General features: G+C 37.9%; 4 protein-coding genes and 1 non-coding gene across 23 annotated transcripts; 2 read left to right on the forward strand and 3 right to left on the reverse strand.

Annotated features, from left to right (window-relative positions):
• The first annotated feature begins 237 nt into the window (after positions 1 to 237).
• On the forward strand, positions 238 to 83,041 carry ZDHHC20 (zinc finger DHHC-type palmitoyltransferase 20). Of its 14 annotated transcripts, none has more exons than XR_007405910.1 (16): positions 238 to 479; positions 26,639 to 26,665; positions 31,467 to 31,570; positions 37,655 to 37,775; positions 46,155 to 46,224; positions 48,038 to 48,070; positions 48,669 to 48,789; positions 57,242 to 57,374; positions 61,704 to 61,766; positions 65,803 to 65,892; positions 66,960 to 67,004; positions 67,350 to 67,465; positions 68,981 to 69,058; positions 70,485 to 70,900; positions 74,994 to 75,091; positions 76,502 to 77,977. XR_007405910.1 is itself a non-coding variant. In XM_025462725.3 (13 exons), the coding sequence occupies exons 1-12, from the start codon at positions 362 to 364 to the stop codon at positions 69,016 to 69,018; spliced, it is 1,098 nt and encodes a 365-aa protein (XP_025318510.1). In that variant the 5' UTR covers positions 243 to 361; the 3' UTR covers positions 69,019 to 69,058; positions 70,485 to 74,177. The 14 variants fall into 14 exon arrangements, 3 of the variants coding, with proteins under 3 accessions (XP_025318510.1, XP_035577524.1, XP_048957248.1); XR_007405907.1 differs by lacking the exon at positions 66,960 to 67,004 and adding an exon at positions 78,084 to 83,041 and having other exon boundaries at positions 243 to 479; positions 61,640 to 61,766; positions 76,502 to 77,059; XR_007405909.1 differs by lacking the exon at positions 68,981 to 69,058.
• Positions 40,786 to 40,892, reverse strand: LOC112670251 (U6 spliceosomal RNA). Its single transcript, XR_003142831.1, has one exon. It is a non-coding gene; the product is annotated as a U6 spliceosomal RNA (small nuclear RNA).
• A 15,041-nt stretch (positions 83,042 to 98,082) lies between the features above and the next one.
• On the reverse strand, positions 98,083 to 99,324 carry MRPL57 (mitochondrial ribosomal protein L57). The gene is made up of 2 exons (XM_025462736.3): positions 99,222 to 99,324; positions 98,083 to 99,068 (listed from the first exon to the last, which is right to left on the reverse strand). The coding sequence occupies exon 2, from the start codon at positions 99,061 to 99,063 to the stop codon at positions 98,755 to 98,757; it is 309 nt and encodes a 102-aa protein (XP_025318521.1). The 5' UTR covers positions 99,064 to 99,068; positions 99,222 to 99,324; the 3' UTR covers positions 98,083 to 98,754.
• Positions 99,325 to 99,348: 24 nt separating this feature from the next.
• SKA3 (spindle and kinetochore associated complex subunit 3) lies at positions 99,349 to 128,757 on the forward strand. Of its 5 annotated transcripts, none has more exons than XM_025462729.3 (10): positions 99,349 to 99,564; positions 103,108 to 103,169; positions 103,277 to 103,442; positions 106,628 to 107,039; positions 110,448 to 110,533; positions 112,126 to 112,236; positions 114,088 to 114,173; positions 116,769 to 116,972; positions 118,219 to 118,349; positions 128,499 to 128,757. In XM_025462729.3, the coding sequence occupies exons 1-9, from the start codon at positions 99,462 to 99,464 to the stop codon at positions 118,345 to 118,347; spliced, it is 1,359 nt and encodes a 452-aa protein (XP_025318514.1). In that variant the 5' UTR covers positions 99,349 to 99,461; the 3' UTR covers positions 118,348 to 118,349; positions 128,499 to 128,757. The 5 variants fall into 5 exon arrangements, with proteins under 5 accessions (XP_025318514.1, XP_025318513.1, XP_025318516.1 ...); XM_025462728.3 differs by lacking the exon at positions 128,499 to 128,757 and adding an exon at positions 118,515 to 119,955; XM_025462731.3 differs by lacking the exons at positions 116,769 to 116,972; positions 128,499 to 128,757 and adding an exon at positions 118,515 to 119,955.
• Positions 123,192 to 132,855, reverse strand: SAP18 (Sin3A associated protein 18). 2 transcript variants are annotated; one of them, XM_025462734.3, is made up of 4 exons: positions 131,382 to 132,855; positions 131,114 to 131,223; positions 125,766 to 125,888; positions 123,192 to 125,509 (listed from the first exon to the last, which is right to left on the reverse strand). In XM_025462734.3, exons 1-4 carry the CDS (start codon positions 131,796 to 131,798, stop codon positions 125,353 to 125,355), a joined length of 807 nt encoding a protein of 268 aa, XP_025318519.1. In that variant the 5' UTR covers positions 131,799 to 132,855; the 3' UTR covers positions 123,192 to 125,352. The 2 variants fall into 2 exon arrangements, with proteins under 2 accessions (XP_025318519.1, XP_025318520.1); XM_025462735.3 differs by having other exon boundaries at positions 131,407 to 131,593.
• Between the last annotated feature and the right edge of the window lie 11,324 nt (positions 132,856 to 144,179).

Here is a 144,179-nt window from a genome sequence, read left to right on the forward strand (position 1 = left end):
GCCCCACGCTCGGGCTCGGCCCCGCCCACCGGGGCGCGCCGCGGGCTGCGGCGGGCGAAGGCGGAGGCGGGGCGGGGCGGGCGTGGGCGTGGGCGCGGGGGGGCGGGGGTGGGGGGGCGTCGGGATGCCGGGCGGGGGCGGGACCTGGCCGGGAGCGGCTCGGGGAGGAGTCGCGGAGGGGCCTCCCGTCTACTCTTCCGCGGGCTCGGGCTCGGGCTCGGGCTCGGGCTCGGGCTCGGGCTGGGAGGCGGGGTCCGTGGGCGAGGAGCGGCCTCGAGCAGCCGAGTCGCCGCCGCCGCCGCCGGGGCCCGGGCGCTCCGCTGGACCGTGGGGCGCCGGGCGCAGCAGCCGCCGGCGGAACATGGCGCCGTGGACGTTCTGGCGCTGCTGCCAGCGCGGCGTGGGCTGGGTGCCGGTGCTCTTCATCACCTTCGTGGTCGTCTGGTCCTACTACGCGTACGTGGTGGAGCTGTGCGTGTGTGAGTACCGAGCCCCCGGCGTGCGCCTGCCCTCGAGGCCCGCCGGCCCCGGCCCCGACCCGGGAGCAGGCCGACGCGCCCGGGGCTTTGTCAGCGCGCTGCGGGGCGGCGCGGGGCGGCCTTGGGGGGCGGCCTCGGGGGCGCCCTGGGGGCAGGGCGGTCGGGGCGCCCGGGCTCCGGTGGCTCCGGGGCTGCTGGGTTCGGACGCGGCGTGTCCTCGGCGGGGGAGCCGCGTGTGTGTGTGTGTGTGTGTGTGTGTGCGCGCGCGCGCTCACTCTGCTTCTGTTCCTGTTTAGAACGCGGGCATCTGCTCGTCCTCCACCGCCCCAGCAGCGCGGGAAGGGGAGCGGGCGGGGCGGCGGGGCGGCGGGGAGGCAGGTGGTCTGGTCGCCGCCGGCGGCCGGCAGGTTGGGCCCCGGGGCACAGCGCTGCCCGCTGCTCATTTCTGGTGGCCCCGGACCCGTTTAAAGTTCATTTCTTCCGCCTCTGCGTCCACTCACTCACACACAGTGTTATTTTAAGACCGAAAGAAGGAGGGAGAGGAGATATGGAGCCGGGTTCTCTCTTTCCTGGTCTGTCGGTGCTGGAGGTCCGTCTTTCTTCCATCCTCAGACTTTAGGGCTTCGCTTCCGTCCCTGCCAGGGCTCTCGCTAGTTCTTAGTGCACCAGGTTCTCACCGGGTTCCCTGCGGTGGAAAAGGAGTAACACCCAGGATACAGTCCGAGGATTTAAGACCCAGATTTCAGTAGGTGGCCGTTAAAATGGAAAGAAATTGGTTGTCCTCGAAGCACTGTTTGAGGGCCCCGACTGTGTGATAGTGATGAGTACTCTGCCTTACGCGAATTGCTCGCAGGCTTTGGGGGTGCGGCTATTTTAGGGCTCTTCTGGCCTTCCGCTTCTGCTGTGTCTGCTCTTCGTATCAATTCTTCCTGGGAACTGAGGACCAAATAGTAAATGGTGTTGGTACAGGCCATCCCTTGGCATCCAGAGTGATCTAGTTTTAGCATACGCCAGGCCGCGGCTATCTAGTGGACCCTGGTTCTGTACATTTGAAAAAAGCTTCGCGGGGTGCCTGGGAGGCGCAGTGGGTTAAGTGCCTGCCTTCAGCTCAGGTCACGATCCCAGCGTCCTGGGGTCGAGCCCTGCTGTCAGGCTTCCTGCTCAGCGGGGAGGCTGCTTCTCTCTCTCCCTCTGCTTGCTGCTCCCCCTGCCTGTGCTCTCTCTGTCTCTTAAATTAAAAAATCTTAAGGAAAAAAAGAAAAAGCCACCTGAGGTTGATTGATAATGTGAAATGAAAAGTAGTTGTACCACCCACTCCACTTGCAAGTGGCAGAATGAAGACTTTTCCAGTTGTGGCTCTAGACTTGTACAATTCTCAAATACTTGGTTAAAACTGAGTTCTGCACATGAAAGAGAATGCCTTGGCTCAAAAAGTTTGAGAGGGGGATCCCTGGGTGGCGCAGCGGTTTGGCGCCTGCCTTTGGCCCAGGGCGCGATCCTGGAGACCCGGGATTGAATCCCACGTCGGGCTCCCGGTGCATGGAGCCTGCTTCTCCCTCTGCCTGTGTCTCTGCCTCTCTCTCTCTCTCTCTCTCTCTTTCTCTGTATGTGACTATCATAAATTAAAAAAAAAAAAAAAAGTTTGAGAGGGTGGGTTTTTAAATGAAAATAATTGCTTTCAACTAAATCATATTGTACCTATAGAATATTTAATTTTAAGGAAAGCATCCCTGTGAATAGGCCCCAGAATAAATTAGTTGTGGAATACATGGACACAAAATAATGGAGTTAATCTGTTGAATGTTATTGAATAATGATGTTTGAATTAATTAAAATTGACTAGATTTAGGTATTTTTTAAAGCTACTCCCAAAAGTGGTACTGATCATAGGATTCTCATCAGCTTGTGATGGTATTTGATCTTATTTACTCTGAAGTGGGCATTTATTCCAAAAGTTGTACCAGTCTTATTTAATTCTATCAGAAGATTATTCCTACCCTATTCTAATTACACAGTAGTTTTGAAGTAAAGCTTCTGAAGGAACACTAAAAATGTGCATTTATGTTGAAATCTCACAGCTTAAACTGTAGATGGTTTAAAGATTTTATTTATTTATTTATTTATTTATTTATTTATTTATTTATTTATTTGACACACAGAGAGAGAGGAAGAGAGCACAAGCAGAGCAGTGGCAGAGGAGGGAGAAGCAGACCCCTGCTGAGCCGGGAACCTGGTGTAGGACTCCACCCCAGGACCCCAGGACCCCAGGACCCCAGGACCATGACCTGAACCAAAGGCAGATACTTAACTGACTCAGCCACTTAGGCACCCTCCCTTATAGAGGGTTTTTGGGGGAAAAAAAAAAATCAAAAGGTGAGGTTAAACATACGGAAAGGGAAATGAATATGAATTGAAAAGTATTATGTGTTAATAAGGATGGAGGGGATATTATTTTCATTCTTTAATCCTCCATCTCTGAGTATAGGTATCTCCTCCAGATGTAGGAAATGAGACTCTGAGCGAATAGATTGTTGGTTAGGTCACACAGTTGTTGAGTGGCTATTGCAGTGTGATTTACATATTTACACTACATATAACTTTAGTAAGTCACTGGAACTGTAATTGTTTTGTTCTATGATTGGAGAAGGGTAGTGCATGGGGTTAGGTTGTTGCCCTTTTTGGAGATCATGACTTCAGTTAGGCTTTAGGCCCATCCTTTCGAGATCATACCCCAGGATTTCATTAAGTTAAAACATTCTGCAACCATTAAGGGTCAATGCTTGACAGAATTTTTAAATAATCAGTAATGAAAGCTCTGATAAAGGCCCTATACTTAATTCTTCTAAGTTATCTGAGGTTAACTATGGAGAATTTGGGAGGTCTGCAGTATCACTGAACTGTGTGTGTAGATGAGCATAAAAGTTCATTCACTTTCATAATAACACTATCCTTTAAACTACTTACATATATATTTATGTTTTCATAACACAGACCCTTTCACTGGTATATGTCTATATATAAATTGAGTGAAGTGTGAGTTTAACTTAAAGTGCTGTTTTAGCATTATTTACAATGGAACTGTAACTGTGGAAGCAGCCAAGTGTCCATCCATTGGTGAATGGATAAAGAAGAGATGGTATAGGGTACCTGGGTGGCTCAGTCAGTTAAGCATCTGCCTTTGGCTTAGGTTATGATCCCAGGGTCCTGGAATTGAGCCAGGAGTCCGACTCCCTGATTGGCAGAAAGTCTATTTCTCCCTCTCCACCCACCTACCCCACTTATGTATGTGTGCACACACTTTCTGTCAAATATTTTAAAAAGTGACTATATATATATATATACACACACACGTATATATGTGTGTATGTAAAAGATGGTATGTATGTGTATATATATGTATACACATCTATACTCACAATGGAATATTATTCAGCCATAAAAAGGATGAAGTCTTGCTATTCACCCATGTTGTTGTGAATGTGTTGCTAAAGAGTATAATGCTAAGTGAAATAAGTCAGTCAGAGGAAGACAAATAACATATGATATAACTTGTATGTGGAATTTATGAAATAAAAACAAATGAAGGAAGTTAAAAAGGAGACAAACCAAAAACTGACTCTTAATTACAGAGAACAGTTACCAAAGGGGAGTTGGGTAGGGGGATGGATGAAATAGGTGAAGGGGATTAAGAGTACACTTGGCTTGATGAGCAGTGAGTAATATATGGAATTGTTGAATCACTATCTTTTACACCTGAAATTAATATAACATTCTGTGTTAACTACACAAGCTAAATTTTTAAAAATAGTTGCTATTTTAATAGTTTTTAAAGAATCTTCTTAGCTTCTGGGTTTTTTTTAAACTAAATAGGAGAAGATGATTATAATTACATTTTTATTGTGTTAATTTATTTAATGCTCATAAAATATCCAGAAAGTTAAATAATTTGTCCAAGGCCATACAACTAGTAAATGGTATAATCAGCATCAGAAGTGATTTGGCTCTAGAGCCAATGTTTTTAAAATTAACTACTCTGCAAGACTAGTCTTCTTGTTTTTCCAGGTCTGTACACTCACAGCAGATTTCAGTCTCATCTCTGATCTATTTATATAAGGTCATTTTTCTCCTAGAAGATAGCAGCAGAGAAGATTCCTAAATAGCTCAGATAGTAAAAATGCCTGGCCCACAATAGGACATTTGAACAAATAACTTGTTTATAAGAGGCCCTCATTGCTTCTCAGCCTCTATAACTTTCTAATTTTGTAATTCCATACATACACATATGAAATGTGCAACTCATGTTACTGGAAGGAGTAATACTGAAGTCAAAATTGGTAAGAAGTGGGACTCCTGGGTGGCTCAGTGGTTGAGCGTCTGCCTTTGGCTGTGATCCTGGGATGCTGGATCGAGTCTCGCATCAGGCTTCCTGCATAGAGCCTGCTTCTCCCTCTGCCTGTGTCTCTGCCTCTCTCTGTGTGTGTCTCTCATGAATAAATAAATAAAATCTTAAAAAGAAAAAATTGAGTAAGAAGTAATGAATCTAAGATGGTCATCTCACAGGGATGATAAACAGAGAAGTGATGATTAAGTAAATTAGTAATATTGGTCCTTGACATTAAATTAAACTGAAGTCATCTTGATTTTCTTCCAAGGTTGATATTTTTTTTTAAAGACTTTATTTATTCATGAGAGACACAGAAAGAGAGGCAGAGACATAGGCAGAGGGAGAGCAGGCTCCCTGCGGGGGATCCTGATGCAGGACTGGATCTCAGGACCCTGGGATCACTCCCTGAGCTGAAGGTAGATCCTCAACCACTGAGCTACCCAGGTGTCCCCCAAGGTTCATTTTGAACATAAGAATTTATGGGTGGATTGACCAACTTTTACACTTTGGTCAAGGTGGTATTTTTTCGAGGAAAGTGCTAATATAGGTTCCCAGGGTTTTTGTAAATTTTTATTTTATTTTTATTTTTATTTTTTTTTTTTTGGTTCCCAGGGTTTTATCAAGACATCTGTCCAGGTCATTTAGGGTCATTTAGAGCTGTTAATAGTAGATGTGTACATGTAGAGGATCTTAGAGCCCAATGAGATTTTAGAGATGGTCTAATCAATCCATTTATTTTACTTCTGAGACAACTGTTGCATGGAAGAGCTATGGAGTTTGCCCAAAGATGGATATGATTCATCCCTTTTCAGAGAGAAGTATGTAGAGTAGTAGTGTGACCTTTGAGACTGTATATCTAATATTCCAGTGTCTCCTCCATGATTTCTGCAGATTTAAAATGAGACAGATAGCTTAAATGTCAACATTGACCGCAGTGTCTTAACAATCACCTTTGATTTCTTTGGTTTTTCTCCATTATTTTGTTTTCTGTTTCATTGATTTCTTGTCTGATATATATTGTTTCTTTCCCTTTTACTTTGGGTTTAATTTGCTCTTTTTCTAGTTTCTTAGGAAACTCAAGTCACTGATTTGAGTCCTTTCTTACGTGTTCTGTAAATTTATTCCTAAATATTGCTTTATTCACATCTCATCAGTGTTGATATATTGTACTTTCATTTTCATTCAATTAAAATTATTTTCTAAATTCACTTTTGATTTCATCTTTGACTCTTGGGTTGTTTTAGGAGTATGCTAATTTACAGTTATTTGAGGATTTTCCAGATACCTTCTTGTTACTGATTTTGAATTTAATTCCATGTGGTCGGAGAACATATCTTGCATGACTTGAGTCCTTTAAAATGTACTCAGGCTTGTTTTATGGTCCGAAATGTGATCTGTAGTAGAAGCACTTCATGTGTATTTGAGAAAAATATGTTCTGTATTCAGCAGTGCATTTTGCTGTTTGTTGTTAGGTAGAGTTTTCTGTTATGTCATAATGTGCCGTAGATGTCAAGGCAAATTGGTTGATGTTTAAGTTTCCTATGTTCTTGCTCATTTTTCTTTTTTAAGATTTTACTTTTTTTTTTTTTAATTTTTTATTTATTTATGACAGTCACACAGAGAGAGAGAGAGGCAGAGACACAGGCAGAGGGAGAAGCAGGCTCCATGCACCGGGAGCCGGACGTGGGATTCGATCCCGGGTCTCCAGGATCGCACCCTGGGCCAAAGGCAGGCGCCAAACCCCTGCGCCACCCAGGGATCCCAAGATTTTACTTATTATTCAAGAGAGTAGGCACAAGTGGAAGGGAGGGGCAGAGAGAGAGAATCGGACTCCCCAAGGAGCAGGGAGCCTGATGCAGGGCTTGATCCCAGGACCCCAGGATTATGACCTGAGCTGAATGTGGACACTTAACTGACTGAGCCACCCAAGTGCCCCACTGATTTTCTCTTTGTTCTATTAATTAATTATTGAGAGAGGTATGACAATAAAAATGGATTTGTGTCTTTCTCCTTGTAGTTCTGTCACTTTTTGCTTCATGCATTTTGCAGCTCTAATTAGGTACCATTATTGTGTTCTCTTGGTGAATTGACCTTTTGTCATTATGAAATGGCTTTTCTTATCCCTGGTGATATTATTTCCTTTGAAATCTAGTTGGGCAGATATTAACGTCTACTCATCTTCCTTTTGATTAGTGTTGGCATGGCAGGTCTTTGTCCTTTTATCTTAACTGATTTGTCTTTATATTTAAAATGCGTTTCTTGGGGCGCCTGGGTGGCTCAGATGGTTAAGCATCTGCCTCAGCTTAGGTCATGATCCTGGGGTCCTACTGAGCAGGGAGCCTGCTTCCTCTTCTGCTACCCCTGCTTGTGCATGTGCACTCTCTCTCAAATAGATAAATAAAAATTTTAAAATAATAAGATGCATTTCTTGGGGCACCAGTGTGGCTTAGTCAGTTAAGCTTCCAACTCTTGATCTCAGTTCAGGTCTTAATCTCAGGTTGTAAATTCAAGCCCTGCATTGGGCTGTAAGCTGGGTGTGGAGCCTTTAAAAAAAAAAAAAAAAAAAACATTTCTCATAAGCAGCCTATAGTTCAGTCTTGCTTTTTAAATTCAATCTGAAAAGTTGTGGGGTTTTTTTTTTCCTTTTTTTTTTTTTGTTTTTTTGTTTATTGAGTTACAGTTGACATATAACAAACTAGTTTCGAGTATATAACACAATGATTGAATATATAAATATATTTGGTATAATTAAAACAATGATCACTGCAATAAGTGGTTAACATCCATCAACCACACATAGTTACATTTTTTTTTTCTTTTTGTGTTGAGAACTTTTAAGATTTACTCTTAGCAACCTTCAAATACACAACAGTATCATCAATTATAGCACAGTCTCTTTTAATTGGGGTGTTTTGATTATTTATTTATTTATTTATTTATTTATTTATTTATTTATTTATTCATGAGAAACAGAGACACAGGCAGAGACACAGGCAGCGGAAGAAGCAGGCTCCATGCAGGGAGCCCGACATGGGACTCGATCCCAGGTCCCCAGGATCAGGCCCTGGGCCGAAGGCGGCGCTAAACCACTGAGCCGCCCAGGCTGCCCTGTTTTGATCATTTTATATTTAATGTGATTATTTATATAGTCAGGTGAAGTGTAACCATTTGCTGTTTCTTTAATCTGTCCTATCCTGTATTCCTTTTTTCTTCTCCTTTGCCGCCTTTAGAATTATTTTTTTAATGATTTTTGAATAATTTTTTATGATTATTTTCTTTGTTGGTTTATTAGCTGTAACTCTGTTATTTTAGTGATTTGCTTTAGGATTTATAGATTATATCTTTATCATAATCTAACTTCAAATGATATACAGCTTCACAAATAGTACCTTATAAAAACAGCCTTCTAATTCTTCCCTCCCAGCCTTATATGCTATTATGCATTTTTATATTATAAAAGTCACTGTATTGCTACTATTTTGTTTAAACCATTTATTATCTTTTAAAAGATTTAAACAGTATCTTCTATAATTATCCATATAGTTACCATTTCTGGTACTTTTCTTTTTTTATAGATCCAGATTTCTTTTCTCATGTCATTTCCCTCTGCCTGAGGGGTTTCTGTAGCATTTATTGTAAGGTATGTCAGTTGGTGATGAATTATTTCAGCTTTTGTATGTCTATAAATGTTTTTATGTTACCTTTTTAAAAAAAGTTTATAATGTATGATTTACACACTCTAAAATTCAATCACTTGAAATGTACAGTGCCATGGTTTTCAGTAAGCTTACCAAGTTGTACCATTCATTTTTAGATCATTTCAGTTACCTTTGTCAGATCCCTCATGCCTAATAATGGTTAATTCCTGTTCCCAGCCCCAGGCAACCTCTTTTCTATTCTGTATTTGTATGCCTTTTTTGGATACCTCATGTAAATGGAGTCATATAGTAAGTGATCTTCTGTGTCTGATGCTTTTTTTTTCCCCCATGGGTTTTCTATCTATCTATCTATCTATCTATCTATCTATTTATTTATTTTTATTTATGATAGTCACACAGAGAGAGAGAGAGAGAGGCAGAGACACAGGCAGAGGGAGAAGCAGGCTCCATGCACCGGGAGCCCAACGTGGGATTCGATCCTGGGTCTCCAGGATCACGCCCTGGGCCAAAGGCAGGCGCTAAGCCACTGCGCCACCCAGGGATCCCTGTGTCTGATGCTTTTTACATGTTTTTGAAGTTTCTCTCTGTTGTAGCATGCATTGGTATTTCTCCCCTTATTCTCTGCTTCACATCTAATTTGTATTTTTTTGTTTTTAAAATATATTTACAACTTTATAGAAGAATATTATTTCTAGTAAGCCTCCACAAATCATTTGTGTATTAGAATATAAATGAAGTGTACTTTATTATATCATATTTAAGTATTTGAAAAATCCTGCTTAGAAGATTTCGATACATTTGAATCATGCTCATCTTTGCATCTACTAGAGAGTCTAATTAATATGTGTTGAGTAGAATCATACAGTTATAAACTCACTTGAATTGTGTTTCAATATATTAGAACAAACATCCACAATAACAATATTAATTAAATTATGATTACCAAATATAAATTTCAGTAGTCTTCAGGGTTAAAGGCTAGATGATATTGCTTATTGGTTCTGCAGTTTTGATTCTTTGAAATTAGGTTGATATTATTTAGAAAAAAAATCTGGCTCCCTATATATCCCATCCCCAGTGGTTACATAATTATAGGACAAGTTAAGACACGAATTAGGATATTTTTTTAAAACCTTCTTATTTTGTTATTTACTATCTGTTTTCAGATACTGGAGTATAGTAATTTCCTATATAAGGTGGCTTTGAAAGCTGTAGTGCCTAGCAGACCTTCTTGTTTGCATTCTATAATTATCCCAGCCTTCTTTCCTTTTTTTTCTTTTTCTAAAGAACAGATTTTTTTTTTGATTGCTAGTAAATTAATCTGTTCTTATGTTCTATTGATACCAGAAATCAAACTGGTCTGAGAGAGCTCTATAACATGTATATCCAAAAAACCCAACCCAAATGAACAAAAAGCTTTTTATTTTCTTCCAAATAAACTGAACTTTCTTTGGGTCTTCACCATTTCTTGCAAGACAAGATATATGAAGGAGAAGGCACAAGACAACTTAGAAACCTTGGCATACTATTTGGAAGAAGAACATTATGCCCTAAATGATACAAATAAGACTTTCCTTCTCTCCTGGCCTCTTCTAGTTTGTGATAAAGAAGATACAGCATGCTAAACTCCAGATTAATCATCTACTTGGGTATCTAATAGGCATCTCAGCTTACCATGTCCAAAAAAACCTTCCTTGAGTTATTTTTCTCTACCCCCTCTCCTACCTTCCCAATTCTTCCTACCCTAGCTCATTAAATGAGTTTCATCCTTCTAGTTCCTTGGTTGAAAAATCTTCCCATATCCAATTAATCAACAAATCCTGGTATTAAACCCAGCTGCTTACCACCACGACACCTATATTCATTCAAACCACCATAATCTCTGTCTTGTGGAACAGATTCAAAAACATGCCACAATAATTTTATCTCCTTTCCTCAATCTCTTTAGAGGAGTCTTTTTGCCCACCCAGTGAATCTGGGCTGGCCTTGTACTTGCTTTGATCAATAGAATATGGTGGAAGTGATGAGTGAGATCTGGAGCCTAAGCCTCTAGACAGCATGCTTCTTCTGCCTTAGCTCTTTTGAAACTGATGGCCATGTAAGGGAGTCCAGGCTAGACTACATGGAGAGGCCCAGCCAAGATGAGCTAAGTGCCAAGGCCCCTGATGTGTGAAGGAGGCTGTCTTAGAGTTTCCTGCTGCAGTTGAGCTGCCAATTAACTACAGCTAGTAGAAAAACAGTCTAGCTCATCATAGCTTGAATTGCTGATCCACACAATTATAGGAAATAATACATGGTGGTGGTTTAAAGTCACTAAGTTGTGGGTGGTTATCACATTATCTTTGTCATTGTAGTACTACATTCTTACATTCTGCCTCTCCTTCCTCACTCAACTCCCGTCCTCACTCTGCACCTTGTCCATTCTCCACAGAGCAGCCGGAATAATCCCTTTAAAGTCAATACCAGATTTGTGACTCCTCTCTCCTCTTCTGAAAACTGTGGTGGCTTCCTGTCTTGTTCAGTGGAACACCTAAAGTGCTTACCATGCCCTCCTCCCCTCATTACTTCCCTGACCTAATTTCTTCTCCACTCTTCCTTTGTTTCTACAGCTGTCACACTGGCCACCTGGCTATATTTGATTGATCTTCATTAATTATTTAACCTCTGAACTTGTTCCCATTCTATAAAATGGAATAATACCTGCCTTAAAAAGTAATGTAAAGTTCTTAGCAGAGTAAGCTTTCGCATATTACTGGAGATGGGGAGAAGATTTAAAAGGCCACTAGCATATTTTTTCTTGCCTTCTTCTTTGGGGGACAGGAGTTTTCTTTTTTTATTTTTAATTCTTAGAGTTTGTTTTTAACTCCCCCTCCCCCATCTTTAATGAGTGAAAGCATATTCTGACGCAATCTTTTTTAATATTCTTTTCTTAATTGGCTGTATTCAAATATCATATTCCAAAAGCATGTGCCTATTTTGCATGAGCTGCTGATTGTGTCCAGAGTATGTATGTGGGAGAGTATGTTGTAAGGGAGAGAGGCTTCCACACCATGTGGGACTTTAGGAAGATTAATACCTGACACTATTCTTACAAGCATATAAGCTACACAGATTTAGATATTGCTGAAATGTGCAACACATCTTCCTTAAGCAGATGGGCACCTATACTTAACTGAAATAGTAGGCCACAAATAATGGTGATTATGGTTTTATGGAGAATAGATTTCTCTAAAATACGGATCCATAAACCTTGATGATAAAGAATGTTTAAAATTGTTTTAAAAACATTTCTGTTCTCTGTGCTCTCTCTTTCCATTGCTTCATTATACTTATTAATGTGGACTTTGGCTCACCCAGATGGAATCACAGGAGGAGTACTTTTTATTAACATACTAATTGAACAACATAAAAATAAATGGGAACCTATTAGAAGTAAAGTCCTCAGGGAAGCTTTTTAGACTAACTGCATGAAAGGATATCATCTGCTCCGGGAGGAAGTGATAGCAGTAAAATGTTGTTATTGCATATGTCACTGTCAGTGGTGTGAATGTATCCTCAGTGTTTTCTTCTTCCAGATGCTATGTGGTTCTTATTTTTCTGTGGATAACTGGTATACTTTCTACAAGTATTTAAAAAGGAAAAGTGGAGGGTCATGGCTCTGACATGTACACATGTGCCATAGCTTCCTAACAGTATATTGTGTCCTCCCCCCGCACACATACACAAAAATGCCTGCAAATGTTTTAAAATCCAAGGCAAGAGGAAATCCCTGGGTGGCTCAGCGCTTTAGCACCTGCCTTCGGCCCAGGGAGTGATCCTGGAGTCCCGGGATCGAGTTCCGCGTCAGGTTCCCTGCATGGAGCCTGCCTCTCCCTCTGCCTGTGTCTCTGCCTCTCTCTCTCTCTCTCTCACACACACACACACGAATGAATAAATAAAATCTTTAAAAAAAAAATCCAAGACAAGTTTGCTACTCTTCTGTCAGCACCCTCCAGTGGCTTTCTTCTTTGCTCATAATGAAGTCCAAAGTTCTTTCTGTAGTCTGCAAGGCCTTAAATGCTCCCAACTGCCACTAATTTTGACTCGTCTCGCCACTCTGCTTCAGTCAAGGCCTCCTTGAATTTCATCTATCATGCCATGCATTGTCCCACCTTAAGACTTTTGTACTCCTTCTCTTTCTGCTTGGGATGCTTTCCTCCCAGATTCCACATGGTTTGTTCCGTCCATCTAGATTTCTTTTCAAGTACCCAGCTATCAAGAGAAGCTTTTCTAACTACACCATGTAAAACAAGTACTTCCTCTTTCACTTTCTCCCTACCTTGCTTTGTGCTTATAGTGTTCTAGGTGCTGTATTTGACACTGGGAATACAAAGATGTGTAGTGTGCGTAGTCAAATACATTTAGACTTCATATGAATAATCCCTGTCTTTAATATTACAGTACTCATTTGCATATTACAAGTTTTATTTTTAAGTTCCAGTGTAATTAGCATACTGTTATAAGTTTCAAGTGTACAATATAGGGGCACCTGGGTGGCTCAGTGGTTTAGCGCCTGCCTTTGGCCCAGGGCGTGATCCTGGAATCCCGGGATCGAGTCCCACGTCAGGCTCCCTGCATGGAGCCTGCTTCTCCCTCTGCCTATGTCTCTGCCTCTCTCTCTCTCTGTCTCTCAAGAATAAATAAATAAAATATTTTTTAAAAAGTGTACAATATAGTGATTCAACAGTTCCATATTTTAGTCAGTGCTCATCAAGAAATGTGTATTGTTAATGCCCTTCACCCATTTCACCCATCCACCCACCCACCTCTCTGGTAACCATAAGTTTGTTCTCTATAGTTAAGAGTTAGTTTTTTGGTTTGTCTCTTTTTTACCCTCTTTGTTCATGTATTTTGTTTTTTGAATTCCACATATGAGTGAAACCATATATTTGTCTTTCTCTGACTGGCTTATTTCACTTACCATTATACTCCCTAGATCCATTCTTGTTGAAAATTGCAAGATATCATTCTTCTTTATGGCTGAATAATATTCTTTTGTAAATATAAAGCACATCTTTATCCATTCATCTGTTGACACTTGGGCTGCTTCTGTACTTTGGCGATTGTAAATAATGCTGCAATAAACATAGGAGTGCATATATCCCTTCAAATTAGTGTTTTCGTGTCTTTGAGTAAATACTCAGCAGTGCAATTCCTGGAACCTAGAGTAGTTCTATTTTTAATTTTTTGAGGAACCCCCATATTGTATCAGTTTGCATTCCCACCTGCAGTGCAGGAGGGTTCTTTTTTCTCTATGTCCTCACCAACACTTCTTGTTTCTTTTTTCTTTTCTTTTCTTTCTTTTTTAAGATTTTATTTATTCATGAGAGAGACAGAGAGAGAGAGGCAGAGACATAGACAGAGGGAAAAGCAAACTCCTGGGTGGGAGCCCCATGCAGGTATCTATCCTGGGACACCGGGATCATGACCTGAGCTGCAGGCAGATGCTCAACCACTGAGCCACCCAGGCATCCCTTGAGTTTTTTATTTCAGCCATTCTGACATGTGCAAGGTGATATCTCATTGTGGTTTTGATTTGTATTTCCTTGATAATTAATGATGTGTGTCTAACCAATAGACACATCTTTTCATGTGTCTATTGGTTATCTGTATGTTTTCTTTGGAGAAATATCTATGTCTCCTCATTTTTAATTGCATTATCTTTTTTTTGTGTGTGTTGAGTTGTATAAGCTTTTTATATGTTTTGAATAGTAATTTTTATTGGATATATCATTTGCAAACATCTCTTCCCTTTCAATAGGTTGCCTTTTAGTTTTTTTTTTTTTTTTTTTTTTTTTTGGTTGTTTCCCTTGCTATGCAGAATCTTTTTGTTTTGATGAAGTCCCAATAGGTTATTTTTACTTTTGTTTCCTTTGCCTCAGGAGACATATCTAATAAGTTTCTTTTTTTTTTTTTAAGATTTTATTTATTTATTCATGAGAGACAGAGAGAAAGAGAGAGGTAGAGACACAGGCAGAGGGAGAAGCAGGCTCCATGCAGGGAGCCCGACGTGGGATTCGATCCCCGGCCTCCAGGATCAGGCCTTGGGCTGAAGGCGGCGCTAAACCGCTGAGCCAACGGGGTGCCCATATCTAATAAGTCTTTGGCTAGTGTCAAAAAGGTTACTACTTGCCTGTGCTCTCTTCTAGGATTTTTATGGTTTCAGGTCTCAACAGTTAGGTCTTTAATCCAGTTTGAGTTTATTTTTGTGTATGGAGAAAGAAAATGGTTTCATTCTTTTGAATGTAGTTGTCCAGTTTTTCCAACACCATTTGTTGAATAGGCTGTCTTTTCCCATTCGATATTATTTCCTGCTTTGTTAAAGATTAATTGGCCATATAATTATGAATTTATTTCTGGACTCTCTATTCTTTCCCATTGATTTGTATGTCTGTTTTTTAAGCCAGTAGCATACTGTTTTGATCACTATAGCTTTGTAATATAACTTGAAGTCTGGAATTGTGATACCTCCAGTTCTGTTTTTCTCAAGATTGGTTTGGCTATTCAGGATCTTTTGTGGTTCCATACAAATTTTAGGATTGTTTGTTCTAGTTGTGTGAAAAATGCCATTGGCATTTCAATAGAGATTGCATTAAATGTGTAGATTGCTTTCATTAATATAGACATCTTAACAATATTTATTCATTTGATCCATAAGTATGGAATGTCTTTCCATTTCTCTTTGTGTTATCTTCACTTTCTTTCATCAGTGTTTTATAGTTTTTTTTTTTGGTTTTTTTTTTTTTGTTTTATAGTTTTTACCATAGAAATCTTCTTTTCATTTAAATCCTTTTAGACTTAGATAGTTGTTAATCTTTGGGAACAAAGCTCCCAATAGTGGTCATAGGGGTGGGAGGAGGGGCATGGGGAGCAGATCAGTACTGACAGGACTGTGCCTCTGAGAAAAGTGGTGTTACCAGTAGATAGGAAGGGTAATAGCTAATTTCTTCTACTTTTTGCTATTAAATTCATCATTTAGAAAGAAAAATCATTATTTCTATAGGTGATGAAAAGGTATTTGAAAAATCCCAAAATCTGTTCCTTGTTTTAAATAGGGCTTAATAAAATAGGAATAAGTGGTTTAGAATAAAGTTGCACACACACAAAATACTTGATCAGTTTCCATTAAAACCAGAAACAAGCAAGATGCTTATTACTATGTCCATTGCTGAGTAACATTGTACTGTATTGACAAAATCAATTACCATATTCAATCAAGAGAAAATAATTAGAAGCATAAAACATTGGAAAGTCAGAGGGAAAGCTATTTCTGTGTGCAGATAATCTGATAGTATATGTTGAAAAGCCAAGAGGATTAATAACAATAGAATGCCTAAGCAAAAAAGAATGGAGTAAAATTAGCAAACAAAAACCAGGATACAAAATTAGTAAACAAAAACCAATAATTTCTGTATATACATAATAATTTGTTTGAAAACATGGTGGACGAAAAGTCTCCTTTTCCACTTATATCAAAAAGATAAAATGTTTAAGAATAAACTTAAGAAATATGCCAAACCTGTAAGAGGAAAACATTCATGAAAAACACAAAGTAGACTTGAATAAGTGGAAAGACATTTCATATTTCATGTTCATGTATAGAATAACTCAATATTACAAAGATTTCTTTTTTTTTTTTTTTTTTTAATTTATTCATGAGAGACAGAGGCAGAGACACAGACAGAGGGAGAAGCAGGCTTCTCACAAGGAACCCGATGCAGGACTCGGTTCCTGGACCAGGGATCAGGATCATGCCCTGAGCCCAAGGCTGACACTCAGCCACTGAGCCATCCAGGCGTCCTGAAGATTTCTGTTCTTCCCAAGTTAATGTATAATTGAATTCCATTCCCAATAAGTTTTCTTTTTTCTGGCACTACCCAAGTTGATCCTAAAAGCCATAGGGAAAAATAAACAGGAAAGAACAAGGAAACCATGAAAAAGAAAAGTCATAAAGGTGGCAAACCTCAACATATTTTAAACCACAGAGCCTCTATAATTAAAACTGTTGGGAGTAGGGAGTTTAGGAGAACTCTACTTTCTGTTCAGTTTTTCTCTGAATCTAAAACTGTTCTAAAAAATAAAGTCTGTTATAAAAACAATTGTATATTATGGTATGTGAACAGATATATTGGCCAATGGAACAGAACGGAATGTCCAGAAATAATAATTATAAAAATTTAGAACATGATAAAAGTAGCATCTCAAATCATAGAGGAACAGATGGGAAAACTGGATAGGTATTTGGTGAGGGATAAAATCAGGTCCATACCTCACACGATATTCTAAAAATAAAGTACAAATTGATAAAATCTTATTTTTTCTTTTCTTATATTTTAAACTTTTAATTTTAAAATCATTTTAGACTTGTAAAAAACAGTATGAAGAATTTTCATATATCCTTCACCCTGATTCCCTAAATATTTTTATTTGCTATACATTCTTTATCATTCATTCTGTCTCTTTTGAGACTAAATAGAAGATATAATGTCCCTCTACCAATAAATACCTAGTGATATTTCCTAAGAACAAAAATGTCTGTTCTTTTTTTTTTTTTTAAAGATTTTATTTATTCATGAGAGAGAGAGAGGCAGAGACACAGGCAGAGGGAGAAGCAGGCTCCATGCAGGGAACCTGATGTGGGACTCGATCCCGGGACTCCAGGATCTCATCCTGGACCAAAGGCAGGCGCTAAACTGCTGAGCCCCACCCAGGGATCCTATATCTGTCTGTTCTATAGCAGCTTCTATAATAGAATACCACAAACCAGGTGGCTTATAAACAACAGAAATTTATTTCTCATGGTCCTGGAAGCTGCGAAGTCCAACATCAGGATGCCAGCAGATTTTTTGCCTGGTGAGGGCCCACTTCCTGATTCTTAGATGGCCATCCTCTCACTGTATCATCACATGGCAGAAGGGACAAGGGATCTCTCTGAGGTCTTTTAAAGGGGCACTAATCCCAATCATGAAGGCTTCACATTTATGATCTAGTCACCTCCCAAAGGCCCCATCCTCTAATACCATCAACTTGGGCATTAGATTTAACATATGAACATTGGAGAAGAACAAAAACATTCACTCTATAACAAATTTTCTTATATAATTAGAGTACAGTTATCAAAATCAGGAAATTAGCATTGATGAAATACTACTTTAATCTGTAAACCTGGGCACCTGGGTGGCTCAGCAGTTGAGCCATCTGCCTTTGGCTCAGGTCGTGATCCTGGGGTCCTGGGATCGATCCCACATTGGGCTCCCCTTAAGGGAGCCTGCTTCTCCCTCTGCCTATGTCTCTTCCTCTCTCTGTGTGTCTCTCATGAATAAATAAATGAAGTCTTTAAAAAAAATCATAATCTGTAAGCCTTACTCAAATCTCACCAGGTGCCCCACTAGTCCCTTCTGCTTCACGGTTCAGCCAAGGATCACACACTGCAGTTACCATTTCTCTATAGTGTCCTTTAATCTAGAAGAGTTCTTCAATATTGCCTTCTCCTTTGTTACCGTAACAATTTTGAAGAGTACAGGCTCCTTTTGTAGAGTACCCCTCAAATTAGATTTGTCTGATATTTCCTGGTGACTAGATTCAAAATGTACATTTTTAGCAAGAATACCACAAAAGTGATCTCCGTCATTGTAGCATTTCTAGGACTGTTAACTTTAGTCACCACTTGAGGTGGTATCTGCCAAGTTTCTCCATTCTGTAAAGGTCTGATTTTTCTTTGTAATTAATGAGTATTTGGTAGACCTGGATATACCACAGATCCTTCAAGGAAGGACTTGTTCCTCAGTTGTGGCAAGTGTGGTCAGCAGACAGCTTCTAATTGTCAGGTCTTTCAGCATGACTAACTTCACCCAAGGTCACACCCTTCCTGTGCCAGCCTATACTAGTGTCTGAGTGAGAAGGGGCCTGGCTGCTTTAGAGCTCTCTGCTAGTTGGCCAAAGTTTTGATAAGCCCGCACTGCAGTTAGTTTCTCCTAAGTATATAGATAGCTTGTACCCAAACTCTGTCTCAGCATCTGATTCCAGAGAATCCAACCTGAGACAAGTGTCTTTGTGGGAAATACCTTGAGACTCTGTAAATCTGTCTCTGATTACTTTCACTTACTCTTTTTAGCATCTACTGAGTGTTTTTGCTTGGAACAGTTATTATTGTGCTGGTTTTCAAATGAGGATTTTGTAATTCTAGAACTTCTACATTTAATAGTTAGAATTCTGCTGTAAGGAAGAGCTTTCCCTCCTCAATGAGTCATTCATTTACATCTGCACACTGTCATGGATTCCTTTTTTATGGATTATAATTTGTCATTTTATTGCTCAAATTGTCCCAGATTTGTCCAGTAGAAGCCTCTTCAGCTTGTTTTCTGTATCCTTTTGATGTGTCCACATCATTTATTCCTTCCTTCTTTTATGGCAATACAAAATTTTTCAGGCTTATCTGATACTTTTTCCTACTCTGGAACCTGCCATTTCGAAATGGATCACGCTTGAATGTAAAAAATAAAAGCAATCAAGTGCTAGAAGGAAACATGGGTGGATGATCTTATAACCAGGAAGTGAGGAAAGCCCAATAGAAAAAAATGGATAAATAACATAAACAGTTCACAGGAAAAAAAAAAAAAAAAAAGGAAATGGCTCGTAAAACACTTGAAAAGGTGCTTATTCTTATGTATAAGAAAATGCAAAGTAAAATTACCTTGTGATAAAAAATGTTTGGAAATACAGTGGAGAAACAGGCAGTCTGATGCATTGCTGGTAGAAGTATAAAATGGTACAACCTCTATAACAGGGATTTGGGAAAAAAAAGGCAGATTAACTTTTGGTCCAGTAATTTCACTATTAGGAATCTACACTGAGGACAAACTTCCACAAATAAGCAACACATGCATAAGGTTATTCATTGCCACATTGTTTGTAACAGTAGAGATTGGAGAGGACCCAAATGCCTATCAATAGAGGCCTGATTATATAACCGGAACACCCACACAATGGAATACTGTGCAGTGCTTTAAAACACAATGATTTCTCTGTGTACTGATATACAGTGATTTCTAGGGTACATTAAGTGAGAAAAGCAAGGTGTGGAATAGGTATATAAAGGAAAAAATTAGAAATACATTTTTACTTGTATTTACTTTTGCTTTGCAAAAAGAAATAGGATAAAACAAACTAATAAAAATGATTACCTGGGATGAGGGGGTAAGAAAGGAAGTCCAGGCCTTTCTGTATACCTTTTTATATAGTTTTGACTTTTAAACCATTTATATTTTTTATATATTAAAAAAATAAAATTGAAGAAGAGGAAAAGCAAACTGTAAAATTTGGAATCATGGAAACAAATGAACTTAATTTTATGTGAAGTTGGTACTATACACAGAGGAAAGAATCATTTTAACTGCCTTTTGAATATCATACTCCTTAATGGGATGTAGTTTAAAGCCAAAACAAAACACAATTTTAAAACTGCAAAGAAAACTTAAATTACTATACAATGTCTTCCCAAAGGGCCTTAAAAGCAGTGAAACTCTAATAGCTATGAGCATCTGGTATTCAAGGGTTGGTTTCTAAAAATCATTAAAAGAAACCAGATGCAGGGCACATGGCTGGCTCAGCCCATAGAACATGTGACTCTTGATCTTGGGTCATGAGTTCAGGCCCCATATCGAAGGTAGAGCCTACTTTGAAGGAAAAAAAAAAAAAAAAACACTGCCTCTTGGAGAAATGATTAATTTCAGGTGAGGAGGCAGGAAAAAATATAAAGAACCTGGGACATCTTGTGCTAGACAGCAAGGAAGTACTCAAAAACTAATGGGGATGATTCACGAGAATACAGGAGTCATTTGGAAGAGCTTTGGCCAAAGATGAGACAATTGGAACATAAGAAAGAATGAATGTAGTTAATAATGGCACATTAAATAAATAAAAATCTATGTTTCCTTATTGATATTCAGAAAGAGAAAATTTAAATTTATTTGCTAACAGCGGAGTTGAATGTTACACTAACATCCTATCCTGAAAATAGGTAATTAAAGGGAAATAATTAAGCTTCTGGGCTGCCTTTTTAGGAAGCTCTAGTTCATCCCCAGTTGAAAGCTCTTCACAGAAGAATGCCAGCTTAAAAGTTAGAAATAAATAGAGGGGCAGCCCTGGTGGCTCAGCGGTTTAGCGCCACCTTCGGCCCAGGGCGGGATCCTGGAGACCCAGGATCGAGTCCCACGTCAGGCTCCCTGCATGAAGCCTGCTTCTCCCTCTCCCTGTGTCTCTGCCTCTCTCTCTCTCTCCCTCTGTCTCCCATGAATAAATAAATAAAATATTTTAAAAAAAAAAGAAATAGAGGGTTTTTCAAGGTGGTTTTCAAATTGATTCAGGCAAAGATTATCAGTGGATGCTAAAAACCCTTTGGTGAAAAGTTTTTGGGGAAGAAGATATTCACATATTGCTAATATTTTACCCCACAAAAAAACTTCATGATTGTTAAAGTGAAAAATGTATCTTTACAAAAGAGAGACCTGGTGGTCACTACCTTGACAATTGACCCAAATATAGCATTGCTAATAGTGACATACCTAAATAATGTACCTCCTGATTTGCTGAGCAGTGCCCAAAATACTTCATATCTGAGTATTCTTGTTCATTCTCTCCCTCCCACTCTCAAATTACATTTAAACTTTTAGACTTGAAGTTTGGTAGGGGTCAGAGGATGAAGTCAAGGAATGAAAAGGAAACAGAAAAATCCAGAATGTAGTACATTTCACAAGACATCTGAAAAAGAAAAAGACATCTGGCCTGTTCTTTTTTTTTTTTTTTTTAAGATGTTATTTATTTATTCATGACAGAGAGAGGCAGAGACACAGGCAGAGGGAGAAGCAGGCTCCACTCAAAGAGTTCTGAGCCTGATGTGGGACTCGATCCTGGGACCCCTGCATATATGATCTAACAAAGTAGATGTAGTGCAGCTATTAGAAAAGGGACAGCAATGTGAAAAAATTATTTAATCATATTTTCAGTAATCATATTGGTCTCATTGAGGTTGGGTGGGCAATATGAGATAAAGAAAATGAATAAAATCTGTTGCATTTGTATACACCAATAATGAAGCAGTAAAAACAACAAAAAAATGAATGTGATACTTTTTAAAAAATTTTTTTGATTTATTTATGATAGTCATACAGAGAGAGAGAGAGAGAGGCAGAGACATAGGCAGAGGGAGAAGAAGCAGGCTCCATGCACCGGGAGCCTGACGTAGGATTTGATCCCGGGTCTCCAGGATCGCACCCTGGGCCAAAGGCAGGCGCCAAACCGCTGTGCCACCCAGGGATCCCGATACTTTTTTTTTAAAGATTTTATTTATTCATGAGAGACTGACAAAGGCAGAGGGAGAAGCAGGCTCCCCCTGGGCAACCCAATGTGGGACTCCATCCCAGTACCCTGGGATCACACCCCAAGCCAAAGGCAGCCCGCTCAACCACTGAGCCACCCAGACGTCCCACACTGTCCTTGAGAACCAGGATTCACAATGGTTTAAAAAAAAAAAAAAAAAAACTAATATCCCTAAAACTTAGGGATAAATCTAACAAAATACAAGGTTTTGTGTATTGATGAGATAAAATCTAAAATGAAGAGATACACTCTGTGCATGGAATGGAAGACTGATTATTATAAAGATGTGAATTCTTTCCAATGTGACCTATGGAGTCAACACAATGCCAAACAAAATCCCGGCAGGCATTTTTTAAAAAGAAATCAGTAAGATGAACTTAAAATATATGGAAACGCAAAGGAACTAAAATAGCCAAAACACTTTGGAAAAAGAACAGGTTGGAGGACTCACACTATCTGATTTCAGGATTACTAAGAGTGACATGTAATCAAGTCATGTGGTATTGGGGTAAGAATGGACATACATCAATAAGACAGAACAGAGTTCAGAAATAAACCCTTACACATATTAACTTAGTTTTAATTTTAATTTTTTTTAAAGATTTTATTTATTGGGGCTCCCTGGGTGGCTCAGCGGTTTGGCACCTGCCTTCACCTCAGGCGTGATCTTGGGGTCCCGGGATCGAGTCCCATGTCGGGCTCCCAGCATGGAGCCTGTTTCTCCCTCTGCCTGTGTCTCTGTCTCTTTCTGTCTCTCTCTGTCTCTCTCATGAATACATAAATAAAAAAAAAATCTTTAAAGATCTTATTTATTCATGAGAGATTGGGGAGGGAGAGGGACAGAGAGAGAGAGAGAGGCAGAGACACAGGCAGAGAGTGAAGCAGGCTCCATGCAGGGAGCCCGATGTGGGACTCAATCTCGGGACCCCCAGGATCACGACCTGGGCCGAAGGCAGGTGCTCAACCTCTGAGCCACCCAGGCGTCCCCCCGCCTTTTTTTTTAATGAACTTAATTTTTAATAATTTTTGTCAAAAGTTCCAAGGCAATTCAGTAGAGAAAGGATAGTTTCAGCTAACAATATTGGAACTGTTGGCCGTCTATCTGCAGTAAAATTCATTGCAACCCTTACTTTATACCATATTTTTAAAAATCAGCTTTTAAAAGAGATTACAGACCTAAACATAAAACCTCTGAAAGTTCTACAAGGAAGCATATGAGCAAATCTTTGTGTCCTTTAGTTGGTAAAGATATCCTAAATAGGACACAAAGCATGAACCATAAAAGAAAAAATTGATAAATTCGACTTCATCAAAATTAAATTTTTCTGCTCTTCAAAACTCACTGTTAAATAAATGAAAAAACAATATCTAGTCTATAGACCAGAAGGAAATATTTGCAGAATTTGTTAAAGTATATAAAGAGTCCACAATTCAATAATAAGGGAGATAACAATTAAAAAGTAGCCAATGGTTTGGACACAACTTCACAAAGAAGAGGTGTAGGGCTGGCCAATAAGCATGTGAAACGGTATTCAACATCATTAGTCATTAAGGAGACACAAAATTACAATGAGATATCACTATATGTTTTTTAGAATAGCTAAAAATTTAAAGATTGACAGTTCCAAGTGTTCGTGAAAACATACATTTTTGGTGGGGAATGTAAAACAATACAACTACTTTTGAAAAATTTGACTGTTTCTGATAAACATAGATCCATCAATCTTATATCTAGATATTTACCCCAATGATGAAAATATATGTCCATTCAAAGGGTGTACAGGAGTATCCAAGTAGCCAAAAACTGAAAGCAAATATCTCATCAGTTGGTAAATGTATAAGAAATTATGGTATCTCCATACAGCAGAATACTACTCAGCAGTAAAAAAGGGCACAATTTGTTAATTAGAACTTCTAGTTCCAGGACAAGTGAATGCATAGTCTTTCTATTTTTCCTGCTAAGTACAACTAAAACTCCTGGAAATTATGCATAAAGCAAACATAAGACGATTCTGAAATGCGGAGAAAGCTCAGCTGGGCGGGGGCAGGGGGTGGGGGGACATTGGTACCTGAGAAATGATATGGTGGTGAATTCCCTGGTTTTCTTTTTGCCCCGTATATCCTATGCTGCATGCTAGAGAAGCTGGCAACCTGGAGATACCAATGAACACAGACAAAAGCCTCAAGAAAAGCTGGTTTTCTTTAGCCAAACAGGAAAAGGGCAACCTAGCAAGACAAAACTAGATAGTAACTGCCCTACTTCAGCCAAATACAATGGAAAAACTGCCCTCTGCTCCCATTTTCTCCAGCAGAGGCTGAGTATAAGCTTAGATTTCCCCCTTGCCTGGCTGTAACAAGGCATCCCTCTTGTAATTTCCTGCCCCCTTTCCTACTTCAGAGTAGGAAAAAAGTGGTGTCAGAGAAGGTGAAGGCCTGGGCAGTAGGTAGACTTCCATTCCTCCTGTGCAGTGATAATGCATCCCTCCCCATGGAAGACTTGTGGGGAGCACTTGTGTAGATCTTGCTCATTTGTTATGTCTGTTCCTAGGAATTTTATATTTTTAGGTGGCTTTATAAATAAAACTTTTCTTTGGTTATAATTTCTACATGGTGATTCCATGTTTATTGAAAAGCTATTGATTTCTGTAGACTATTACCACCTGTTGTTTATAATGGTTTTTCGGTTGGTTTTCTTTGACTATGAAGGCATATAGTCTTATAATCTGCAAATAGTGATACATTTGCTTCTTTTCCATTTTTATACCACTAATTGATTTCTCGGAATTGTGTGCCTTGAATAGGGCTTCCCAATCATTTCACAGCATGGCAGTATTGAAAATAATATTTTTAGTGTAGATTAGCATAAATGGGAAATGGTTTGTGAGGCCAGAGGGGACCAGCCCAGGATCTAACTACACCAGTGTTCTACCAGACTGACCTGAGATGGGTTGAGAAGAAGCCCTGTGTCTCTAAAACAATGCTTTCCCAAAAAAACAAAAACAAAAACAAAACAAAACAAAACAAACCCCACGAACTTGCTTATTTTATTTCTAAACTTTAGTGGGACTACTCCTGTATTGTTTCTCTTTAAATTATCCTGGTTTGAGGATTGAAGTAGATATGTTTTATTAAGGAAGTGTCTGGGTACTCCTCTTTTTTATCAACACATTTTAGTCAAAAATGATAATTGAGGTGCACCTGGGTGGCTCAGTCGTTGAGTGTCTGCCTTTGGCTTAGGTCGTGATCCGTGGTCCTGGGATCGAGTCCCACATTGGGCTTCCCGTGAGGAGCCTGCTTCTCCCTCTGCCTGCATCTCTGCCTCTCTCTGTGTGTCTCTCATGAATGAATAAATAAAATCATTTTAAAAAATAGTTGCTGAATTAGCAAACATTTCTTAAGCATTGCTGCTGTATGGCAGGCTTTGGAACTAAAATAATGAATAAGATGAGAGACACTATAGGAAAGAATACAAGTCCAAGTAGACTTGAGCTCGGATATCTGTCTACACTACATCTAGTGTAGTTCTGTGACCTTAGGCAAGTCGTTTAATTATTGTGAGCCTTAGCTAACTTATCTGTAAAATAGAGGTAATAATAACTTTTAGAGTTTTTATTATTCTAAGACACAATTCCACACTTGAGCAGTCCAGTAGGGTGAGATAGACATATTATCACGTAATTAGAAAAAAAAAATGAGGTGGCATGGTAGAGATGGAAGAGTGAGCAGTGGCAATATAAAGGAGTATCTGCTCTGCCTATAAAGGAGAGACTCAGGAAGGCTTTATAGAGGTGGTGGTATTTAAACTGGGCCTTGGAGGATGAAGAGGGAGGGGTAGCAGAGCACCTGTGAGACTGCTTGATGCATTTAGGAAACTGCCATTTATTCAGGATAATTGACCACAGGTATGTGCAAATGATAGACTGGAGGGGTAGACAGATTGTAGATCACAGAGGGACTATAGCTGTTATCCTGAAGATACTGGGCTTTATTCTGCAAGTGACTGGGAAGTGTTAGAGTATTCAGCCATCAGATTTGCTGGTGGTGAGATGTGTTAAGCTGATAGTTGAAAGTCTTTTTAAGCTATTATGTTTCAGGAGAGCCTGAAATAAGGCAATGGGACAAATTGAGAGTAGGTGACAGATTTGAAGAGGTGTAGGTAGTAGAATTAACAGGACCTAGAAGCCATTGGACTATCTGGAGAGAAGAAATAAATAGCAATTCCCAGCATCTTAGGCTAGGAATAAAAACACTGAAAGTTACAGGGATAAGTTCCTGTACTTTTTTTCTATAGAAAAACACAAATTGTCTGGGGTATAGCTTTTATAAAATTTTAATGTACCTCACAGACTGAATACATAAGTATGAGTATCAGAGGAGAGGCCTATTCATTTTGTAGGTGGCATTAACGAAAGAGCTAAAGGAAACCTAACTATATAACCATATTGATAGACTTAAAATTAACAAAGGTCTAAAAAAAATTGTAATGTGATTACAGTGTTGATAAAAATTTGATGTTTAGCATTTTAGTGTTTTTCAGATTTTTTAAGTGTACATACAATCCTGAATTTGCATTAGTATTTACATTTTATAACTAAATTTCATTTTTGGAAAATGGTATTAAGATGAGTAGTCAATCTGAAATGTATAAACAAAATATTTTAAAGTATATTATTTATTCACTATTTTTTCTTCTATTCTAGTTACTCTCTCTGGAAATGGAGAAAACGGTAAGGCACTCTAAGTCTCAATTTAAGTAGAATACTTATGGTATCCTTATTGTGACCCACATACTTTTATTTTGTGATGACTATATGTGTTTTTGTTTGCAGAAATAAAATATGTATTTTTAAAGTTTAAATAAAAGGAGATATAATATTGTGTTTATTCCTATTTCAATATATTTTCATTTGTGTAATTTATATAAGTTGAAATAGTTGTTATTTTGTAAGGCACCTAGTACTCAAACTTCTTTGATATATTTATGTACATATTTATCCCTTGTATATTCTTCAGAACACTTGGTAGTAGTGATTCAAAGGTTTTTTTTTTTTAAGATTTTATTTCTTTATTAATGAGAGACACACAGAGAGAGAGGCTGAGACACAGGCAGGAGAAGCAGGCTCCATGCAGGGAGCTAGACGTGGGACTTGATCCCAGGATCATGCCCTGGGTGGAAGGTGGCACTAAACCACTGAGCCACCCTGGCTGCCCTGATTAAAATATTTTTAATACCAGTTCTAGCTAGGTTTGAGGAGTGGATTTTGTTTCATGATGCCTAAATTTTATTGATGGTCCTCTTGTTTATATATTTGTGAAAAATAGTACTTTACTACTCAGAGATTTTTAACAAAATAACCAGACTATAAATTTGTAAAATGTATTACTAGTTCATTTTGAATGGGAATTCTACTTTTTATAATAGTCAATGCGATAATGCCTGGAGGGAAAAGTTCATTGCTCACAGTTTCACCAAGTTAAAATATTAAGTCTATCAAATTTCAAAAACAAAATTTGATTTGAGATATGAAAATCCAGAGGATTTCTAAAACAGTTCAACACTTAGAAATTATTAATAAATATTTATTCCTATTGGAAATAATTAGGCACTAAGCACGTAAATCTCAAATTGCCCTTGAATCTAATTTTTCAATTCTAGCCACAGTTGAGGAATAAATATAGACTCAGTCTTGGTTGACTTGATTTTCTTCCTTTAAATCAAAACTATATGTGAAAGCACAGGTACAGAAAGCAGAGAATTTCTGAAGTACTTAAAAAAGAGCATCTAACTTGTCTCATTATTTCTTGGAGCTATTTTCCCCATGTCTTTCAAAGAATCTTTTAATGAGTTTGTTTGCTTATATGTTTGTTTTTTAAAATTCATTTACAGATGATTTTTTTAAAAAGATTTTATTTATTTATTTATTTGAGAGAGAGAGAGTGGCAGAGACACAGCCAGAGGGAGAAGCAAGCTCCATGCAGGGAGCCCGACAAGGGACTCCATCCTGGGTCTCCAGGATCAGGCCCTGGACTGAAGGCGGCGCTAAACCGCTGAGCCACACGGGCTGCCCTACAGATGATTTTTTGAGTCAGACTTTTTGATTTATAGATTCAGATTTGGGTGTTTTTTTTTTATTTTATAGATTCAGATTTTGGGGTTTTTTTATTTGCTTAGTTAACTAAGCTTTTACTTTTTATTTTTTTTAAAGATGTGTTTACTTACTTAGCATGAGTGGGAGAGGGAGAGAATCTCAAGCGGACTGCACTGAGCACAGAGCCTGATGTAGGGATTGATCCCCTGAGATAATAACCCAAGCCGAAATCAAGAATTGGCTCTCAACTGACTATGCCATCCAGGCACTTCCTTTATCTATTACTTCTAAACAATGATTTATAGCATATATATGTGACCAGAAGTTTTCTTATTAATAATCACATTATTTCAAATTTATGTAAAGGCAGTATTTCCTGTTATTTTTTACATTACAATTTGATATTTTCCATTTGCTAAGTACTTATTATATTCCAGGCATGATGCTTAAAAGATTTATCAGTTTGTTTGTTTTTTTTTTAACTGAGGGTTAAGATTTTTTAAAGCAGAAACCATTTGTTTTTGTACTTGTGGAGAACAGAAATAGTTTAAAAAATATTTTAGATGTCTTTAAAAATATTTTGGGAGTATATTGTTTATATGTTGACCTTAGTTGTAAGTAACTAAATGATTAAGAAATTTTAAAATACCTCAAGGTGGTGATAAATGGCGACCTTAAAGTTACCAAAGCTATACAAGAGGATATAGATGAGGATTGACAAACTTGATTGAATATGGGGGCCAGGCAAAAATATAAAAAGCGAAGTGAGCTAGGTGAGGAATATATTGCAAGCTTGGCAAACGGCCTCAGTATCGTATAATAGTAGGAGACTGAGTTCCAGTATACTTTTCCAAAAGAAAATCAAATGAAGGAAAGATATTGGATCCATTGAGTAGACCATAGAGTTCAACCTGGAGGGAACAGAGATAGTAGAGAATGCAGATTTTGACAAGCCAGAATTTTCAATGAGGATGATGATCAGTTTGAGTGGACATAAAAGAAAGCAAATTTGAAGATAGAAGGAAGTTATGGCAAAGATTTTGTCTTGGCATCAGATATTGGCTCTGATAACAGGATGTGACTACTAAGATGATGTGTAAAGTGGAGGAAAATATACTTTTAGGTATGACAATGAAAATAACCTTGGATTTTTATCAAGCAGATATGGATTTGAATCCTGGCTTTATCATTTACCAAGTAACATTGGGCAAGATAATAAATTCTCTGCAACTCAGTTTTCACATTAGTAAACGGAAAGAATGCCTTACAGGACTATAGTGAGGGTTAGAAATAAGGTACACAATATATACTTTCTAATAGGCTTTTAGTAGGTGGAAGTAGTGATTTGAGTAGTTGTGGTCAAATATGGGTACCAGGAAGTCCCAGCCTTTCATAATGCATTCATAAGTCATGAGTCATGCACTTGGAGTTATTTCCCAAGAATACCACAGCCAGGGTGGAGTAGAAACTATGAACGGCACATTCTACACTGCCCATTGAGATGGACTGGAGGCAAGGAGACTGGTTGGCTTTTGCAGTGATCCAAATGAGTTAAGCAACAGTTGATGACCTGTTACACTGGCAGTGAAAATAGAGAGAGTTTACTTTGAAAGAGATTTTAGGAACTAGAATTTTTTTTTAAAAAAAAGATTTTATTTATTTATTCATGAAAGGCACAGAAAGAAGCAGAGACCTAGGCAGAGGGAGAAGCAGACTCCCCATGGGGAGCCCAATGTGGGACTTGATCCTGGGACCCGGGGATCACCACCTGAGCCAAAGGCAGATGCTCAACCATTGAGTCACCCAGGCGTCCCAAGGAACTAGAATTTGAGGTGCTTTGTGCTGATTAGCTGTGCAATGTGAGGAGTTATTGGGTCCTGATTTCCTGTGCCAGTCAACTGTGGGACTTGTGGTCCTGGTCTGTTAGGCCATACATGATGGACCAGTATAATGCAAAAGAAAAGACTGAACCCAACGGGTTGTTAATTTTTTTTATCATTAGTTTATTTTAAAGGAAAAGTTTTTAAAACCAAAAGTGAACGGAAAAATGACCTCAGACCAAAGAAAGAATAGTACTTTGAATCGAGTACATCTTAGCTTTATAAAAACTTCACTGCATTGTTCTTAATGTCATTTCACTACAGACCAGTGAAAACTTTTATCATTCCTTAAACTTTGGAAACATGGAAATAGGGAATGTGCAAACAGAACCAGATTTTGAGGGAAATTAAAATTCTTGGATATTACTACTACTACTAATAGCCAGTATTGCGGTGCCTGTCTGGCTAAGTCAGTAGAGTGTGTGACTTTTGATCTTCAGGGTTGTGAGTTTGAGCCCCAATTGGGTGTTGAGATTACTTTTAAAAAAATGGCCAGTATTTATTAAGGATTTATTATATGCCAGGCACTGTTTTAAATGTTTTACACATATTAGGTAATCAGTGTTAAGCAACTAACTTTAATAAAACAGATGAAAAAAATAAATAAATAAATAAAACAGATGAAGTGTTTTATTGAAGTCTGAGCAGATTGGGAGGAGGAGTATAGCATGAAGAGGTAATGAATTCTAAAAGTAATGGAGAAGGCTTATATAGAAGGATTAATATTTGATCTGAACTTTAAAAATGAGTAGAATTTCAAACTTTGAAGCTTATGTCTACTTTGTTTTCTTCAGTGGATTTGTGGTGCCTCATTCCAACAGAAAAAGAGTCTAAACATCTGGTAGATAGTTCTTGCTTCCTATGAAAACCAGTCCTACTTCTTTCAAGTAGAAAAACTGCGGAACACAACAAAAAGCTCTAAGTTGTATATCAGTGATGAGTTAATATTTGGAGAAAAAGATGTTAGAATGCCACACTAATCCACTTGTGAAACAATTATGGCAGAAATTTTAAATGGCTAAAATTTTTTTGTTACCGTGTGTTGAAAGGAGAATGAAATTTAGCATAACATTTCTGGAAAATCCAGAAACTGAGTTTTTCAGATTACTCCTTATTCTCAGTGATGGGAACTTCCTTTATTACTTTCAGTTTGTTCCTTGGACTTAATTAATGTTCATAGTGATAGAATCTGTTTTAAGTAATTTTTAAGTCATTTTAAAATGTAACTTTTAGGAAGATCTTGAAATACAGTGAGTGAAGGAGGGTTTCAACTTGTTCAATGTTTAGCAGTTTATTAATAAAATCAAATATCATCTCAGACTATAGTCATTGGTTATAAACCAAGCTGATAACCCTTAAATGTAGGAACTGAATGTTTCTTCATATCTGTAATATTACATCATTCAGATAAAGGAGTTTATAAATTTGATGTCTTCAGTAGTTTTAATTAAGATATTTATTGGATTAAGCCTCCTGACCCTGAATATTGTGTTTTAATGTAATGCTTTTTCCTGCTTTCACCTGGATTCAATGAAATGTTATTTGTTTTTATTTACCAGGAAAGGCCGTTGTTTACCTTGTGGCTTTCCATCTGTTCTTTGTTATGTTTGTATGGTCCTATTGGATGACAATTTTCACATCTCCCGCTTCCCCTTCCAAAGAGGTAAATTTAATGTTGGTAAATTACCAAATGCTGTAGCTAATGATGGAATTATTTTCCCTATGATACCTTGGTTAACATTTTACTACATAATGCATTTGTTCTGTTTCTGTTCATGAACTTGCTTGGTGACTCTACATTGTGAATGTGAGTCTTCAGCCTGGACTCAGATAAAACCCACTGACTTAGTGCACTGAATGACTGATAATAGTTTACTTAATACTGGTATTTTTCTGCCATGCTGTATATTCTTAAAGACATACTTTACTTTTTTTATTGAAATAAAAAGTCTTAAGGGACAGCATAGAGTTAGAAAAGTAGAGTATACTTTTGGACACCTTAACATATTTTCTCAGGCCTGAACAAATATGCTACAACTAAAGAAAGTTTTGATTGTGGGAAACTGTCTAGGCTTTAATATGGCTTATGTTTCTTCTAATTTGAGGTTCCATTGGGAAAATAATGTAAGGAAATATTTATGTAAAGTATTAAAACCAGTGTTTCTTTTACCTGGACATAGCTGACTGAAATCTGTTATAACTAGATAGCTAAGAATGTACTCTCTGGTGTTAGGATTCTCCGAGTTTGATTTTCTGTTCTAGCACATTACTTAATGTCTCCGAGCCTCCGTTTTCTCGTTGGAAAATAGTGCCTGTATTCAAATATTAGATGATGATGATAATTATTCCACTTCCATAAAATTCATCAAAATTCTTTAAAAGTTATAGACCATATTTTTAAAAATATCAACTTTTATTTAACTTTTATAACTTTTATAAAACATATATACACAAAAGTATATATAAGTGTACACCTGATGGATTTTCACAAACCAAAACACCCTTGAGTAACCACCACCAAGCTGAAGAAACAGAACATTGCCAGTATCTCATAAGCCTCCTCATGCTTCCTTCCAGCCATGCAAACCCACTTTCCTGCCCCCTAATAGCATCAGTTCATTTTGCCTGGTTTTGTATTTTACATAAATGGAGTCATATACTTTGTTTATTTGTGTCTCTGGCTTCTTTCATTAACATTCTGTTTTAATATTCTTCCATGTTGTTGCATATACTTGTGGAGCATTCATTCTCATTATTGTTTAGTATTCAATTGTGGTAAATAATAGCTTATTTAGCTAGTCTGCTGTTGATGGGCAGGGGCATTTGGGTGTCTTCCAGTTTTAGGCTCTTACAAATAGGGCTGCTGTTAACATCCTATTACATATACCTATGTATATATTTACATACATACCCACATATGTGTATATATATAGTTCTTTTGTGTAGGTGCCTCAGATTAGAATTGCTGGATCCTATGTTGTGTGTACATTCAGCATTAAGTAGGAAACGCTACATAATCTTTTGCCTGTTTTTGTTCTATTGGGTGCTCTTGTTTTAAGGGGTTGAGCAATCAATCAAACGGTGTTTCCTCAAATGTATTCATCAGACATTTGGTAATAATTAGTCAACTCTTAAAGTTACGTTACAAACTGCCATCCATATCTTTCTTTATTTTTAAGATTTATTTTTAAGGTTTTATTTATTTATTCATGACCCACAGAGAGAGACATGACACACACACACACAGAGAGAGAGAGAGAGAGGCAGAGACATAGGCAGAGGGAGAAACAAGCTCCCTGCGGAGAGCCCCATGCAGAACTAGATCCCAGGACCCCAGGATCATGACATGTGCCAGAGGCAGACACTCAACCACTGAGCCACCCAGGCGTTCCAAGATTTATTTGTTTTTAGAGAGCACATTTATGCAAGTGGCAGGGAGGGCAGAGGGAGTGGGGAGAGAAGCAGACTCTCCACTGCACACCAAGCTCAACACAAGGCTTAGTACGGGGCTCAGTCTCATGACCATGAGATCACAACCTGAGCCAAAACCCAGAGTTGGTCACTTAACTGATTGAGCCACCCATGCGCCCCACAAACTGCCATCTACATCTTAAGCTCTGAGTTGAAAAAGAACTAATTTTATTTAATCACTTACTACTAGTGATGGCTGTTGAAAACATAGAGTGTATAGAAGTAAATAGTTCTTGTTATAGGAAATAAAAATAAAAAGAGTTGATGGGCTGGCTTTAAGAGAATGCGACTCATGATCTTGGGGTCATGGATTTGAGCCCCATATTGGGTGTAGAGAGTACTTAAATAAATAAACTTTAAAAATAGAATAAAAACAAGTGGTAATCCTTTTGAGAAGCAGTATAGTATAGAAGTGAAGAACTCAGACTCGGGTTCCAGAGTGCCCAGGTTCAACTCCTGCCTCTCCTGCGAACTAGCTTTGTGTCTTTGGAGACTTTCTTCAGCTGTCTGCACCTCAGAGCTTTCCTGTAGAGTGAGGACAATAGTGGTACATACCTTACAGGTTTGTTGTACGTATTGAATAAATTAATCATGTATGTGATTAGTAATATTTATAATAATATATACTTAATAGTATATATTATAAATATGTAAAGTGCTCAGAAGAATACATAGCACTTAATAAGTGCCATTTAAATGTTATTTATTTATTTTGGTTGCTGTTTTGTCATATTGCATCCATTTAGCATTCAGCCTAGGGCTTAAGCCTTTACATCCACTCCATCCTTCATGTTCCCCTTTTCCTAGAAGTTCAGCTGATCCCCAAAGCCTGTCCAGTGGCCCTGCTATGGCATGCTCTACCTTCCTGTCATAGAACTTAACCATACTGACTTGTATCCACCACCTTATTGTTAGTTTTTTGAAGCAGGGATCATTTTTATGGTGTCCTGTACTATATCCCTCTCCCACTATTTAGCACAGAGTGGGTGTTCACTACTGAATGAATGAATCATTAAATCACCAAAGGCTGGGTAAGTTAAGCTGCAGTGACAACCAAGAAAGAGTAGGAGTTTATGATTCTTTCTCTTTTTTTTTTTTAAGATTTTATTTATTTATTCATGAGAGACACAGAGAGAGACAGAGAGAAGGGCAGAGACAGGCAGAAGCAGGCTCCATGAAGGGAGCCTGACGTGGGACTTGATCCCAGGTCCCCAGGATCACACCCTGGGCTGAAGGCGGCGCTAAACCGCTGAGCCACCCAGGGATCCCCCTATGATTCTCTTTCTAATAAGCTTCCAGTGTGCCAACTGAGCTGGTTCCTTAGAGTAATTAACAAAGCTATGCAGTAGCTACTAAAGTTAACGGTAGTTGAGAGGTTAGAGCAACATTTGGAAATCAGACCCAGGAAAACTGATTGAGTCTAAATAGCAAAAACTACATTTTTAGGGAAGTTAAGTTATAAATATGGGTATTTTTTCATTCTTTGTCAGCAAGTACTTGGCATCTACTCTTTGTCAGACTGTGTGTGCTAGGCTCTGGGAATAAAAAGAACAAAGACATAGTCCTTACATTTTAAAAGAAGAGACAGATGGTAGACAAATAATTATAAATTGTGATAAACTTACAAACTTTAGAAAAGAACATGATGATGTAGTAAAGTGTAACACTAAAAGATATCAGGGGAAAACAACTGTAGGTAGTATGAACAAATTTCTGAGGAAGTGACACTTAAGACTTTTGTAAGTATCTCTTTCACTAAAGTATTAGCTTTTGTTTTAAGATTTTATTTATTTATTCAGGAGAGGCACAGAGAGAGAGAGGCAGAGACACAGGCAGAGAGAGAAGCAGGCTCCTGCAGGGAGCCAGACGTAGGACTCGATCCCAGGTCTCCAGGATCATGCCCTGGGCTAAAGGCGGCACTAAACCGCTGAGGCACCCAGGCCAGGCTGCCCAGGTATTAGCTTTTTGAAGGAAGGATCTTTGTTGTTTATTGCTGTATCCCCATTGCCTAGATTCAGACCTTGTATATAACAGGCAGATTGCTAAATATATGAATGAAGGCAAAATATGAAGACCTAGCAGGAATTTTCCATCACTTAAGTGTCATCTCTCTAAAAAGAAAATATGGCCCCATCACTTCTCGGGTAATCCTACAGAGGTCACCAATAAGCTACAAGATAAAGCTCATGCTCATTTGGATGGCACACAAGAAAGACCCTTCATGAAGTAAAATCTTACTAACTTTATCTGCACTGCTTCTTCCTGGAACTTGGTAGTGTTTTGCACTGACTATACGATGCTATATTTGTGCTTTCTATATGCTGCTCCCTTTACCAAGATTCTCTTTCCCTCCTTGTTTTCCTGCAAGATTCCTGTTACCTCTCAAAACCTGGTATAGGTACTGCTTCTTCCAAGAGACTTTCAGTGACATTCTCCACTCCCTCCTAAGGGAGCTTTTATTATACCTGATAACATATTGTACTTAAGCTGATTTGTAAGTTGTATTTCTTTATTGACATGGCCAACATTCCTACTGAACTGTAGGAATATACTTTTGAAGGCAAAGGCTATAATATTCATCCGTGGATTCCTGTTACCTTGAGCAGTGCCAAGTTTTGTTTTTGTTTTTCCAAGTTCTTAATCGGTATCTAACATATATTTAAATTGAACCATCTGAACACTGAATTTATGATATTTCATAGTTTGAATTCTGTTTTGTAGTTTTTAATGAAAACTAGATGTATGGTAATAATTTCTGAGGTCTAATCCATTTAAAATTTGTTCCATTCCTCATCTAAAATTCTGGTGGCTCTTGAGATTTTCATTTTAAGTTTTTTATAATTTGTAACATTAGTCCTTAAGGAAAAGTGATGATGTTGAGCCTGGGATACTACCACAGGCTAGAAATAGGACAGCCCAGGGAAATATGTTCAGATTTTACAAGGAAGTTATAAAATTGGATTAGAACATCATCCTATCCAAGTATATATTTATTATCATACCATATGATTCTTATATTCTACTCTGAATGCTTCAGAGACACATCATGTCATAGGAGAACTTTTAATTCAAACAAGTTACAAGTTACAATTCTCTTAAGAGAGAATGGGCCATTTTGCCAAGTAGGGAAGTATTTCAGTACCTGAAAGTATTTACAAAGGGAGTGGATCTCAGAAATGTCGTCTTAAGATTCCTACGTGCCTGGGAGGTTAGATGAGTGACCTCCAAAGTCTCAATTTAAGATTATGGTAACCTTTTCTGACTTCTTTTTATCTTGTTTATTCGTCTGTGCTACTTCTCATGCCTTAGAAGTAAATTTGAGGATTTATTGTGCCATCAAGATTTGATTGTGGGAACCAGGCAAGGTAATCTAAATAGACTCTTCTACACCCTAAACTGTGGTGTTTGGTCAGGTTAGAGTAACAGTCTGTAAAAAGCAAGAACGTTTCTTTTACATTAGCAGTATAGAGGGAAGCATAGTAGAATTTAAAAGACCTGTGTTTTAATATCAGCTCTACCAGTAATTGTGCGATCTTAGAAAATTTCCCAAGGTTCTTGGCATCACAGTTTCTTCAGCCCAGACCTCTTTCTACTATGCCAGACTATTGCCTTGTTTGTAACAAGATAGGGTGCACTGATAAGCTAATATTATAATTGATGATGAGGCATCAAGAGTATGGGAAAGTTTTAGTAGCAAGTTAGGTGAATCAAAATACTTGAATATAAAAAGATAGAACTCCATTCATGACCCTTTAGTTCTTTTCAAGCTAAACCCTGCTTTTGCTTGAAAAAATTGAAAAACAGTACAGTTAAAAATATAAGATGATGAAAGCAAGTCCAAGCCATTTTTAGTTTTTAAAAAAATCTGAATTAAAAACTGATAGAGATTGAAAGCTTCTGTTTGCATGAAATTAGAGGCATTAAAACTGAGGGTCCTTGAGATACTGAGATGACAGGAAGAGCAACTATAAACAAGTCCTTTGTAGGGAAAATGCTATTTAAGAAATGGACTGCAGGCTGGTAACTCTATGGGAATAAAAAACAAAGATGAAATTTTCTAGTTCATATTTTTTCCCATTAGTATTGAGGGCAAATATTTTTTAATCTGTCAAAGGTATGTAGTTGTGCTAAAATACACTTGATTGAGCTTCTCAAATTTGAAAATAAGTTTTGCCTTCATAGAAGAAAATGTTTTTTTCTGTTCAGAATGAAACTTTTTCTGAGTATGATACTTCATGGGATTAAAAAGAATTAATGGTTATTTCTCTTTTTATAGTTCTACTTGTCCAATTCTGAAAAGGAACGTTATGAAAAGGAATTTAGCCAAGAAAGACAACAAGAAATTTTGAGAAGAGCAGCAAGGGACTTACCTATCTACACCACATCAGCTTCAAGGAGTAAGAAAAATCAGTCTTAAACTTTCCTTTCCAAAGAATTTTTAAAATATGGCTAATTCTGCCAAAATATATCTGCATGAGTTGACAATTAAATGGATATTGTGATTGCTACAAATAACATCTGCAAAAACAAGAGTTTCCTGTGTTCTGTATCCTCTGTGGTATTTCAGATACACATATATAATGTACATGTATTGATACAGATTTTTTTTAGGAGCTCACTATGAGCCTCTTTTCTCTGCAGTTTTTTTCCAGTTCAACCCCATGGCTAAAAAATGTCTTAGCAAACCATCATTTGGAAAATCTTGGTATGAATTTGGATATTGTGTGTTATCACGGAATATTTTTTTTAAAAAATCAAGAATGTGCTAACTTATTTTTTTTTTTAAGAATGTGCTAATTTAGAATGGAGAGGAGTAAAAGACCTTAAAGGGGAAGAATCCTGTTCAAGTTTTAACACTAATACTCAGCCAAAATTTGAACTCAGGTTTATCTGATTCCAAGGCCATTGGGATTTCCATTGTCCCACTGCCTACATTGACATAGGTAACTCGTGCAGCACCTTCCTTTTCTTAGGGTGACAGGCTTATAATTCGGATGAGTTAATGAGTGGCCAATGTAGTCACTTAATTATAGGAAATTGTTTTAAGTTATAAACTATATACCCCATGAGTTTGTTCAAATACGGGATAATATAGTAGCTAACAGTTATTCTGAGTGCTTTACACATACTCATTTAAACTTCACAACAACCCTGTGAGGTAGGTACTATTGTCTTCATTTTACAGATGAGTACTTAGAAAAGTGAGACACAGAGAGGTTTATAACTTGTTCAAGGTCATATAGATAGTATGTGGAAAAAATGGATTTAAATGTAGTGCTCTTTCTCTAGAACCCACTGTGCTGTTCAACTCCAAGTAGAAAGAAGAGGAGCTTTACCTTTGTGTAGTTATGGTCAAGTGGTGACTAAGGAATTATAAAGTTCTTACAAGATTTTAGGAGGGGATATTTGTTAAATTTTTCATGCATTTAATACTATTGTTTTTGCATAACTAATAAATTGCTATACATAACAAAAAACAAATTTCAGATCAGACCTCTGCTTTCCCATTACTAGTGTAGTGAGTCACTGACTTTCTAAGTTCTTATTTCCTTATTTATTTTTTATTTTTATTTTTTTGAGAGAAGAGTACAAGTTGTGGGGGGCCAAGTGGAGGTCAGAGAGATAATTTTTAGCAGGCTCCACACCTGACATGGAGCCCAATGTGGGCTCGATCTCACAACTCTGAGATCATGACCTGAACCAAAATCAAGAGTTGGATGCCTAATGGACTGAGCCCCCCAGGCACCCTTCTGTTTCCTTATTTTAAAATGAGGATAAGAATATCTACATCTTTGGGTTAGTGGAAGTATTAAATAAGATATGTAAGTGAGACACACATTTAGTGTAGATCTTGGTATATAATAATGAATTTTCAGTAAATGATAGCTAATATAAAATATTCTTTTTTTATATTCAATTAGCAAAAGTCTGATTTATAATAATTATTTGTACTTATAGTTCTGCAGATTATATGTTCTTAACCCAAAGTCCAAGATTTCAGAGAATTTATGAATTCTGAGATAATATGCAAAGTTGCAGGTACATGTAGTTTAAAAAGTAACCTGCTCATACCAAGATAATCTGAGATTATCTTGATTTTCAGAGCAGTATGCGTGCCTCGAATAGTTAATAGGTACTGATGTAAAATCTTTGCACTTAACGGCTTTATTATTTTTCCATTATATAAAGCCATTATAATGGCTTTCCTGTAATCTGAATAATACCCTTCGTCTATTCAGTTACACTAGAATTATCCCACATATTTTACTGGTGATCATTTAATCTTCAGGACACCTCTGAGGGAGGTGCTGCACATTATTTTAGAGATGAAGAAATGAGGCACGAATTAGGTATCCATAGTCCTCAAGTGATAAGATCTTGGATTTATAGCTTACCTTCTGATTACAGGCAGAGTCCCTGCTCTTGAGCACTATTTTATACTGCATTTCTACTGCTTAGAGTTCCATACTTTGGGGAGTTTTATTCTTTTTTCTTATTATGGAAACAATATTCATTCTTTAAAAAACAAAATTACAGAAATACATATTGTAGAAAGTAGACCTTTCACAGACCAAAAAATGAATGAAAGTGATAGAGCTGCCTCCACAGAGAGGAATTGGGGGCTGAGAAACAGGGATGGGGGGCTTTTCACTCAGTTTTTTGGGGGGCTTTTTGAACCATGTGGACAAATTATCATCTATTCAAGAAACAGAATGAGTTTTTCTAGACCTTCTACCTCCACGATGTGGATTCAACTGACGTGTCTCTCTAGCTTTGTCCCACACTGTTTGCTTGCATCAGCTCTGTGCTAAATTACTCGTCTTTCCCCACCTTTTTTGATGTCTTTTTCTCTGCCTAGGATGATTATGTTTTCCTCTCTAGTTTGAAGTTTTAAGCAAATGTCTGCTGCTTTTTATCCATTTGTATTCAGTTGAACACAAAGTGATTTTTATGTTTTTTTAATATTTATTTATCTTAGAGAGAATGCTCTGCACATGTACACGGGGTGGGAGGAGGAGCCGAGGGAGAGGGAGATGAGCTGACTCCCTGCTGATTGGGGAGCCTGACTTGGGGCTCCATTCCAGGACCCTGAGATGGTATCCTGAGCCGAAATCAAGAGTTAGTCACATTAACCGACTGAGCCACCCAGGCACCCCAGGAAGTGATTTTTAAAATCTGCTCTGAAAAAATAAATAAATAAATAAAATCCGCTCTGAACTTCTCAAATTTGTACCTTGTAGGTCACAAATCACTGTCTCATAGTTATTTCTGTTTATCTCACCTCCTTGACCTTGTCTGGCTGTCAGGAATTTCTCCCATAGTCTCTAACAAAGTGTCTCATTAAATAGCCCCTCAGTAGGTTTTTGTTTAATAAATTTGTTGAATGAATCTCTTCCCGGGTATTTTCCATAATGGCTGTTTATGCACTTTTTGCATGTCATTCTTATGCAGAGGCCATGCTAATCTTATCTGTATCCTGCTAATTTTAGTATATATGTTGTCAAAGCGAGCACCGTTTATGCACTTTTAAATCTCCCTAGTATTTTCTCCTTCACTGATTTTCCCCATCATAGTTTGACTTTATATTTTATCAGAAATATTACTATTATCCTAATAACACCTTCTATTGAGAAAATAGGTTCCAGAAGATTTATAGTTAATCTGCACAATAATCGTTTGCACTTTGTTTTATTTGCACTTACAGAAGAGGAAATTGAGGCTCATAGAAAGTAAATTTACTGACCCAAGGTCACAGGCTAGTAAGTGAAAGAACTAGCATCAAACCTAACTGGTGACATAGTCCCTGCTGCCTTCAGGACAATGTTTTGCTGGTGCACGTTTACAGATTGGCTTTTCCAGAGCATATCAGTTTCCTCTTGGTATCTGTGTTCTCGTCCCTTTTTTTTTTAAGGTTTATTTATTGAGAGAGAGAACAGGGGAGAGGGGGAGACGGGGAGAAGTAGACGACAAAGAAAGAGACTTAAGCAGACTCCGAGCTGAGTGGGGAACCCAACATGGGGCTCAGTCCTATACCCCTGAGATCACAACTTGAGCTGAAACCAAGCATTGGAGGCTTAACCGACTGCACCTCCCAGCGCCCCCCTCATCCTTTCTCATATTTACATAAAGATTGCTGACCTTCTTCTCCTCCGGTTTGCTCCTATAACTCTTGCTTCTTCAGTTAATAAATCACAACCAGTTTCTTCCCTCTGTTCTCAGCTATACATCAAAGTATATCTCTCTCTTAAAAACAACAGCAATTTAGTTTGGATGCTGTTCTAACCATTATATTTTTTTTCCCTTTGAATTAGATCCTCCTTTTTTTTTTTTAAGATTTTATTTATTTATTCATGAGAGACACAGAGAGACAGGCAGAGGGAGAAACAGGCTCCACACAGGGAGCCTGACGCAGACCAATCCTGGGTTCCCAGAATCTCACCCCAGGCTGAAGGCAGCGCTAAACTGCCGAGCCATGCTAAACCGCAGAGCCACTGGGGCTACACGAGTTAGGTCCTCTTATAAGTTCCTTTCTAGCTAATTCCAGGCAACTGACTTCCAGTCTCCCTACCCAAGTTCAGTGGCTTTTGTCATTCTGGCTTCTTAAAAAGCTTTCCTGTTTGTGCTTTTCTATTCTGGTTCTGGTTCTGATTTTTAAATTATTCTTCCTCCTAAATTTAATTTTTCTATTTCTTAGCTTCACAAGGGTGCCTTACCCTCATTCTGTTCATAGTTTTCCTTTGGCTTTTGTTTTCACCTCTGGAATTCTGACACTAAGATATTGTGATCATTTGTTTATTGTGTCTCAGTTTTTTTTTTTAATAGTTTTCAGGAATGAGTTCACTTTTCTTAATATGAATTATAAGAGATTCAAGGACATTGTCACACTAGCACTTATTTGCATTCCAAACCCTTTCTTGTATCTCAGGCAAAAGGGTGGAGCTGTAGCTGCACACAAGGATCACTTGTCTATCTGGAGGCCTACAGTCTAGCTGCACAAGGGCTGCAGCATCCTTCCTAATGTTTCAGATGGAAGAAGCTGCAGACCTTTCCCCTAGAGCACCCAATAGCCATTATTCTAGGCTTTATCAGTCTTCTTGGCATCTGTGTTCTAACTTGGTATTTCCAGCTTGGTTTGTTTTCTGGGTTAGTTACACTACTGTGTCTGCTATCTGCATGTATCCATGGGACTAGGTGAGCTTGGAGTCCTCCTATTTCATCCTCTTACCTGGCTCCCCCCAGAATACCTGTCCTTGAGTGACCTATTATCCAAACCTACAAAACTAGATTCACCAATCCAAAATGTAATACCATAAAGCAGTATTTTTGTCATATGATAGAAACTCTCTAAATATTTGTTGATTGAATGAATGAGAGAATGAATAAAAGAAAAACACCTTGCCCCACTCTACCTGGTCCCCTCAGACTGAGCTTATTTCTGCCATTGGCAGCCTTATTCGTGTCAGGGCCCAAGACTAGAAACTGAAGTTTGCTGATTGCTCCTTTTTCCTCAGTTCCTCTGTCTCCTTAGCCATCAAGATCTTTCAGACGTCTTCTTCAAAGGTTTGTTCAGTTTGATTTCATCTCAGGACAAAATTCTCACTTCAGCATTTTGAGTAGAAGTATAGAAGAAAATAAGATACTCCTGATCCTCATCTTACCACTAATTCAGCTGTGTTTTTCATCTGTAGGATGGAGAGATCAACTAGGAGATTTCTACGGTCCTTTACAGTTTTACTTTTTCTACATTGTAAAGCTTTATCTCCCTAGTGGTCCAACCCAGGTGAGGTATTATAGAACAAGCCTTCAGTAAAGTATAGCTTATTCATTTAAATGGATGTTTATATGTATTCCCTTCAACTTAAAGACATTTTTGTTCAAATTATTAAAGTAATACATGCTCATCATTTCAAAAAAGATTTTAGGGCTCCAGATAGAAAGTGAGGAGTACTTGGGTGGCTCAGTTAAGCTTCTAACTCTTGATCTCAGGCTCCAACTCTTGATCTCAGCTCCGTTTTGATCTCAAGGTTGTGAGCTCAAGCCTTGCATTGGGCTCCATGCTAGGCATCGAGCCTACCAGAAAAAAAGAGAGAAAAGTGAGTTTGCTTCTCACCCCAGCACTGCTCTCCAGGGGCACCCTGTATATCCTTGCAGAAATTTCTTACACTTCGCAGGTTATTGCATAACTTAGATACAATTAATATAGTTTAACAACTAGAGTGAATACAATACAATACCAATGCAAATTTGGTTACCTAAAGAGTGTCTTTTAGCAGGTGTAACTTACAACATTGCTTCAAGTTAATGCTTTGTCTCTTTATGTTAGTTCAAGTCTGGAAGGTGGATGCATTTTATTGGGATATATAAAGAGAAAATATATGTCTTCTTATTCCCCTTAGAGATGTGAAACATGCTACATATTCAAACTATGTAACAATTTGTTTTTTTTTTTTTCCTATGTGATATATTTGCATTTTTCCAATTTAGGGTACATGTGTATTTTGTATGGAAAATTCTTGTTCAAGTCCACATAGTATTCCACTGTATAGATATATCAGAATGCTTAGCCATTTACATCATTCAAGTTATTCATAGTATTTTATTATTAAAAACAATGCTGTAGTGAATGTGTCTTTTTTTTTTTTAAGATTTTATTTATTTATTCATGAGAGACACAGAGAGAGAGGCAGAGACACAGGCAGAGGAAGAAGCAGGCTCCATGCAAGGAGCCCGATGCAGGACTTGATCCCGGGACTCCAGGATCCCGCCCTGGGCCGAAGGCAGGCACTAAACCGCTGAGCTACCCAGAGATCCCCCATAGTGAACATGTCTATAGAATTTTCTAAAAGTAGAAATCCTGGGTCACAGAACATACATATCTTAAATTTTTGTAGATACTGCCAAATTTCCTTCCAAATAGATTGTAATACATAAAATGATCCATGCACTATTTTAGAGGGTATACTTAATTTAAATTTTTATTTGAACCTATTTTCTACACTATTACTATGTTTATTAGGATCATAAGTAACAGGCAACAACTTAAGCTTTTTAACTCCCTTTCACTCCAAAAAGCTACCCAAAAATGTGAAATGGTATTAGAAATTGGTAGGTATTTCCTGTATCTTAAGAGCAGAACTGCAAGAACTGGAACCCAGAATTGGAAAACCAAAACTGGGACTCAGTGCATCTTGTTTCTGTGTATCTGTTTCATTTTTAACACTATTTCCCTGAAAACAAGTTTTCATTTTTTACCCAATTCACATGGCAAAATATTGCCATCACATGTTACCCAGATCCAGCAGCATACAGCCATTCTCAATCCCAGTGGTTAATCCATAGGAGAGAGAACATGAACTAGAAAAGGGGGGAGGGTGATCTAACTATAATGTTGTTATTCTCTATTCATCCATAATAATGATTTTTTTAAAAATTTTATTTATTTATTCATAGACACAGAGAGAGAGGCAGAGGCAGAGACACAGGCAGGGGGAGAAGCAGGCTCCCTGCAGGGAGCCCGATGTGGGACTCGATCCCGGGTCTCCAGGATCACTCCCTAGGCTGCAGGCGGTGCCAAACCGCTGCGCCACCGGGGCTGCCCCATAATAATGATTTTTAAGGTACTTTCTGATTTATGAAGTCTTGGGACATTTCCCTGGTGAATCTCAGAGATCTATTTGTCACTTATTTAAATTTCAAAAACTGAAACTTTAGGTTCTATACTATATACAGACTCTGATAGGACTCTTTCCAGTGAACTTCTCTTGACTTTTTTTTATCAAAGTACTTGAGCTGACTTGGGAAAACAAGTCTTACTTTATCTGATTTCTTGTTACTCTCTGACATCATCTCCTATCTCATTTTCACCTTGTTCCAAGCACACCAACCCTTCCCTATCCTATTCTTTAAGCACACTCCCACCTCAAGGCATGTCCCTCTACTTAGAATCTTTTTCCCAGTGTGACTTACTAACACCCTTCCTTCAATTTCAGTTTTCTCAAATGTCTCTGAAATTACAGTATGTAATATCCCAATTCCCCTTCCCTGCTTTATTTTTCTTATCAGCACCTATCACTAATATACTATTTATTTTGTTAACGTTCTTATTACTATTCCCCATCTCCTCCAAAAGAATATAAGTTCTATGAAAGCAGGAATTTAAACCTAGAATAGTATCTGAAATCTTGTAGGTGCTCATGTTTTGAATGAATGAACATATAAATTGGGCAACAGTGACATATGTTAGAATTGAGTGGGAAGAAGTTTGGGGTTATTTTTAAAATGTGGTCTCAGTTTTGCTCTTTGGGATAGGAATGGGAGATAAAACATTGTTTTTGTTTTTCTTAAAGCTATTGTATAATTTTAAAAACAATTCGACAGCACAGGGTGCCTTAAAGAGTTTAGATACAAAAAAAAAAGAGTTTAGATACATTCATTTTGATATTTTACTATAGACATTGTGTTATAATAGGAAAAAAACTTGAATCAGGACTTTGTAAATCTGAGTTATGCTACCTAACTAGGTGTTTGACCTTGTGCAAGTCACTTACTTGCTATAGATCTCCTTTTTCATCTGAAAATTGCTGGGCACTGTTCTGAGTTTCCCTTCTTTCTCTTGACCTTTTGATTTCAGAAGCTCTCTAATGAGTTTTGGTATTAATTTAAAATTGTTATCAATTTCACAGAATTATTTGTAAAAAAAAAAAAGCAAATTTTATCATCAAATTAACTAAGCTTGGTACATCCTTCAACAATTTCCTTTTAATTCTTAAATGTAGCCATCAGATATTGTGAAAAATGTCAGTTGATTAAACCTGACCGGGCACATCACTGCTCAGCATGTGACATGTAAGTATTACTCGTTTGTTTTTATTTGACTCTAGTACTGGAAATTGGTGACAGGAGAATGGAAGAGGAAGGAACATTTTATATGCTCTATACTTAACAAGTTCACTATATCGTCTCCCTTTATTTGCTATGTATACTGGGCTAACAAAAATATTTATATAAACTAGAATATACTTTGAAGTAATCTCAGTTAACAGTTCCTATGCTAGTTGATGGATATTTAATATTGATGAGCAAGTAAGTTATAACTCCTTGAGAATTTTATTTCCTGGATGGATTAAAAAAACTATCATTTAAAAAAACAGACTATCATGACAATTTTATTTTTATTGTTAATATTAAAACCTAACCACAAAAATGCTGTTTTCAATTACCATCTGTGACATTGTTGCCAAAAAAATTTGGAAGATTTTTTTGTGTATGTGTACTTGCGAGAAGGCAGGGTGTTGAACGAAAAGATCCATAGTTTGGGAATCTCTACTATTCCTTGAATTTTAGTTAGACAGGCTGTTTAACATTGTGAGTACTAGTTTATCCATTCCCTATGTTGCAGCAGTCACCTCTTAGCCACCTGGGGAGCTGTTCCAAGACTACCAGTGGATGCCCAAATGTTGTTAATATTTAACGTATTTGTTCCTAAAGTTTTATTTTTATGTGTTGCATATGATTAAAATAGCATAGGGATTCTGTATGTCATTTTATCTCTCTCAGCTAATTTGTACTATCTAATTACCTAGTGCTATATGTACCATATCATATTACAATGTCATTTGGTAGCTTAATTCCCAGTATTAAAAATCATCCTTTAGGGAACCCCGGGTGGCTTGACGGTTTAGGGCCTGCCGTCAGCCCAGGGCGTGATCCTGGAGACCTGGGATTGAGTCCCACATCGGGCTACCTGCATGGAGCCTGCTTCTCCCTCTGTCTGTGTCTCTGCCTCTCTGTGTGTGTGTGTGTCTCAAATAAATAAATAAATAAATAAATAAATAAATAAATAAATAAATAAATCTTTTTTAAAAAATCATCCTTTAACTATAAAAGGCCTTGTGGAAATACCAGAAGTTTTCTTTTTTTTGTTTTTTTTTTTAAAGATTTTATTTATTTATTCATGAGAAATGCACAGAGAGAGGCAGAGACATAGGCAGAGGAAGAAGCAGGCTCCCTGCAGGGATCCTGATGTGGGATTCGATTCTAGGACCCCAAGATCGTGACCTGAGCTGAAGGCAGACACTCAACCACTGAGCCACCCAGGTGCCCTTGTGTTGGAGACTTTTCTTTTTTTATTTATTTATGATAGTCACAGAGAGAGAGAGAGAGAGAGAGAGACAGAGAGGCAGAGACACAGGCAGAGGGAGAAGCAGGCTCCATGCACTGGGAACCCGACGTGGGATTCGATCCCGGGTCTCCAGGATCGCGCCCTGGGCCAAAGGCAGGCGCCAAACCGCTGCGCCACCCAGGGATCCCCAGAAGTTTTCTATAACCTAGTGTTTACTAGGTTAGTTTTTTTGTTGCTTTTGTTTTTTTGTTTTTGTTTTTTTGAGAGAGGGAGAAAGGGGGAGAGAGAGAATCTGAAGCAGGCTCTATGCCCAGTGTGGAGCCCAATGTGGGGCTCAGTTTTACAAACTGAGCTCATGACCTGAGCTGAAATCAGGAGTCGGACACTTCACCCACTGAGCTACCCAGATACCCTTAGTTGGTTTTTCTAAGATATTATTTGTAAAGATAAAAATTTAAGCCAAAGACAGAGAAAATTATGAGAAATTAGAATTCAGGGAATTTTTATGCAAGGATTTTCTTACACTTTGTTTTTTAGGTGTATTCTTAAGATGGATCATCACTGTCCTTGGTATGTATAAAAAATAGAGGAAATCACATGGGGGTGGAAAGGTTGTAAGGAGAGAATTGAGAGTAATTTACCTCAGCATTCATAAATTTTGAAGGTCAATTCAGTTAATTACTCAATATTGATCTAGTCCCAATTATATATATACATGTTTATATTAAATGTATTCCCTTAAATATATATTCTGATGTTATTAACCCAAGGAAGTATATATTAGGAAGTAACATTAAAATTCCAGATTCCTCATAGAATTTATTAAAAACACACATCCACCCACAATTTAAAAAGATACTGCTCCATACTTCCCAAATGACCCATTTCTAAGTAATAATGATTTTTTTAATCTGTCATATGTATTGTTGTTTTTGTTTACTATAGTTAAAAAATAACATTAAAACTTGCCATCTAACCAATTCTAAGTAGTTCAGTCGTATTAAGTATGTTCACATTGGGTAACCAATCGTTAGAACTTTCTCATCTTGCAAAACTAAAATTCTGTACCCATTACCACCCCTCTAGCCCCTCGCAAACACCATCATGTTGTTTCTGAGAGTTTGTAATTTGTCTTATTTTTACAGTGTGACTTTCTTTATTCTTCTAGGGTGAATAACTGTGTGGGATTTTCTAATTACAAATTCTTCCTGCTGTTTTTATTATATTCCTTGTTATATTGCCTTTTCGTGGCTACAACAGTTTTACAGTACTTTATAAAATTCTGGACGGTAAGTCTTTTTTCTATCTTAAAACATATATTTAAGACTTTTTAAGATTCTATATTCATAAAGAATTCATTCTTTTTTATAAGTCGATGCACTTTATTTCAGTTTTGTTAGGTAGAATTTATAATGGATCAGAAAGCAGATGGGATTAGTTTACCTTCATATGTTTATTTGTAAATAAATGGATATTAAATAGGATATAGTGAGCTTTTTTAAATGACAATATTTTCAGTAATATTCTAACAGTAGAGACCTATCAGGTTTAGGGAAGTAATTGCTTTTACTTGAGTTCAACAGACTTACTGCAGTTTTACAGTAGTAAAAATGAAATTGCCAATACGCCAAATAACCACTAATCTGATTCCTGCCTCTGTAGATGTTAATCCTTTTCTGACTTGAGTTGTAAATGTTTTCTTTCTATTTTCAATTTATATCTTATAACCGTTTTCTTTTTTTATTTAAATGTAATTAGCCAACATATAGTACATTAATTTCAGATGTAGAGTTCAATCATTTATCAGTTTTGTATAACATCCAGTGTTCATCACATCATGTGCCCTCCTTAATGTTCATCACCTAATTACCCCATCCCCCAACCAACCTCCCCTGCCGCAACCCTCAGTTTGTTTCCTGTAGTTAAGAGTCTCTCATTATAACCGTTTTTATCAAATCAAAGTTTTATATTTATAAAGCAGTATTTTCATGATTTCTTTTATTAAAGTATTTATTTATTTATTTATTTTATTTATTTATTTATTTATTTATTTATTTATTTATTTATTTTAGAGAGTGTGTACATGCATCCATGTACATGAACCAGGGGAAGAGGGAGAGGGACAAGCAGACTGTGCTGCAAGCCCTACAGAGGGCTCAATCTCATGACCTGGGACCCTGAGATCGGACCCCAGCCAAAACCAAGAGTTCAATGCTCAACTGACTGACAGGTGCCCCTATGATTTCTGATTTTCTGATTATTTATTTAAAAGCAGTACTTTGGAGGCACCTGGATAGCTCAGTCTGCTTGTCCCTTTCCCTCTCCCTCCTGAATTGTAATAGTCAGATAGAGGAGGTGGTTTGGAGTATGAACTCTGGATTGGTTAGTATGTATACGAGAAGTTTATTCCTTGCTGTCACTTAAGAACTGAATAGCTAGCTGTGGGAGAGGTGGTTTCTCTTCAGTTAGCAAGGCCTCAGATGCCAGAGCATCAAGCATACAGAAAATAAGGGTGACTCAGTTAGTTAAGCATCCAACTCTTGATTTTGGCTCAGGTCATGATCTCAAGGTTGTGAGATCAAGTCCTGTGTTGGCCTCTGTGCTGGGCTCCCTCTGCCTACCGTCTGCTACCACCACCCTGCCAACATTCACTCACTCTCTCACTCTCTGTCTCTCTCAAAAATAAAAATAGACAAGAATAAAAAAAGTAAGAATATAATGTGGCAGGAGCTGTTACTCCAGTTTCAAAGTTAAAAACTGAGGTTAGAGGAGTTAGGAAAATAGCCAGAATTTGCACATAGATATCTCTAATTCAACATCCAACTACTTTTCATTGTGAGTTGCTATTCATAGTCATACTTGGGAATTACATAATTAAAACCTCAAATTGGGAACCCTGGGTGGCGCAGCGGTTTGGCGCCTGCCTTTGGCCCAGGGCGCGATCCTGGAGACCCGGGATGGAATCCCACGTCGGGCTCCCGGTGCATGGAGCCTGCTTCTCCCTCTGCCTGTGTCTCTGCCTCTCTCTCTCTGTGTGTGTGTGACTATCATAAATTAAAAAAAAAAAAAAAATCTGTTTAAAAAAAAAAAATAAAACCTCAAGTCATCAAGCACAATTATTTTTCCAAAAAATATCTAATACATTTTAGAAGGAATTTCATTCGCTAAAACATTGTTGGATTTTTAAACTTTGGGTATTTAAAACCAGGGAATGCTAGTAATTACAGTGCCTCTGTGCATATTAGAAAAGAGTACCCCAGTTCTATGTGGTCTCAGCCCAATGAATTTTGGATCCTACTGCTCCCCTGCTTCTAAGCACCTTTATTCAGTTTATAACGTGCTTAACCCTACTTCATTTTACATGAAGAGGATTCAGTGCCAGATAAAGCCTAAATTAAAGAATTTCACATTTCTTTGTCAGAAACTTCATCAGTGTTTGCATATAATGATTTATTAATTAAAGAAGAAATATTTTTTGGGGGGTGGCTTAGTTCATTAGGCATCTGACTCTTGATTTTGGCTCAGGTCATGATCTCAGGGTCATGAGATCAAGTCCCAAGGAACCTGCTTGGGATTTTCTCACCCTCTCTCTCTGTCCCTCCATCACTTATGTGCATGCTGTGTGTCTTTCTCTTAAAAAAAAGAAAAAATATATTTTTAATTTTTTTTTCAGATTTATCATGAGTAAGGAAAGACTAGTAAACTTTATCTATTTCTTCATTAACAAATATTTAGTATCTACTATGTGCCAGGCAGTGTTCTAGGCACTTTGGATATATCAGTGAACAAAAGAGAGTCTTGTTTTTATAGAACTTACTTTTGAGAAAAGGAAGGCATATAAGAATAATAAATAAGTAAACTCTATTATACATTAGAAAGTAAACACTATGAAAAAAGTAAAAGTAGAGCAGGATAAGGGATATGACTAGTGTATGGAGGGAGAGTGACAGAGGCAATTAGAAGTGTTAAAGAGGGTGATCAGGCTAGACCTCAGTAAGATCAGAATTGAGCAAAGTTTTGAAGGAAGTTAGTGGACACATGAGAGCACCTAAATATATTGAGCAAATATTAACAGATCTATAGAGAGAGATAGGGAGCAATACAATAATAGTAGGGACTATAGTACCCCACTTTTATCAATGGATAGCTCATCCAGACAGAAAATCAATAAGCTTTGGCATTAAGATGATACATTAGACCAGTTGGACTTAACCAGATATACAGAACACTCCATCCAAAAGAAACAGAAAACACAATGGTATAAAACTAGACATCAATTACAAAAAAGAAAACTGGAAAACTCACCAATAAGAATGCTCTGAAATAACCTAACTTTACATCTTAAGGAACTAGAAAAAGAATATACAAGCCACAGTTAGTACAAGGAGGGAAATAACAAATCAGATTGGAAAAAAATTAAACAGGGACTAAAAAGACAATAGAAAAAGTCAGTGAAAGAGCTGTTTTTTGAAAAGATAAACAAATTAGTCTAACCTTTACCTAGACTTACCAAGAAAGAAAGAGGACTCAAAATCAGAAGTGAAAGAGGAAACATTATTTCTAATATCACAGAAATACAAAGTATCATAAGAAACTACTATGAACAATTTTATACTAGCAAATTGGACAACTTAGCAGAAATGAATACTTCCATAGAAAATACAATTGCCAAGACTGAATCATGATGAAATAGAAAATCTGAAGAGATTAATCCCCAGTAAGGAGATTAAATCAGTAATCAATAGATTCCCAATAAACAAAAGTCAAGGACCAGATGGTTTGGTAGTAAATTCTGCCAAACATTTAAAGAACTAATGCCAGTCCTCAAAATCTTCCAAAAACATAGAAGAGGGAACACTCCTAAATTCATTTTAGGAGGCCAGTATTACCCTGATACCAATAATGGACAAGGACACTATAAAAAAAGAAAATTATAGGCCAATATCCTTGTTGAACAAAGATGTAAAAATCTTAAAATATGAGGGAGTTCAACAATACGTTAAAGAGATCATACACCAGGATCACATGGAATTTATTCCAGGGATGCAGGTATGGTTCAGCATTTTTAATTTAATCAGCATGACATACCACATTAACAAATGAAGGGGAGGGGGATCCCTGGGTGGCGCAGCAGTTTGGCGCCTGCCTTTGGCCCAGGGCGCGATCCTGGAGACCCGGGATCGAATCCCACATCAGGCTCCTGGTGCATGGAGCCTGCTTCTCCCTCTGCCTATGTCTCTGCCTCTCTCTCTCTCTCTCTCTCTCTCTCTCTCTCTCTCTCTCTCTCTCTCTGTGTGACTATCATAAATAAATAAAAATTAAAAAAAAAAATGAAGGGGAAAAAATCATGTGATTATCAATAGATGGAGAAAAGCATTTGATAAAATTCAGCATCCATTTTTGGTAAAAATTCTTAACCAGGTATAGAGGGAACATACCTCAACACAATAAAGGCCATATATGACCAGCCCACAGCTAACATAATACTCAGTGATGAAAAGCTTAAAGCTTTCCTCCAAGGATTAAGAACAAGACCAGGATTCCTATTCTTGCTATTTATTCAACACAATAAGTATCAGAAGTCCTAGATATAGCAATGAGGCAAGAAAAAAAAAAAGGAATTCAAATAGGAAAGAAGCAAACCTATTTGCATAATACATGATATTATATTTAGAATACCCTAAAGACTCCACCAGAAAACTGTTAGAACTGAGAAGCTAATTCAGAAAAGTTGAAGGGTTCAAAATTAGTTGCATTTCTATACACTAGTAACAGGCTATCAAAAGAGAAATTGAGACGCCTGGGTAGCTCAGCAGTTGGGCACCTATCTTTGGCTCAGGTCGTGATCCTGGGATTTGGGATTGAGTCCCACATTGGGCTCCCTGTGAGGAGCCTGCTTCTCTCTCAGTCTGTGTCTCTCATGGATAAATAAATAAGTCTTTAAAAAAAAAAAAGAAATTAAAACAATCTCATTTACACTTGGATCAAAAAGGTCAAAATACATAAGTATTTATTCCCTAGGAATAACCAAGGAGATGAAAAGAGACTTGTACATTGAGAACTATAAGAGATTGATGAAAGCTGTTGAAGTCACAAATAAATAGAAAATTAATCTGTGCTCACAGGCTGGATGAATTAATATTATTATAAAATGTCTGTACTGCCAAAAGCCATCTATAGATCTAGTGTACTCCCTAATTAAATTCCAATGACATTTTTCACAGAAATAGAACAAACAATTCTAAAATTTCTGTGGAACCACAAAAGACCCCAAATAGCCAAGGCAGTCTTGAAGAAAGCTGGAGGTATCACACTTCCTGATTTCAAACCATATTACAAAGATGTGAATCTTTGATCAGTTAATTTACAGCAAAAGAACCACGAGTATGCAGTGGGTAAAGGACAATCTCCATAATAAATAATGTTGGGAAAAATGGACAGCTACATGGAAAAGAATGAAACTGGATCCCTGTCTTACATTATACAAAAATCATTTCCAAGTGAATTAAAGACTTGAACATAAGACCTGAAACCATAAATCTCCTAGATGGAAAACATAGGCAGTAAGCTCTGTCACATTGGTCTTGGTGATTATTTTTTAGATTTGACACCAAAAGCAAAAGCAACCAAAAGCAACCAAAAGCTAAAATAAACAAGTGGAACTACATCAGACTTTGAAGATTCTATACAGCAAAAGAAACCATTAATAAAACAAAAAGGCAGCTTAATGGGATAAGATATTTGCTAATCATACATCTGATAAGGGCTTAATAGACAAGTTAGATAAAGATTGCCTACAACTCCATAGCCAAAAAAAAAATTTTTTAAATGGACAGAGGATCTGAGTAGTCACTTTTACAAAGACATGGATGGCCAGCAGGTACATGAAAAAGTACTCAATGTCACTAATCAGGGAAATGCAAACCAAAATCACAATGAGGGCAGCCCAGGTGGCTCAGCGATTTAGCGCCTCCTTCAGCTCAGGGTGTGATCCTGGAGACCCGGGATCAAGTCCCACGTTGGGCTCCCAGCATGGAGCCTGCATTTCCCTCTGCTTGTGTCTCTGCCTCTCTCTCTCTCTCTCTCTCGCTCTCTCTCGTGCTCTCTCTCTCTCTATCTCTTGTGAATAAATAAATAAAATCTTTAAAAAAAATCACAATGAGACTTCAACTCTTACCTGTTAGAATAGCTGTTATCAAATGATGCAAAGTAACTAATGTTGGCAAGGATGTGGAGAAAAGGGAACCCATGTACTGTTGGTGTGAATGTATATTGGTTTAGCCACTAGGGAAATAGTATGAAGAGTCCTCACAAAATTAGAATTACTGTATGATCCAACAATTCTACTGGATACTTATGCAAAGGAAATGGAAACACTAACTTGAAAAGTTAGTAACCTCATGTGCTTTGCAGCTTATTTATAATGGCCAAGTCATGGAAACAACCTAAGTGTCCATCAGCAGATGAATGGATGAAGAAAATTGTGTGTGTGTGTGTGTGTGTGTGTGTGTGTGTGTGTGTAATGGAATATTACTTGGCCATAAAAACATAGGAAATCCTGCCATTTTTGGCCACATGGGTGGGCCTGGAGGACATTACACTAAGTACAATAAGTCAGAGAAAGACAAATACTATTTTTGTCACTTACACGTAGAATCAAAAAAAATTTTTTTTAACTGATAACAGGTTGGTGAATGTTGGGGCAGTGGGTGGGAGATAGGAAAAGTGGGTGAAGGTGCTTAAAATGACATTAAAAAGTCCTGGGTATGTAATGCACAACATGGTGACTATAGTTAAGTGTATTTCAAGATCACTAAGATATAGTATATGTTAAAAGATGTCATCACTAGAAAAAAATTTTGTAACTGTGGTATGGATGTTAACCAGACTTATTGTGATGATCATTTTGCAGTGTGTATGTATAGTGATTCATGTTTTACCCTGAAGCTAATGTTAAATGTCAGTTATATCTCAGCTTTTAAAAAACAGTATGATCAGGGTAGATTTCAGAAGATAAGATTTGAGCGAAGACTTGAAGGAGTTAGTGGATATTCGAGAGAAGAATGTTTTTGAGGAAACATCTGGACTTTAGAGCAAAGGCCCAAAAGTAGGAGTGTCCCTACCATGTTTGTGGAACAAGGAGGCTAGTGTGGCTAGAGTAAAATGAGCAAGAATGGGACTAATGAGAAGTCCAGGCAGTGGGCCTTGGAGAGTGTTGGAAGACTGTGTCTTTCATGCTGAGTGAAACTGGAGCAGAGGAGTGACATGGTCTCATTGTAATGGATTGCTCTGATTGTGGAGCTGAGATGAGACCGATGTCAAGTGACGGCACCTCTTATAAGGCTTTTGCCATAGCAGTGAGTGAAGGTGGTAAGAAAGTCTCAGATATAGTTTTTAGAAAATACTAATCAGAAGTTTTTAAATAAAAACTATTTACTAAAAAAATTCTTTCCTAGATATAAATCTGTTTTAAAACAGTGGAAAAGTATATATGTAAAGTGTACCTTGAATGTACCTGAGGAGCTAAATATTCTTGTTTGTTTTCTCTTTTGTGTTTTTGGAGAAAATGTCAATGACCTTAGAGAACAACATCTTAGTGTTCCTTCAAAACAAAAGATTTATAAAACTAGCATTCAGGATAATTTTGTATAAAATTTGGTTTCTTAATACATTATCTCTATTTGTACAAGCTTTGCCGCAGGAAATCTACAGAGAGTTGTCCAAAGGTAAAATAACATTATTGCCATGCCATTCTTGTGACATTTATAGTAAATATGTATAATACTCATTTGCTTCACAAGATGGGAAGTTGAAGAATCGCTTGTTATGTTTAAAAGATACTGTGAAAAAAAAAAAAATAAAAAAAAAAAAATAAAAGATACTGTGGTTACTCTGGGAGACAAGAGTACAAAATAAATGTCAGAATAATCTAATGCTAAAAACCTTCATTTTACTTGGCAAACAATGTTTAAATCAAGCAGGACCACCTGGTGTTCTAGTGGAGTCTGATTTGCCCACATGGCTTTATTTTAAGAGCTGACACTTAAAGCCTTCCTCTTTCTCCTATTAATACATACTAATTTCTTCTAGGTTAAGATTTTGCTTCTGTTAAAATGAATATAGCCATAAGAATGGGTAACAGCAGTTATTTTAGTTCACTAGTACCTTATGGAAATGTATTTACCAAAATTACTTATTACCAAAAAACCTGTGTAAGAATTGAGTGAGGATAAAAGTAGAAATTGAACAGCTGAGGCATGGGGATATTTGCTGGGATGTTCCAAAAATAGAAATTAAAGAAGTGCATAAATACATTTATCACAATTAGTGTCTGGTTAGCAGCATGTATAATTAAAATAAGCAAATATTTTAGCATAGATAACTAGGAAAACTCATGTATATCCTGGATTTCAGGGGAAGCTTATGAATATATGCATAAAGTACAAAAGAAAGATGTTGAATTAAAAAGGGCATCTTTTTATTTCATTAAAAATAAGTACTAAATTTTTTTTAATGTTTAGGAATAACTTTTTAAATGACTTTCCACCTCTTATATGAGCAAGCTCCTTTGATAATGTCAATTTTCTGTCTTTAGAGATGTTGCTTTTGGATTTATCATCTGAATTTATATTCTTCGTATCTGGCAAGATTTTTGGTAGATTCAACAGTCTTTAGGAAGAATCACATGGTAATATATTTCAGAGGCTGACTGTTCTGACCTCTTCTTTTTTCCTTCCTCAGAATGAACTCTCTGATACTCGTGCGAAGTTCCACGTACTTTTCCTTTTCTTTGTGTCCACAATGTTCTTCATCAGCGTCCTGTCACTTTTCAGCTACCACTGCTGGCTAGTCGGGAAAAACAGAACAACAATAGGTACGTAGGATAAGAGAAATAATAATTATTTAGGAAAATGACCATAACTGGCTATGAAATCATGAGGACATACATGATGAAGAAGTATAAAATAATTCTGTATTAAGGTTACCTGTAACTGAATAAGAACAGTAGGTACATAATAAATGTAGTTTCATTATTTTAAAGATTGAGGACCTGAGATTGGCATTTATACATATTTTCAGTAGTGCATTGTATATAAAAGAACTAATGGTATATATATATATTTTTTTAAGATTTATTTATTTATTTTAGAGACAGAGAGTGAGCATGAGCCTATAGTGGGGCGGGGATGGGGGGGAGGGCTAAAGGGAGAGGGAGAGGAGAGAAGCAGACTCCCTGCTGAGCATGGAGCCTGATCACAGGGCTGGCTCAATCTCAGGACCCCAAGATCACAACCTGAGCTTGAAACCAAGAGTCAGTCGCTGAACAGACTAAGCCACCCAGGAGCCTCCATAAGAATTTTAATAAATAAAAGCTATTTCCTACATTTACACAATGTCTTTTCAAAAATAAACCTATAAAAGTAGACAATTTACATGTTATGTGAAGGTTCATTCCCAAAATGCAAAAGAAAAAAATTTAAATCCTTACTTACAGCTTATCTTTGTGTGTGTTTTTTTTTAAAGAATTTGTCTATTTATTTGAAAGAGGGAGAGGACACACACACATACACAAGCAGGGGGAGGCACAGAGAGAGAGGGAGAGAGAACCTCAGTCTGACTCTGCACTAAGTGTGGAGCCCACCTGGCTCAGTCTCATGACCCTAAGATCATAACCTCACCTGAAATCAAGTGTCCAATGCTCAACCAACTGAGTCATCCAGGTGCCCCTACAGCTTATCTTTTAGCTAAAACATGTGTTCTTTACTTTTTTCTCCACAGTTGATTTCACACTGGCATGTTCCATGATTGAGGCTAAAGAATAGTGTTTTTGACATGGTTAATCATCTTCATCTTTATGTCAATTGACAGTAAAACTTACATATCACTAATATCAGAATTTATTTCCTTTTTTTGCTTATTTTTTCAAAGTGAAATATAGGGGAAGAATTCAGTAAGGTATTAAAATAATTGGACAAACATTTCCTAAATAAGGGTGGTGTGGTATTGTTCAAACTAAGCTATTACCCTGTAAGCAGCCACTGTGCTGGAACTGAAATATTTAGGCATTGGCTAATGTACCAAGATACAAAATAGGGATTTGTCACATTGTTTAATAAGAAAGTCAAAGACTCCTTGATATGTAAAGCCAGTATGTCTGCCAGGGGAATTAGAGGCAGGTGGGTTATAATTCAGAAAGATGACATTTGAGGGAGAGTTTTAGATATGTTTACATTTGGATTGATTTAATGTTGTGTCTTACTGAGTCATGTAAAGGTGTGATGGGCTCCAGGGTAAAGATTTCTAGTCCTTTCTTCCCCAGTTCACTCTCCATGTGGATCTCTCCTCCAGTTCATTCTATCAAGCCTTCATCCCTCTTCTGTGTAAACTTTCTCATATCTAGTAATTAGTTATCCTCTTCACAGACTACCCTGCCATCTCCTTACCTTTAATCAGTGATGATAATAAAAAGGAAGAAATTTCACATAGAAAAGTAGATTTATTTTCTTTTCTTTTCTTTTTAAGATTTTATTTATTTATGAGAGACACAGAGAGAGAGAGGCAGAGACTAGGCAGAGGGAGAAGCAGACTCCTCGCGGGGAGCCTGACACGGGACTCGATCCCTGGTGGGGATCAGGCCCTGAGCCGAAGGCAAATGCTCAACCGCTGAGCCACCCAGGCCCTAGATTTTTTTTCAAAACTTGATAAATCTGGTAACAGTGGGCCCATTTTCCTATCTGGCATCCTTCAAATGGAACTGAGTAGTAGCTGACTGCTTTGGATGGAAGCCTGAACGCTTTAATTTGCCATAGTTTCAAGCCTGCTTCATTTCCTCCCCAGCCCTATAGTTATGAGAGAGGAGGGCTTTGTGGGAAACCCATTGTTCTGTTTAAACAGTATTCTTCAATTATTTTTGCCAGTGACTACATTAAGAAAGGCATTGTTTATACTGTGACCTAGTGCATGAACACGTTTATAAAATTATATAAATAAGCAAAAATTTTACAAAACACCATTAATCTCTACTGTGTGTGATGTACTCTAATATTTTCTGTTCTAGTCCATTAAAAAAGAAATGCTTTTCACACACACACACACAAAATAGGTATGAGAAACACCTATTAAGGTGTTTTATCCCATACTTTGAAAAAACTACCCTGGCACACCATTTCCTTTACAGCTCACCTTCCACACCCCTGGCCCTTGGCTAGTTCTCCACTGCTCCTTCCAGAGTTCTGTTCTGTTCTTTGAGGTATCACCTCTACCCTTCTCTGTAACTGTCACCTACGTATCTTGAGACCATTTCCCCAATTTAAAGTCTCTGGGATGTGATCATTCCAAATAGGTAAGCCTGGTCCCTTTGATTCTCATGGCTAATTGTTCCCATAAACTAAACATTGAACCTTTTAATCTCTTAAAACTGAAGAGCCCCTAAAATTTCCAATTTGAACTTTCCATTGTCCACTCTTCATCCTTGCAGCTCTCCTTTGTTGTACTCCAGCTATATTTCCTCTTTTACACTGCTGGCATTCTCCCAAGCATTCCTTTCCCTTTTGGTCTCATTTCTCACCTTTTTGATTCTAGATCCTGTAACAGAAGACTTTACCAACTCTTGACAGCGCTCTCACACTATACCTGCCCTGGCTTTCTCCCATAATTCAGTTGCTGAACAATGACCTGGATTAGTCTAGCTCTCCACTTTACCCACAAGTATGCTGGGGCTGTAGAAAGCTGTGGAAGGCAGTCTTACTCCCACAGTGATTGGTGCACCTACACATTTAAAGTCTCAGACCTCACTTGGGTCCTCTACTCTATTTGGCAGTCATACCACCTGTTTCTGAAAAAATTAGAAGTTCTTATTTTCTCCCCTTTATAACCTCATACAGACATTTCTCCTTTCAAACTCATCATTGTCACTCTGCCTGTAACTTCTTTTTTTTTTTTTAAAGATTTTATTTATTTATTCATAGACACAGAGAGAGAGAGGCAGAGACACAGGCAGAGGGAGAGGGAGAAGCAGGCTCCATGCAGGGAGCCCGATGCAGGACTCAATCCCGGGTCTCCAGGATCACACCCCAGGCTGCAGGCGGCGCCAAACCGCTGCGCCACCGGGGCTGCCCTGCCTGTAACTTCTAAGGACAAATTTTTTTCTGGAATCTAAGGTTAATCTTTAGAACTCTTCTAGAGGTTGTCCCATTCTTCTAGAATTTTCTTCCATAAATTTTTACTTTTCTGTATCATCAACCTTTCCCAATTTCTCTCTCCCTGGCTTCTTATCCTTAGCTTATAAAACATGCTAAAATGCATTGTATTTTTGAATTAAAAAAAACCTTTATCTTGTGAAATGTGTACTTTTCTCTAGCCCCCACTCTCACTTAACAGCCAAACTTGAAATAATGGTTTCTGATCACCATCTGCTTCTTTATCTGTCATTTGTTGTTCAAGATCATGCTCACATACCACCATCCCCATGACACATAAAACTCTATCAAAGGGCAGTTTTGTTAGATTTTGTGGGTTTGAGGGTTCTTTGCTAAGGATTTCATCTAATTTACCTTTGGATCTCAAACACCTGGTACTATACCATTCAGCACATAGAAAGAATTTCATAAGTAATAAATGAGTGAAGTTGCAGGAGATAGCATATCTTTTTAAAAGGTGAGATACATGGGACTCCTGGGTGGCTCAGCGGTTGGGCACCTGTCTTTGGTTCAGGTCGTGATCCTGGGATCTCAGGATCTGGGATCGAGTCCCACATCAGGCTTCCTGCATTAAGCCTGCTTCTCCCTCTGCCTATGTTTCTGCCTCTGTCTCTCACTCTGTATCTTTCATGAATAAATAAATAAATCTTTAAAAAAAAAAAAAAGGTGAGATACAGTGAACACACGTAGATTTTTAGTAATATAAGAATTTTTTTCAAATTTTCATTTTATAAAGCTGATGAAATACTCAGGTGGTATTTTTTCTCAAATAAGTCTCAGAAGCTTATCTTTTAATTATTACAATATCTTATTTATTTTAAATTATATTTATATAATTTTGATATCAAAGATTAAAGCAAGAAAATTGCTACTTTCCATCCTTGTATAATATTTAATTAGATTAACTTTTTTTTTATATATATATATGTACATATAACAGAATCATTCCGCTCACCCACATTTTCATATGGACCTGATGGAAATGGTTTTTCTCTTGGATGCAGTAAAAATTGGAGACAAGTCTTTGGTGATGAAAAGAAATACTGGCTACTTCCAATATTTTCAAGGTAATTTATAAAATGCAGGTCTCAGAAGTTATAGAATCTGTGATAGTCTGTCTCTGGTTCAATGTCTTAAGACTTAGAGAACACAGTATATAGTGATATTCTTAGGAGTTTTGAGAATGAAAACTCAGAACATTTTAATTATATAAAATATTTTATTGTTTGTGTTTTTTATTTAACTCCCCAAAGAGTTTGGGTATATATTTGAATGGAAAGTAGGAAGAAAAGATGATTCATAAAAATAGCAATCACTCTTTTTCCTTGAAGATGAAAATATGTTGTTTGAAGTAGAGAATCATAAGAATTTATGTTTATTAGCTGTATCTTCAAAGATTCTGTCACAGGTTATGTATTCTGTTGTGTCTTAAAAGAAGACAACATGTCATACAATTTTTAACTTCAAATTTAAATGAAAGTATATGCTTGAGATGATTCATAGTTTCCTTTTCTCCCAGATTCCCAGCCTTCTTAGGCCACCTATATACCAAAGTCATTACAGAAACGAAAAAATAAAAAATAATTTAAAAATATTTGAAATTCAAATGATACATTTATAAATGTTGAGCTGTATTTCCTATATTTTTGTCTGAAAATAACTTTTTGCTTTCACTTTTGAAAGACATTTTTACTTGACATAATTCTAGATATTACTTCACTGTCTTCTGGGTTACATTTTTTCTGACAAGAAGTTCACTATCATTCTTTTTTAAGTGTATGTAATGTGTCTTTGTTTTCACTGGATGCTTTTAAGACATGCTTTTTAGCACTAGTTTCATGCAGTTTGATTATGATGTGCTTTGGTATATAGTTTTCTTCATGTTTTTTTACTTGGAATTAACTGAGCTTCTTGGAATGGATTTTATAACTTTCACCAAGTTTGGAAAGTATTTTAACCATTATTTCTTTAAATACTTAAATTCTGTCATCTCCACCCTCCCCCCATTTACTGCAGGGACTCCAGTTACATGTGTATTCGAACACAGCTCCCTGATGCACTGGCCATTTTTTGTTCAGTCTTTTTTCTGTGTTTCATTTGATAGATCCTGTTGCTGTATCTTTAAGTGCATCAGTCTCTCCTGTGTACTTTCTCATCTCCTGTAATATGAAGGTTTCCACTCTAACTAGATAGAGCACAGACTAGTATTTTTTAAGATTATTTTCTCTACACAGAGATTTCAATGTTGAGTGGTTTTGTTTTGTTTCCTCTTTCTCTTAAGCTGTTGTTCCATTAACTGCTGGCTTGCATTGTTTTTGATAAGAAATCAGCCTCTCTTTTGTCTTTATTCCACTCTTTATAAATTACTGTGTCTTTTTTTGCCCTTTGGCTACTTTTATTATTTTTTTTTATCTTTATCTCTGATTTTAAGCAGTTTGATGATGTTCTTTGGTGTGGTTTTTTTTGTGTTTATCCTCTCTGGGGTTCTTTAGGCTTTTTGGATCTGTGAATTTATAATTTTTATCACATTTAAATAATTTTTATCATGTCTAACCATGCTCTCCCTCCACTGACTTTTTTGGGGGCACTCTTAAATATACATATGTTAAATTGCTTGATTGTGACCCATAGGTCGTTGCCATTCTTTACTCCCCCAGGCCCCATCTTTTTTCTCTATCTGCTAAAGTCTGGATAGTCTCTATTGCTATATCTGTAAGTTCACTGATCTTTTCCTCTGTGATGTCTGCTCTGCTGTTAAGCTCATCCAGTGATTTTTTTTTATTTCAGATTTTATATATATATATTGACCTGAGCCAAAGGCAGATGCTCAACCACTGAGCCACCCAGGTGTCCCTCAGATATTACATTGTTTTTTATTGTTTAGCTCTAAAAGTTCAGTTTGGTCCTTTTTTATATGTATATAAATCTTATATTTCTCTTCTTATATATACATCTTTTTCCTGTTAATTCACAGACATATTTATAATCACTATTTTAAAATATTTGCTTCAGGATGCCTGAGGGGCTCCATAGTTGAGCATCTACCTTCAGCTCAGGGTGTGATCCCAGGGTTCTGGGATCTAGTCCCACATTGGGCTTCCCACAGGGAGCCTACTTCTCTCTACCTATGTCTCTGTCTCTGTCTCTCTCTGTCTCTGTCTCTCATGAATAAATAAATAAAATCTTTTTAAAAAATTAAGTATTTGCTTCAAGTTTTCATAGTCATTTCTAGTTCTTTTCTATTAACTATTTTTTCTTAGTTGTGGATCACATTTTCCTGCTACTTTTCATGTTAGTAATTTTTGGGTTTTTTTTTTTTTCATGTTAGTAATTTTTTATTAGATGGATAGACATTTTGAATTCTGTATATTAAAGTTTGCTGTCTTCTTTGGCAGTTACTAGTTAGTTTGGTCCTTTTGAGGCTGTCTTAAACTTTGTTAGGCCGTGTTTAGTGTTTATTCTAGGGACATTTAGCACTGCAGCAAAGGTGCGAGCCACCTGGAGTGTCTACAGAATCCAGATGTTCAGTAAGATTTCTCTAGTCTGGCTGGTCAGATTTAAATACCTTCTAGTGTGATAGGAGCTCTGTGAATTATTCAACATGTACTTCCCATTTGTTGTTTTCCTAGAATCATATGTGAAGCTTAGCATTCATCAAAACATTCCAGTAAAATGCAGTGCACATTGCTGTAGCCCTTTTTTTGCATATCTCCCTCTTCCTCAGCTCTGTCCAGTAGACTCAAGCCACCTCAGCCTCTTGAAACACCCATCTCTGTCACCTCAATTCAATGAGATTACCTTGTTCTACCTTTTTCCCCTAGTGGTGCTCAGGTCCTAGCAGAAAGCTGGGATTCACTTGGTTGGTTTCTCTTTTTTCAGAGACCACAGTTCTGTGTTGCCTGTTTGGAAAACAGTTTTTGTATATACTGTTCAGTTTTCTGGTTGTTCATGACAAAATTTAACATTTACCAATTAATCCATCTTGGCTAGAAATGAAAGTCCCTTTTTACATAATTTTGGTACTTTTAAAATGTGAAATTAAGATATGTCTGTACTTTTTGTTAGATTGTAAACTTTTTTTTTTAAGATTTTATTTATTCATGAGAGACACAGAGAGAGAGAGGCAGAGACACAGGCAGAGGGAGAAGCAGGCTCCATGCAGAGAGCCCAATGTGGGACTAGATCCTGGAACCCCAGGATCACACTCTGAGCCAAAGGCAGACACAACCACTGAGCCACCCAGGCATCTCTAGATTGTAAACTTCTCGAGGGCAAAGATTTTCTTCTGTTTTGTTCACTGTTATATCCCTAGTCCTGATAATATTACCCAGGGCGTCATGGGCATTTAATAAATATTTGTCAAATGAATAAATATTTGGAACTTAACATCTTGAATTTCAGTTTGAGCCTTTATGATGTCTTAAATTATTCTGATGAGCAGGTCAGTTACCCAGATATTTGATTACCTATGTTTGAGGTATCATAATCTTAATAGGCATCATAATATTAATAAGCATTATAATCTTAATTACCCAAATATTTAAATAGCCAGCTTCCCAGATATTTGAATACCTATGTTTGAGGTATCATAATCTCTATCATAATCATAATCTATTATAGACATATATTTTTTTAAGATTTTTATTTATTCATTTGAGAGAGAGAAAAGAGAGAGTAAGCAAGAGAGAGCTCAAGCAGAGGGAATGGCAGAGGGAAGGAGAAGCAGGCTCCTCACTGAGCAGGGAGCCAGATGTGGGAATGCGTCCAAGGACCCTGGGATCATGACCAAAACCAAAGGCAGATGTTTAACTGACTGAGCCACCAGGCACCCCAGGCATTATAATCTTTATAGTCTTAATTGATATTGTTGATTTAATATTGATTGGATATTGTTTTAAAATATACATAAATTATGAGAAGAAGGCTTATGTCTTCAATGAGGCTACTAACTCTCTAAATTAGAAAGTTTTAAGAATTATTTTCTGAAATGACAAGTTATGATAATTTCTTTATACTATGCTTTTGTAGAATGGTTGTTAGATTTGACCACCTTAATTTAAGTTAATACAATTTAAATTATTACTGATATTTTTCATTATGCAGCTTGGGTGATGGTTGCAGTTTTCCAACTCGCCTTGTGGGGATGGATCCAGAACAAGCTTCTGTTACAAATCAAAATGAATATGCCAGAAGGTGTGCTTCTGTCATTAAGTTTTTCATTATTCGTTATAAAGCAAACTGTGTGTGTGTGTGTGCGTGTCATACATATGTATCTGATAAATACAAGTAATAATTTGTAAGTCAACATAGATAGGGAAAGAGAAATTCTATGTAATTTTTTTTAACTGAGACCTAATGTGTATGTACTTAATATGTTTAGGATAACCATACTTTTTATCATCCAAACCAGAACACTGAAGAGTAAGAAAGAGAATGCTTACTATTAATAGTTGAACCAGGACAATCACATATACCTGGAAATGTCTGGGCAAACCAGGAAACATGGCTACCCTAACTCTGCTACATCTTTCTAGAAAACAAAACGTTCTTTCAAGATTTGATCCTTGGTTTATATCAGCTACATTTTTTTCAAAGAACTTAGTCATAGTATCCACTATTATATTTTGATAAACAGATTTAAACTTCAATGTAGAGATAATATTAATGAGGATTTCAGAAATACAAATGTAAAAATCCCTCTTAGAAGATTTTTCTTTAAAAAAAAGATTTTTTCTTTTTAGCATTTGTGTGGCAAGCAAACTGATTCATAAATTCAAAGAAATAGTTCATTTTAAATGAAATATTAAACAAGATAGAGATATTTCTGTCAAAGTAAAATAGTTGAAATTTTTATAGGACAGAAATAAATTGTGGGGAAGGAGGGATTATAAATTCCAAGCCAGCCTATTAATTTTTTTGTCCTGTCATATATAATTATGTGCTTACAATATAGACCTTCAAACCTCCAGTCTTAGGACCTTAGAACTCTAACATTTATTGTGAATCCAAACAAGTCCCTAAAACTGTGTGAGACTGAGCTTCCACCTCTATAAAATGAGGATAACCATATGTACCTCCAGGGGTTATTGTGAAGGTTCACATCATATGTATAAAGCACCTAGCACAGTGTCTGGCCCATAGTAAGTACATAAGAACTACTAGTTCCCTTTTCCTTCTGTTCCTCCATTCCCTCCCTCCCTGGATCTCTTAGCAAGAAAAGTAAGTCTACGCTAAATCACTAAATCATTTTTTCCCCTTAGATCTAAACTGCAGAGGTAGAAAGCAGAAAACTTGGGAAATGACAGGTAATTTTTTTGTCCTGGCCACAGACATAGATCCTCACCTTGTGCTACTACCTTATGGCTTTTGATTAACACATTTTAAAAGTTTCACACCAGCCTCTGAAGCTTTTTCCTTTTGTCTAATTGTTTTCATTGGCACTGTTGGAATATAGATTTTGGGTCTAAGAGCCATTCAGTTGGGGGCCGGGGGTATATTTTTCTTTTGAAGATAGGGTTTTTTTAGAGTGCTGAGATCTCATGAGTTGCCCTCACATATTTAGGAGAAGGAATACTAATTTGCTGCTTATTAATAAAGTGTCCTTAATTGAGCATTAAACTATTTACTAAATTACCTCTTCCTCTTTTCAGTATTGGCTCAAATCAACCCTTTCCCATCAAACCGCTTAGTGAATCAAAAAACCGATTATTGGACAGTGAATCTCAGTGGATAGAGAATGGATCTGAAGAAAGCACTGTCAGATCAGGTAATACTTGTCATTTAAAAACAGTGCTTTTCCTGGTTAAAATGAAGATCAAACAAATTTAACAACTGTGGAGAAATTAAAACAACATGGTATTTTATACTAAGCTATGTGAGACTTTTTAATAAAATATCTTACAAATGGGGCATCAGTGTTTATTGGTAGCTTTTATAGAGAAAAGTTTTGAGTAAGTGTAGTGGCTACTGCTGTGTTTTGTTCTGTTTACGGGTGGGATTTTCTTTTGTTACCCAGGCGCATATTTCTTTACCTCCAGTGTAGAACGTTCTTTTGGCCTTCACTATTCTGAATAACATTTAAACAAGGTTATTTTCTTAGGGTCTTAACTTTGCTTATTTGAAAATAATTTTTGAAACGCTTTGTAGTCAAAAATAAATAAGAATTAAAAATTTTAAAAAATAAGAAATGCATTGTAGTCATTGCTGCCTTAGTATAAAAAGAATAAACTGAATATATTTTAACCTTTTCTTGATAACTCCATCATTTCCTGAATTATAGATGCATCATAGAACAGTTGGTAAGACAGAAGTGGTTTTTCAAACCAGATTGGGTTTTTATTTTATTTTTATTTTTTATTTATTTTTTAAAAATATTTTATTTATTCATGAGAGACACAAAGAGAGAGAGAGAGAGGCAGAGACACAGGCAGAGGGAGAAGCAGGCTCCAGGGGGCAGCCCCGGTGGTGCAGCGGTTTAGCGCCACCTACAGCCCAGGGCGTGATCCTGGAGACCCTGGATCGAGTCCCACTTCAGGCTCTCTGTATGATGCCTGCTTCTCCCTCTGCCTGTGTCTCTGCCTCTCTTTCTCTGTCTCTATGAATAAATAAATAAAATATTAAAAAAAAAAAAAAAAGAAGAAGAAGAAGCAGGCTCCAGGCAGGGAGCCCGATGTGGGACTAGATCCCGAGTCTCCAGGATCATGCCCTGGGCTGCAGGCAGGCACTAAACCGCTGAGCCACCCAGGCTGCCCCAGATTGGGTTTTTAACAAAGCTTGGCCACTTAATAGGCATTACAATCTAAAATATATGTGTGGCGTTTTTCATCAGCACTAATAACATTGTCATCATCTTGCACTGTGGGAAAATGGTTTGGAGGAAATACCCTAAAACTTGAAAACTATCAGAATTTCTGATTCTTTTTTCTTTTTGGCTTTTAGCAGCACTTAAGTTATTCTCTTGAATTAGTATCATTAGAATCTTCATTAGGACCATTAGACCCCATATGGGTCGAGGGAAAAATTCCTTTCATGGGCTTTGTAATTATTGCTGAACATCTTTAAAAGCCAATGGACATTTTTACAAATATAAGCGTAAAACCAGATTTTTAGCTCTTAGTGCTGATTGACTTCTGGGTTCTCAAAGAGGATAAATGGTTGACACCGTAAGTCTATTTAATGCTTACATAAGAGTTGCTTTTACTGTAATCATCAATTTTACCATTTAGCCGGAAACATAATACTTCTTTTTTTTGTCCTGTCATATATAATTATGTGCTTACAGGGACAAATAACCATGTTACAGTGGCAATAGAAAATTGAGTACCACTTGTTCATAACTAATCATTTGAATAAGAGAAAGGTAAGACAGTATAAAGGTAATTTCCTTGAACAAATGCAGTAATTTGCATGTTTGTACTCTCCAACAATTTGCAAGTCAATTTTTTTTAACTCTTTTAATTATATCAGCAAAATTAGGTAGGTCAAAAGAGATAGGTAGTTCAGAAGCGATTGGATGGTAACAGCTGCTTAAATCCCATTTTTCTTACCACTCCTAGTGCAATCTTTGTAAATATGTATGGTTAGATTAATTAAGAAACTAAAAACTGGTGTGGATTGATATGTGAACAACTAATCTTTTCAGTAAACAGTGTCTTGCTAGCTGTTTAAGAAAGAATGACTAATTAGGCTGCAAAAAAGACTGAATAAATTCACTGATGTGACTTAGTTGGAAAAGACAGAACAAAAGAGCAGTTTACCGAAGCCAACCACACTGATCAGCTGCTATCTGGCTAGCTCTGAGATAATAGCCAGAGGAAATTAATTTAAATAGCAATCAAGGACATTCCAGACAGATTAAACATAAACGTAGTACCAGCAGTGAGAGTAATGTAACTAAGTTGAACTGTGGAGATGAAGTGAACTCTTGTCTCTCCTGATGCTTTAGAACAAAAACTGCTAAGGAGCTAGCTCCGTGACTCAGCAACATATTAGGCAGCTATGAGATTGTTTTGAAGTCTTCCTAATAATATATATTGCTTATCTTTTGTTACATAACAAATTACCACAAACTTAGCAATTCAAGACAACATCCCTTTATTATCTCAGTTTCTCTGTGTCAGGAATTCATTTTTTTCAGTTCTCTGGCATCTCAATTAGGGGAACGTCTGCTTCCTTGCTCAGCATTTTTCATTAGCATTCAGTTCCGTGTAAAGAACCCAAAGCCTGTGTCGGAAGCCAGAGCCTAAGTCCTAGACAGGATCAGAACAGAGGCTCTCAGTCGGGGTTGTGTGAGGCTGGACTCCGAAGATGATTGGTGATTGTATCATGTGATCATGTCAACCAGAACTGTGGTTGTGGGATAGCCCCACTTCTAGGATTCTTAACGTGGGTGGAATAATGTGTAATGCTATGCTTGTTGAAAGCCCTCAACAACCTATAAATAATGTTGCTGTGGGTAATTCCCCATATCCTGTCGCAGTCTTAGGAAGGAGTAGGCAAGATGTCTCCTTAGATTACATCCAAGTTAACAGTTAAAGGAGAACTGTAAGAATCTACATCTTTTCAAATGCTCTCTTGATTGCTTCAGAGGAAGAAAGTCAGCAATGTCACTTATTTACTGTTTATAAAAATCTTTGTTATTACAATATTAGTACTATTAAAATATTTATTTCCTATCTTATTTTAGCAGCTTTATACCTTTGCCCACAAAACCATTTAATAAATCTTGTTCTTCGAAATATAAAATCAAGTTTTAACCAATAACTCAATTGTTTCTGGTTTTGTAGGTGTATAAAAACGTATTATGGACTGATATTTTCAGTTTTATTTGGAGGAAAATGATCAGTGGAATGAAATAATTGAAATATGACAGAAGATATATTTTTTAAAGAAGGAAGCCTTTGTGCAGATCGCCAGATCCACAGGAGCACTACTCCAGAGCAGGAAGATGCCTTAATCCTAAATATACCCATTTGTGCTACATCAACTTACTGCTACAAAAGTGACTTCATTTTACTTTGGAAATAACACTTTTGCTGTTATGAGATGCTACAGTATGAGCTATCAAGTCACATGTTAACATGGCATATGTATTTTTTTGACATTAGAGTTGTTTCTTAGTATCCATATAAATTTTCACTCCAGAAACAAGCTGAAAAGTTATCTTATGTGAAGTACATGTAGGGCGGTATGGTGGCTGAAGGTGAATAATAATATCCATCTACTTTTGCTTGTACTGTATAAGGAAAAGGAAATAACTTTTTTTTAATTGGGTGTTTGCTAACTTATAATTACTGTTTTATACTTTTCAACATTTATAATAAAGTTTTTTATTGTTAACTATAAAATAACACTCAGAAAGATTCAGATATCTAAATATAATTATTTAAAGCATGGAGAACATTTGTATAATTCATTGATGGCTTAGTTCTAAGCATTAATACAACCATGTGATGTAGTGTTGTGCCCAAGGCTTAAAGGAAACTTGGCAGTATAGGAAATATTTTTGGTTCCCTCTACTTTTAAATTACTTTTTTGTTGAACTTTCATGGGTATTTTTATGGGCAGGGAGACAAAATAGAAATATTGGACACAGTAAGAATAGTGGCAGTGGCTAGAAGAAAAGTAAAGAGGAATATAGGCAGGTATTGTAAGCTGTTAAAAATTATTTCTAGGGGTGCCTGGGTGCCTCAGCGGTTGGGCGTCTGCTTTCAGCTCAGGGCGTGATCCTGGAGTACCAGGATTGAGTCCTACATCAGGCTCCCTGCATGGAGCCTGCTTCTCCCTCTGCCTCTGTCTCTGCCTCTCTCTCTCTCTGTCTCTCATGAATAAATAAATAAAGCCTTAAAAAAATTATTTCTAGTCCTAAGGTATTTAGAATGCCACATCCTTTGTTTTTCAAATGTCAGTTTAGGTGATTACTGGCAATTACTTTGAAATGTTTTACAGCATTCCTTTAACAGCTTAAACAGTGACTTAAAAGGCAATTTGAACAAGAGTAAAACTGCCTAGTGTAATTTCTTCTTTCTGGAAAGAAATTCTAACTGAAGTATCCAGTCTCTGAGCAGTGGATTCCACTCTTACTTGCAGAATTTTAAATCCGACTTCCTAAATAGCAGCCCCTGTCTGCCTGGTGGACCTGCATCTCCCTTTTCCTCTTGAAATGCAATCTAAGCAACAGAAATTGTAGCATTAATTCTGAGGGAAAATACTGTATCCTGTAAAGGAGAAACAAGGTAGAAATGTTATTCCTTACTTACCCTGTCTAGTCAAATATACACACAGAGATCAAAATAATTGATTGCTTCCTGTATTGGGTGGAGAGAAATCTTAACCCGCATCTGTAAATATCAACTGATACAGTTTCCCTGTCTGTAAATGGAATTGGGGAGAAAGGGGTGTTATGCATGAGTTGGACTGGATGACCTCTCACATTCTTTGATTCCTGATTTTGCAAAAGTAACCTTACATTTCATTCATCAAACAAATATTCTGTGTGCCAAACATATGCTAGGGATAGCTCTGTCATTTCCTAATGTAGCATAAATTTTATAGTCAACTATTCCAGATACTCACCTTAGAGGATTTGTCTAATTATGTTGGCTATACTAATATTAGATTTTAAAAGGATGTAATGTTTTTTTCCCTTGAACCAAAGGAATGAGTTAGCTTTGAAAATACAGTTTGGAATACTATTATAATGATTCTTGTACCTTTATTTCAACTTTGTTGTCCTAATAATCTTGACTCTAGAAAACTTCTAAGTATGAGAGCTAAGCGATAACAAAACATCACTTCATTTTGGCATTTTGTGTATTATAAGGAAATTGTGAATGTTTAAACCTACTTAACTACTTTCAGAATTGTTCTGGTACTTTTTGTGAGTATTTCTAGATTTAGATCAAAGGATTTGCATGCACCTGATTAACAGTTGAGGAAACAAGAATTTCCCCTTTAACCTATCCAGGCACTTTTGTGGTGGTATATCTTTCTCTTTTAGGTTGTATTTCACATCATCTTTAATAGCATAGCAAACACCTTTCCAGAAATTTTCACTTAAAGCTTCTTGCTTTAGTTACCTTTGCTTTAGTTTATGGCCAACATTTTCCCAAATGCTAAATATTTGGCTGTTTTTTTCATACATATTAATGGTTGTTCAGCAAGGGCCTACACGCAGTATGGGAGTCAGGACAAGGCTGCCTCTTTGGTATTTCAACTGGTATTGACTAGTTCTGTCACCTCTTTGCAAGAGAAAAGGTCAAATGAAGGCCTTCAAAATGTACTAGTACATCTTTGGTCCATCAAATACTTTGAATAGTTGTGGTGTGATATGTAAGGAAAATAAAGTTGAATTTCAGGTCTTGCCATTGCCATTAAAGACAAATTCCACAAAGTCGCGGTTTTACCTGGGTACAGATTTACTTGAATATTCAGTACCTGAGGCATCTGACCAGTGTAACTATGCCAAACCAAAGAGCAGCTGCAGTACAATAGTTATTAAACACGAACACGTTTACAGAGTTTAGTTCCATCTTTACGTGTGGATGATTTTTTAAAACCTTTTTACATATTGAATGGTTTTGATCCAATGTGTCATAAGTGAATTTAACTGTGTAAGGTTAGGTTAAATCAAATATGCAATGTTTACTTGAATTTTATTTCTTTTAGAAAGATTCTGACTATGTTTACAGGATTGTTCAAATTAAAGATTATCAGACACATGAGATGTCCATTCAATAATCTTTAAAGCAAATGTATATTAAGGGCTTAGTGTTAGGATCTGTATATTTGGGGCACTGAATAGACAGTGACTTACAAATATGTTTTGCTTACATTTTGTTCTAGGACTAGCACTGCTATCAATGGAAACTATTTTTAAAATAATCTGTTACTAAGAAATTAATCATATTTTTGCATTTCAGCCAAAATAAAGATCATATCTAATAATTTGTAAGATATAATATGTAAGCCTGAAATCCATGTGTGTTTCATATGATCTGAACTGTATTTTCCAATCTAAATTAAAAATGCAATATAGATTCAGAAAGGTCCATATTTTTCTAATGACATCATTTTATATTTTGTTGGGTTGCATAAAGAAGCAAGGAATTGTATTTGTATTAAAAGATTAAGAAAGCTATTAGTCAAGTTTATTATATTTGTACATGATTGCAGATGAGGCTATACCCATTTCAAAGAAAAGATGGACACTATTTTCAAGTAATCTTTAATATGTTTTTATAGACACGAATTTGAAATACAGTTTACTTTGGTTGTCTTTACTTATCAAGTACTGTAAGTCTTGTATTTGTTTCTCATAAGTGTAATCTTGGACCATGACTTCATGTTAAGTCTTTGCTTTGTCTTTTGGATGGCCTAACCTACATTAACATGAAGGCTGAACATTTTTAAACTTTTTTTTCAAAAGTCATAATAATGATTTACTTTATTAATAAACAAAATAAAGTCCTGAAAGAACATTTTGGTGATGGTGGTGGTGTTGTTATAAAGTGGTATTTACCAAATGAGATAATAACTATTATTTTGGTCATCCTGAAAATTTGGTAAAATAGTGTTTAGAGAATTAGCTAATAATTTGGGATAATGACATCTAAGACAGGTGCTATTTGAGTGCAGCGGTATTTTAATTTACATAGGCCAGAGGTATAGATTGCTTTATTCAAAGGTTTTAAATTTGCTTTTACTGAACATAAGTTGATTTTCAATTCAAAAGTCACTTTAAGGTTGTATGAACCTTTGAAACACCGTAAGAGTTGTTGGACTATGGCTCTCAAAATGCTGAATGAGTTTTATTTTGTGCAGAATTCTTTTCAACATTTGTGTTCTAATTGCCTTCTGAATCAACAAAGTTTTGATATATTTGAGGCTGCTCAATGAAACAGGAAGGCTATGAGAGCTATGATTCCCAGTTTTTAGACTAGCAAAATTTCAGAACCTTCACAGGAACCAGTAGGGGCCAGTAGAGATAAAGCAACCTTTATGTTTGTTTTTTGGAGGATAGAGGGTAATTTAAAGTACTGTGTTTGGGGTAGGAAGGAGGACAGACTACTACATCACACTGGCTTTACTTTTCTCACTTCTTAATAAGCTAACTTTTTAGAACCATTCTGGAAAAGTTGAGTGATGTTGGCCTCTTTTACCTATTTTATGCTCATGCACCCCAGAATCTAGAGACATGAGAATTAACATTTAGTTTTTCCTGAGTAACAGGTTTTTATGGATATTTTAACCATCCTATGAAGTTAACTTCATTTTCTTTAACCTCTCTATACCAGTGCCTTCCATCTGATAAAGAGGATTTAAGTGCTGTTTCCACTCCTTAATTTACCACCTATTCTTCAAGCAAGAATGTCACCTCTCAGTCCATTCTCCAGTAAGTTAATTCTTTTCATGTAGGATTTTCAATCCAGTAGCATGCTTTCTTCACACTTCCCCATGACCTCCAAACCAAGTTAGTTCTCTGTGTTGCCCAAAGTACCATACATTGTTCTATTACTAATTTAATTTAGCCATATATTGGTCATATGTACTTTCAGGTCAACTCACTAGGTTATAAATTTTTGAGGATTTTTTTTTGTACTAACTATCCATAAAATGAATATTGAAGTTCAAAAAAGAATTGTAAGGAATTTCATGTTCATTAATCTGTGCTGTCCCAAGTTCTCAAAGAAAAGTGAGCATGACAGCCTATAAAATTATCTCAAATTTGAAAAATATTTGTTAAAAAATCATTCACACATTTCGTTGAGAATATAAATTTACAGTGCAGCATCATTGGAGAGCAGTTTGGCAGTATCAAGTCTTCAAATGCCTGTATTCTCTGACCTATCAGTTCTACTTTGGGGAATTTTATGGGTTTACTTCTGCATTATGAACAGTACCTAAGGATATTAGTTGCAGAGCTGTTTGAAACGACAAAAGACTGCAAACAGCATGTCCCACCGCCATCTATGGTGACAGACACGAGAGTATCTGAAAGGATACACAATGAACTATTACTCGGGTTGCCTCCAGAGGAAATGAGGCATCAGCCATAGATTACATCTCACTCTCTGCCCTTTCATACTATTTTATTTTTATATTATATGTGGATGTTACTTTTAAAAAAGTAAAATGGGTTAGACATTCTATAGATCAGTGAGGGAGAAATAGGTTGTTTGATATATAATGCTGGACCAACATGCTAGCCATCTGGGGAAAAATGAAGTTGCTCTATCCTTCACATCTTAGAACAAATCCACTTGGTCCATGAACTTGATTAGACATTAGAAAATGAAAACAAATACTGCAGAAAAAACATGGGTAACATTTTATAATGGGCTAGGATAGGTATTTCTAAGTGGACACAACACTGGTAGTGATGAAGGAAAACAGATATGAGTACATGGGAACCTAAGAGGAAGACTAGCACTGATAGGAAAAAAATGGAACTAGAACAAATTCACAAAAGAAATAAGGATCAATAATAGCATCTAGAAAGATGCTTGGCTTCCTTAAAGAAACACCAGTGAGGTTATTTTTGCCTCAGATACGCAATAGCCAGTGTTGCTGAGGTTATGGGCAAAGTAGCATTTTGGTGGGAATATAAAATGGCATAATTTCACTAAAAAAGTAATTTGGCAATCTGTGTCTAAGTTTCACTGTGCATAATCTTGGTACTGGCCACTGTACTCTTAGAGATACACCCATAAGGCTGATTGCTTGAGAAAGCAGTAAGGACATAAGGAAAAGCAGTACATGTTCATTTATAGGGAGGCAGCTAAATTATGTTACTCTTTTCCAGAGACTGCAATGAAGCCATTTACGGAAGGTCTTGTATAGCCATATACATAAAAACAAGTATCTCCATGGGGAAGATCTCGAAGACATTAAATGAAATGATCAACTTGCAGAGCTCTATATATATAGTCTGATCCCACCTAGAGCTTCCAGAGTGCCTTTGAGTACTGTGCCTCTGTGCTCAAACTCAGCCTATTCGTTTAGCACCTGCTCCTGAGGATGGGTGAGTGCTGGGACCAGAGGGAGTGCAGAGCCACAGGCCTCCCTGCCCTCCAGGGCTGACTTGGGTGGAGTGGCAGCTGCCCCTCGCCTTCTGGCTGCTGGGGGAATATGCTCACCAGGACCTCTGCACTGAGATGGGAAGGAACGCTCCCGTCCTGAACCGGCCAGGGCCCAGGCAGGCAGAGCCAGAGCCCAAGACATCAGCGGGCCTCTGGGCATTCTCGGTACAGACAATGAAATGCCAGCTTATGATGTGCCTTGTGGCCGCCCGGAAGTGACGACCATCTGTTTGGAAGATTTCCCAACTATCACCCCGTGCACAGCGTGTGCACGAGCTGCTGTAAGCCTTGCTCTCAGCCTTTTAAAATAAAACTTGAAGCCCATGTTTACATGTTTACATGTTTATGACATGTAGCCTTTGTAGATGCAGAGAAGCTGTCCACATCTGCTAAAAGTACAGTTAGAGAAATAACTTGTGATCTTTTTGTTTAAATTCACTCAAGAGGCACATCATCTGGAAATGACCTTTGGAAATGCAATCTCTACGTCTGGTTTTAGATTCAGGTCCTTATCTGTGTCCAGAGTTGGAAGACAGAAGCGGGGAAGGGCTTCCATAGGATGTCTGTGTTAGAGCCATTTTCAGTATGTGACCTATCAGCACTCCCAGATATAGTGTGTATAGTGATTAAACTTCAGTCCTTAGTTAAAGTTATGTAGCTTTTCTAGATGTTCAGATGTGCTCATTGTACTTAACAGTAGATAGAGGGTTGATATTTCACTATTCTTAGACTGTCTAATAGAAACATTGAACCACTTTGAAAAATAACTTATACTTTTGACTAAGTAAATGGAGGACAGTGAGAAGGGAATCATGCATATTTCCTGTAATGCTGTATATGTGGTGAATATACGAGAAAAAGGTGTGCTCTAATTTCATATGACATGATTGATAAATACACAGAGTGAACATTGTAGATCCGTATTTTAACACCTGTCTTTCTAGACACTTATAGTAAAATAATGTGTTTTTTATACTTCTTTTTTGGTTGTTAAATTCAAAACCAAATACACTGTGATGGAATTTATATTAAAGAAAAAAAAAGGACTGTCCTCCAGAACTGATGTTTTAATCCATCTCTTTGAGCTGCATCGCATTTATGAACTCTACTGGAAAAGTCACAAAAGAATGTCTGAAAGGAAAGATCCTATGCCATCTGTTCATTTTTAGAAAATACTACAAATTATACTTGGTTCTATATGTGTGGGGTTTTTGGGCTTTTGGGGGTTTTGTTTTGCTTGGGGTTGTTAAGCGATCCTTTATTGAAATGATTTTTTTTTTTTTTTTTTTTTTTTTTTTTTTGCAGTTCTTAACTAGCTTGGCATCACACTGCTCCACCATTGACATCAGCTATGATGTGGTGAGGGTGGTGGCCGTCAACATTGCAGCCCACAGATGGATCAGGCGCCAAGGATCTCCTTAATGGTTCCAGAGTGCTCTCTGGCTAAAGAATATTGCCACATCTGTCAGCACTGTTGACAGTCTCTTCAAAAGTGACATTTCCACTGTGCTTAATGCTTTTCTGCTACTTTCTGTCTCTTGGTGGTTCTTTGAGGACTTTGATAATCAGGTCAGAAGCAGAAGGGACCACTTCAGTCTAGGCCTGTCCCTTCTGAATGGTTCATTTCACAGTCATCTTCAGACCCTTCCAGTCACCAGTTGCCTTGATGATGTCATTACTAACCCTTTCTGGAGACCGACTGGGGGGCCCATCTTAGGATGCAGGGCAGACATGGCACCAGCTTCCCCACAAATGCACCTCCGCTATGCGAGTTCCATCTCACTGGGCTCTAACCTAGGTGGCATAGTGGAGGCGGCTGGTGCCAGATGAACCCAAATTCAGGACGACTGAAGAGACTTGGCACCTTGGCCTCCTCAGAGCCAAAAGCCAAAAGGTCTATATGTGTGTTTTCTTTAACTTTTGTAGTGAATGAAATTTTCTTGTTTTGAAACACCCTAGGTTTTTAGATGTCTTAGGGTGATGACCCATGATATAGAGCTAGTGAAATAACATAAATACCTTCCTGTTTAATTTTATGTAAAATTGGAGAAATATTTTATAGGTGGAATTGTCAAACCACCTTTGAGAAGTACACATTTGGTGCTTGTTCATTGGTTTGTGAGATAAAAGGAAGTATACAGTTAAGGTTCTAGAAATGTGTTTGTATGTAGGCTATAGCTGCAGGTTGATCCATATCAATCAGCATTTTATATGGCTATACTTTATAAATACATTGTTGAACAAATGGAGGGGCGCCTGAGTGGCTCAATTGGTGAAGCGTCTCCCTTCGGCTCAGATCATGATCTCCGGGCCCTGGGATGGAGCCCCTCTTTGGGCTTCGCCCTCAGCTGGGAGTCTGCTTCTCCCTCTGCCTCTGCCACTCCTCCCTGTTCATGAGCTTTTTCTCTCTCTGTCAAATAAATAAAATCTTTTTTTTTTAAAGATTTTATTTATTTATTCATGATAGAGAGAGAGAGAGAGAGAGAAGCAGAGACACAGGCAGAGGGAGAAGCGGGCTCCATGCACCGGGAGCCCGACGTGGGATTCGATCCCGGGTCTTCAGGATCGTGCCCTGGGCCAAAGACAGGCGCTAAACCGCTGCGCCACCCAGGGATCCCAAATAAATAAAATCTTTTAAAAAATTATATATTCTTTGCTTTATTGCTTAATGTCTTATTTTACACTGATTTTTAAAAGAGAAAGGACTCTTCTAACTGAAACATTTACAAAGGCCTGATGCTCTTTCCTGCTTCTAAGATGAAATATCTTTTTCACCTACCAAAGACTGGACTACCTCTCTTTATTAACTGAGTTGGTGATGTTCACTCATAACTGATAAAAATACTACTGCTTTCAGACTTTGCTGTATATGTGACATATACAATAGAAGAGGATATGCTCTAATTTCATATGACAGAGGGTTGTTAATACTTTTGTATACTTTTTTGGTTACATTCACAAGAAAGACTTTATAAGAAAGACAGGACATTATTCATGACAAACAAAAAAGTGAAGTATAAAACCATGTGTATGATCCTCAGTCTGTAAAAAGTGTATATGCCTGGATACTGTGCTCTGACATTGTGGTTATAAGTGAATTTGGGGACCTCTGGGTGGTTCAGCCAGTTGAGCATCTGACTTATCAGTTTCAGCTCAGGTCACTATCTCATGGTGGGATGGAGCCCTGCATCGGGCTCAGTGCTCAGCAAGGAGTCTACTGAAACATTCTCTCTCCCTTTGCCCCTCCCTCTTGCTCACCTGCTTTCCATATCTTTCTAAAATCTTTTAGGGCATCCCGGGTGGCTCAGCGGTTTAGTGCTGCCTTCGGTCCAGGGCATGATCCTGGGAACCCAGGATTGAGTCCCACATCGGGCTCCCTCCATGGAGCCTGCTTCTCCCTCTGCCTGGGTCTCTGCCCACCCGCCCCCCGTGTCTCTCATAAATAGATAGATAGATAGATAGATAGATAGATAGATAGATAGATAGATAGATAGATATCTTTAAAAAAATAATAAAAAATCTTTTAAAAAATAAGTGAATTTGTTTTGTTATTTAATTATTTCTCAGCTTTTTTTTTTTTTCTCAGCTTTATAGGATGAGCACATATTACCTTTAAATTTGAGGAGAAAAACATATATAAAATTATTGAAGGAGACTAGAAGAAATCACCAAAGTGGTTGGGAAAGGGGGAGGAGTAAGCAGGGCCATGGTGAGGGTATCTTCCATGTTTTGTTTTATATGTTATATACTACATGAATCTTTATTTTTTAAAGATTTAGGGAGAGAGAGCAGGTGAGGGGGAGAGAGATAAGCCCAAGCAGGCTCCTCACAGAGCTTGGAGCCCAACAGGGGGCTCGATCCCCCAACTCTGAGACCCTGACCTGAGCCAAAATCGAGAGTCGAGAGTCAGACACTTAACTGATTGAGCCACCCAGGCACCCCTCACAAATATTTCAATGTATATATGTTAAAGCCATATGAGAAAGTGAAGAAAAGGTTTTTGTGAGAAAAATTTGAGCACTATTTCTTATTTACCATGATACCCCCAGTGCCTAGACAAAGTGTCAATCACATAGTAGGCATTCAAGAGCTTCTGAGTGAACAATGTAATTCCATACATTAAAAACAATGACAGAGAAAAAAAAAAAAGAAAAAAAAAAACAATGACAGAGAGATCTGGAAGGGTATTATCTTTGTAACCAGGGAAGACAGTTCAGTAGTACCTTCTCTGAGAATGTGGCTGTGGGGTCATTAGTGGGTAGTGTGACTGAAAGTTTATTTTGCCAGTCCCAGGGCCAGGGCCAGGCATTGAAGCAGGCTCCCGCTTGGTGGGACCTGTGCCTGAGAAATAGGCAGCCTTGTGAGTGTGTCTGTATGCAGATAACCATGACAGCATTATTTGTGACTGGAAAAATTAGAAACAACTATTTATCCATAATTAAAAGGGATTAAATACTTAATGGATATATCCATTCCATTCTCTTCAATACTGTGCATTTTGTTAAGCAAAAAGAAGTATCTACATAGACAGGGGAGGTCCATGATACATTGCTAAGTGAAAAAAGTAAGTTCAGACTATCAATGGCAACATGGCAACAACTCCAGTGGATTTGAAGGAATTATGCAGAGCAAAACAAGTCAACATAATTCCATTTATATAACACTCTTGAAATAAACTTATAGATGTGAAGAATAGATGAGTGGCTGTCAGGGGTTGGGAAGTGGAGAATGGAGTTATATAGGGAGAGTATTAGAAAGCCCCATGGTGATGGCTCAGTTCTGTACCTTGATTGTGGTGGTTACACAATTCCACACTTGACAAAGTTGCAAAGGAAACTAGACTGACAAGTGAATGCATGTAAACCTGTGAAATTTGAGTGAGCTCTAGGTGGTCCCAGTGTCACTCCCCTGATTAGCTACTGTACTGTAGTCAGGTAAGATCCTACCATGGGGGGAAATGGTAAAAGATACACTGGGCCCCTTAGTCCTTTTTTTTTTTTTTTTTTTTTTTCAACTTTCTGTGAATCTGTAATTCCAAACAATAAGTCGGGGGAAAATTGGGAAAAGCAAATTACAGAACAAAGTGTATAGTATGATTACTTTTGAAAAATATGGGTGGCTCAGTCAGTTAAGCGTCGAACTCTTGATTTTTGACTCAGATCATGGTCTCAGGGTCATGGGATCAAGCCCTGTGTCAGACTTCACACTCAGCCAGGAGTCTGCTTGAGATTCTCCTCTCCCTCTTCCTCTCCCTCTGCTTTTCTCCACAGCTTGTGCTCTCTCAAGAATAAAAGTATGTTATACACACACACGCACATGTGTTTGTATGTAAATTTTATATGCATAGGAAAAGATCTAAAGGGTATACAGCAAATTGTTCTTATTACTTAACCCTGGGGATGAAGAGGGCAAGTGGGATGGGCTGACACGAGAGGGAAGACTTTCACTGCTTCCTCCTCACGTTTGTACACCATTGAGTCTCTTTTCTCCATGGGCCTTGATATTATACTTTTATATTATTTTAGTAACCAATATGAAATTTTGTCAGTAGTGCTTTTTAAACAGTAGGAGTAGAGGTTGTAAGAATGGCCTCCCTTTTTAAAGATTCATTTATTCATTAGAGACACAGAGGCAGAGACATAGACAAAGGGAGAAGCAGGCTCCTTGCGGGGATCCTAATGGAGGACTTGATCCCAGGACCCCGGGATCATGACCTAAGCCAAAGGCAGATGCTCAACCACTGAGCCACCAGGCATCCCCACATCCCCCATTTAAATAATGAAATCTAAACATCATAGGAATCAGCTCAGGAAAATTCATGTGGAGTTGAAATAAGTTACAAAGTAACATCTGCTTCTTAGAAATTTCAACAAACATTAGTTGTCAATGTAAACAAAGAGCACAAGCAACAAGAACATAATTGACTGTGGAGGTAAAGCTGCCTGGCTAGAGTCAGACTCATGTGTCCAAGGCTGTCAGGATTTGCACCAACAACACAAAGGATGCTCTTGATTTTAGTTAGGGACAATTTATTGAACAGGTATAAGGAGAATTTTGGATTGTGGCTAGAAATAATGTGGGGCACATGCTGGTTCAGTGGTTGAGCGCCTACCTTTGGCTCAGGTCCTGGGATTGAGTTCTGCATCGGGCTCCCACAGGGAGCCTGCTTCTCTCTGCCTATGTCTTTGCCCCTCTCTCTCTCTCTCTGACTCATGAATGGATTAAAAAAAATTTTAAGAAATAAAGTTAATGTGAAACAATAATATATATGGTCTTTATTGTGCTGCTCCTATAGATCACTCACATGGGCAAATTATTCATGTTCAAGTTAAGGCATAAGGAAGGAAGAAAAATGGATGGAATAGAAAGTCTTCCATTTTAACCACACCCTTTTTAAAGAAAAACTAAAAGGGCAACAAGTAAGAAAAACAATATGAGGAATCAATGCTTTGAAGTTTCTGGCTTCTGGTATGAGAAAATGTGAGTTTCCATAATAGAAATGGCTAGTGAGAAAATAGACACTTTGAGGTAGAACAGAGTTTAGTTTTGAACATCTTAACTTTGAGATCACAACTAGGTAAAGGTGGCACATAATGGGATGTTTCAATCTGGAGCTTATAAGCAATATTACAAATTTTGGGCTTCAGATCTATAGACTAAAAATGATCACCAGTAATGGCAAATGTGTAACTAAGTATGTAAAATTGTATTTTATTATCTTAATTTCTCCAAAAGCTATGCTTCTTTAAAACAAAAATTATAATGCTATATTGTGAGATTTGTGACATTAAAAGCACAAAAAATGGGTTGGTATATGGAACTATACAGTTGTAATGAAAGTAGTATAATCTTAGCTCTAGACTGATAAAGATGTATTTCATAATTCTTGGAGAAAGCACTAGAAAATTCTGCAGAGCAGCGTAGCCTAAAAGTGAACAGAGGAGCCAAAATGGGATAAGAAATGTTGACCCAAAAGAAGTCAAGAAAGGAACTGAGACACAAAACCTAAGTGAGAGTAACAGAAAACAAATAGCAAAATAGCACACCGTAATCATAACTGAAATGTAAATATACTAAATACTACAATTCAAAGATAGTAATTATCAAATTGGATTTTTTATTAAAAAAGAAAGACCCTAGGAGCATCTAGGCGGCTCGGTCAGTTGGGTGTCTGACTCTTGATTTCACCTCAGGTCATGATCTCATGCCCTTCATGGGGTCTGTGCTGGGCGTGGAGCCTGCTTAAGATTCTCTCTATCCCTCTCCTCTTCCCTCCACACTTGTGCACATGCTCTCTTTTCTTCTCTCTCTAAAAAAGAAGCAAGACCCTATTATATGATTACATGCTGCCTCTAAGAAATATATATTTTTTAAAGACTTATGTATCTATTCATGAGACACACAGAGAGAGAAAGAGAGGCAGAGACACAGGCAGAGGGAGAAGCAGACCCCATGCAGGGAGCCTGATGTGGGACTCGATCCCAGATCCCGGATCATGCCCTGAGCCGAAGGCAGACGCCCAACCGCCGAGCCACCCAAAAATATATTTTAAGCACAAAGAAAATTAACTTGAAACTAAATGACAAAAACATGTCATGCAAACAGTCATCAGATAAAATACACTTTCAAAATGATAGATCAATACTTCAGATTTCTATGTGCCTAACTGCAAAGCTTCAAAGTACATGAAGCAAAAACAACTAAAGGAAGAAATGGAGAAACCTAGAGGCATAGTCACAATATTTTAAAACCCTTTTAATTGGTAAAATGCCTATACCAAAAATCAGAACATAAAGAATAAAAAAAAAAAGACTTGAATGACACTATCACCCACCTTGACTTGACATTTACAGAACAGTATATTCATTATCCTTAGAACATCCAGTCTTCAGTAACACATGTGATGTTCACTAAGACCACATGGTGAGCCATAAAAATTTTTCAAAAATTTTGAAAGACTGAAATATTTTTCAATGTCTTATTACCATGATGATAAAATTAGAAATTAATAGCAATGAAATATCTGAAAAATTGTTACCCTTCTTGCATGGTTACATATTTATATAGATACTAGCAGAAACACCAGTTACCTTGGCCGGAGGTCAGACCAATTCACGTCAAGAACAGCCAGAGTAACATTACAGTATTAGTTCCCCCATGCCCAACACCTTGCAGGTAATGCAGGTCAGATCGTGTAAACCTACATATGTGATGGGATGACTGTACTGTCAGAGAGGACCCCTGAAAGATGAATTTGTCCACTTACATAGAATTCCTGTGCTCCTAAGAGAGAAGACAGGATCCTGGATCCTTATCCCTTGGAATGCAATTACATTTCTCTGGATGGGACACTAATAGGAACATAATGTTCAAAATCACTCCCGACACTCCTGAGATCCGGGTTATTCAGTCACCCTTTCCATTAGCCTTGCTCCCTACTCTGGAATGTAACCCAAAGAGATAAGAGAAGATTTATTATCTTTAGGGTGGCAACAATTAGTTCTACCTTTCAGGAACAAATGACTGCAGAGTGATACATGAAAACCCATTATTTCTGGGGTAATTAAGAGTAAGCATCTTAAAATCAATTTTATAGCTCAGGAGGTCAAGACTTTACAGGAACATCAAAAAATTAAGGATTTGTCTTTTCATAGCACATAAATATATCGGTGTATCCAAAAAAGAAATCATGAAGGAAATTAGAAAAATACTTTGAACTGAATGATAATGAAAATACAAAATATCAAAATCTGTCTTGTGCAGCTAATGCAGTGCATACAGGAAATTTACAGATTTAAATGCTTACATTTAAAAGAGAGCCTTCAAAGTTGATCTAAATTAAAAGGCCAGAAGAAGAAAAGTAAATTAAACTCAAATGAAAAGAAGGTAAAAGTAAAGAGCAGAGAATAATAATGTAGAATACAGAAAAAGAGTACAAAAACTAACAGAACCAAAAGTTCTCTGGAAGAATCCTTAAATTTGATTGGTAAGGTCTTGATGCAACATACAAATTACCAATATCAGTAAAGAGGGTACTCATTACAGGTCCTACTGATACCAAGAGAAGAGAAAGGGAATATTTTTTTAAAGATTTATTTATTTATTCATGAGAGACCCAAAGAGAGAGGCAGAGACATAGGCAGAGAGAGAACAAGGCTCCCCGTGGGGAGCCCGATGTGGGATTCGATCCCAGGACCCCAGAACCATGACCTGAGCCAAAGGCAAACACTCAACCACTGAGCCACCCAGGTGCCCCGAGAAAAGGAATTTTATGATCACTATGCCAATGAATTTGATGACTTAGATAAAACAGATAAATCCCTAAAGAAAATCAAAACTGACAAGATGAAATGAAATCTGGGTAGCAAAGAGTGAATTTGTAATCAAAAAATTTTCCCATGACCTCCAGTTCCAAAACAAGATTGAATAAAGGTACACATTCCCCTATTACTCCCACTAAGTTCAACTAAAATTTCCAGATATTATGTAGAAAGCAAACATAAGTAGTGTCTGAAAAGTGAAGAGAAAGCAGACCATTTAGAAGCCTCAGGACCTGGGATGCCTGGGTGGCTCAGCGATTGAGCGTCTGCCTTTGGCTCAGGGTATGATCCCAGAGTCCTGGGATCAAGTCCCACATCAGACTTCCTGCAGGGAGCCTGCTTCTCCCTCTGCCTGTGTCTCTGCTTCTCTCTATATATATCTCTCATGAATAAATAAATAAAATCTTAAAAAAAAATGAACCTCAGGACCCAAGAAATAACATGACAGCTCCCTAGGTTTTCTTTTTGCCTCATAAATCCAATATTGGGTGTTAGAGAAGCTGGCAATGTAGAAACACCAATGGGAGCAGACACACAAAAATTTGTTCTCTAGCCAAAAGACCAAGAAAGGATAAACCTACCAGGACAAAACAGCACAACACACACACACACACACACACACACACACACACACACACACACACACAAATGCAGCCCTACCCTTACCCTATCAGCAAAGCCCAGGGAGGAGCCTAGATTTCTATTATCATCTAGCGGTAATGAGGTGCCCCCTTTCCTGCTATGGTGGTGTAAGACAAAACCAGGTGGGGAGCTGGAACTTTCATTACCATCCAATAATAATGAAACTTTACCCCTTCCACAATGACATTCGAGACTACATGGAGTGTGGGCAATAATGAGGCACCTCCCCAACAAGCAGAGGTGTTGTCAGTGAAAGCCTACTGGGGATCCCAAAATACCACCTCTACCCAACAATAATGAGTTACTCCTCCCCAAATGGAGAGTCGAATGGAAAACCTGGACTTTCACACCCACTTGGCAGAAATGAGACAGTACCTATTTCCTTGAGGTGGATGGTATCAGAATAAGCCTGCTAAAATGGAAGATTAAGTAAGACCCAAGGTAACATAATACCCACAATGTTCAAGATACAATAAAAGATCAATCATACCATGCATCACTAAAACCTCAATTTGAGAGAAGATACAAGCACCAACCCTGAGATGTCAGAGTTATCTGACAAGAATTTTAAAGCAGCCATCATCAAAATGTTTCAGTGAGCAATCATAAATATTCCTGATACAAATGAAAAATAGAAAGTCTCAGCAAAGAAATAGAAGATAGAAAGAAGAAACAAATGGAAGCTATAGAACTGAAAAATATAATAACCAAAATAGAAAAAGTAAATGATGGGCTCAACAGTAGAATGGAGGGAACAGAAGAAATATTTAGTGAAGTTGAAAATCTAATAATAGAAATTACCCAATCTGGACAAGAGAAAATGAATTCAGGGTTGGGGATGAGAGGGGAAGAACAGAGCCTCTAGGACCTGTGGGACTATGACAAAAACACTAACATTCCCATCATTGGAGTTCAAGAAAGAGAAGAAAGAGTGTGGGGCCGAAAAAAATTTGTAAAAATATGATTGAAAATTCCCCCAAAATTTGACAAAATACATAAATCTACAGATTTAAGAAGTTGGCTGTACCCCATACAATTAAAAAAAATCAGAAATCCAAGCTATCACCCATCATAATCAAACTTCTGAAAACTAAAGTTAAAGGACACAATTCTTTTTTTTTTTTTAAGATTTTATTTATTTATTCATTCATGATAGACAGAGAGAGAGAGAGAGGAGGCAGAGACATAGAGGGAGAAGCAGGCTCCATGCCGGGAGCCCGATGTGGGACTCGATCCCGGGACTCCAGGATCACACCCTGGGCCAAAGGCAGGCACTGAACCACTGAGCCACCCAGGGATTCCCCAAAGGACACAATTCTTGAAAACAGCGAGAGAAATGACACCTTACCTCCAGGGGAAACAAGTTGAATGGCAGTGAATTTGGATTTCTCATCTGAAAATAAGAGGCAAGAAGGAAGGGACACATTTCTCAATTGCTGAAAGTAAGAACCATCAATGCAGAATCCCCTATCTGGTGAAAACATTGTTCAGGAATAAAAAGGAGATCAAGATTTTTCTCAGACAAATGAAAATTCAGTGAATTAATGGTGACAGATGGTAGCTTCACTTGCAGTGAGCACAGCATAAGGTATAGAGTAGACATTGAATTGCTATGTTGTATACCTGAAACTAATGTAACATTGTGTGACAACTACAATATTTTTTTAGATTTTTATCTATTCATTCATGAGAGAGAGAGAGAGAGAGAGCAGAGACAGACGCAGAGGGAGTAGCAGGCTCCATGCAAAGAGCCCGACATGGGACTCGATCCCGGGTTTCCAGGATCTTGCCCTGTGCCAAAGGCAGGCGCTAAACCGCTGAGCCATCCAGGGATCCCTATACTTCAATTTTTAAACAAATAAGTGAATGCATCGCCAGCAGACCTACCCCCAAAAGAATGCCTAAACAGAAAAGAAATGATAAAAACAAGAATTCTTGTAACATCAGAAAGAAAGATGGAAAGGGCAACAATAAATCTGTCTCCTTAGAGCTGGGCTCCACGTTCCATGAGATTGAAAGTGGCTACAGCAGCCATAACTACTAACTTGTGAAGGTTCAAATCCAGTACAAATATAAAGTGTCTTTATCTCAGCACTCCAAGAAAAAGCATCATTGTACCCCACAGACTCTTGGTGGATCACATAACATTCCCTGAGCCAACCACGACCACAGGTATGGGATGTACACACTGGCTCCATCCTTGAGATGGAGGATGGGCCCCACCTGAAGCAAAAGGCTGGAAAAGGAGGGACTTGGTAGCAGAAAAAAAAAAAATGTGTTCAGGAAAGCAACTAATAGATGTTTCACTATAATGAATAAATAAAAATAGATGTTTCACTATAATGAATAAATAAAAAATGATAAAGAGTAAAATGGAAAAAAATACCCTCCACTACAAAGAAAACACCAAACTCAGATTGTTTCATTGGTGAATTCTATCAAACATCTAAAGAAGTAATAATACCAATGTTATATAAATCCTTCAGAAAAGAAAGAAAAGAGGAAAGCTTCCAACTTACTTTAGATACAGCATAACCTTAATACCAAAACTAACAAAGGCATTACAAAAAATAAAGTTCCCACATAAGCACAGGCAAAATAATCCTTAACCAAAACAAATCAAATCCAGCATTATATAAGAAGAATAATATATCATGATCAAGTAAGTTTTATCTCAGAAACACAAGATCGGTTAAAAATCTTAAAATTGAACAATATAATCTAACGTATTACCTGAATAATAGGAAAAAACCAAATGATTATGTCAGTGGATTCAGGGAAAGCATTTTACAAAATTCAGTATCATTAATGGTGAAAACGCTCAAGAAGCCAGAAATACAAGGAAACAAGGCAAAATGTCCACTCTCATCACTTTTATTCACTGTAATACTGGAGTTTCCTATCCCGTTCTAGAGGTCCTGTCCCATTCGGTAAGGCAAGAAGAATAAATGAAATGCATGAGGAACAGAAAATAAGCAAAACTGTCCCTATTTGGGGATGACAATTCCCTAAAAAATTCAGAGGAATCAGTGACAATGAAAAAAACTGCTATAACAAATAAGATTAGCGAGGGCTCAGGATACAAGGTCAATATAAAAAATCAGTTGTATTCCTATATATGAGTACCAAAGGTACATAATAGTTATAATAATTTAAAGGAAATGAAAGTTGCCTACATTGAAAACTGCAAAACATTGCTGAGACAAAGAAAATTAAAATAAATGGAGAGAGAGAACACATTCATGGAGTGGAAGACTCAATATTTTCAAGATGTCAGTTTTGGCCCAGATTTATTTGTAGATTCAGTACAATCCCAACTGTCATCACAACAGGCTTTTTTTTTAATATTTCAGAAACTGAGAAGCCAATTCTAAAATGTATGTGGAAATACAAAGGACCTAGAGGAATCAATACAACTTTGAAAAAGAACAAAGCTGTAGGAGTCACACTTCAGTATTTACCCTGAAGCAAAAATAATTCAGTGTGATCTGGGCATAATTACAAAACAAAAGGATGGAACAGAATAGAGTCCAGAAATATATGCATACTCATACAGTCGATTTATTTTCAATAAAGATGCAATACAAATTTATTGGAGAAGTATTTTTGAACAAATAATGCTGAACCAACGGAGTGTCCAAATGTAACATAAAATGAGCTTTGATTCCTACCTGATACCATACACAAAGGAATAGGAGAGGTAGAGGATCAAGCTAAATATACAAGGTAAAACTAAAAAGCTTTTAGAAGGAAAAATAGAAGAAAATCTTCATTATGTGGGCATAGGTAAAGATTTAGAACCCAAGAGATGCCTGGCTGGCCCAGTCAGTAGAACACGTGACTCTTGATCTCAGGGTCATGGAGTTCAAGCTCCAGATTGAGTGTAGCACTTACTTTTTTTTTTTTTTTTTTAAGATTTTATTTATTTATTCATGAGAGACACACAGAGAGAGAGACACAGACACAGGCAGAGGGAGAAGCCGGCTCCATGCAGGGAGCCTGATATGGGACTCATTCCAGGACCCCAGGACCCCCAGGGCCACGCTCTGGGCTGAAGGCGGCGCTAAACCGCTGAGGCACCCCGACTGCCTTGTAGCGCTTACTTTAAAAAAAAAAAAAAAAAAAAAAAAGAATACAAATTAAAACCACTCTGATACATGCTGGTAGGAATATAAATTGCTTTAAAACAACTTTGGGGGGACACCTGGGTGGCTCAGTGGTTGAGCATCTGTCTTTGGTCCAGGGCATGATCCTGGAGTCCCAGGATCAAGTTCCGCATCAGGCTTCCTGCATGGAGCCTGCTTCTCCCTCTGCCTGTGTCTCTGCCTCTCTCTCTGTGTGTCTCTCATAAATAAAGTTAAAAAAAAAAAAAAAAAAACTTTGGGAAATATTTGACAACTTTTAAAACAGCTTTATTAAGGAATAATTAACATACAATAAAATTCACATACATAAAATGTGCATTTTTAAAAATTTTTATTTATTTACGATAGTCACACAGAGGGATGCACTTTATGGGATCATCTAGCTTTTTTCACTCAGCGTAAGTATTTTGAGATTCACTGATATCAAATTTGGGTTTTATAAACCAGGATCTTAATACACATTTAAGAAATCTTTGCCTAACCCAAGGTCACAAAGAATTTTCTCCTATGTTTTCTATGGGAAGTTTTATACAAAGTTTAGGTTTTATATTTAGTCCATGACCCATTTTGAAGTAATTTTTATATATGGCACCAGACACAGATGGAGAGTCATTTTTTGCATACGAATATTCATTTGTTCCAGTGCCATGTTTTGGAAAAGATTATCGTTTCTTCAGTGAGTTTCCTGTATCTGTTAAAAATTAATAGACTATATACATGTGGTCTGTTTATGGACTTTCCATTTTATTTATCTATTTGTCTTTTCTTTTTTAAGTAGGCTCCACGCCCAGCATGGAATCCAATGCTGCCCTTGAACTCACAACCCTGAAATCAAGATCTGAGCTGAGATAATGAGTCAGACACTTAACCAACTGAGCCACCCAGGTGCTCCTACTTATCTTTATGTCAACACTGCACTCTCATAATTACTGAAGCTCTACACTAAGTCTTAAAATCAAGTAGTAAAAAAAATAAAATAAAATCAAGTAGTATTGAGTCCTCTTTGTTTTCTTTTTTTTTTTTTTTTTTTTAAGATTTTATTTATTCTTGAGAAACAGAGAGACAGAGAGGTAGAGACACAGGCAGAGGGAGAAGCAGGGTCCACGCAGGGAGACCGATGTGGGAGTCGTCCCCGGGTCTCTAGGATCAGGTCCCGGGCTGAAGGCGGTGCTAAACCACTGATCCACCCAGTGCGCCCCCAACTTTGTTTTCTATTTCAAAATTGTTTTGGCTCTTCTAGGTCCTTTGAATTTCCATATGAATTTTAGAATTAGCTAGTCAATTTCTACAAAATAAGAAAAAAAAATCCTATTGAGACTTGAAATGGGATTGTATTGATATTATAGTTTTGGTAAAATTGGCATAGTTCCCTTATTGATTCTGTGCATTGAGTATCCCTCTAGCTCTTTAGGATTTCTTGGATTTCCCTCAAACACTTTAGTTTTCTCTGTATGGTGTTGTACATTTTTTTCAGACTTATTCCAAGTATTTCGTATTTTGTTAAAATTTTTATTTATTTGAGAAAAAGAGAGAGAGAGTATGAGCACGGGAAGGGGAAGAGGGAGAAGCAGGCTGCCCACTGAGCAGGGAGCTGGATGGCAGACATTTCACCAACTGAGCCACACAGGCACCCCAGTATTTCATACTTTTTAAAAGAAGTCTTTACACCAAAGAAGGGGCTTGAACTGACAACCTTGAGATCAAGAGTCCCATGTTCTACCGACTGAGCCTGCCAGGTGCCCCATAAGTTTTCATATTTTTAGTACTACTGGAAATGGCATTTTAAAATTTTATTTATTTATTTCAGAGATAGAGGGAGTGAGCATGAGTGGGAGTGCCAGAGGGCTAGGGAGAGAGAATCTCAAGAGTCCACACTGAGCAGCCCAACTCTGGGCTCCATCTCACAACACTGAGATCATACCCCCGCCAAAACCAAGAGTCAGATGCTTAACCAACTGCTCCACCCAGGCACCCCTGGAAATGGCATTTTAAATATTAATTTGTTCATTGGTAGTATATACAAATACAGTTGATTTTTGAGTATTTCTTTCCTGCAACCTTACCAAATTCACTTGGTTCCAGTAGCATTTTTGTCATTTTCTATATAGATGAACTCGGCATTTGTTAAGGACAGTTTTATTTCTTACTTTGTGGATTGATTTTACTTCTTTTTGTGGTTTATTACTATATCATCCAGTACAATACTGAATAGAACTGATGAGAAGAGTCATCCTAACGCTGTTCCTGATCTTAGGGGGAAACAGTTCATTCACAATTAAGTGTGATGTTAGCAATAGGTTTTCTATACATTTTTAGAAGCCCTTTGTTACGTTCAGGAAGTTTCCTTCTAATCATTCTAATCCTGGGGTCTCCGGATCAGGTCCCACATCAGGCTCCCTGCATGGAGCCTGCTTCTCCCTCTGTGTTTCTGCCTCTCTCTCTCATGAATAAATAAATAAAATATTTAAAAAATATATTATGCTGAGAAAAGCCAGATACAAAATACACATATCTTATCATTCAGTTTATATGAAAGCCCAAAAATTATTATCTGGCAAAGTATAGTGCCTGAGGGTGTGTGTGTGTGTATTTTCTGAGAGCAGAATGGTAAGGTTGGGAAGAGACTGACTAAAAAAAAGGAAAAAGGAACTTTCTTAAATAATAGATATATTCTATACTTGGATTGTGGTGATGGTTATATATAATATCATTAAACTACAATATTTTAAGTAGATTTGATGGCATAGAAATTATAGCTCAATAAGAGTTTGATGTAAAAATCAACAGAAAAAATAAAAAAATCAATAGATTTTTAGTTGTTTTCAGTGAGTAGGTGTCAATTTCAGAAAGAGTATCAATTCTTTTCAGCTATTTTAGACCTTATTTATGAATATTACACCATAGTAAATTCTCCCATACAGCCACTACCTTTATTTCCTTCTTTATCTCAACATAATTACAATTTTAAAAATGTAATGAATAGTTTATTTATAACCATCAAGTATTGTTCAATGCTACAAAATAGTGTATTATAATACGGTGTATTGGTTTTCCACCTGTTAATAGCCTTTCACTTTCATTAGCCTAGTTCTCCATGTATTTAAGAATTTTCTTCCCCAAAAGTTGTATTTCTGCCCCGTTTATCAATGATACTCTCTGTAAAGTCAAACACATCATTTCTTCTTTTTTTTTTTTAAACACATCATTTCTTGTACTTTCCTGGAGATTGCCCTGTCTTCCAACCTCCTGCTCCGACCTGAACCTGTTGACTTCTAAGACAACTTCAAAACAGTTATACTAGTACTTTCCTTCCCTGCTTTCCTGTATCAGTTCCATGCCTTTCTCATTCTTGTTTTACTCTCTATAGTTTTGCTGGAGTTCATCATCCAGCTACCTCCCACCTGAGCTTCTTGGGAGGCTCTTTGCCGCTCTTCTACAGATGTTTAGATTACAACTTTATTTCCTTTTTTATGTCAACATCTCAGACATCTTTATTTCTTTCAAAATATTCATTTAAATAGCTATATTGTTTTCTTTCCCTTTCTTCTCAAGGGTTAATAATTTTTTAAATGTAAGGATGCCTGGATGGCTCAGTGGTTGAGCGTCGGCCTGAGTCCCAGGATCAAGTCCTGTGTCAGGCTCCCTGCATGGAGCCTGCTTCTCTCTCTGCCTATGTCTCTGCTTCTCTCTCTGTGTCTCTCATGAATAAATAAAATCTTTAAAAAAAATTTTTTTAATGTTTTTACTTTCATTTCACCAAGGTTTGGGGAGAGAGAAGAGAGAAACCTATGTGTTTAATTCATCATCGTAAAACTGAATCCCGGCATTGCATTTTAGACAACTGATGTATCCTTGATTTTAACAAAGGAGAGAAAATTAGTACATTTGTCGATTTGGTGAAGATGAATGGATTCACTTCCATGGGTTTTAGTTTTATCAGTAAAATATACTGATATTTTACTAGGTCCCCAGCTGAGACTGATGATGGAGGGCCTGCAGGTAGAAGGCTTTGGAGAGGTTAGTTATCCCACTGAATAGGAAATTACAGCAATCAGAGAAACATGTTCTGAGCTTATTTGTGACCCCCAAATACATTGGAGTCCTAACCCCCAGTACTTCAGAATGTCCTATTTGGAGATAAGGTCTTTAAAGAGGTGACTAATGAGGCTATGAAGGTGGGCCCTAATCTAATATGGCTAGTATCCTTATATGAAGCGGAAATTTAGACACACAGATACCAGACACATGTAAGCGCAGCAGGACAAACATGAACAGTGAAGCAGCCATTTGCAAGCAAAGAGGGCTGAAACAGATCCTTCCTATTGCTCTTGAGAAAACCAATTTGCCAACAGACATCCATCTTCCAAGCACTATGAAAAAATAAATGTTCAAGTCACTGTGAATTTTGTTATGGCAGCTCTAGCAAACTAATACACATGGTCAGGTTGCTGGACAGTGTTGAGTTCCAATATTGGGTTTATGGTCATTTAAGTAGAGTTTTATTATTTATTTATTTAAAAGATTTTATTTATTCATTCATGAGAGACACAGGGGAGAAAGAGGGAGAGAGAGAGGCAGAGACACAGGCAGAGGGAGAAGCAGGCTCCAAGCAATGAGTCTGATGTGGGAATCTATCCTGGGGCTCCAGGATCACACCCCGGGGCCAAAGGCAGGCACTTAACCGCTGAGCCACCCAGGGATCCCCTAAGCCACTTTCGACAATGCTTTCCATTATTTACCTAATTAAACGTTTCTGATGTCTCCCTATTACTTACAGAATAAAAGCCAGACTTCTTAAAGTGTCATACAAGAACTTTCATGTTCTGGTCCCTGCTTAAACCTTTAGCCTTATTGGGGATCCCTGGGTGGCGCAGCGGTTTGGCGCCTGCCTTTGGCCCAGGGTGCGATCCTGGAGACCCGGGATCGAATCCCACGTCAGGCTCCCGGTGCATGGAGCCTGCTTCTCCCTCTGCCTATGTCTCTGCCTCTCTCTCTCACTGCGTGCCTATCATAAAAAAAAAAAAAAAAACCTTTAGCCTTATTGTCTATCACTTCTCTTCCCCACTCACAAATACCCTATTATTGCAACTAATATACTGGCAATTCCATGACTAATCATTAGACTGTTACTTTTGCCTTTACTTCCTGCCAAACTAAGAATTTGTTCAAAGACCACCTCTTCTGAAGTTTTTCCTGACTGTTCAGGCAAGGTTGACAAATGAAACTTTCCCTGAAAAAAAAAAAAAAAAAAAAAAAAAGAAACTTTCCCTGGACTCTTACTACACTTTATACTTGTATCCATTAAGTCCATCATCAAGCCGTATACTTATGCTATGTGATTTATCCAGTGAGACAGTAAATTCAAGCTTAATGATGAATAGCACCAGGATGAGTCATGATAGACAGTCTATAAATTTTTGCAGAGTTAACAACTGGATGACACACACTGTATTAGAAATGAGTGACTGGGCAGCCCGGTGGCCCAGCGGTTTAGTGCCGCCTTCAGCCTGGGGTGTGATCCTGGAGACCTGGGATCAAGTCCCGTGTCAGGCTTCCTGTATGAAGCCTGCTTCTCCCTCTCTGCCTGTGTCTCTCTCTCTCTTGGTCATGAATAAATAAAATCTTAAAAAAAAAAAAAAAGGACAAAAAGAGTGTTCATAATGTACAGGTTGGCACAGATATATCTTCTTACTATATAATTCTAATTAGCTGGGTAGCAATGGACTCTGTTGTTGATTAAAAAAAAGATTGTGACGGCTATAGTGTTAACAGTTGTAGAGTTTCAAGAAGTCAACTGTTTCAACATCACTGCTTTGGCCAAGAAGTGATTAAAACAAAGCTATAATCTTTTATTTATAGCAGCTAGTGTACTATATGAAAATGAATATGCTGTTTGTTAGCTGTGTGAACACATGTTGCTGAAATTTCTGAGCTTCAGCGTCTAACCTGCATAGTGGGGATAGCTATTTCACAAGATTGTTTAAAAACTTAAATGATTAACTATACATAAAAATACCTGTCTTATGAACTGCCTTCTGTGTCTTCAGACTGAAGATTTTAACATCTTTCCCCTTCTTTCTGAGGTTCAAGTTAACCACTACTTTTTCAAACTCCAGGGTCAAAGGAAGTTTTTGAGTTACATAGAGATCAAAGCAACATAGTTACGGTTTTAAGCAGGTCTGTCTCCTTTCAGTGTCAGCTGTCAACATTTCCAGATACAAAATAAAAGTCAGGGGGATCCCTGGGTGGCGCAGTGGTTTGGCGCCTGCCTTTGGCCCAGGGCACGATCCTGGAGACCCGGGATCGAATCCCACGTCAGGCTCCCGGTGCATGGAGCCTGCTTCTCCCTCTGCCTGTGTCTCTGCCTCTCTCTCTCTCTCTCTGTGACTATCATAAATAAAAAAAAAAAAAAAAAAAAAAAAAAAAAATCAAAATAAAAGTCAGGGACAGTAAATTGCTCATATGAACCAGAGGCATTTCTGTAAGCTAGAAGAAGCATTCAACAAGTATTTTTACACCACGAATATGACATGTTAATAACAGAGTTCAGCTTGGCATTTAACTATCATGTGGCAAGGTACTTTTTAGGTGCAATGAATCAAAAAAAATTAATATGTGCACCACAGTCTACACATTCTAATGGGAGATATTTAAATGTGAATCATGGATCATTCATTAATGAAGAGAAGAGTCAATGCTGGCAAATGAGACTGGCACTCTCATCCATGGATCTTGCTGTTTTACAATCTTTCTGGAAAGCCACTGGCAATATGCATCAAGATCTTTTGTTAGTATTTAGCTCTAAATTCTACTTATCCATATAGACTCAATATATGTTCAAAAAGCATATACATATAAAAAGACTAAAAGAAAAAATGTATGAAAGACAATTATTTTATCTCGGGGTAATGGGATTGAATTATTTTTCTTCTATGTGTTTTGAAAAATGTTCTGCTTAATGTATACATAGTAGTTACAATTTCTAGATTATACAGAAATTGAAATCCAAGACACACTCGTTATTGGGGATGATTTTTGACAAGTTTCTTAAGTATTTCCTCACATGTAAAATAGCCCCAGGTGATAGGATTACTATTTTTGGTAAAAGCTGTAAAGTGCCTGACTGAAAAAGGTAATTTGAAAGAACAAACATCTTTGGGGTAGACTATAAGGTTCATTAATTACATTCCAGAAAGGTATTTTTAAAAACTTTTTTTATTTTTTTATTTTTAAAGATTTGTTTGAGGTGGCAGGAGGGGCAGAGGGAGAGAGAATCTTAAGCAGACCCTCTCTGCCCCCAGCAGGGAGCCCTAGGTCGGGCTGGATCTCAGGGGACACCAAGTCATCAGGGCTTAACCGACTGGGCCACCCAGGTACCCCAAAAAGAGGTTTTCAAAAATACAACTTCATGTAGCAGTTCTGATGAATATCTTTCACTTCACGTAAATGTCTACTTTTAGTAGCAATCCCAAAAGAAAATCCTATTTTTAGGAGTATGTTTAACTGAAAAAGCTCATTTTTTCCCACTTTCGTCTAGGCAATTGTTTTTTAAGGAAAGGTAAGCCTCCACCAAGTACCTCATACTTAAGCACAGTTTGTAGGGTTTTTTTTGAAACTTTCATCCAAAATACACTTTGTATCTTCTGTGGCCTAGGAAATACCTGTATCTTCCTGTTAGGGTAATGGGAAGGAAACACTACGCCAGAGGCTGGGTTATAGAGTTTGGAGCCCCATGCACCCCACATGCAGACCACACTCATGTCCGCTGTTCACTAAGCCTGCTCCAAAAGCTCTCAAGTGAGCGCTCTTCAGAGGTTCCAGAATCGGGTCAGGAGGTGGGTGGCCGCCCTGTGAGTCCGTGGCTCCGGATCAGACCCACTTCTTGGTGACGTTGAGATGGTCGAGCTGGTCCGCCACGAACCTGTGCGGGGGGAACTTGGCCATTTTGGCCGCCTTGATGGCCTCGAAGGCCGCCGCCCTGCGCCCCGCCGCGTGGCCGTACTCCTGCTCCGCCGACAGGTAGGGCGTGCTCAGCCAGTACTGGTTCTCTGCCTCGATCTCCAGCCGGCGGATCATGTTCTGCTTCGCTTGGAAGGACACGGCCCGCGGCCGCCGGTGCTTCCCGATCCACTGCCTGCCGGGGATGCGATTGCGGAGGAGCAGAGCCGTCAGGAACATGGCACCTGCGGAGAGGGAGAGCCGCACACGGAATGGCCACGCGCTCGGCCACCCGCGAGAACGCACACCGCACCCCAAAAGAAGCGGGGAGCCCAAATAGGATCTACGGGGAAATAAGGGGGAACTCCCGAAACAACGAAATGTGCCAATCAACTCACCGACCGCATTCCCCAACACACCCACAGCCTCCACAAGCCAGCGGGCACGACCCCGGAAGTGCGCCCGCCCCCCCCGGAAGCTCCGTGCCCATGAGCGCGAGACTTCAGCTCTCGCGAGAGAGGAGTGTAGGACTCCGCCCAGCCAGAGACGCTTTCTGCGCGGGGATTCAAACCGAGGCGGGCGCGAGCCGAGCGGCGGGGTGTCTTTGCTTCTTCTGTGCTGACGAGCTGTCCTCAGCCATGGACCTGATCCGAAGCTTCCACGCGAAGCTGCGGTCTCTGGCCATCACACTAGACAGGGAGACGGCTCGGCTGCAGCGAGCGCTGGACGGGGAGGAGAGCGGTGAGTGAGGCGGGCAGGGTCGGGGGTCCGCAGCCGGGAGAGCGGCGGGGCAGCTCGGCCTCGCGGTGAAGATGCGCACACTCGCAGGAGGGTTATTCGTGCACAGTGCGGGGACTGCCTCGAAAGACTACGGAATGGGGATGGTACGCCTGTTAAAATGCAGGGTGTCTGGCGTTAGCGGAGTCCCGAGGTGACCGTTGCCGCTTTGTCATCATGTATTCTTACGCCCCCTCAAGTACGTTGTGGCTGTTTTGAGTTGTGTCCGAGCTCGTTTGCTTTCCTCAAATAATGAAACAGCGCTGTTCCTGTGCTGCGAGGAGGAACAGCATAGGCTAACAGTGTAAATTGACAGATTGAGCTCGTAATGCATACAATAGTTTATGCCCACGCGTATTGCTTTCATGTCAGTCACAGTCTCATGGGTATTTATCGATAAAAACACAGTATAATTAAAATGAAACAAAACGCAGTTATTTAACAGGGCTCTTTACATGCATCGTGACTGTCTCACCCAAATGATCCACAGTTGCAGGAGATGCCTGTATGCCCCAGCAAACCGTATCGCCGACACAAACACTAGTACTCAATACTGCTGCTTTCTTTTTCTTTTTTCTTTTCTTTTCTTTTCTTTTCTTTTCTTTTCTTTTCTTTTCTTTTCTTTTCTTTTCTTTTCTTTCATCTTTACACCCAAGGTGGGGCTCGAACTCACGACCCAGAGATCGAGAGTGGCATGCTTTTGCAACTGAGCCAGCCAAGCACCCCTGAATACTGCTCTTTAAAAAAATAAGTATAACAGGATTCTTAACCATTAATCTTTGTGTTAGGAATTTCTTAAGAAATTGTTTCAAGAGTAGTTCAGATTTTGAGATTATTTTATAAATGTCATAATTGTAATTTGCCTTAAAATATTGTGCCCTGTAGACAGACTCCTTTTACTTTAGTAAAATTATGAATAGTGTTCCAGCCATTTAAAAATGTTTATTCTTTTGACTGTAAAACAATATGTGAAACAATATGTAAAACAACAATGAGATGTGGAAAAGTAGAAAGAGGGAGATAAATATTTGCTATAACTCAATGATTCAAGGATACTGCTATTAATATTTTATTATTTTTTGTTTTCTCTCTCTCTCTTTTTTTTTTTTTTTTTGGTGAGCTCCATTTCTAATGTGGGGCTTGAACTCATGACTGTGAGATCAAGAGTCACATACTCAAGGGACTGAGCCAGCGAGGTCCCTCTTTGGATTCTTGGTATATAGTTGAATTGCTTTCCACAAAGCTTGCACTAATTTACCTTCTTACCATATTAATTGTGTACACAAATTTTGCATTTTCTTCTGGTTTTATAAGAAAAAGTTGGAATAATTTTTCTATTTGTGGCCAATATGTGTTACAGAAAATATGGGATTGTGATAGAGAAAATGACCACCAAACAATTTCACCTTTTTATGATCACAGTGATGAATCATTAAATGGACTTTTTAAACTTCTTTACTGAGCTATAATTCACGTACTGTAAAATTCAGCATTTAAAGAATACAATCAGGGGCACCTGGGTGGCTCAGTGGGTTGAGTTGGTTTCAGCTCAGGTCATGATCTTGGGGTCATGGGATGGAGCCCCACATTGAGCACCAAGCTCAATAGGAAGTTTGCTGGTGATTTTCTTTCTCCCTTTCCCTTTGCCCCTTCTTCCCCTGTGCTCTTTCTCTCTAAAATAAATAAATCATCGTTTTAAAAAAAAGATATAATTCAATGATTTTTGATATATTCACAGTCCTGCAACCATTATAGTAAGTTTAAACTTTCATCACCCTCAGAAGAGACCTTCGTGACTATTTATATCCACTCCCCATAATCCCATCTCCACCTACCACACTAGCCTTATGCAACCACTATTTGCTTTCTGTCTGTATAAATTTGCATATTCTGTATATTTCATACAAAAGGAACCATATAGGGGTGCCTGGGTGGCTCAGTCCGTTAAACGCCTGCCTTCAGTTCAGGTCACTATTTTCTCTGTCTTAGGATCAAGCTCCGAGTTGGGTTCCCTCCTCAGCAGGGAGTCTCGTTCTCTCTCCTTCTGCCCCTCCTCCCTGTTTGTTCTCTCTCTCTCTGAAATAAATAAATAAAATCTTAAAAAAAGGAACCATACAATTTGTAGGCTTTCGGGATTGACTTAGCATAATGTTGCAAGGTTCATTCATGTCATATGTATCAGTACCTCATTCCATTTTATTGCTGAATAATATTCCATTATATGGTTATGCCACATTGTGTTTCTTCATCGGCTGATGGACATTTGGGTTGTTTCTACTTTTTAGCCATGTGACTATATGTAAAATTTGTGGGTGAATTTTTGAGTCAACTGACTGTTTTCAGTTCTTTGGTATGCACTTAGAAGTAGAATTGTTGGGTCATATGATAACCCTATATTTAACTTTTTGAAAAGCTGCCAAATTGTTTTCCATAGTGAGTGGGCCATTGTGCATTTTCTTTTTTTTTTTTTTAATTTAAAAAAAATTTTTTTTTAAATTTTATTTTATTTATGATAGTCACACACACACACACAGAGAGAGAGAGAGAGGCAGAGACATAGGCAGAGAGAGAAGCAGGCTCCATGCACCGGGAGCCCGACGTGGGATTCGATCCCGGGTCTCCAGGATCGCGCCCTGGGCCAAAGGCAGGCGCTAAACCACTGCACCACCCAGGGATCCCCACTGTACATTTAATACCAGCAATGAATGAAGGTTGTGGTTTGTCCACATTCTTATCATTTATTATTTTCTGACTTTGATTATAATCATTCTAACGGGTGTGAAGAATCACTGTTGTGTTAACTTGCATTTCCCAAATGAAAAGTGGTCAACTTTTAACTGGTGAACAGAGATCCTCAAAGGAGGCATATTTTAGAAAGAGAAATACAATTATTTTTAAAACTTTTTACATGATAAATATTATACATATTACAACTGATTAATAAGAAAGACAACAATACACTGTGTTGAAGGATGTCTTTTCAATAAATGGTGCCAGGTCAGTTGGACACTCATATAGAAAATAAGAATGGATCTTGATCCTTACCTCTTGCCATATAAAAACATCAATTCCAGATGGATTGTAGCTTTAAATGCAAAAGGCAAACAATTAAAGCACCCAGAAGAAAATGAAAGTGTTGTCATTGGCTAATATTTTAAAACTAGGAACCAGAAAGTGCTCACCTTAAAAACATTGCTAGGTAGGATTACATTTCCTCTTAATCCTTCCCTTCTTCCCTTCTGATTTGAGCACTGATTATATAGGTGTGTTTCTTTCAAAGTACATTGAGCTTTATACTTATGACTTTTGTACTTTTCTGTATATATGTTGTAATTTCATAAATTTTAAAAGAAAGGCCTTAACACTTTTTTCCTGTAATTGACAAGAAATAAATTATGAATAAATATATACAGGGACTTTATAATTCTAAGAAACAATACTAAATCATATTTTCTATTTTTTTCCTTTTCCTTATTGCACTTTTTCCTTTCTCTATTCATATTGAAGACTGTGAAGATTATCCAATGAGAATTTTATATGACCTTCATTCAGAAGTCCAGACTGTAAAGGTATTGCTTCTACAATATTAATTTATCATCTTTGTATCATAATTTTAAAAATCTAAATAGACTTAGTCAAAAGATAAATTATAATGTACTTCTTTTCCTTATAAAAGGATGATGTCAGTATTCTTCTTGATCAAACAAGTTTGGAAAGTCAAGAAAGCATTGGTTTCATAAAGGCAACAAAAGTACTGATGAAAAAAAATTCAGTGGATATCATGAAAATAAGAGAGTTTTTCCAGAAGTATGGATATAATCCACGTGCCAAGAAAAATTCAGGTGTGAATAACTTGCATTTTATGGTATTTGTTGTAGTATTAAAGAAGGAAGGCAGCATGATTAAATATGACTACTCTAGGCTTGGCCATGGTTTCTGGTTCTGTCTCTGCCATTATGTGACTGTCATGTATAATCATTTATTCATCACTGTGCCTGGATGCTGTTTGGTGGTGTAAAACAAAGATAGTCCTTGGTTTTCTTTCCAAAATGCTAGATGACAGAAGAGTATAAGATAAATCTACATGATATTAGGTGACTAGTTTCTAGTCACCTCTGCCAATAAATAGGTGAGAGACTAATCTTAAACCTTGCTATTTCCTTTTTCTTGTTCTCAATTTTCTCTTCTGTAGAATGAGAAATTTTGGTCATTATAAACTGATAAAGGCCTTTTTAAGTTCTGTAGTTTTATTTATTTATTTATTTTTTAGTTCTATAGTTTTAATGAAGGTTAGTATAGCATGGTGATTTAGAATTTAGAGCCAAACTATCTAAATGCAAATCTCTTAATTCCACCGTTAACACAGCTAGTGCTGTATTATCTTTGACCACTTACTATTTATTAACCTTATACCTCAGTGTCCCATCTGTAAAGTGGAGATGTTTAATATCGACTTCTGAGGCTGTAGAAGGATTGAATGAGATAAAAATTTGTTTGCAACAGTACCTGGCATGTTAATCACCCAGTGTTAACTACTGTTGGGCCCATACCTATGATTTCAATATGCTTCATTGTCTTTGTTTCTGTTAAGAGAACGATCTTTGTACATAAGTAAACTATTAATTAACTTAACAAATATATATTGAGGATATGTGTAGAGGGTATAATAAACAAGACTGCATGGTACAGTGTAAAGAATTCAGTTTACTTTAGTGTGACCAGCTGTGGATTCAAGTACTGGCTCCCCCAGTTACTACATATGTGTGACCTTGGATAATTTCTCTGAATTGCTTTTTCCTCACTTTCAAAATGGGATTGATTATACCTTACTATGAGGCAGAGATAATGGTGATGATTTTGTTAATCTCATCAACAATAGCCTTGTGATAAATACAAGTTTAGAATAGGGTTTTGGTAGCCCTTATAACATTTCTCAGAATAACACAGTGCCAAAACAAAACTCAGTGAATTAGCAGCTCTTCCAAGGGCCAAAAGCCATGAAGCCAAAGTCTGTAACTTTTTTTTTAATGGTTCTTACTCCATATTTAACATGTCCTGGTTTATCATGCATCCAAAAATAGTACCCAATTCTAGTTCATTTCCTGTTTTCAGTCAAAACAAAGAAAACACTACCTTTAAAGAAAAAATATGCTCCTCTTCACTTCCTCCAATCTGTTGGATCTCTTAGCTGGCCCAGGAAATATACAGCCTAAATTTATCCCTTTCCTATTCCTTTGGATCCAGAAGATTTTGGCAGGGATCTATACCAATGTCTGATAGACTCCATTTTAACTATAGACCTTCCTTTAAAAGATGTGAGTGAACAGAAACAAAAACAGTCATTAACAGACTTACAAAAATACATTCCAGTTCATAACAAGAAAAGTACAAATACTTTCTTCTTAAAAAGAATGCAATAAACAAATTTTGGAGAAATTTTTTTCCCATTTCTTTCAATATGTGCAATTATTACAATTGATATTTCCAATTTGGCAACCAAATGGTATCTATTCAAGGTCATCTAAAACAGATCTTTGTATTATCTTCCTCTCTCCTTAAACAAATGGCAGCATTAGGAATCAAAGGATGTGGGTCCAAGTCTTGGCTCTTTATTTTATTTTTTCAAAGATTTTATTTATTTATTCATGAGAGACACAGAGAGAGGAGGTGGGGCAGAGACACAGGCAGATGGAGAAGCAGGCTCCATGCAGGGAGCTTGATGTGGGACTCGATCCCGGGACTCCAGGATCATGCCCTGGGCCGAAGGCAGGCGCTAAACCACTGAGCCACACAGGGATCCCAAGTCTTGGCTCTATAAATTTTATCAGCTGAGTATTTTCCAAAATGTTGTTTGGTATCTTTATTTATAAAAACGAGGGGAAAAAATATCCTGAGATATTTCATGCTTGAAACAGTTAATATGAAAATTAAATGGAATGAAACCTTCAAATGCCTGTTCCATGGGGGATTCTAAACACATTGTCTTTTCTCTTCATCTCACCCTCCATTTTCTCCTCCTTTCTGGTGCCCTTTCTAATACTGGTTCATTTTTCTTTTCCACTTCATGCTACACATTTTACATTTGTCCCTCAGCATTTTCTTACACCCATTCCATTCTCCATACCTTTTATCTCACTGAAACCCTGTCGTTTATTAAGATAATCTCTGCCCAGATTCTGGCCAGATCCGCTTCTTTCTGGTTATCGTCTATGACTTTCTCTTGTCTTACATGAAAAGCTAGTATTTCTCCTTCTTGGATTCTTTTTGGTATCATAGGTGCTATCTCAGACCTTTTAACTGCAATTTGGGTCCCACACCAAATTCATTAACCATTTATGTATGCAGGAAATGGAAAAAGATTGTGGGGAAAAGCATAGTTGTTAAATTATTTAGTCTGAAATGTTCAGTGTGGTTAAGCACCTGGGATCTGGAGCCAGATATAACCTATTCCAGGTTGAGAAACTTTATGTCTTTCTGTTACTCTCCTTTTATTTTCCTCAACCAGGCTCTTGATACTGGTGTTCCAGACTAAGGATAAAAACTTATCTTGGTGTACCAATCTTTTCATTTTAACTTATAGTCTTTTCATTTAACTTCTTTTAAATGAAAAATCTAAAATAATATTATACTTTGTGTTAAATCTAGAACACAGTTAATTCCACTCTGTAATGTCATAAAATGATAAAATGGTTCCACAATTAGGGAAGATAGGTAAATCACAGTATAACTGGAGAAGTAAGCATATTGGACTTTAATTTGCATTGATTTTTCATCTTTTAACATTTTAGTTTACTTCTTAAATATGTCATCAAAATGGAATATGGCTAGATGAGAGATACATGTCAGAAACTTCCTAAAGAGACAATTGAAACAAAACTTTAGAGACTAAGCAGGGAATCAGGACTTTTGCTGTCTTGGGACCTTTCAAACAGATCTATCTTTTACTGTTTGTATATATGTAGTACATGGGATTTTGTGGTTTGATGTTTGACCAAAATATGATGACCTCCTTGGTTCTTCCTCACAGTGGATGAACAAGAAATCATGGACTCTGAATCAGAGTCCACGAAGCATGAAAATTTTCAGATGACTGACGTGAAGGACAATCTGTCTGATCCTGCTATTCCGAGCACTTCTGGTTCTGAGAAGTCTCCACGGAGTCCGCAACTTTCTGATTTTGGACTTGAGCGGTACATGATATCCCAAGTTCCACCAAACCCTCCACAGGCAGTAAACAACCATGAGGAAGAGCCAAAAAATTTAACTCCATCTTCCAAACAGTCACTAGTTAAAGAACTAAAAACGCCAAAATGTGCTCTAAAGATGGATGATTTTGAGTGTGTAACTCCTAAATTAGAACACTTTGGTATTTCTGACTATACTGTGTGTTTAAATGAAGATTACACAATGGGACTTAAAAGTATGAAGGAGAATAAAAGGTAAGCCACTTTCATAAAAGGCACATTTTATCTAACTTTCTAAATCTTTTGTATGTATTGACTTTTCCTAGAAGAGATAATGATATTTCAGACAGTAACTTTCCTTCGAATGGTTTTCAGATACTTCACATTTCAAATTTCTTGAATCACCAATTCCGTGAGCAAAGTGTGAGCTCTTGAATTTCCAGTTAGATGCTATAGGAGTAATACAGACCTGAAAACAGATGGCATTTGGCGGGGTAGAGAAGGGGTAGAATCAGTAAGAACCTGTGAATGATTTTGCATGGAGATGTGGGAACAGAACAGTTGGGAGTCCAGGATTAAATCAAAGACTTCTATTTTTTTGCTGATCTCAGGCAAAAAATGAAGACAGGAATATCTGCAGCTTGGATTAAAGGTGGATGTGTTTCCAAGTTGATTTAGAGGACCCAGTAGAGGTGCTTGAGCGTGGGTATTTTAATATGAATTAGAAGCTCTGTGATCAGTTTTGTCCTGAACTAAAGAAATTGGGAGTGAATAGCGTGGAAGTAGTACTTAAAGAGCTACAACGAAAGGGAAAATACCCTGTATTAAAGCAGCCAAGCAATAGCTAAAAATAAATCCATATCTTTCAGAACTGTAATTATTAAAGAAGGAAAATAAACATTCAACTTAGTCAAGTAAAAACCCCACAGTTGTAGGGCAAAGAGAAGGGAATAAACACCAAAGATAAAATAAAATGTATTAGAAAATATTTTTAGAAGCTTAGAGTTGATAAATCTAAGAACTGGTTCTTACTTAAACATAAATGCAAATAACAAAATTAGGAATTAAGGGCTATATTTTTTCTTTTTTAAGTTATAGAAATATTACAGAGTATGTATGGGAAAATTTGCAAAGTTCAGATAAGTGAAAAATTTTTTAAAATAATACACAGCTATCAAAATGAACTTGAAGTCAGAAACCTGTATAGACCAAAGTCAGAGAAGAAAATGGAAAAAGCTATCAGAGAACTAAGTCCAAAAAGCTCAGAGCACAGAAAGGATTCTGGATGAATCCTTTCATAATTTCATAGAACATATATATTTCATATATAAAGTTATTTTTATGAGGAAGAGATATACATTCTATTGTGGGTCCCAGCACCTTCAGATTCATGAAACCTGTTTTAACATTTCCTCACTAGTAAAATATGTGTATAACCATTCCCATTCTGCTTACCACACAAAGTCAGTGTGGTATAATGGATAACGAAGTTATAAATTGCCTTAAGAATGAGATGCTATGAAAATAATTACCTTTAAAAAGAACTGTCATTATCAGAGGTCTACAAACTACTGCTACAGGCCAAATCCAGCCTGCTGCCTATTTTTGGTAAATAAAGTTTTATTAGAGTATAGACTTAAAAAAAGTTCTTCTGAAAGTAGAATAAGAAAACTGCTGCAGTTTAGTTTATGAGATTGACATACCCTTGATACAAATACTGACAAAGCATGCAAAAGGAAACTATAGCCAATCTAATTTATGAACATGTATGTACAATCCCAATTAAAAAAGCAGATTGAATTAACAGAATATTAAAAATACAGTGGACAACTTTCAAGTTAAGCTTATCCTCAGAATGCTAACATAGTTTAATACTTAGCCACTCATAAAATACATTATTTTAATGATTTAATAACAGGGTAATCTCAATAGATACCAATAAGGAATTTGATAAAATTTGACACTCATCCCTCATTTAAAAAGCTCGATCAAACTCTAAATTGAATACTTCATTAACATGATAAACTGGGTATATCACTTAATAATGAGCTATCTGTTATCATCACTTCATGTAATTATTGATACTCTGGCCGGTAAGTATGTCTAGGCCGTGTTTTGTATGTGGGCAACTCAAGAAACTCACATCTAGATCTTCAAGAAAGAGGCTGATAGAAGATAACCATTTAAAATAATATGCTTTCCTATATTTTATTAATAAATAATTTCTACACAAAGTAGAAAAAATCCATTCATGTTTGCAACAAAAAAGTAAAATACCAATATAAGTCATAGATAAAGGTCTTATATGATAAAAACCATAGAACATTTCTGAATTTCATGAAGGGGAAATTAGGGATTATTATGTTTTTCTTCATCCGAATTTATTGGATATTGCTAATAAGATGTTGAATCACAGCAAATTAATTTATAGATGTCATACATTTACAACAAAGCCTTGCTAGGATTTTTTTTAAGGTGGAGAAAGGGATATTTGATAAAATGATTCTAAAATTTATTTGGAAGAATAAAAATAGGAGTAGCTTGAAAAAGTAATGAAAAACAGTAATATGGGAATTTGACCTTCTTATATTGAAATATATAAAGCTATAATAAAAAAAACTGTAATAGAATAGACTTAAAACTGGATCCCAGGGACGCCTGGGTGGCTCCCTGGGTGGCTCCCTGGTTGGGTGCCTGCCTTCAGCATAGGGCGTGATCCTGGGGTCCTGGAATCGAGTACCGCATCGGGCTCCCTGCCTGGAGCTTGCTTCTTCCTCTGCCTGTATCTCTGCTTCTCTCTCTCTCTCTCTGTGTCTCTCATGAATAAATAAAATCTTTAAAAAAAAAAAAAAAACTGGAGCCCAGAAACCAACTCTAATTTATATAATTTATATATAAGAAGGTGTTTTTGAACTAAGAATGTTCAGTAAATTATGCTAGGACAATCGGTTAATTGAACCAACTTACAGTATTTGATGACACTCATCTTTATAACTGTATTTCAGATATCTGGGTAATTGGCTAGAATATTTTTAGTAACTAGATGATAGGATCAGTCTTTTTAGTCTAAAAAAATGGCAAGTTCTCTCTTTTTTTTTTTTTTTTCTAGATTTTATTTCACAGAGAGCGAGCACAAGCAGGAGGAGCAGCAGGCAGAGAGAGGGAGAAGCAGGCTCCCCAATGAGCAGGGAGCCCCATGTGGGGCTCAATCCCAGGACCCTGGGATCATAAACCTAGCCTAAGGCAGATGCTTAACTGATTGAGCTACCCATTTGCCCCCCAAAATGACAACTTCTTAACCTATATCTGTAAACTGGTTGCAAAATTCCACTTGATGGTTTTGAAGCCATGAGCTATATATAATTCCTGTATTTGAACTAATGAGTTAAACTTATGGTATACCCTTAAGTCAGAATGTCTTAACCCACTTCTGAGCCACACCTGTCAATACAAAGTGGTTCATAACCTTTTTTGAGTCATGGGTATATGTTAATTTAAAAAAAAAAAAAGAATAGTTCCATGGGACTTCTGTTCTGTAAAACAGAACTGAACATTTGTCCAGACTTGATGATATATAATATGTAGTAAAATTGAACTTTTTCACAGAGATTCAATATTAACTTTTATTTTTTAATCTTAAAATTTCTTTATGAATCACACCAGTGAAGAGGTGATAGGACCAGAACCAGTGACCAGTAATAATTTCTTTGCCACTCCTGGCATCATAATCCAGGATTTGAAAAAAAATGGTAAGTGTAACAATTACATTAACTTCTCAGCTATCCTTCTTCTAGATTATCTTTTTACAAAAATGATTCTGTCATCTTAGACATTCTTATAGCCCCTCAGCATCTTCTCAGTTCATAACATTGAGTTTATAAAGTACTATCCCGGGGATTCCTGGGTGGCTCAGCAGTTTAGTTCCTGCCTTTGGCCCAGGGCGTGATCCTGGAGTCCCGGGATCAAGTCCCACATCGGGCTCCCTTCATGGAGCCTGCTTCTCTCCCTCTGCCTGTGTCTCTGCCTCTCTCTCTGCATTGCTCATGAATAAATAAAATCTTTTTTTTTTTTTAAGTGAGTTTCTGTTGTATTGTGGCTTGACCTTCTTCTTCCCCCGCAAAAGTTACCATTATTACAGTCTATACCTATGAAAATTTAGTCACTTGTTTGCCATTTTCTTTATTTACCATTGCTTTTTATATCTCACTCATTCCTTCTGGGTATAGTTTTGTTCTTGTTAAAGCACATCCTTCAGCACTTCTTTCAGAGATGGTATTTCTAGTCTGTGAGCAGTCATCTCTGCTTTTGTGTTTGAAGACATGTTTTTTTCTTTCTCTTTCATTCATTTTTGAGCAATAATTTAGCTGGATATAGACAATAGGTTGACAGCTGACTTCAGTATTTTATAAAGAAATTATGTCATTGTCATCTGGTATCCATTGCTGATGAACATAGTGCTGTGGATCTGATTTGCTTTCCTTTGTAGATCTTTGGTCTTTTCTTCCTGTAGTCAGTAAGATTTTTGTCATTATCTTTGATATTCTGCATTTCTCTAATTTTAAACTATTTTTTTAATTTAATTTAATTTTATTTTATTCTATTTTTATTTTTATTTTTTTAAGATTTGAGAGCGAGAGAATACGAGTGTGGCTGAGCAGGGATGGCCGCCCTGTGCCCCATGTCCCCCCTCCCCGCAGCCCCTGGGACTCACTCCCAGGACTCTGGGATCATGACCTGAGTGAAAGCAGACACTCAACCCACTGAGCCACGCAGGCATCCCTGTTTATTATTTTTATTTATTATGTTTAGAATTCGGTATGATTTTCAAACTAAGGACCCATGTCATCAATTTTGGAAAATACTCTGAGATTATCTCTTGAATAAAATTACGTCTTCTGTAATTCCTCAATTTTTTTTCTCCTGGAATTCCTTTAAGATATATTTTAGAATGTTGTTCTTCAGTCTTCTGGGTTTGTTAACTTCTCCTTCCTTTTCTCTATGCTACCTTGTGCTTGAGTTAGAACGTTCTTTCACTTTGCTATTTTTCTCTTACACTGAGTCTAAATTATTAATCTATTGAATTTTTACTTCAGTGACTACATTTTCTGTTTTATACATCTTTCTTTCAAATGTGACTGCTCCTTTTTTTTTCCCCTTCCATAATAATATTGTTCTCTTGGCTAATGATTTCTGTGCTTTCCTTTATCTCTTTGAATATTTGAAACATTTCTATCTGGAGACTGTTTAAGATGTTGATACTTTTGTTTATTGCTCTGATTTTCTTTCTTGGAGGTGCGTTTCCTTACAGGCTTTTAATTTTTAACTGTGAATCTCTCTTCAGATGACGCTGTTTTCTGTGGAAGTTCTGTAAGCCCTGGCTTGTCCTGTGTAGCTGTTCCATGCTCACCTCAACCAAGGCCTCACTGTTGGCCAGTTGCACCCAGGTTTTTAGGTGAACTGCTTGACTCGGGGTTCCTGTACATGTAGGGTGAACTCAGAACCCACAACTCTGGGCTGTGTGGAGTTGATATTCTGATTTTCAATTTTTTTTCTGAAGACTTTACCATTAGCCTAGCTGACTTCTCTTAGCCTCACTGACTTCATCCTGTTCCCCTGGAGCCAGCACCACGGGGCAGATGTTTTCCAGTTGCTGCTTCACAGACCTCACGGCTCTTCCAGGCTCTTGGCTTGATACACTGTGCTTCATTTCACTGCCTCCTTGGTTAAAGCCTGTGCTCATGCCTTCTGTCAGTGCTTGTTTTAGAATCCCAGGGGCTTGGGTATATACATGGACATTTCAGATTAAGTAGATGTTGGCATCTTAGTGTATTTGCTTCCCATCATTCTCTTCATTTATACATAAAGCTAAATCCCTACTCCATTATAATCTCCTTCCCTTCTTCCCCTAAAGTGATGATTATTCTAAAGAAGAACTGTATTGTTTGAAAATTTCATTTAAGTTGCAACATCAAAATTATATTTTGTCACTCGCTTTTTTCATTCAATCAGTGTGAGTCCAGTTCATCCATTTTAATTGTTAAGCATTGTATGAATTAGTCATTTTGTATTTATTTATTTGCTTATTAAGGAGTAATTGTTTTTTACTGTTATAGGCAGTGCTCTAATGAAACTGTTCCTTGTACACCAATGTTATATCTAGGAGTAGAGTTTCTAGATCAGAGGGGATACACATCTTCCCGTTTTCTAGAAAATGCTAACTTGCTACCTTAGAGCAGCTGTTCTGATTCTCACTCATTTTCCGGCACTTGATGATTTGTAGACTTCATAAAATTTTGCCAGTCTGATCATTTTTTTTAACGTTTACTTTTTTTTTTTTTTAAGGTTTATTCATTTGTTTTAGAGTGTGTGAGCAGGGGGTGGAGTTGAGGGAGAGAATCTTCAAGCAGACTCCCCTCCAAGCACAGAGCCTAATGCAGGGCTTGATCTCACAACCCTTAGATTATGATCTGAACTGAAACCAAGAGTCAGACACTTAACCAACTGAACCACTCAGGTGCCCCTCTTTGATTTTTTTTTTTTTTTTTTTTTTTTTAAGATCACTTTCATGACACTGTGTTAGAGGTATCAAATGTCTGATTCTGTTTCTGGGATCTCTTTCTAAAAGTTCTGATGGTCAGTTATGACTTTAGAATAAATCCTGATGTCTTAGAAGGCAGGTGACTTCTTGCCCTCTTCCTACTTTTCCTTCTTCAGAAATTTCATTTTCTCCATAAAGATCATACAGATTTTAATATGTAGGTGTCTTCTTTGTTGTTGATGTAAAAAAAGAATTGTATGGTTTTTTTTTTTTTAAGATTTTAAAAATTTGAGAGAGTGAGAGCAAGTGCACAAGCGTGGGTGGGTAGGGTGGCAGCAGAGGCAGAGGGAGAAGCAGACTCCACATTGAGTGGAAGCCTGATGTAAGGCTCGATCCTAGAACTCTGGGATCATGACCTGAGCTGAAAGCAGACACTTAGCTGACGGAGCCACCCAGGTACTCCCCAAAATATTTTTTCTCAAATTATATTTTTGTTTGTTGCTCATTCGCTAGAACTATTCATTTTTATATATTGTTATACCCTGCAGCCTTGCTAAACTTTTATTAGTACTGATGATAATCAGATAAGCAAATATGAAGTTCTGTTTCTTTCTGTCTAGTCAGGCACATTCTATAGCTGTTTCTTGTTATCAAAAATAAAGTGCACAAATTATATTGACTTAAGATTATAACCTAAATGTTGAAATGTTTATTTCAACTTTATTTTCAAATGTATATTTCCATGCCATTGTTTGTATCTTTTAGATGCCGACTCTACAAATTCTCCCTTGGCACCTACATTCTGCACTCCTGGTTTGAAAATTCCTTCTACAAAGAACAGTACAACTTTGGTACGTTTCCATAACATTGAAAGTTCCAATCTTTTCCTGATGACTCATATACACTACTATTTCTAGATTCAAACAGTCTGTTTTAAAAACTTAGACTATTGTATGTCAACTGTACTTTAGTTAAAAAAAAGACTTAGATTAGTGGAGACTTTAAGAGTATTTTTACAAAAAAAAGGTATTATGTATTTCTGGAGGGGAATTTAGCAGCATATAGCAAAAGCTTTAAAATTTTTCATACCCTTTAACCATATCTCAATTTATTCTAAGGCATATTGGCACAAAGAATTATAACAAGGAAGTTATAGAGGAAGGAACAACATTATTTATAGGAGCACAGAATTGGAAAAATCTGAATGTCAAGTGGTAGCAGAGAACCTAAATACACTGAAGTATATGTTTTAAAGAACAGATGATAGAAAGTGACATGCATGCTTATGGATATACAAATACACACAATATACTTTATTGCAGAAAAAAAAATAAAAGAATGGATAGGAAAACACCAGATGTGATTATCTCCCGGTGATAGATTTATGGGTGATTTTTATGCTTTTTCCAAATATTTCTCAATGAACAAATTTATTGTAATTGTACCTCATCACCCTCACCCCTTTTTTAAAAAAGATTTTATTTATTTGACAAAGAGAGGGAAAAAGCACAAGCAGGGGGAGTAGGAGGCGGAAAGAGAGGGAGAAACAGGCTGTCCACCGAGCAGAGAACCTAATGTGGGACTTGAACCCCAGACCCCGGGATCATGACCTGAACTGAAGGCAGACACTTAACCTACCCAGGCACACTCTCATCCTTTTTTTAAAGTCACTATGAACACTTAAGACAACCAATGCAGCAGACTGGGCTGTACAAAAAATGTGAGTAGGGGATCCCTGGGTGGCTCAGTGGTTTAGGGCCTGCCTTTGGTCCAGGGCATGGTCCTGGGATCTGGGATCGAGTTCCGCATCAGGCTCCCGGCATAAAGCCTGCTTCTCCCTCTGCCTGTGTCTCTGCCTCTCTCTCTTTCTCTATCATGAATAAATAAATAAATAAAATCTTTTAAAAAAATATGTGAGTAGTATATGAGGAGCTAATTTGTTTTTAAAAATTTGATGAATTTAGCTGAGTGAAGTAAGTCAGTCGGAGAAGGACAAACATTGTATGTTCTCATTCATTTGGGGAATATGAATAATAGTGAAAGGGAATATAAGGGAAGGGAGAAGAAATGTGTGGGAAATATCAGAGGGGGAGACAGAACGTAAAGACTCCTAACTCTGGGAAACGAACTAGGAGTGGTAGAGGGGGAGGAGGGCAGGGGGTGTGAGTGAATGGGTGACGGGCACTGGGGGTTATTCTGTATGTTGGTAAATTGAACACCAATAAAAAATAAATTAAAAAAAAACAAAAACAAAACAGATGACAACTGTATCAAAGCACAGGGATAATTGCGTGTTGAAATGATATTTGACTAAAACAAGGGGGCATGTAGAAAGCTACTTGGAATTGGCGGTATTGTGGAGGAGCAGCTAATTGCTTGCTCCTCTTGTCACTTTGCTTTTTTTAAGTGACTTAAGCAAGGTACTCTTAAGTTGTGCCTTTATAAATCTTTTCATTTGTGTAATGTGAAAATTATAAATGTGTGATTACCAGTCTCTTTATCCAGCCTCAATTGTATAGTATATTGTTTCCTTTGGACAGTTAATGAGATGCTGGCTTTGTGCAGTTTATCCTGGGAAATAAATGAATAACTTTCTTTAAAAAAGAAATTGATGAATTTAAAATTAACCCTCTGGTTATTGCTATTAAATTGGACAGTGTAGCTATAGACCCACAAAATTCAATTAGTATCAGTTGAAGTATCTCTCAGGTTATTGCCTGCTAGTACTTGCCTCTTACAAGTAGTCCACCCCTTGTATTCCAGTGTGGAAGGCACCAGTCCACTGGACTGATGTGACTTGTTCTTTATTAACTGACCCTGGAGAGGTGAGATTTACTATATTGGTCAGTTTAGCAGGTATTGCATGCTAAGCTTATGTCAGATGGGCTTTCTCCCTTTTGAGTGAGGGCATGTGGTAACACTTTTGCTCACCTGTGTTATTACTCTCACCTGGCCCAGCTTAGTGTTGCCTGAAACTGGGTGGGTGAATCCATCTAAATCTGATTCAGGGACGGCTGGGTGGCTCAGTGGTTGGGTATCTACCTTTGGCTCAGGTTGTGACTCTGCAGTCCTGGGATCGAGTCCCACATTGGGCTCCCCACATGGAGCCTTCTTCTCCCTCTGCCTATGTCTCTGCCTCTCTCTCTGTGTCTCTCATGAATAAATAAATAAAATCTTATAAAATAAAGGTTATAAATCTGATTCAGTCAGGGCCATTTAGTTTTCATATCAAGCTGTAGTTCAGCCGTTATTAGTAATGAAGCATGGTATTTTGTGCTATATATGCCATTCTTTGTTTTCTCAGTTTTCTTTAATAATCAGTCAAGGAAGAACAGGTCATTTTTGTGCTTACTTCTGTGTCGCTTTTGTGCAACAGAACTAAAACTAATAATTTTGTTTATTGTATTTTATATCATAAATTAATGTGTTTTTTTTTTGTTCAATAGGGATCCATAAATTATCCATTATCAAAAACAAATAGTTCATCAAATGATTTGGAAGTGAAAGACTGTACATCATTAGTTTTAAATTCAGACAAGTGTTTTGAGAGTTTTGTGGATCCCTCTTCTCCTGTAATTTCTTCTTATGAGAATCTGCTGAGAACACCTACACCTCCAGAAGTAACTACTATTCCAGAAGATATTCTCCAGGTTGTTTTTCCTGGCTATTTCTTTCTCTGATACATTCTTTTCAAAATTTGATATTTATATTAAGGAGCTAAAGCTATGTATAAACTGTCTTATTTCTCATTGGGTGAATGTGCTGGTTTGTGTACTGAGAAAATCTAAATTCTGTCCTGTTATGCTCTTCTGAGCTCAGCACAGGCTCATGACTTCATCATACTTTTATGCACTCATGGTGCATCTTTAACTTCATGTTCTAAAATGTATTCTTAGAATATTTTGTTATAATTTTTCAAGTGTGATTGCCATGTTGTTGACTGTGGTTTCCATTGAAGATATGGCTAGCAAAATCAGAAATGTCATTTAACTACAGTTCTCCAGGATAGGGTATCACGAATGACTTACATCAGTGTTTCTTGAACCTGAGACATTTTGGACCTTGGTTTTAGAAGCATTGATTTAAATGTTAGAATATCTGATTTCTTAGTACATCATTTACCTGTAGTCTGCTACTGATCTATATATCAACTGCCAGCTCTACTAAATAACCACTAGTCGTCCCGCCCTTAATAGAAGCTAGAGAGCTCGGCAGTATGGCTTAAGCAAGTGGAATTGTTAAGAACTGTTCTAGCAACTGACCTAGCCTGTGGAGCGCTGTGGGAAGGATGAAACTACTCGGAATACCTAAATGCCATTAAAGTGGACTCACCCTGTGATAATCAAGAAAGTATTTGTTACCCTCTTTTTCTCTTTGTTTTGCTGGGCACTTTAAGAAGTGGAGTAAGCATCTTCTGTCTTAATAGGAGTTATCAGGTGTTTCCACTTCGCGGTGATTGATCCTTCTCTCTATTTCTATGCCAAAGGGGGGAATGCCTTGTATTTAATGTATCACCTATGTATCAAAAACATAGCTGATATTTCAGACTCTTCTTTTTATAATCTTTAATAGCTGGTCTTTCTTTTGAGCATGTATTTTGCCTCTTTCCTGTATATATTTTACCTAACAACATTGTAAAGGCCTAATTTGCCCTCAGGGACACATTACTGCTTACTCCTGTTAATCTTAGAGTACATTTTAGAAGGCTTTAGAAATCAAGTCTCCACATCCAAATTCAATTTCTAATAACTCCCATCTTTTCTGTGCTGCTGAAAAATTATTTCAAATAACCCATATCTTTAAATTTGCATGGCTTTTCTTGAATGGTTTTTAAGATCTTCCAAATGTGTTGTTTTTTTCCAATGACTTGCTTAAAAGGAATATGTTTTGTTTCAGATTTTATCAAAATACAACTCAAACCTAGCAACTCCTGTAGCAGTGAAAGCTGTGCCACCCAGCAAAGGGTTCCTCACTAAATATGAAGGACCAAACATCCGAGGTCTTGGCAACAAAGAAAACTGGTGAAGGTATGTTACCATTCTAAAGAAATTACCTATGTTATTTGAGGAGAACACTTAAAAATTAACATTCAGATGGTAGTAAAAAAGTTTAATTTTTTTTTTTTGGGTAGTGAAAATTTCTTAATTGACATTTGTCAGCTAGGTTAACAGCCTGTTTCTCTTTTGATGTAGAGCTTGTTATTCTTGGAGTTAAGATTCCTACACGAGCAAGCTGGAAGACATCGTTGGGAATCCAAACCCAATTATTCTATAAGTTTAAAAATATACAGTGATAGTATTGTTATTTGTTTTGTTGATGTCTGTTAGTTAAAAAATCTACCTTTGATTTAAAAAAAAAAAATTGTATCTTTTTGCAGAAATTCTAGTGGATCCTCTCATTGTAGACACTGAATAGATACAGATGAAAGCAGAGCTGGACTTACTTTGTTATTCACATTTCCTTACATGTTCCTCCCTTTTTAAAAACCAACCCATATTAAAGATGAACATCATATATATTTTTTAAGTCGCCACTATGCCCAATGTGCGGCTTGAACTCCTAACCCTGCAAACAAGAGCAGCATGCTCTACTGAGCCAGCTAGGCACCGCTGTTGTAATATGCTTTTTATTAAAATGTGATTTAGTTTAACCTCGGTCTTAGTTACTCAGTTTTTTAGTTATTCAGTTTTTAAAGATCATTACTATTTGATTTTATATTTATCCTGCCTAATCTAGCAGAATGGTTGAGCAATATTAGGAAACAAGGTAAATAATTTAAAGATTTTAAGTGTTCTATTACTCAACAGGGCCACCCCAGGCTTCTCCTGGCAAAGGGGGGATGGCGTTGCCATCAGCTGGAGCTGGGCTTCTTCCCTGATTCTGACTCTGCCCTCATCCTATCTCCTCTCACAACTGTTCCAGAGCCTTTCACACTTATTTCAGCAAAGCACTTTTAATACGGTTGTCTACAGTTGACAGCTTAAGTAACTTTAGGAAAAGGGAGGCATTTATTTGCAGGTCTGGGTAATCGTACTATAGGTCTGACAGTTGGAAGCAGAGACTCACCCTGTCAGGATGTCTGATTTTATTTTTACTCCCAGTATTTTACTTTGTGTCAGTTTTATCCTTTCAGATCAGCAATTTCCACGACATGGCCGTTGACCTCTTTAGTTTGGCCACTCAACAGACCTGAGCCTCTAGAAGGTTCTGATGATCTCTCTGGGCCAGGTGCCCTTCTGTGGACTGTCACCCAAGAGCCCAGGAGGCAGGAGACCCTTGCCTCTCGAGCCCTCTGAAAGCTTCAGGCTGCCCTGTCCATTGAGCCCAGGATCCTTCCCAATTAAGTATAATAAGCAGGAAGTAGTTCTAAGTTCATGCAGATATTGTTGTTGCTTTGGCAGCTCCAAAGGGAAAATGGAGACCCTAGCCTATTGTGGAGACCAGTTAAAAATTTGAAAAGAAACAGTTTGCGAGTATCATGACAAGGTGCTTCAAAGGCTTGGGTTTGGAAAATCTGATGCAATAAAGATTATTCTCTTATGATGGTGCCTTCAAAGTCCATTGTGAAGAGCTGTCACATTGTGGTCTTTTCATCTTGTCAGGAAATTGTCATTAAAACTTGATTTAATCCTTTGTTCTAGAAATTACTGTGCTTATAACTAGTATTTGCTTAAGTATGGTGTAAAATCATTTTCAAGATTTTTAGTTTTATTTTTCAAGGTAAAGCTTTGGTCAGCTTTATATAGGTCAACTCCAAATTGCCATCAAGCTCTTGTTGGCCAATTTCCATAGCTACATGCACATACATCCATAGAGCGGGTGAGGCTTGAGGAGGGTGGGGCAGAACAAAGCAAACTCAGGACTGAACCTTGGAGTTTTCTTAACTTTGGGAGATGGAAAGAGCAGCCTAGCAAGGGAGGTTGAGAAGAGGCCAGTGAAGCAAGAAAATGTATCATGGAGAGTTGAGTGATCTATCCTGTCAATGTTGCTGAGAATTTAAAAGAGAACTGACCGCAGGACTTGGCAAAATTGATGTTATTGGCAGCACTAATTAATTTTGATGGGGACCTAGGGACAGAAGTCTGCAGTGGATTGAAGAGAAGGGGTGGTGGGGTGAGGAGCAAAGGGTGCTTGAAGATGGGAAATAAAGAATGCTGTAGTTAACATTTCTGGTTGTCTGCTGGTATCCCCAGCTTGTTTTGTGATGCCCCCTCCAAACCCCATTTGTCCGAAATTTCTTTCCCCGACCATTCCCACTTCTCTCCTGTGATCCTAGTTTCTGTTACTTAAGACTACGGTGCTTCCAGCTTATCAAGCTTCAGGTGTTTGGATCTTGCACTTGTTTCCTTGCTTAACCCTTAAACCCTTGCAGTGTCTCCGTGAAATCCAAGATCCTTAATACAGCCTACACGACCCTATATAATCTGACCTTAGGTTACTTTTCACAATTCTCTTGCAACTTATGCTCTAGCCGCACGGGCCAACTTTCTTTTCTTTCCTGCTGTGAGGCTTCATACACACTAAGAAACCTCTTCTTGCCCACTCTGCTTACCTAACACCCTCTCATCCATATGCCCCAGATGCTTGAGGTTTGTCTGCCCACCATTCTTGGCCCTTTAAAGGAAAGCAATATTCTAATTTTCCTTGCAGAATTTACAGCCTACCTAGATCCAGGCTTGACCAAGCAGTGTTAGTGAGGGGCATATAACCACATCAAGTCAGTGAGAGCCAGTTCTAGGACTTCGGGAGCTGCTGGGAAACAACACATTTCTTTTCTGGCTGTGTAGATGTACGTACCTGGAGCTCCCAGCCACCCTCTTCTCACCATGCCAGGAATGTAGCCCTGGCAGAAGAGAGCAAGCAGGAGCTCAGGTGTGACCCTCTGAGCCTAATCATCCAGCTGGGCCTGCAGCCAGCGAGCTCTAGCCCAGGACTTTTCAGTTAAATGCTTCATAAACACCTGGGCTATGCTAGCTGGAGTTCCCTTGTTACTTGAAAGGAATTTCAGCTGACCTGTTTCAGGTCAAAGGTTAAATGCCAGTTTGTTAGTTCCCCAGTCCCAAAGAGGTCCTTCTGCTTAGTTCTGAGCACCCTATTGTCCTCCTTCACAGCACTCCGTAGAATTTGTAATAAAATATTTTAAGTATAGATTTTTGTTTCTACTATTGGACCTTAAACTCAGTAAGGGCAAGGATCTTGTTTGCTTTGTTCATTACAGATACCTAGCAACTTAAGTCCCTGAATGAATTAGTGATAACATCAAACACTGAGATCTCAGTATGCTGCGCACAGCTCTAAATATTTAATTATTTATTAAAATTTTTTTTTTTTTTTAGATCAACTCTTATGAAGTAGGTACTATCATCTTGACTTTCTGGATGAGTAAAGTGTAGCTTTAATGGTGGACTTTCCTTTTCCCTGCTCCATTTCCCACCCCAGATCTTCTTGGCTACCAGATCTTGCTGATGGCCCTACCATCTCTGGGACTTGTTCCCTCCCCCATCCCCTCTGCCACCAGTGCAGTTCTCACCTAGGTTACTGCAGTACCATCATTCCTTTTTATCCTGCACTCCAGTCAAAATAGTACTTCAGGGCTCTGTTGATCTTCCTTTTTTATGTTCATGTTAGATCCTAAATCAAGTATAAATCCAACCCAACCTTTGAGGAGGTGGACAAGCTCCAATGCCATTTCGTGTAGCGAAGGTCTTTGTCATGACACTTCCCCCTCCACCTTTTATCGTATTTCTACTCCCATGCCTAGACTGTAAGACTTTTTGAGGAGGATGCGTATCTGGGTTGGATCTGTGCACCACCAGGGCCTTAGTAGCTGCTACTGGATAGGCACATGTTAAATATATTTTATCCCCTGGTATAGTACTGGAAGGTGAGAGGAGTTAAAGTAATTAGGAATACTACTACTTCTGACAGTTCCCAATAGGTACTCTACAAATTTTGGAAATGCCTAAGGAGGTTCACCTCATTCACAATGTAAACTGCTCCAATTTCAACTCCTATCTGAAATTTTCTTAGGAACTCCTAGCCTGGACAGGAAATTCTGTCAGCCAAAAGCACAAAGCAAAAGGGCAATAAAGACCTTGTAAATAGCTCTTAACTGCACATCCACCACCAGGCACCGTTTCACTGGCTCCTCCCAACAAGCTTTGGGGCTGGTATGTAACAAGAACACCTTTCTACAATTAACTCTGTATCACATTCCCAGGCTCAGGATTTTTGCTTAGAAAAATAATTTTTTAGTATTTTGTATTAAGATTGCTTAATAGGGGATAATAGGGGAAAGAAAATCCATGAATAAACACTTCCTTCAGGCTCGTTCCACTGCAGACTCCCAGGAAATTGCAGCTCAATAGCAAAACCACCTGTATCTAAGCAACAGAACACAACTCGGAACACACAGACCTTGTTCGGCTGCTCTGGCACTCCCAACTAGAAGCAGGACCGTGTCATTGAAGAGGAGTGTTTGGATTTGTATAAAAACTGAAACTGGTCCACTGCACCTTGGCAGAAACCAGTTGTGGAGTTATCAATAACTTGCCCCATTGCTGTAGGTAGAAGCCAGGTTGCAGAGCTGAGGATAAACTAAACAGAACACTACTTTTGGGAATATGCATTTCAGCGTTTGTTCGGTACTTGCCTTCATGTGACCCACTTGTTAAAGCAGGCTTCGGGCTCATCTGTAAATGGAAACAAGTCCCTGCAGCTTGGTTGGGAAGGTTCAATGAGGAAAATAGTCAAGTTCCTTGTGCCCAGCTTAGCACTAACTATAATTCTGATAAAACATTTTAGGGTGTGGCCATCTCAGTCTGAGAAGTACTCAAGTTTGGAATTTGATTGAATAGAAAGAGGCAGGCTGAGTTCAGCTCTTTATTTAAGAATAACAGTTTAAGTGTTAGAATTTTAAACCTAAGCTAACAGTTTAATAGCTCTCTCTCTCTCACATGCACATGTGTGCTTGCGCACATGTGTGTACACACCATTGTCTCAAACATCACCTGAGCCAGTGATTACTATGGATGTAACGGTCCCAGTCATGTTTTGTAAAATCTAAATGTAACAGCAAGACTCCCTATTGAAGATCTGGTAAATTAACTCAAAATACCAAGTTCATGTACATGGTGAGGAAACTGAAGACAGGCAAATTATAAGCAACACAGGAGTTAGAAGACATACTCCAAAGGAAAAATTTCAACTCCAAAATACTTTGAGCAAGCGAGGCAGTGAGGATACTGAGCATGGTGCTGTCATGGTGACCATTTATTTGTTTTATATTTGAGGAAACAGCTCAGTTACTTACCCATAAGCCATACTTACCAAAGCCAGAGGTAAATAAGGACTAAGTACAAGTCGTCTGATTCTTAGCATCATAGTCAATAATAAATCCATTAGGTAGTCTTTAACTGTACTTTTGGTAGAGGACTGAAATCTTGAAAATTTCCATGTTGGAACCAAGCATATAAACTGCTTTACAACTACTGGGAGAATAACCTGGAATTACAGGAGAGCCCTCACTGGAGTTCATGCCGTAAGAAAAACTGGCTTACGAAGGTCCTTTATTTAGTACCTGCCTTCTCTGCATAGTAAATCAGTTTCTTCCCCACAAATAGGAAGGTAATCATAGCTCTTCTCAAAAAAAAAAAAAAAAAAAAAAGGTTTAAATTCCTTTTATGACTTATAGAAGTATCTAATCTGAATGAATGAATAAGGGTTGGGGTAAACTTCAAAGTAGAAGAGGCACTAGATCTAGGTTCTGGGCTGGTCTCTGCCACTGGTGATGGGCTTCGCCACAGGGACACCACTCCCACAGAACCATTACATTGAAAAGGCTGCTTCTGTGTGTACAAGATAAGTGACGGAAGTCTGACTTTGAAAATCACTACTAGCACCTTTTTTTTCATTTTGGAATATATGTTTTCAATTTCCCACTTTTAACAGACTGTGGCAATTTAGGCTAACAACACCCCTGGCCACACTCTATAAAACTTCCAGATAAGACTGTAATAGAGCCACAGAAGATACAGTTCCCGTTTTGACTTTTCTATGGCTAATAGTATTTACTGTTTCTTACTTGTCAGACAAGTACTTAATCTTCACAGTCTTATGGGCTGTCCTCACAGATTTAAGTCACTTGTCCAAGGCTACAGAGCTCGTGGTGCAGCCAGGATTTAAATGTTTAGCCCAGCTGGTCTTATCCACGATGCACAGTGACTCTCCAGTTGGATACTCAGATACAAGCCAGTCCCCGGCCTGGTAACTCCATCTGTGAATAACTTCTATTCACTCAATGTCACCTCAACCCGGCTCTGCTCCTGGGGCTTAAGATTCCTCTTTTGTTGCTTCCTTCTCAGACCTTCAAGGTAAACCTTTCCACCCTGATCCTAAGTTCTAACCCTTGTTTCCTCTCTACTGATTCTGATCTTCAAAATGCCCTGTTCTCCCCATTTTTAAAACATAAAAAGCCCTCTCTATGGCATCCATTCTCCTCTTTTTGTCATCCTACCTTGATTCAGGCAACCTCTTTGAGCACATAACGGCTTCAACTTGCCTCAGCTGATGCTATTCCAAAATGCCTTGCTGCCGTGCTACCTCACCCTTGTTCTAACTGTAGGCAACAGACCACAAACTCACACTCTATTTAATTCCATGGCTTTCTCACTCTGCCCCATATAGGCTTAAACATACCATCCTCCACTATTCAGCTTAAACCCCAAATACTAAATCAAACCCTGTTCTCATGCCTTCATGAACTTTCACACTCCAGTTGATTGCACACATATATTTAACAATAGTTTTACACAGGATGCTAAGAGCACTTCTCTTCGTATCTTATGGAAGGACCCAAAACTATGGACTTTCTATTAATATCCATACCACAGCATAGCCAAATCTAATTCCTAAATAGACGCATTACAATATGTTTAGATTTTAAAGGCTTAATGGCAATGATGAGGGAAGGAAAAAGAATTTATTTTACATAACTGATTGAAAAATAATTCAAGAAATAGTAAATAAAACTTAATATGGTCTCATGCGCCCTGAAGGAGGTGGTGCCCGATTTGGAGGTGTGATTGCTATGTCCAGATAGTCTCCTATTTGGAACTTCTGTGACTGCAGGGTCATGGAGTCATCAGTCCCCTTCCTCCCAGACATGGTGCTGCCAATCTCCTTTACTCTGCAGAAAAGGAGACCCAACTGTTAATGGATCACAAACCAATGAAACTAAATATGCACTGCAAAGTAAACATAGGACTGGATTTGCTCCATTATCTTATGGCACTGTTAAAAATTAATTACTACATTAAGCTAGCCCAGATATTAATAATATTTATATTCCAACTAAAGAGGTTCATTAAAAGGGATTATCCCTATCAATTAAAACATATAAAAACCAAAGTAATTATAAGAATTAAAAATTAAAAATTACCTACCGATAGCCAGGCCTTTTAGGATCTGTAAAAACAATTGCAAAATTGAAGTGTGTGCCCTTCTTTCTAGCTTCTGGGTAGACTTCTTTTACTAAACTAGTCAGTTCTTTCAATGTTGCATCCATCCTGAATTTTTTTAAAAGAAAACATTACATTTGATTAATCAACAGTATAGTAATAATATTAACATATAACGAGTTAACTGTGTGTCTGAATTGCAACCTGTTAGAATTGTAGCTGTCAAGGTCTTATACTTGAGTCCATTTTATTATTTATTTATTTTTTTAAAAGAGTTTAAGTAATCTCAACATACAACATAGGAGGGGGACCCCAAACTCAAAATGCTGAGGTTGAGTCGCATGCTCTACCCGAGCCAGCTAGGTGCCCCTAGACTTAATTTTAAAGCTAATAATCCTCTCTGCCCCTATAACGACTGAAATTTTGATGAAGTCAGACAATTTAGTGCCCAAAGGGAATGCAGGGATTACACCTGCTATCTTTTGTTGCTAGGTAGCAATCTTACTGGTCTAGTGATTAACTCTTTAGGAGTAGTCAAAATTAATTAAATTAATTGTATTCCCTTATTTGTAAAGCATGTACTTTTCCACATTTCTTCATGTCTAAAGTTGCAACACATGTTAGAATCAAGGATAGGAAAGTATTTTCATAAAGATGTATTTTTTTTCCTTCTAAGATGGATCTTAAGAGTTTCACAGTAGACAGAGCCACTGAACCAATGAACCATTACATTTTCTTTAGGATTAAGCAAGGTTCCTTTCACAATAATATTCTTGCCCTGCAAATATTTATATGAACCCAGAACTTAACGTAGTCCTTTGTGCTAATACAGCACAACCTGGAAAAATCTTTCAAAATATTAGCACCTTGAAAATAGTAACGAACTGTAATAGTGTAAATTTTTTTTTTTATTTTTTTTTATTTATGATAGTCACAGAGAGAGAGAGAGAGGCAGAGACACAGGCAGAGGGAGAAGCAGGCTCCATGCACCGGGAGCCCAACATGGGATTCGATCCCGGGTCTCCAGGATCACGCCCTGGGCCAAAGGCAGGCGCCAAACCGCTGCACCACCCAGGGATCCCATAAATTTTTATAGTTTTCTTTCACAACAACTGGGAGAATGAAATGGATGCTGTGGAACTGAAATAACCGTTGCCTATGCAAGGCTATAAAATGAAACAAGGGACACTAAGACACTCTTGAAGAGTATTCACCCCAAAACATGTCCTGGCTCTTTCATAGAACCATCAAAACTACCATCACCGGGGTGTCTGGGTGGCTCAGTCAGTTGAGCATCTGACTCTTGATCTCAAGGTTGAGTTCAAGCCCTGCCTTGAGCTCCACAGTGGCATGCAGGCCACTTAAACCATCTCCATCCTGTTGTTTCTACCTCCTAAATACATATCAATCGTTTTCTCCATTCCCCACTGTCACTGCTTTCTTTCTACCTCATTATTTAACTGTGTATGTTGCCCTTGACTTATCTCCATCTCAATTTTTAAGTTTCTGTATAAAACTTTTGTCACACAAGTGACACCTGTTCCCACCTCCAGAGGAGGAGTCCAATCACGTGGCTAGGATAACAAGAGCACAACAATGCATTCCACCAGGGGCAGCGGTCCTGGTCCCAGGACATCAACCTACTGCATTAGTTTGCAGGTGTTGGGGCTGCTAACACAGATTCAACTCACACAGACAACAGAGGGATAAATGCTTTACTTGCTCTACAAAAAGACAGTGCAAGACCAGCTTCATGGGAGTGTGGGTCCCCCATGGCCAGCAGGTCTCACCCTGTAGCTAATACATACATTATTAATGCCTAGATAGTCTACATGCTCCATTCTTTTGCTGCAAGTAAAAAATCCCACAGAACAGTCACTGCAGGTCAGGTGCCATACAATGTCACTCAGGCAGAACAAAGAACACATTAAACCCGGAACAGGGAAAGATACTCCCAAAGCCATATGCTCAGCACAGGATGCAAGGCCTCTTTATCTCTTTTCAAAAAAAAAAACCAAACCAAGAAAACCTTCCAGGCCGCAGGTCACTCTAGGCGGCCATACAACAAAGGGGTGAGAAGCTGTGCATGACTGCCTTTCTCATTTGACACGTGTTCACATTACTTGAAGAGGGGGAAAGCCATATTTACAAAAATTTAACAAACTGTACCCCAAATCTCATCAACCAGAAAGAAGCAGTGATGTTAACATCATTGTAGGCATCTTTCCGTACATATACACAATGCTACGGGGGAAAAAAAAAAAAAAAAAAAACAAGATTATCAAGCATATTACATATCCTGAGGTTACAATACAAAAATATAATTCATAGATTCATACTTCAAATATTATACGTATTTTTAATAAAACCCGAATTTAACAAAAGAAACAAGTAAAATTGAATGAATTATAAAATCCCAGATAAGATTTAGTTTTGCCTATCACCTCCTAATTTTGTGGCTATTTTTGTCTGTGAGATTCTGTCAGAGTTCTAGCCTCTTCTGCAACAATTCCCCAGCTGTTTTAACTCTGTCCTCGTGGAGTCGGAGGCAAGGCTGATTTTTAACCTGACATTCTGATGTTAACTATCCCGCATCAGGTATTCCCTAGTACACCTCTGTACTTATGATGCGTACGTGCTTTCTTCCTTTCTAAAAATATGTGCCACGTCATCTTGTTCCGCACAAACTTGCAGAATTTGGTTTACATCTGTTTTCAGTTCTGCCAGTGACTCTCCTACAAGCTTCCAACCTGAGGCTCATCTCCCCAGACCAACAGCTGGGAGTGCGAGTGTTGCTTTCTGACCACTGGTCCAAAACTTGACTACACGAAGAACGCGAGAGCTCTCTTGGGGCTGAAGTCTTTGCTAAGCGACCGTGAGGCTGTTTTGTGTGTCAATTTTGCAATTCTGTGTGTCAATACAGTCTGTTACTCAATCACACTAATGGAGGTGTTGCTATAAGGTATTTTGTGTGTGTAGTCCAAGTCTATAACTAGTTGGCTTTAAATTTAAATGATCCCAGAAAATCTGAATAGGCCTGATTCAAGTAGTTGAAAAGACCTTAAGAGCAGAGTGCAGCTTCTCTAAAAAAAATTCAGGCTGCTGTGAGCAGTCTTAGCTCTTGTTTGAGAGTTTGTTCTAGCCTGGCCCTTCCTTATAGCTCACCCCATAGATTAGGGACTTAGTTATCTAGGCAGCCCTCATAATTATGTGAGCCAATTCTCTGCAATCAATCTCTTCATACAGATCTCCGACTGGTTCCATTTTTCTAGCTAAACCCTGATATAGCTACCTAAGTACTTCCCTTTCAATAACCTGTTTAATGACCACCCGAGCAAGGGAGATTTACCACTCCTGTGGTGTCTGGCTTGTTCCTCCAACTCCACACAGTGCCTTGAACTTTGGCAAACTCAACTGACTTCTGCTAGGCTCCTCTGGACTTCACTCCTTTTTCTTAGACTTATCTTAGGGCTGCCTATTCAGTCCTACAGTCTACTTCTACAAATTGAGAATTCCCAAGATTTGTTAACTAATCTTCCTTCAGTACTGTTTCTGGAAAAGGGGGCAGGACTCTGTGCTGTCACACCAACCACAAGTCTTTCAGAATTTTTGTCTTTGACCATCATTTTAAGGTATAACATAAGTTGCTTTTCCTTATTTGGTTGCAGTTTAGGGATAGGACAGTTTTGGGCAGAATTTTTACGTAATTTTTTTTCTGGATTAGGAGTAAAGGATCTTTGGAACAATCTCACTCTGCTATCTTCACCCTTAAGTCTTACCTAATTAGCATTTATTCATCTGCTTTCTCCAGTAGGCTGAGCTGACTGCGTGGAGGGGCAGTACCTTCTTTACTTCATACCCTCAAAATCTAAGCACAGCACCTAGCAAATAGAACTCTGATGCCTGGAGAAGTATACACTTCAATCCCGAACAGAGTTTTCATCAATACATTAGTAACAGTTCTTTCTTGTAAGTTAAATCAACCTTCCTGGAGCTTTTATCCTGGAATGATGCTGAACTAAAATCATATTACATAACTTTAACCAATACCAACACAAAGACAATTACGGTCCCAATCTTTAAAGGAGTGAGTGCTGGACTCACAGTTTAAAATTACACACTCTCTGGGGCTGTAAAATGGTGCAGCTGCTGTGAAAACCAGCTTGTTATTTCCTTATTCCTTAAAAAGTTAAACATGTAATAATGTTATGATCCAGCAATCCTATTTCTGGGAATATACCCAAAAGGATTCAAACGATATGTGCATACCCAGGTTCATAGCAACATTATTCACAAAAGCCAAAAAAATGGAAACTCAAGTACCTATCAACAGAAAAGTGGACAGACAAAACGTGGTATATCCATACATTAAAATATTAAGCCATAAAAAAAAAATGAAGTTGTGTGCACATAAAAAAGAATGTGCTACAACATGGATGAACCTTGTAAATGTCACACTGAAATAAGCCAAACACAACACTTGTGTGAAATACCTAGACTGGGCAAATTCATATAGATATAAACTAGATTAGAGTCTATCGGGGAAGAAAGGAATGGAAAATTACTGCTTACTGGGTAACTTCTGCCAAGGAGGGGGAAAAAGTTTTGGTAATAGGTAATAGTTGCACAATGCGAATATAACTGATGCAACTGAATCATACATTTAAGAATTATAATAGCAAATTTAACGTTATATAATAAAGATATATATTTAACACTTATTAACTTTTTACTGCTACTACACAGCCATTATGATGTCAAACTAAGGAAACATATGCAGCTCTAAAAATATGCTTACAACATGTAATGGCCCTAAGAAAGACTTAGGGGTAGAGAAGGTACACATAAACATTCAGGGGCAGGTCTTCACGAAACACACATTAAAAGCTTTTCCATTAAGCACCAGATCAGAAATCAGTTGGGTTTTTGCTGATTTCCTTTTTTAATACTATAGCATTGAAGGCTTAATATTTCACAGAAATGCTCTTGAGGATTTACTTTACTATGTAATTCTAGTACCATTTAGTTGACTACGGGCCCCTTCAGGGCAGCTACTGCATTTTATTTATCTACGTGTATTTTTATACCAAGCAGCCACAACAGTGATAGCAATCCTGGGTGCGTCAGTTCTTCACAACCCAAAAGTTTGAACATGAAGCTTAATTGTATTACAAGATGGGAGAATCCCCTTTTACCTAACAACTAAAACTTCCAACTTTCTGAGAGCCGGGCCCAAGGACCCGGAAGGGGAGGAAGCGGAGCCACGGAGGGAATTACTGTGTTAATGCCCGACCACCCCCCGGGTCCCGCCCCCGCGGACCCCGCGCTCTCACCAAGTGTAGATCTGGAGCTCGCTGGACGGCACGTTTCCGCGGGAAAACTCGTCCATTCGGTGGTGGCGGCCGTTATTGGTGGTGAAAACACGCAGCAGCAGCGGGCACGTCTGGGAGCAGAGGAGGAAAAGGAGGGCAGAAGTTAAAGAAAGCGGCTCGGGTCCGGGGCTCCCTTTCCCTCCGGAGGCGTCGCGGCCTCTTACAGCCCGGGGAGCAAACACTGCCGCTTCCTGCACGCAGGCCGCGCTCTCCGCCCCGCCGGGCCCACCTCCACCTCTCTCCGGATCCCATACTTTCTCCCGATCGATCGGTTTCTCCGGCTCCTTCTTAATTTCCTCCTGGGTAACGCGCGACTCCACCGCCATCTTCCTCCTACGGCCCGCGAGACGCTCGCTCTGACCTCCGACCCCCGCAGCGAGCATGAGAACGGAGTCTCTCGCGAGGAGAAGCTCGAGGCTTTATAGAGGACCGGGGAGGAGGGGCGGGGCGTTTGCTGGCGCAGGCGCAGTTCGTTGTGCGGCGCGTGAGCCCGGGCCCGGCCGCGCCTGCGTGTTGCGTCCTCAGGAAAAAGGCGGGCGTTGGCGTCCGCGGGGCGGGGTTTCTGAGGGATCGTGTCGCTGTGGGTGTTCGGAGGCTGAGGAAGTGACCGCCAGTTGTTCGCGGGACAAACAAGCCGGCGGGGCATTGTTCCCGCGTAGTGAATGTTCGCAAACGAAGGACTCGAGAGTGGTCCAGGGGATCAGTGAGTCAGCGGAGCATCAAACTCTGGAATAAAGGAAGACCTGGATGGGAACCGGACGCCAGAGGGAAGACGGAAGAGGCTGCGAAATGGAGGGGAAGACGGTGCTGCAGTGTGTGCTCGCGAAATCGTCAGCCGTCTGTACCGCGGGAGGGTGACGGGCGCCTCCGCACGCGGTGGGCCAGGGACCCGCGTGTGAACAGCAGGACGAGAACTTTGTGGCGTAGCGTGAACGCGCTTCAGGATCAGTGCGTTGGGATACGTGATACAAAAGGCGTGGAGCCAGAGATCGGTGAACCTGACGAGATTTAAATCGAAAAAAAAGTAAAGCCACGAGGCCTGACCTTAAAATACATCATCAAGAAAGAAAAACCACAGAGTGGTAAAAAATTTCCATGATGCAGGTGATTGACAAAAGCTAGTGTCCCATAGCTTTTATTAAAGAACAGACAACCCAATGGAAGATGGGTAAAATAACCGAAAAGTGCTTTTAAAATGAAGAAACCCACATGGCTAATAACCATGAGATGCTCAAGCTCCTTACTAGTCAGAGATTGCATGAAAACCATAGAGCCGGGCAGCCCGGGTGGCTCAGCCGTTTAGCGCCGCCTTCAGCCCGGGGCGTGATCCTGGAGACCCGGGATCAAGTCCAAGTCGGGATCCCTGCATGGAGCCTGCTTCTCCCTCTGCCTGTGTCTCTGCTTCTCTCTCTGTCTTTCATGAATAAATAAATAATAAAAAATCTTTTAAAAATTACTATGCCATGTATTTACTTGTACCCCAAACACTGAAGTGTAATTTAAAAAAATAAAATGTATTGGGCAGCCGCGGTGGCCCAGTAGTTTAGCGCCGCCTTCAGCCCAGGTTGTGATCCTGGAGACCCTGGATCGAGTCCCCCGTCGGGCTCCCTGCATGGAGCCTGCTTCTCCCTCTGCCTGTGTCTCTGCCTCTCTCTCTCTGTGTGTGTGTGTCTCTCATGAATAAATAAAATCTTAAAAAAAAAAAAAAACATAGTGATTGGTTTGTAACAAACTACACTCACTAACAAAGCAAAAATTTGACATTTGTTGGTGGACTGATGGGCATTTTCTAATACTCGTGGTGAAAGCAGATTGGTATACCCACTTTGGTACCCACTTTGGAAAGTAGTTTAGGATTATTTAGTAAAGTCGAAGATGTGTATACTTTAGATCTAACAATCCCGCTGCTTGGTATATACTCTAGAGAAGACCTTGCTCAAGTGTATCCAGTGTATTGTTAAGAATGTTCTTAATATTGTTCATAAGAACAAAACCCCATTTCCATCACGAGTACATTAACTAAGTGAATCGTGGTGCACTGTACAGAAACAAGTACCAAACAGCAATGGAATACTATACAACAACAAAAATGAACAAACTACAGCTACATGAAACTACAACAATGTGAAATAGCATTAATGTGCTGTGTGAATCCATTTTTATAACGTTCAAAAGCAGGCGATACTAAACAATACTGTTCAGGGTGCATTCCCAAGTGATAAGACTATAGAAAAAAAAAGTGATGAATCACTAACAGAAGTCAGAATGGTGGGACGCCTGGGTGGCTCAGCAGTTGAGCGTCTGCCTCTTAATTTTATAAATAAATAAAATTTAAAAAAAAATCAGAATGGTAATTACGTCTGAGAAAAGACTGATGGGGTGGGGGAGTGCAGAGGAGGTGTTTCTGAAGTGTTGGCAACATTCTTTTATGTTTGTGGTGGTTACACAGTTTTTTTTTTTTTTTAAGATTTTATTTATTTATTCATGAGAATACACAGGAGAGAGAGAGAGGCAGAGACACAGGCAGAGGGAGAAGCAGGCTCCATGCAGGGAGCCGGACGTGGGACTCGATCCAGGGTTTCCAGGGTCACGCCCTGGGCTGAAGGTGGCGCTAAACCGCTGAGCCACCCGGGCTGCCCACACAGTTTTTAAATTACTCTTTAAGCAGTATGTTTATGTTTTACACTCTTCTGTATGACTATTGTTTGCTATTAAAAAAGCTCCCCCCCCAGACATATCAATTGATACAAAAAAATACAAACAATCCAATAGAAAAATGGGCACAAGTCATGATAGGCATTTCATAGAAGAGGAAACACAAATTATGTGTAAACATATGAAAAGATGTCCAACCTCATGAATAATCATAGAAATGCACATTTAAACCGCAATAAGATAACATTTCGGGATCCCTGGGTGGCGCAGCGGTTTGGCGCCTGCCTTTGGCCCAGGGCGCGATCCTGGAGACCCGGGATCGAATCCCATATCAAGCTCCTGATGCATGGAGCCTGCTTCTCCCTCTGCCTGTGTCTCTGTGCCTCTCTCTCTCTCTCTGTGACTATCATAAGTAAATAAATAAAAATTAAAAAAAAAAAAAACATTTCACCCAGATTGGCCAAAATGTAAAAATCAAGCAATCATTTATGGGCAAGGATGTGGAGAAAATGGAATTCTTACAGACCACTCTCATCATTGTGGAAATATTGGTGTTACCTAGAAAGACGATGTGAAAGACATGCACACCATATGATCCAGCTCTTCCACTCATATTTGTATACCCAGAGAAATTGTTACACATGAGCAGCAGGCGACATGTTGAACAATGTTCAAACATTTATTCTCAATAACTAGAAAAACATGAATATCTATCAAGAGTATATTCATAAACTGAAATTCCATAAAAATTTGAAAATAGGAATCAACATGCTTAAAAGCTAGACTTAAAAAGACAAGTCACAGAACAATACATACAATAGGATTCAATTTTGGGAAGTTTAAAAATAGGAAATTTCTCTCCTCCTTCCCCCAGATACTGTTTAGGGAAACAAACACTAAGTGGTAAAATTATAAAGAGAAGCCAGGCAATGATTGACACTAAATTCAGTATAGTGTTACCTCTGGGAGTAAGCTGGGGTAATGCAATTTTTGAAGGGCATCCAGGGAGCTTCTAAGGGACTAGTAAGTAGTCTTTCTCACTAGAGAGGGTGTCATTTTTTCACTGGCCACATTGTAGCTATTCATTTTAAATACTCTTGGGTGTGTGATTTAGATCTGTGTTTAAAAAAATTTTTAACTGCCTAGAGATGGGTCCTCTAGTCAATACTCAGGTTTTTAAAAAGGTATTTAAATTTCCTCCCCAGTTTATGATTCTATTTTTAAATTTAAATTTATTTTTTATTTAAGTTTTTATTTTAATTCCAGTTAACATACAGAGAAATATTAGTTTCAGGCATACAGTATAGTGATTCAACACTTCCATATATTACCCACTGCTCATACAGGACAGGTGTGATGCTTAATCCCCATCATCTATTTCCCCATCCTTCTCACTCTCCATGATTCTAATATCAAACCTTTTTCAAAAATTCCATAGCCTAAAAATACAGACACATGAGGGCACTCCAATCAATTAAAAGGAAAACATTGAAACTGGGAAAATGAAGAACCTCACAACGTGTTATTGGTATTAGTATTACAGGGGAGGTTTCCTTTCTTATGAATAAGCTCTCCTTTGGACCTTTCCAAATGACCAGCCCTCATCAAAATGGAATTTTCTGATACCTTGAGGCAGTGGAACTGCAGGTATAGTTTAGAAGTTAAGGTAGATTTTCAGCATCCCTCAATCCACCTACTTGGGCTTCTAGGTCCAGCCCTGAACACAAATTATAATATTTAAGTATATGCATCCTTTCTCTTTCTCTTTAGAATTGACACTCATGAGTATTACACTTCTAGGTATATGCCCCCAAAGAATTGAAAGCAGGGACTCCAACAGGTATTTGTACCAATGTTCATAATAGCACTAGTCACAATAGTCAAAAAGAGAAAACAACCAAATGTCTCTCAATTGATAAACATATAATAAAATATTATTCAGTCTTAAAAGTGAACGAAGTACTGATACATGCCAACAAGGATAAACCTTGAAAACATTATGCCAAGTGAAATAAGCCAGACACAACAGAGCAAACATTGTATAGTTCCACTTAAATGAGGCACCTATAATAGGCAAATTCAGAGAGACTGAAAAGTAGAATACAGGTTACTTGGGCCCAGGAGAAAAGAAGAATGGGGAATTACTGTTTAACGAAATGGTATTTTGTTAAAATATTTGCGACACTGAAAAAATTCTGGAAACGAACAATGATGATGACTGCACCACATTCTGAATATACTTCCTGCCACTGAATTGTACACCTAAAAAAATTGTTAAAATGATAAATTTCATGTTATACATATTTTACAATAAATGTTTTTTGAAAGAATGAACACTTGGTGTGTGAGAACTGTGAAAATAAGTCACCAAACTTTCTCCACCTGTGCTTTTCTCACTCTTTAACATGTTCTGGGATTTTGAATCAGGGGGAAAGTAGATTGCCCTAATTAAAAAATTAGAAATATGTAAAATGTGAAGTTTTACAGAATATACTCCAGTCACTACAAGTCCAGGGCTTTTACTGCTGAGATTCAGAAGGAATGTTTTTTCTTTTGAAGATTTTATTTTTTACTTATGCAAGACACAAAGAGAGAGGCAGAGACACAGGCAGAGGGAGAAGCAGACTCCCTGCAGGGAGCCTGATGCGGAACTCGATCCCAGGACCCCGGGATCAAGACCTGAACCAAAGGCAGATGCTCAACCACTGAGCCAACCAGGTGTTCCAGAAATACAGCTTTCTGATGGCAAGAAAACATATTCAACAGGTACAAACTGTGTTTCTAGGAGAGATTAAATGGAATTACTTTTCTTTCTTTTTTTAAGATTTCATTTATTTATTTGAGAGAGAGCATGAGCAGGAGGGGCAGAGGGAAAGGCAGAAGGAGAATGCATCTCAAGCAGACTCCACATTGAGCACAGAACCTGACACAGGGCTCAATCCCAGGGCCCTCAGATCATGACCTGAGCTGAAACCAAGAGTCAGACATTTAACCAACTGTGCCCTCCAGGCCCCCTCTGGAATATATTTTCCATAAAATTTTATGATCCCTTTTACAAAAGTTGTGGGTTGTAAATTTGGATATTTTGGAGGGTCATTGAACCTTTTCAAATTCCTTCAGGTGCATCTGTGGGAGACTAGGTGTATGATATTTATAATCACAATATTTATGGGTTCTTTTTTCAGAAAGAAGTGTATGTAAATACTCTCACTAAAGCATCTGCTTCTTACCAAGAGTGGAAAAGATCTGTAAATTTCCATAACCATTCCTAGAAAAATCAAGCCTACAGGCAATAAAATTACTACTTAGAAGATCCACTGCTTTATACTATGCTAAAAAACATATTTTTGCAAATGAGCATACATTCCTGTTTGGCATTAGCACTAAAAGCAGTGCTGCCATGAACCAGTCCTGATGTTCCTAACTGGTCTCTCTGTGTCACCCCTTCAGCTGTTCCTCACACTACCACCAGTGAAGCAGTGTTTTTAAACTGTTCTCACTAAAATGTGCTCTAAGGTATGGATTTTGGGAATTCACTTTTTTAAAATTAAAGGTTTTTAAAGTAATCTCTATACCCACCATGGGGCTTGAACTCACAACCCAGAGATCAAGAGTCACATTCTCTACTGACTGAGCCAGCCAGGCACCCCAGGAATCTACTTTTTAACCAACCTCTTGGTTGTTCGGAGAACCATCTCATTTACAATACATTTTAAGCTAATGGAACAAAATGAGGGCACATTGGCTCTTCAGAGAGTTGAATTATCTTTCACTCTATTTTAAGCATTTGAATGATTAGATTGATAATGGTTTTTAAACAGAATCCTCTTCCTCGAGAGTCTGCAGTGTCAACAACATGTTCACCAGAAGCAAGTTGTAGAGGGCAACTAAAAAGCTTAATTAATGGTTGAAAAATCTTGGGCTTCGAATTTAGTTAGATCTTAAATTTAAACTTTAGCTTAGTCACTTGCTAGCTGGTTAATCTTGAATCACTTAACTGTTCTGAGTCACAGATTCCTGATCCATAATTTAGGATAATAAAATACCAAGTAGCTCCTTATGAAGAATAAATGCATCTAAAATAGTTGGTGCAGTGTCTGCTGTATACTAGACATTCAACAAATGTGACCCATTATAATCATCATCATGTAGAATGCACTTCCTTTTGCGAGGAGGCAAGGGGGCAAATTAAGAGGCCTTATCAATTCCCTCTATTGTTGAAGGATAGCTGATTCCATGAAAATTTCATGAAAAAAATAGCATTGCTGTCATGATTACTTCATTACCAATCTTTGCCAACTCATTATCATGTATATTCAAATAGATATGTACTAATTATCATGTATATTCAAATAGATATGCAGCAAAATACTGAGAGCATGTTTATTCATCTGAAAAAAAATAACAGTTATGGAAGGTATTTGGCTTAGATATTTAACTATCAAATCTGGAAAGAGTGGTATTTTAGGAGACTAGGGGTGGCTCTTTGGGCCCTGATCCCAAGTTTGCACATGAAGAAGGATCTTCAATAATTTACTAGTTCTTTGAGATTAGGAAATGCATGTGGATAGATATATTTGTAGTATTGATACAATGATAGCATAAATAAAATTTAAAGCCCTCCATTATATATACCTAACACTAGAATATGTATTAAATGATTATATACATTGTAAAATGCTTAACTATCAACGTCTCAGTATTATGCTCTCACCTTTTAGATTTATTTTATTTTTTTAAAAAGACTATTTATTTATTCATGAGAGACAGAGAGAGAAAGGCAGAGACACAGGCAGAGGGAGAAGCAGGCTCCCTGCATGGAGCCCAATGTGGGACTGGATCCCAGGACTCTGGGATCACACCCTGAGTCAAAGGCAGATGCTCAACCACTGAGCCACTCAGGCGTCCCTCACCTTTTAGATTTATATGGTCATAATATGAGTTCATATTTATTGATCACTGTATCAAGTATATTTCTAGTGCTGTGTAACAACCACTTGAAAACAGAGATACTTAAGACAACAGCCATTTTATTTGGCCTGGGCTCTGCTGGGCAGTTGCTCAGATCTCACCTGGCTTCCCTCGTGCAAGCTATCTCGAAGAGTTGGCTCATTAGCTACACAACTTCACTTTTGCCATGTTTTGTTGGTCAGAGCAAGTCACAAGGCCATAACAAAGATGAAGAAAGTAGAGAAATAGACTTCACTTCTTGGTCAGAGTTGCAGCCAAGACACCGTACAAAGGGGCATGCACATAGAGATGTGAGGAATTTGTGGCTGTTTTTATTTTTGTTGTTTTGTTTTTTACAATCTGTACATTAGGCACTTAGCTGCATCTTTTGTATGCACTATTTTATTTCACAACTATCCTATGAAATGTATATATTATGAAACCTTTTTTACAAATGAGAAAGCTGAAAAACAGATATATAGTTCAACATTTTTAATAAAGGAAATATTTATTAAGAGTTCTCAAGGAGGGCAGCCTCGGTGGCGCAGCGGTTCAGCGCCACCTGCAGCCCGGGGGTGATCCTGGAGACCCAGGATCGAATCCTGCATCGGGCTTCCTGGAGCCTGCTTCTCCCTTTGCCTGTGTCTCTGCCTCTCTCTTAGCTCTCTCTGAATGAATAAATAAATAAATCTTTAAAAAAAAAAAAAGAGTTCTCAATGAGTAAAATATGCTAATAATACACTTAGGTTTAAAAAATGATGAAATATTATAAAATGATTCAATGATATTTTTTAAAATGTGTACACACATACAAACATCCTGGAAAGTAGGGACACATGGGTGGCTCAGCAGTTGAGCATCTGCTTTTGGTTCAGGACGTGATCCTGGGATCCGGATTCAAGTCCCACATCGGGGTCCCCACAGGGAGCCTGATTTTCCCTCTGCTTGTGTCTCTGCCTCTCTCTCTATGTCTCTCATGAATAAATAAACAAAATCTTTTTAAAAATCTTGGAAAGCAATATTAAAAAATATTAAATTTCTCTAGTTGGAAGATAATTGATAACTGATTTCTATCTCTTGTATTTCCTACATTTTTCATAATAAGTACATATTTACTTTTAGAAATTAAAAGTAATGTTTTAAAAAGTAATTCTCTGTGACATCTGGGTGGCGCAGTTGGTTGGACATCTGACTCTTGATTTTGGTTCAGGTCATGATCTCAGGGTCATGAGATCTAGCCCCACATCAGGCTCTGCACTCAACAGGGAGTTTGCTTGAGATTCTCTTTCTCCCTTTCCCTCTATCCCTCCCCCCTCCACTTTCTCTCAAATAAGTAAATCTTTAAAAAAATAAAAAATGGAAAAAGCAAATCTACCAAAACTCACACAAGAAGATATAGATTATGTGAATAGCCCTATATCTATCAAAGGAGTGGAGCCAATAATTCATAACCTCCCAAAACAGAAGCAGTAGGCCCACATGAGTTCACTGGTGAATTCTACCAAACATTTATAGAGGAAGTTATACCAAATCTCTACAATCTCTTCAAGAAAGCAGAAGCAGGGATCCCTGGGTGGCGCAGCGGTTTGGCGCCTGCCTTTGGCCCAGGGCGCGATCCTGGAGACCCGGGATCGAATCCCACATCGGGCTCCCGGTGCATGGAGCCTGCTTCTCCCTCTGCCTGTGTCTCTGCCTCTCTCTCTCTCTCTGTGTGTGTGATTATCATAAATAAATAAAAAATTAAAAAGAAAAAAGAAAGCAGAAGCAGAGAGAATACTTCTTAACTCACTCTCTGAGCCCGTCATTGCCCTAATATCCAAACCAGACAAGGAAACTACAAGGATGGAAAACTACAAACTGATATTTCTCACGTACTAGATGTAAAAATTCTCAACAAATATTAGCAAATCAAATCCAACAATGTATAAAAAGAGTTATAAACTATGATCAAGTGGGGGTTACTTACCAGGCAAGTAAGGCTGGTTTAACATTTGAAAATTAATTAATGTAATCCATCACATCAACAGGCTAAAGAAGAAAGATCATATGATCATATCAATAGATGCAGTAAAAGCAATTGTCAAAATCCAATACCCATTTATTGATAAAAACCCTTAGTATAAAATCCAATACCCATTATGATAAAAACCCTTAGTATACTAGATTTGGTAAAGAGCATCTACAAAAACTTACAGCTAATATTATACTTAATGATGAGGAAATCAAAGCTTTCCTACAAAGATCAGGAATAAACTACCCGGGCAGCCCGGGTGGCTCAGCAGTTTAGCACTGCCTTCAGCCCAAGGTGTGATTCTGGAGACCCAGGATCGAGTCCCACATCAGGCTCCCTGCATGGAGGCTGCTTCTCCCTCTGCCTGTGTGCCTGCCTCTCTTTCTCTCTGTGTGTCTCATGAATAAATAAATAAAATCTTTAAAAAAAGGAATAAACCACCCTTATTTGATTTCATATTGGAAGTCCTAGCTAATGCAATAAGACAAGAAAAGGAAATTATAGAAATACAGATTGGGAAGGAAGAAATAGAACTGTTTTAGCTCATCAGTGACATAATTGATTATGTAGATAAATCCAAAATACTGGCAGCACCAAATGCTGGCAAGGATGTGGAGCAATGAAAATTCTCATTCACTGCTAGTGGGACTACAAAATGGTAAGCCACTTTGAAACACAGTCTGGAAGTTTCTTACAACATGAAACATATTCTTTCCAAAGGATCCAGCAGTTGTGCTCATAGGTATTTACCCAAAGCAATCGAGAACTTATGTCCACATGAAAACCTACTCATGGATGTTTATAGTAGTTTTATTCATAATTGCTAAAACTTGGAAACAACCACGATATCCTTCAGTAGATAAATGAGTAAATCCAGACAATGAAATATTTTTCAATGCTTAAAAAAAAAGAAAAGAAAACAAAAAAGGGACACCTGGGTGGCTTGGTGGTTGAGCGCCTACCTTCATTCAGCTCAGGGTGTGATCCCCGAGTCCCGAATTGAGTCCCACATGGGGCTCCTTTCATGGAGCCTGCTTCTCCTCCCTCTGCCTATATCTCTGCCTCTCTCTGTGTGTCTCTTATGATAAATAAATAAAATCTTTTAAAAAAATAAAAAGGGAGTTACCAAGCCATGAAAAGCCATGGAGGAAACTTAAATACATATAACAAGATGAAAGAAGCCAATCTGGAAAGGCTACATATTACATGATTCACCTATATGAAATTCTAGAAAAGGCAAAACTAGGGAAATAGAGAAAGGACAGAGAAAGGTTCCCAGGGGTTGGGAGGAGGAAATGATGAATACACAGATCATGAAGGATATTTAGGGCAGTGAGACTATTCTGTACAATGCTATAATGGTGGATATATTCTATAATAAATTTGTCTGAACCCATAGAATGTACAATATCCAAGAGTGAACCTCATGTAACCTATAGACTTTGGGTTTTAATGTTATGCCAATGCAAGTTCATCAATTGCAACAAATGTTCTAGTGGGGGATGTTGACATGTGGAGGAGGTTACACAGGTTGGGGACAGGGGGAAATATAGAAACTTCATGTTTTCTGTTCAATCTTGCAGTGAACTCAGGATGCCTGGGTGGCTCAGTGGTTGAGCGTCTGCTTTTGGCTTAGGGCATGATTCCGGGGTTCTGGGATGGAGTCCCACATTGGGCTCCCTGCGGGTAGCCTGCTTCTCCCTCTGCCTGTGTCTCCGCCTCTGTGTGTGTGTGTGTGTGTGTCTCATGAATAAATAAATAAAATCTAAAAAATAAAATAAAAATAAAATTCCAATCATATTAAAAAAAATTTTCAGTGACTAACATAGCTATTGCATTCAGATAAAGAGTTCTCAACTCCCTGGGGAAAAAAAAAACAAAATCTATTAGCAAAAATGGCAATTACATTAAAAAAGTAAATCTGTAATTTTTACTATATTATTTTGTTCTACTTTCAAACCCTAAGTTAAGTGAGTTCTACTTGGTATCTGATCTAGTTCCTGGTAATTAGATGTTTAGGCAAACATCTCCTAAATAGTCTCCCATAGCCTACAGGAGTCACAGCACTAACTGCCTAACTTACTCATGGAGACCCTGATAGCAGGGGACCTCAAAGTCCACTAAAGGCAGATGCAATAGCATACTCGAAAATCACATCATCAAGCAAACTACTGAGTGATTCTTCCTGGTAGGGTGACAAACCAAGAATTACAAAGTTATAAAATTAAGAATTGTGACCAGAATTTGCAACTTGAATTCACTGATGTGCTTTGTCGTTTCTCCATAAAAATATACCTGTTTGAGTGTTGTAGCTATTTTTAGACAATTCTGAGATCAAGAGTCGAAGACTGAACCAGCCATATGCCCCAAGGACAGAAAATTTCTTAAGAAATTTTTTATGAAGCATATAAGAAACACTGAAATAGAAACTGCTCGTTTTATATCTTTTCAAGCAGTTTCAATCTTATAAAGGGCAGGAAATCATAAACATTCAGGTTATTCACCAGTATATGTGCTGAATCAAGCTTCTTTGATACCAAAGTAAGTATAATTTGTATTGTGAATTTCATTAAATAATTGTGAAATTTAACTGCTAGTACTTATCATGATTCCACTTTTGGTTTTCAGACAAGAGTTGTACAGTAGAAAATTATGCACATTTACTGTGACTTACATGTATTTTAAAAATTTTATAAGTATCTCAAAATTTATTTTCATTCCCATATAATCAAAATGCCAGTATCTGCATTTTATTAAATGACACAATTTAAAATGAGGTCAATACTACTACCATCATTAAAATCTGAAGTCATCAGGCAAAAATATTCTTTTGCTTTAATACAAAGCTTCCACTTACCTGTTTTTGCAGCTAAGCATTTGATATGAGATCTTTCTTACACTGCATATATTAGGTTCACAAAGGCAGAACTCAGAGTTTTGATGGTCTTCAGAATTTATCTACAGTAATGAAAAAACAAACAAAAACCAGGAGTACACCAAGTCTTGATTCAGAACAAAGTCCCAAATTACTGCCAAGGAACAGGTACTAGTTATATGTACCTGGATGCCTCTCTTTCATCTTCTGTATGCCACCTATCAGCGAGTCATGTGGGTCTTGCCCTTTGTTTTCAAATTCCTTTATTTCTTCCCATATCTGCTGTCATTATTTTGATCTAATGAACCGGCCATCCCAAAACATATGGCTTGTACAATTGGCATTGTTTTTGTAGACCTTGTGATGAGTGAATTTGGTGCTTAGGTATTTTTCTAAGAAGTTCCCATTTTGGAAAAAGTAATACTTTTTCGCTAAGGTTTTTTTTTTTTTTTAATGTTTATAAAGTATGGTATGGTGTGAAGAGTATCAGATGTTTTCCATAAGGGTATTAAAAAGTACTGAAATCGAAGCTAATA

The sequence above is a fragment of the Canis lupus genome, chromosome 25, assembly GCF_003254725.2.
Source record: "Canis lupus dingo isolate Sandy chromosome 25, ASM325472v2, whole genome shotgun sequence".
Lineage (NCBI taxonomy): Eukaryota > Metazoa > Chordata > Mammalia > Carnivora > Canidae > Canis > Canis lupus.

Bases quoted from the DNA above. Each gene is read 5' to 3' on its own strand.
- ZDHHC20 (XM_025462725.3), top strand. From the start codon at position 362: ATGGCGCCGTGGACGTTCTGGCGCTGCTGCCAGCGCGGCGTGGGCTGG. The intron at 480-26,638 runs GTGAGTACCGAG...CTTCTATTCTAG, and splicing joins CGTGGTGGAGCTGTGCGTGT to TTACTCTCTCTGGAAATGGA. The intron at 67,466-68,980 runs GTAATACTTGTC...ATGTGCTTACAG, and splicing joins AGAAAGCACTGTCAGATCAG to GGACAAATAACCATGTTACA.
- MRPL57 (XM_025462736.3), bottom strand. From the start codon at position 99,063: ATGTTCCTGACGGCTCTGCTCCTCCGCAATCGCATCCCCGGCAGGCAG.
- SKA3 (XM_025462729.3), top strand. From the start codon at position 99,462: ATGGACCTGATCCGAAGCTTCCACGCGAAGCTGCGGTCTCTGGCCATC. The intron at 103,443-106,627 runs GTGTGAATAACT...TCTTCCTCACAG, and splicing joins ACGTGCCAAGAAAAATTCAG to TGGATGAACAAGAAATCATG. The intron at 116,973-118,218 runs GTTGTTTTTCCT...GTTTTGTTTCAG, and splicing joins TTCCAGAAGATATTCTCCAG to ATTTTATCAAAATACAACTC.
- SAP18 (XM_025462734.3), bottom strand. From the start codon at position 131,798: ATGCCCCGCCGGCTTGTTTGTCCCGCGAACAACTGGCGGTCACTTCCT. The intron at 125,889-131,113 runs GTGAGAGCGCGG...AAAAAAATTCAG, and splicing joins GAGCTCCAGATCTACACTTG to GATGGATGCAACATTGAAAG. The intron at 125,510-125,765 runs GTAGGTAATTTT...CCTTTTCTGCAG, and splicing joins CCTAAAAGGCCTGGCTATCG to AGTAAAGGAGATTGGCAGCA.